Consider the following 144,179-nt stretch of genomic DNA (forward strand, 5'->3'; position numbering starts at 1 on the left):
TTTTCGAGTGAGCGTTCTGTAGCGCACTGCAAATACACGTGTCAGACAACTCTGTTTGATGGCATAGCTTCACAAGTTCTGCTCTAGAAAAGAAAAAAACCTCCTTCGACAGGTATCACATCACCACCACTTTGACACACTGTGGGAGGAGAAATAAAAATGAGTAAATAAGTGAAGCGCACAGAAAGATTTACGAGACCTTGTCTTTTGAGAAGAACTGTGCCAGTGGAAACAGAGCCCACAACTCTAGCAGCCTCTGTGCAGATAACTAGCACTGGACTGGGAGCCCAAATTGAAGAAGAAATCTGCACGAGTTGGCAACAAGTGCCACAATCAACCCGGAGAACCTCAAAGTTTCAAGAAAAAGGTGGTCAGGAGTGCAGAACCAATCTAGCAAAGTGAGTTTATTCCGAGACTTCAATTTGCACACACGCACATTCCCGAGTTGGCATCACCTGACAGCATTTTATAACATTCTGCCAAGTTTATCTAAGGCCACTCCTAAAGTGGCGTCGAGCATCTCTTGCAGCCCCTCCTCTGCCTTTTCTGCCACTAACAAAGTGATATGGGATTAGGGCAAAATGGAAGTGGAAAGGCAAGTAAATGGAAACTGTGAGACAGAAAAATTTGTGATGAGAGGAAGCACAGAGAAGAACAAAGCAGAACTGATGGCAAGGGGAAGTATAAAAAAGAAGGATAAGATTTAATGGAAAAAATTTGGAATCTGTCAGCAGTTTCAAGTACTTCGGAAGTGTGATCACATGTGACTGCAAATTATGAAGAAGATACAGTAAGCAAACAGTACCTACCAGAGTACAAGAGGTATTCTGTGGAACATAAGATGTCCCAAAGAAATGTAAAAGAAGTTCTATATGCTTGTTATGAACGCTTACTAATTTGTCCAGCTGGGACACGAACTAAAACAAAAAGAGAAGTGAGCAGAATGCAGGCAGCAGAGATGAAGTTTTTAAGAGGTACTGAAAGTAAGACGAGAAGGGATGGAATCTGGAATGAGGATATCATAAAAAGGATGGTTGCCTCTCAATTTTGGGACAAGGCAGAAACAACACAACTGAAGTGGTGTGGATACACGACGAGTGTGGGACGAACGAGACTGCCAAAAAGAAAAAATCTTCTGAAAGAGACCATCTGCAAGATCTGGAAAGAGATAGGCAAGGAGTCCCCAGGACAGAGGGGAGGAAATGCTTAAAGGGGGAGAGCAGTTGTGGAGAGACACGGAGCGACGGGGATTCGCAATTCGGAACCTGACCTGGCAAGCTGGAAACTGGTAACAGACCAGAAAAAGGAAGTTTATTCTGAGGAAAATAAATGTGAAAGCAAAGAAATTTAGGTGCAACATTATTTGCTAACTTGTTGCAAACACCTGTCCTGAGGAGTACAGTGTCACTGCCAGTGAAAATTGAATGACAGCAGTGGAAATCTTCCTTATACTTTTACAAAATTAGCTGCAAATAGTTTCTTTCTTATTGTTTTTATATAGGAATGTGACAAGCTTGTTTCAGCGTTTGTGTCACTTGCAGGTGTTCCTGTTGACATTACATTTATGAAGCATTTTATTTTACGTCTAAGTAACATTACTATCGCAGAGATGCTGATTCGGAGATAGGTGTAACAAAAAGACTCCCACAATTAAAGTTTTGGCCATGGGCCTTTGTCAACAATTCTCTCTCTCTCTCTCTCTCTCTCTCTCTCTCTCACACACACACACACACACACACACACACACACACACGACTGCGGTCTCAGGCAACTGAAACCACACTGCCATTCTTACATTTTATCCTGGATTTTCCATTGTTTGATTAACAGTACTACGGGATTTTTATCTTACGTTATACTTACTTCTAGATGGAGTGACATCTGTAAAACATCTTGGAACATAATTTCTTTTATTTATTGCATTGTTAATATAGGTACATATTTACCTTGTATAGACATTTTTTTCAGTTGTCAAATGAAAGTAATTATATCTTAGGTTGTCAGAGCTATTATTTGCCAGAGATAATTTGCATTATATATATGCGAATTTTAATGTTTTGTATTGTTTTTTGTTTATCATGTTGCAGTCATCCCTTTCCTTTATCTATTATGTTAATAAAGTTTTCTAGATTATTTTTATGTTTGAGGTCCATTTGCTAATTCAGAATGTCACTTGGATATCTATTTGTGTGTATTTGAATTTCTGGCTTTTCCAAAATATTCATGGTTTAACCTTTTGGTATCCTAGGATTTGTTGTTTCCTGTTTCTATTGTAAATTTTTATTGTAAAGAGGATGCAACAAATCCATCAACTTCTTAGACCTAAAATAATAATAATAATGATAATAACCAACTCAAATGTGAAATTTACAGAAAATGTACAATTACAGACATCATCATCAATAATTCATGCCATCCCAGGTCACATAAATGTGTGTACTTTAAATTAATGATCAATAAAATCATAAATTTACGGCTGGAGGAAAAACCGATAAAAATTGAAATTGCAAACTACAATAAATAGCACAACAAAATAATTTTGACCCAGGTATAGTACTCAAAATCTACCAAGACCATACTAAACCTAAAGCAGACAACATACATAAAGACATAACACTGAAAAAAGATGATAAAACCAAAGTCAAACTGACGTCTGTACCAGCAAAATATGCAGGCAACATATCACACAAAATAAACAAATTGTTAAAGAATACAAAAATGCAACTAGCATTTCGAACTGCCAACAACTTACACACAGCTAAGATTAGGAAAAACTGACATCCCAATCTTTCCTAATCCAGGTGTATATAAAATTTCCTGTGACGACTTGGTCAAACAGGACAAAATTTCAGTATAAGATTTAAAGAACACATGACAGATTGTGAACAGAACCAATCAATTTTTCACCTACACTTAAGAAATAAAAACCATAGAGTGAACACAATGCAAAACACTTTTAAAATTCTACATAGAATACCTAAAGGTCAAACCATGAACCTTCTGAAAGAGCTAGAAGTTTGCACACATACAGATATCCAAACGACATCTTGAATGAGCAAATGGACCTCTAACATAAAAATTACCAGGAAAACTTTATTAAAAAATAGAAAAAGAAAAGGAATGAATGCAATATGATAAACAAAAAACAATAGAAAACGTTAAAATTCACACATCTACACAATGCAAATTATCTGGCAAGTAATATTTCTGATAAACCGAGATATAATTTACTGTCATTCGATAATTTAAAAGAAATTATGAAATTTCTGTACAAAGTAAACACATGACATATATTAACAATGCAAGAAATAAAAAAAAATTATGTTCCAAGATGTTTCATGGAGGTCACTCCACTAAGATGCAAGTATAACATAAGATAAAAATTTGATAATACTGCTACATAGATACAGAACAAAATTCTTTATAAATGCAGTGTCAACAGGAACACTCAAAAATGGCACAAATGCCAAATCAAACTTGTCGGGTACCTACGTAAAAACAAGACGAAAGAAACTATTAGCAGCTAATTTCGTAAAAGTGTAAAGAAGATGTCACATTGTAATCTAACGCAAGCTGTGGGTCCAGCAGAGAATGAAAGAGCAGTTGATTGCTACAAAGGTAGAATTTAATGCGTGCTCTGTGGAAATGAAAAGTATGCCAGTACCTGAATGAAACCGACTTTCTCAATGTCGGTGGTGTCAGCTTCCACCTCTCTCTTCGGCCTTTTGCGACCTGTCCCTCTGGTGCGGAGCAGTTTCTTCTCTCCAGTCGTCTCCAGGAAGTCCACCGGCACGGGAGGTCGCAGCACCACGTGCCGCTCGCGCGGAGCGGGAAGGCAGTGGCGGGGCACCCGCGGCGGGTCCGGGAGGGCTCCCGGTGGAGGCGTCACGTTGCGACGGAATACGGGTAACGAGGAGCACGCGGCCGGGTCCGGCGGGACGCGGACCCGCCTCTTGCGCAAAGGCCTGCTGGAGTTGGCATCCGAGGGGCTACCGCACGCAGTGGACGTGTCGGGCGGCTGTTTGGTTTCATCTGTGATAAGAAAAAAAAAAAACATATAATTGGACTTCTGCTATCAGGAAAGGAAAGTAATACACTGAGATGACAAAGTCGTGGGGTAGCAATATGCACATATATACGAGGCATGATTGGAAAGATTTAAGAATGGGCTTGTAATTGTGCAATGGTGGTACTTAAATTCTACTGTGGTGCATCTTCTTCAAAATAGTCCCCTTCTGACTGAATGCACTGACTCCAATGGTGTTTCCACTTTTGGAAACATTCCTGGAAATCTTTTTCCTGGAGTGTCTCAAGGACGTCCTCCATATTTGCCTGGATGTCTTCAATTGAGTTAAATCGCTTCCCTCTCAGTGAAAATTTCAGTTTAAGAAACATGTAGAAGTCCACAGGGGCCAAATCAGGGGAATATGGTGGTTGTGGAAGCACAGAAATTTTGAATTTGGTCAAAAATTCAATGATGTAGAAGACACGTGGGCCAGAGCATTGTCATAGTGTAGCACCCAACTCCTGTCTTCCACAATGCAGGCCTTTTCTTCTGCACCTTTTTGTACAAATGCTGAAGGATACATTTGTAGTATTTCTCATTAATTGTCTGTCCTCCAGGGGTAAATTCATGATGCACAATACCAGTAGAATTTAAAAAAAAAATCACCGACATTGTCTTCTCCTTCGACCGACTTTCCCTGCTTTTTTTCGGTCGTAGTGAGCCTGGAGTCTTCCACTGATAAGACTGAACTTTCATTTCCGGATCATATCCATATACCCCCAATTTGTCACCTGTAATTACCCTATTTAACAAATCTGGGTCATTTTTAGTCAGATTGATCCGTTCTTGGCACACTGCAAGTCAGTACTGTCTCTGGTCACTTGACAACAGTTTCGGAATGAATTTTGCGGACACTCGATATGTGTTCAGATCTTCAGTTAAAATTGACTGAACTACTTAGAAACTTAAATTAAATTCATCAGCAATCTCCCTAATTGTAAGTCTACAATCAGAGCTCACTAAGTTGTGAACTTTCACAACACTTTCACTCATTTTTGATGTGGAAGGACAGCCGGACCATGGTTCATCTTCAAATGATTCGCAGCCATTTTTAAATCTATTGAACCAGACAAAAATATTTGACTGGCTCACACAATTATCTACAAAAGCTGTTTTTTAATAGTGTGTAAGGCTCAGATGCTGATTTCCCAGTTTTAAAAGAAAATTTCACACAAACTCATTGCTCCGTTTTTACATCCATTTTCACACAGACAGAATCCAGCAACAAGCCCTAACAGACCTGCACTCAACCAGCTGCCACAACGAACTCATCATCATCATCATCATCATCATCATTTAAGACTGATTATGCCTTTCAGCGTTCAGTCTGGAGCATAGCCCCCCTTATACAGTTCCTCCATGATCCCCTATTCAGTGCTAACATTGGTGCCTCTTCTGATGTTAAACCTATTACTTCAAAATCATTCTTATCCAAATCCACGTACCTTCTCCTCGGTCTGCCCCGACTCCTCCTACCCTCTACTGCTGAATCCATGAGTCTCTTGGGTAACCTTGCTTCTCCCATGCGTGTAACATGACCCCACCATCTAAGCCTGTTTGCCCTGACTGCTACATCTATAGAGTTCATTCCCAGTTTTTCTTTGATTTCCTCATTGTGGACACCCTCCTGCCATTGTTCCCATCTACTAGTACCTGCAATAATCCTAGCTACTTTCATATCCGTAACCTCAACCTTGTTGATAAGGTAACCTGAATCCACCCAGTTTTCGCTCCCATACAACAAAGTTGGTCGAAAGATTGAACGGTGCACAGATAACTTAGTCTTGGTACTGACTTCCTTCTTGCAGAAGAGAGTAGATCGTAGCTGAGCGCTCACTGCATTAGCTTTGCTACACCTCGCTTCCAGTTCTTTCACTATGTTACCATCCTGTGAGAATATGCATCCTAAGTACTTGAAACCGTCCACCTGTTCTAACTGAATATAGGAAATGCAGTTTCCTGCCAGAGGGCATTCAGGGACAAGGCAATGACTCTCTCCCCACCCTCTGTGTACCTGCCCACCAAACCAGTAAGCAGTAGCAGATCCATTCTTAAAACTTTCCAATAGCACCTTGTAGATGGTAGTCGTCTCATGTACACGAAGCGTAAAAGGGCAGTGCATTGGGGGAGCTGTCACTTGTAATCAGGTGATTCACACGAAAAGGTATCCGATACGGTTACAGCTGCATGGTGGGAATTAACAGACTTTGAACATGAACTTGTGGTTGGTGATAGATGCACGAGATATTCCATTTCAGGTAACATTAAGGAATTCAATATTATGAAATCAACAGTGTGAAGAGCGTGGTGCAAATACCAAATTTCAGGCATTACCTCTCAACATGGACAACACTGTAGTCAACGCCTTCACTTAGCGACCGAGAGGAGCAGCATTTGCGTAGAGTTGTCAGTGCTAATAGACAAGCAACACTGCATGAAATAACTGCATAAATAAAAGAGGGATATATGACAAATGACTGCAGCTTGTGATTTTACGGTAGCATTGTCACTTCCTGCGCATGGGGTCCCAGGCTCGATTCCCGGCGGGGTCAGGGATCTTCCCTGCCTCGAGATGACTGGGTGTTGTTGTGTCGTCTTCATCATCCATCATTCATCATTCATTCCCATTATGGTCGGAGGAAGGCAATGGTGAACCAGAATGAGATTTTCACTCTGCAGCAGAGTGTGCGCTGATATGAAACTTCCTGGCAGATTAAAACTGTGTGCCCGACCGAGACTCGAACTCGGGACCTTTGCCTTTCGCGGGCAAGTGCTCTACCATCTGAGCTACCGAAGCACGACTCACGCCCGGTCTCACAGCTTTACTTCTGCCAGTATCTCGTCTCCTTCCTTCCAAACTTTACAGAAGTTCTCCTGCGAACCTTGCAGAACTAGCACTCCTGAAAGAAAGGATATTGCGGAGACATGGCTTAGCCACAGCCTGGGGGATGTTTCCAGAATGCGATTTTCACTCTGCAGCGGAGTGTGCGCTGATATGAAACTTCCTGGCAGATTAAAACTGTGTGCCCGACCAAGACTCGAACTCGGGACCTTTGCCTTTCGCGGGCAAGTGCTCTACCATCTGAGCTACCGAAGCACGACTCACGCCCGGTCTCACAGCTTTACTTCTGCCAGTATCTCGTCTCCTACCTTCCAAACTTTACAGAAGTTCTCCTGCGAACCTTGCAGAACTAGCACTCCTGAAAGAAAGGATATTGCGGAGACATGGCTTAGCCACAGCCTGGGGGATGTTTCCAGAATGAGATTTTCACTCTGCAGCGGAGTGTGCGCTGATATGAAACTTCCTGGCAGATTAAAACTGTGTGCCCGACTGAGACTCGAACTCGAAGGTAGGAGACAAGATACTGGCAGAAGTAAAGCTGTGAGACCGGGCGTGAGTTGTGCTTCGGTAGCTCAGATGGTAGAGCACTTGCCCGCGAAAGGCAAAGGTCCCGAGTTCGAGTCTCGGTCGGGCACACAGTTTTAATCTGCCAGGAAGCTTCAATGGTGAACCACCTCTGCTAGGACCTTGCCTAGTCGGCAATGCGGGTCCTCTGCATCGTCCCCTACACTCCTCAGAGTACGGGACCTCATCACCATCATATGACAAAAGTATCCCTCAGGATAGTGCAGCGAAATTTGGCGTTAAAGGGCTACAGCAGCAGACAAGTAATGCGAGTGCCTTTGCCAACAGCACGACATTGCCTGCAGTGTCTCTCCTGGGTTTGTGACCATGTCAGTTGAACCCTAAAACAATTGGAAAACCATGGCCTTGTCAGACAGGATCCAATTTCGGCCTGTAACAGTTGATGGTAGGGTTTGAGTGTGGCACAGATCCCATGAAGCCGTGGACCCATTTTGTCAAAAAAGAACTGTGCAAGCCGGTGATGGCTCCATAACAGTGTGGGCTGTGTTTACGTGGAATGGAGTGGTTCCTCTGGCCCAACTGAACCAATCGCTGACTGGAAATGATTATTTTTGGCTGCTTGAAGACCATTTGTAACCATTGTGGGCTTCATGTTCCCAAACAACGATGCATTTTTATGAATGACAATGCACCACGTCACCGAGCCACAATTGTGTGTGTTTGGTTTGAAGAAAATTCTGGACAATGATTTGGCCACCAAAATCGCACAACATGATTCCAATCGAACATTTACGGGACATAATTGAGAGGTCAGTTTGTGCACAAAATCTTTTACTGGCAACACCTTTGCAATCTGGACGGCTGTAGAGGCAACATAGGTAAACACATCTGCAGGAAATTTCCTATGACTTACTGAGCCCGTGCCACATCGAGTTGCTACACTATGCCGTGCAAAAGTAAGTCTGACATGATATTAGGAGGTATCCCATTACTTTTCTCACCTCAACGTATACATTTCTTTCTTGAATATCTTCAAATGTTCTAAAATATTCTTGAATGTTCTAGGACACAGTTTGTAAATGGCACATATCACACTGATCTGCATTCTGGCAAAATTGTCTTAAATGAAGAATTGTGCAAAGCAGTAAAATAGAGGGAAAATTATGTTCTCTTGTAGAGAGAAAATATGTAAACAAAGAACAGTTGTAACAATGAACAACTTTAGCAACAAAAAATGATGTACACCTTCAAGCAAATCAGCGGATACAGACTAAAATACTATGGGAAGAAAAGACATTTAAATCCACTGATATAATGATGAACAAAGATACAAGCCTAAGCTCCCAAAAATGATTCATAAATTTTCTCAATGTTCCTGGTACACCCTTGGAGAAATGCTGCTAAACATTGTATAAGCAGAAATATTAACCAGAAATTAAAAATGTCAGTATGATATGACAAATTCCACTCATTTCAACTAACTTATTATTCAGCTTTAAGAGGCTCTAGTTTCCAGTAACACCAGGTGGTTATTATAAACTGACGGTGTTTTGAGCTCTGCAGTGGGGGCTGTACACATTACACGATGCTGAAACATTACAGGTATCTTCATCAATTGGTGCACTCACGGAGTATGCTGAAGGAAAAATAGAGAGGTGGAAAAATAGAGAGGTGAAAATATAGTGCTGTAAGCAGTCGGAATGTGAAATGTTCCCCGTTTCGACATCAGTATGCTGTTTGTCACTTGGCAACACGTGTATATTTCTTTTGTGAAATGACTGTTGTGCAAAGGATTTAGAAGGTTGAAGTTTTCCATACAAAATGCAATGGCTATTGTTTGTTTGTTTTGTTTTGTTTTGCTTTATGGCACAAAAAACAACTGAGGGTCATACACACTCAAGTCGAAACTATTGAACATCAAAATCAACACAGAGAGAAGTTAAACGACTATACGTCAGTCCCAAACAACAGAATGAGAGACAGCTAAAAACAGGCACATGGAAGAAGGACTAAAAAAACACCATACAGAAATAGAGGTCCAAAACTAAAAATTATATGGCCTTCGCTGTACTGCTTCGGCTGATAAAAAGTAAAGTTCAGTTGACAGCCCATGCATCATTCGCTAAAACGGCTGATGAATCAGAAGGCAAATCCAAGCTGGAATGTAAACTGTATAAAAAAATGGCACAGCAGGAAGTGGCAGACAGTGAAAATTTGGGTATTATGTAGGGTAGCACCACTTAGCAAATGACGATGGCTAAAAAGGCAGTGCACAATATACAGCCAAGTTAAAATAATCTTTTCCCGGCGGGAGGGCTGAGAAGAGGTCATTCACAGTGCTGGGAGAGGCTTAATAAGCCAAAGCTTATTCTCATGAAGGGAGGACCATTGATGATGCCAAAGGGACACCACCTCCTGACAGACGGCAACACAGAGATCGTCGGAGGGAATATAGGGACTAGCGGGCTGAGGTACGAGGACTGCAGCCTTCACAGCAGCCTCATTTCCTGGCAGATCGACATGACCAGGAACCCACATAAACATTGCAGTGACTCCACAAGAGTGAGCAAGTGACAGTTTTCCTGGACCTGTTGCACTAAGAGACGAGCAGTGTACAGCGCACATAGACTTTGGAGGGCACTGAGTGAGTATGAACAGAGGTCACTATTAGAAAAGCTGTGTCACCGGATGTACTCCGTAGCCTGATACAAGGCGAAGATCTCAGCTGTAAATACTGAGGAGTGTGCCAGAAGCTGGTATCAAAAGACAGGGGTGCCCATGACGAAGGCAACACCTGACCCCACGGTCAGTCTGAGAGCCATCAGTGTAGACAAGGGTACTATCGCGAAGTTCCATTCGAAGGTCGTGAAACTGGAGGTGATATACCGAGCGTGGCAATGGCTATTGAGAAGAAAGACTGAGCACTGCTGGAAAGTTGTTTGTCAGAACGGCAGTAATAGCAGCACTGCTCTGTGGGAATATTGCTGACAGAAACAGCTGTGAAGAGGCCTCATGTCAAAAAATGGGCTAAAGAATATGATCAAGAAATATGAAGAACAGGTGGTGCAGCACAGAGAGGGAGGCGGCCCATTCCAAAGCAAGTTGTTAATGAAGTTGCAGTAGTTACAGCAAATTGTGCAGCATGTGACTCAAATTCTGCAGCCAGTACTCAAGCTGTGTCATGATCAACAGTTCAAAAGATTTTGCAGCCCATTTTACACTGGTATCCCTACAATTTCCAGAATGTGTGCCAAATGAATCCCCAAGACCAGTTACAATGCCATGGAATGAGTTGGTTGACATCATAAGCAGCTTGGCATCACCCTGACTACTGTCAAACAATTGGCAGCTGCTGCGAATCGGTGTGTCGGAAGAGCTACCGAGAGTCATATACTTGTAGTACCGATACCAAATGTATCTCAAGTTCTATCTGCTCCTGTGGATCATGTCCCCCCCTGCAAAAAGTACAGTATCTGTCATTACTCATCCACTTGACTGCGACTGGCATTTTGACGATAGAGCGAGGCGTCCTGTACGAGGGGAACGGATACCAGGGAGGACTCAGGATGTTGCACCGATCGCCCTAACCGAATATTTTGAGGTGCTATTTGTCACTGAAAGTGAAACTGAGCCAGTAGGACTCACTTCACCTACTTTTGGGGAAACCTATTTGTCTGGTGTCACGAGAAGGCTAACACAAAAGAGCGGTGGTCTATTAATAGTCGGCAGCTGCTACCAGCAGGGTCACGCATGCCAGACAGGCCGAAGGGGAGGAGCCAGACCAAGTGTGTCGCTCGACGACCTATCAAAACCCTGTCTCCTATCCTTTTCCCATCCCTAGCCCATCCTTTATCTTTTCCTTCCCATTTCCCCCAAATAACCGATACTGTCAGTTAAACCACGTATAGGGGTGCAGAGGAAATGCTAAGCCCATATGCCGAACCTCTGGCAAATCGTCAGTGCCTCGACGATAAGGTGGCACCCCACCAAGGCAATCGGAAGCGGTGGGCCAATCACCTGCCCTTCTTAAATAACTCGATTACTGAAACCAAGACGAGAATAAAAAACTGGATGGATAAACTGGTAATGACCTTTGGCATGAAAAGGAAAACGAAAATTGGCTTTTGGAATATACGAACCTTGAGGGAAGGTAGCAAGCTGAAACAAGTGACAAGGGAGATGAATAACTATTTATCTCGATATACTGGGACTGAGTGAAGTGAGGTGGCCAGAGTTTGGTGAAATGCAGACATAAGATGGAATTAAATTTTTTATATTCAGGATGTGAAGAGGAAGAGGAACACTGGGATGGAGTTGGGCTATTGTTGTCAAATGATACTACCCCATAGGGAAATGGCAGTGAGAGACAGGAAAAGACACCAGGTGCACTCAGTGTGTATGCCTGGGGGTCTAATTCGGCATGTTGAAGAAGCTATTCAGCACCCATTGAGGGAACAGGATGCAAGCAACTGCAGATTGTGGCACACGTTGGGACAAATGATGCCTATTGTCTGGGGGCCGAGGTCATTCTCGGGTCATTCCAGCGACTGGTAGAAAAGAGGCTGCTACCCACATGTGGTTTTTTTTTTTAGATTAGGTGACTCTCCATCCAATCCAGATAATGATAGCTGTACAAAAGCCAGAAGTATCAGTGTAAGATCGAAAGAAATGCCTCCCACAGGTGAGAGTAAAATCCTAATTGTAAACTGCCGAAACATTCGCAACAAAGTGCTAGAGTTTGAAGCGCTCGTAGAAAGCAGTGAAGCTCACATAATACTAGATACAGAAAGCAGGTTGAAACCTGAAATTGATATCAGTGAGATTTTTGCAGAAAATTAAAGTCTATATTGAAATGAAAGGCAAATGGGAAATGTAGGTGGTGTATTTGTCACAGTAGACAGGAGAATCAGATCCACAGAGACAGAAACTGTAGCCACATCTGAGATTGTTTACACAAAACACTGTATCGGGGGTGGGCATAATGATAATTTAAAATTTAAATGGCATTTCAAGTTCTTCTTGTCATCTATTTTTTTGTGGATACCCATTCCTCTACATTTCCTTTCCCAGGCTTTTAGTGCCTCCTCTAGGTACTTAAAGAGTGCAGGGGTGAGTATGCATCCCTGGTGTAGTCCTTTTGTCACTTCAAACTCTTGCTCCACAAATTAAAAGAAGAATATGAAAAATGGAGTCTTGTCATAAACGTATCTAAAACAGAATATCTGTAAGTGGGAGAAAACTCAGTGCTGATACTGTTAAAGGGTGTCATAATTTTAAGTACCTGGGAGTGACACTGTCGTACAATGGTAGAATTATGGCTGATACAAACAATAAAATTGGTCCGGGGCAAGCGAGCCATAAAACAACTAAATGATATTCTCTGGAACAAAAGCATAAAGCGCAGAACAAAACATACCATCTACCACACAATTATTGAAAGTATCACAATATATGGTGTAGACTTGTGGGAACTAACTCAGAGGCAGAGAGATCGCCTGCTGGCTGTCGAGATGGATTTCTGTAGATGGAGTTGTGGATATTCCAGGCTTGATCATATTAGAAATGATAGGATCAGAGAGGTTATGAATGTTGAAAGCACAATTCTAGACTACACAGAAAGGAAGTACCTACTCTGGTATCGTCACTTACAGCATATGCCAGACACAAGATGACCAAAATGTGTATGGCTATGAACTTCACATCAAAGAAGAAAGTGCGGTAGACCTGTGAGATGCTGGAAAAACGATGTCAACAAAGCAATGGCGGTGAGGGGTCTTAATGAAGGAGACTGGAATGACCGTGAATGATGGAGATTGGGATGGAAACATTCCACGTGGGTATCTAAAGCAAAGATGATATACTTACCAAATGAAAGCTTTGGTTGTTTGGAGGAAGAGGGGGGGGGGGGGGAGACCAAACTACGAGGTCATCGGTCTCATCAGTTTAGGGAAGGACGGAGCAGGAAGTCAGCCGTGCCCTTTCAAACGAACCATCCCGGCATTTGCCTGGAGCGATTTAGGGAAATCACGGAAAACCTAAATCAGGATGGCCGGACGCGGGATTGAACTGTCATCCTCCCGAATGCGAGTCCAGTGTCTAACCACTGCGCCACCTCGCTCGGTCAAATGAAAACATTGGTACGTCGATAGACACACAAACAAATACAAACATACACACAAAATTCAAGCTTTCTCAACCAATGGTTGCTTCATCAGGAAAGAGGGAAGGAGAGGGAAAGATGAAAGGATGTGGGTTTTACGGGAGAGGATAAGGAGTCATTCCAATCCCAGGAGCGGAGAGACTTACCTTAGGGGGAAAAAAGGACAGGTATACACTCACTCACACACACACACGTATCCATCCGCACATATACAGACACAAGCAGACATATGTAAAGGCAAAGAGTTTGTGCAGAGATGTCAGTTGAGGCAGAAGTACAGAGGCAAAGATGTTGTTGAATGACAGGTGAGGTGTGAGCGGTGGCAACTTGAAATTATTGGAGGTTGAGGCCTGGTGGATAATGGGAGGAGAGGATATATTGAAGGGCAAGTTCCCATCTCCGGAGTTCTGATAGGTTGGTGTTAGTGGGAAGCATCCAGATAACCCGGACGGGTACCAAGGGTACCAGGATGGCCCCCTCGTACGCCAACCTATTCATGGGTCGCTTAGAGGAAGCGTTCTTGGTTACCCAGGCCTGCGAACCCAAAGTTTGGTACAGATTTATTGATGACATCTTCATGATCTGGACTCAGAGTGAAGAAGAACTCCAGAATTTCCTCTCCAACCTCAACTCCTTTGGTTCCATCAGATTCACCTGCTCCTACTCCAAATCCCACGCCACTTTCCTTGACGTTGACCTCCATCTGTCCAATGGCCAGCTTCACACGTCTGTCCACATCAAACCCACCAACAAGCAACAGTGCCTCCATTATGACAGCTGCCACCCATTCCACATCAAACAGTCCCTTCCCTACAGCCTTGGTCTTCGTGGCAAACTAATCTGCTCCAGTCCTGAATCCCTGAACCGTTACACCAACAATCTGAAAACAGCTTTCACATCCCGCAACTACCCTCCCGACCTGGTACAGAAGCAAATAACCAGAGCCACTTCCTCACCCCCTCAAACCCAGAACCTCCCACAGAAGAACCACAAAAGTGCCCCACTTGTGACCGGATACTTTCTGGGACTGGATCAGACTCTGAATGTGGCTCTCCAGCAGGGATACGACTTCCTCAAATCCTGCCCTGAAATGAGATCCATCCTTCATGAAATCCTCCCCACTCCACCAAGAGTGTCTTTCTGCTGTCCACCAAGGAACCTCTTGGTTCATCCCTATGAAATCCCCAAACCACCTTCCCTAACCTCTGGCTCCTACCCTTGTAACCGCCCCCGGTGTAAAACCTGTCCCATGCACCCTCCCACCACCACCTACTCCAGTCCTGTAACCCGGAAGGTGTACACGATCAAAGGCAGAGCCACGTGTGAAAGCACCCACATGATTTACCAACTGACTGCCTACACTGTGAAGCTTTCTATGTGGGAATGACCAGCAACAAACTGTCCATTCGCATGAACAGACAGAGGCAGACAGTGTTTGTCGCTAATGAGGATCACCTATGGTTAACCATGCCTCGGTGCACCGCCAGCACATCTTGGCACAGTGTTACACCATCCGGGTTATCTGGATACTTCCCACTGACACCAACCTATCAGAACTCCGGAGATGGGAACTTGCCCTTCAATATATCCTCTCCTCCCGTTACCCACCAGGCCTCAACCTCCGCTAATTTCAAGTTGCCGCCGCTCATACCTCACCTGTCATTCAACAACATCTTTGCCTCTGTACTTCCGCCTCGACTGACATCTCTGCCCAAACTCTTTGCCTTTACATATGTCTGCTTGTGTCTGTATATGTGCGGATGGATATGTGTGTGTGTGTGTGTGTGTGAGAGAGAGTTTATACCTGTCCCTTTTTCCCCCCTAAGGTAAGTCTTTCCGCTCCCGGGATTGGAATAACTCCTTACCCTCTCCCTTAAAACCCACATCCTTTCATCTTTCCCTCTCCTTCCCTCTTTCCTGATGAAGCAACTGTGGGTTGCGAAAACTTGAATTTTGTGTGTGTGTTTGTGTTTGTTAGTGTCTCTATCAACATACCAACGCTTTCGTTTGGTAACCCTTAGCAACACCTGGGGTATATAAAATTCTGTGCAGTTGCAGACAAGTGTATATTGGAACTACAAAAAGAAGTGCCAACACCTAAAGAGCCGAACACAAAAAAAACTGTCATCTGGGACATACTGAAAAATCGACCGTAGCAGAAAATGTTTTCCAAGATGGGAACAATGAAATAAAATTCAGCAAAATGAGTATTTTAGCAAGGACATTGCATTATCGTGCACACATGTAGAGAGACGTAATATAGATTCATGAACACCATAATAATTTTAACAGAAAAGACTAAAGTTTGAAGTTAGTTAAAATATGGATGTCAACTTTGTGCCTACGGAAAAACAATTTATCAAGAATGATGAAGCCATCGAGAGATAGTCACACTGTTGGAGGAATCACATATGTATGGTGGTGCCCTCTAGATGCTCTATAAATGTGAGAGCTCCTCACGCCTTAGTGGCAGTAGCCATTTTACCTCAGAAGATGTCTACTGCAGTTGGAGATGGAACATTAGGAAGTTGTTTTATAAATCAACCATTGCCTCTCAGCCTGGAAATTTCAATTAAAGAAGACACCAGCCGTGAAAGCCCATGTTGTATAATTAAATCTTAATTTTTTTCCCTTTTTCTTTCTTTTTTTCTTAATTTTTGGTGAAATGGGCAGCAAGTACCAAGAGATGTATATATCAGGCATCATATGCTTTTACAGTTTCACAAGGGTAATAATGCAACAGTTGCCACCAAACAATTATACTGTTTACCTAAGTGCATTAGATGTTCGTAAATATCAAAGGTGGTTTTCTAAGTTCAAATCCAGTAATTTTGATCTTTCCGAACTGTATATATTGAGGAGACCAACAACTTTAGACACCATGACATGTTAAGGGTGGAAGTGGAAGAAAATCTGTGTCAGACAATCAAGGAACTATCAGACTCTCTTAACCGACCTCGGTCGAACATGAGAGAACGTCAGCAGCAGACTGGTGAAGACAAACAAAGCTAATGGATCCACCACACACAACTTATTGATTCAGTGGCATAATACAAAAACATTTTTCAGTTGCTTGATCACTGGAGATGAAAAACGGGTACTCTATGAGAATGCAAAACACAAGAGAAAAGACGTTATTCTGCAACACGATACTGCGAGGCTGCACTGCGCAAAATAAACCCTGGAAAAAGTTAATGAATTGGGGTGTGAGGTATTGCCTCACCCACAATACTTGCCAAATATTCTGCCATCGGATTTCCACTAATTACGATCACTGTGATGTTTTCTATGTGGCAAAAAAATTTGAAAATGTGGATAATGTCGCAAATGCCATCTTGAGATATTTTGCTCAAACACCAGTCAATTTTTATTGAACTGGCATAGAAAATTTCCATGCTAAATGCAAAAAGGTTGACAGTAACTAGCGTGATTACATCACTGATTAAAAATAAAAACTTATTAACAATTAACCTTTTTGAATTTAATGTAAAAAATGACATTACTTCCCTGTCTGCCTAATACACTAGCAGAAAAAAAAATCTGCAGCATCAAAAAATTATTAATGTAGAGTAGTGAAATTTTGTGAATAAGTTTGTCTAGATAACATATTTAAACGATTAACACTGAACAATTAGAGATTAATGCAAGTGCGAGATAAGACGTAAGTTACTGCAAACATGAAATGCTGGTTCATTAACAACCAGTGTAACTGCCAGACTGTTGAATGCGAACATGCATGTGATGCACTGTACAGGTCCCACCCAGATGACAGTCAGCGTGATGGAGTTCCGTGCCTGTTGCACTTTGTCGGGCAACACAGGGACGGTTACTGTCGCTTGCGGATGACGGTGGAGTTGTCGCCCAATGGTGTCCCATATGTGCTCGATAGCCAACAGATTTGGCAATCACACAGGCTATGGCAACCTGTCGACACCCTGTAGAGCGTGTCGGTTTACAACAGCAGTGTGAGAGTGAGTGTTATCCTGTTGGAAAACACCCCCTGGAATACTGTTTATTAATGTCAGCACAACAGGTCAAATCACCAGACTGACATACAGATTTGCTGTCAGGGTGTGTGGGATAATAATGAGAGTGCACCTGCTGTTGCATGAAATTGCAGTCCAGGTGCACTCCTGGTATAGGTCCAGTGTGCCTAGAACACAGACAGTTTGGTTGCAGTCCCTCAACTGGACTCCTAACAAACACACAGCCATCATTGGCACCGAGACAGAACCAACTTTCATCAGAAAACACAAGACACCTCCTCTCTACCCTCCAATGAGCTCTTGCTTGATACCACTAACATCACAAACAGCAGTGGTTTTGGGTCAGTGGAATGTACGCTACAGGGTGTCTGCCTCGGAACTGTCATTCAAGTAACTGATTTGTAAGAGTTTGTTGTGTCGGTGGGGTATAAACTGCTGATCAGATTGTTGCTGCAGATGCAATGCGGTGTGTACAGAGCCATACGCAAAACACCACGGTCTTCCCTTTCGGTAGTGCAACGTGACCATCGGGAGTCCGGCCTTTTTGTAACTTTTTAACTGTACATTCTAGTGACTAATGCTGCCAGCATTCATGTACAGTGGCTACATTCCTGCCAAGTCTTTCAGCAATACAGAAGAAACACTGAGCTCCTTGCAACCCTATTACACAACTTTGTGCAACCTCAGAGAGGTGTCGATAATGGCATCTTCGGCACTTTAAAGGCATTCTCGACTGATATCAACTCACCACATCCTATCTCAAAATAATTAATGCACATGATTATTACAGCATGTATTTAAAGGAAACGTGGTTTGCATCCTCAAAGTGGCACTACTAGGGCCATTCTTATATGTTGTTGTTGTTGTTGTGGTCTTCAGTCCTGAGACTGGTTTGATGCAGCTCTCCATGCTACTCTATCCTGTGCAAGCTTCTTCATTTCCCAGTACCTACTGCAACCTACATCCTTCTGAATCTGCTTAGTGTATTCATCTCTTGGTCTCCCTCTACGATTTTTACCCTCCACGCTGCCCTCCAATACTAAACTGGTGATCCCTTAATGCCTCAGAACATGTCCTACCAACCGATCCCTTCTTCTGGTCAAGTTGTGCCACAAACTTCTCTTCTCCCCAATCCTATTCAATACTTCCTCATTAGTTATGTGGTCTACCCATCTAATCTTCAGCATTCTTCTGTAGCACCACATTTCGAAAGCTTCTATTCTCTTCTTGTCCAAACTATTTATCGTCCATGTTTCACTTCCATACATGGCTACACTCCATACAAATACTTTCAGAAATGACTTCCTGACACTTAAATCTATACTCGATGTTAACAAATTTCTCTTCTTCAGAAACGCTTTCCTTGCCATTGCCAGTCTACATTTTATATCCTCTCTACTTCGACCATCATCAGTTATTTTGCTCCACAAATAGCAAAACTCCTTTACTACTTTAAGTGTCTCATTTCCTAATCTAATTCCCTCAGCATCACCCAACTTAATTCAACTACATTCCATTATCCTTGCTTTGCTTTTGTTGATGTACACCTTATATCCTCCTTTCAAGACACTGTCCATTCCATTCAACTGCTCTTCCAAGTCCTTTGCTCAGTATGAAATTTGAACAGGTATCATTTTTCAGATGTAGAAACGTGCTTACCAACTTTTGTTTATGTTACACAATTCCTTAATAATTGGCAACCAATGCTGTACAATTGCAATAAAATCATGAGATGTTCAATTGACTCTTTTATTAGAGTCATAATTACACCCTGTTAGATGTTACATGCTGAGTATATTATTATTAAATTACATGTGAATGCATGGAGCACATGACTATGCAGCGCCTCCTACCGAGGGTTCTTCGCTGCTAGTTGACTTGTTTAGCGTCAGCATACACTTTGCTTCAAGACTGCTTGTGTCACAATTATAGTCATATGTTATTGGACACTTTCTTTGAGTTGTCAAGGCTGGACGCCTGGTCGGTTAGGAAGGAATTGAAGTTTGTGGTATGTAGCTCATATGACCCGGTCTCATTTTGTATAACATTGAGATGTGTCGAGTGTGCTGTTCGCTTATGTTTCATACTTTTTTGTAACAGATGTCTGAAGATGGGTGTAATCCTGAAACACGTAACATGTTCTAATAAAAGAGTCAATTGAACATGTCGTGACTTTATCGCGATTGTACAGCATTGGTTGCCAATTATTAACATAAAAATGATCGCAGGCTGCAGACGGGACTTTATGTCCTGTATATCGCACAATTCCTTATTGGTGTAGGAATTTTTTTCCTGTCTGTGTATTATCTTTGGCTGTGGACTCAATTCCAGTCTGCCATCAGCAATGGAGCATAAATCTCTGACAATGCCAGCCACTCATGCTGTTGAAATGTCAGAAAAATTCCTAAACAAACATCGGCCAAAGAGCTTGAGTCGAAAGTCAACGTGCAATATCTCAACAAACGGATATGGAAGCCTCGACAGTTTTGCAGACTGTTATGACTTCTGCCAAGAAATGTGCAAATCTACAAAACATGTTTGATGAACAACTATCTCATAAATGGAAATGTATTGCAGCATGTGGCCCCGTTTATACATTCCTCCCCCCCTCTGCCACCCTAAAGTACTTTTGATGTTATCTGCCACTGTCAGGTGTCAAATTTCCCATACAGTGAACAGGCATTCCTCTCAGACTTAATTTCTCAACACTGTAGTAGACAAAATTACCTGAACACATGGGCGTTGACTGTGAATACTCAGTTCCCCCGTCATTTCCATGCATAGAACTGGGAACGATACTGGAATCTGTGAGAACAGTCTCAGCTGCAGTACTGCTTTGGGGTCCAGCACATATGCTAGCTTCCTCTCTTGCTTTTTCTGCAGTTTTCTCCTCTCCTGGTTCCACTGTCCTTGCTGTGGAAGAAGAAAAAAGTAATTACAAATATGGCCATCTCATTAATATTCACTTTGCATACAGTTAGCTCAATATTCGTCATATGTGGCTAACAGTCTGCAAAGATCAAACAATGGAAAATCCAGGATGGAATGTAACAATATTGTGAAAAGGAAAGTTGCTACTCTCTATATAGTGGAGATGCTGAGTCACAGATAGGCACAACGAAAAGACTGTCACAAATACAGCTTTCGATCAGTAAGGCCTTCATCAAAATTAGATGAGAAACACAAACACACATACTCACGTAAACACAACTCACACACACAACTGCAGTCTCAGGCCTGAAACTCAGCATCTCCGCTATATGGTGAGTAGCAACTTTCCTTTTCACAATATTGTAACAGTCTGCAAAGGGTTTATAGATGAGAAAAATTTATGAAGAAAGCAATTTATTAGAAGCACTTACCAATAATGTTCTAAAAATGTCAGTAAAATTTCTGAATTAGTTTCTACAAAAGATATACAGTGTTTTTTAACTAAAGAATAAAATCACAGTATATAAATAAAGGAAAAGGGAAGGAGAGGGAAAGACGACAGGATGTGGGTTTTAAGGGAGAGAGTAAGAAGTCATTCCAATCCCGGGAGCGGAAAGACTTACCTTAGGGGGAAAAAAAGGACAGGTATACACTCGCGCGCGCACACACATATCCATCCGCACATATACAGACAGGCAGACATACGTCCGGGATTGGAATGACTCCTTACCCTCTCCCTTAAAATCCACATCCTTTCGTCTTTCCCTCTCCTTCCCTTTTTCCTGATGAAGCAACCTTGGGTTGCCAAAGCTTGAATATTTGTGTGTGTGTTTGTGTGTTTTTTATTGTGTCTATCAACATACCAGCGCTTTCTCGTTTGGTAAGTTACAGCATCTTTGTTTTTTATATATATTTTTCCCACATGGAATGTTTACCTCTTTTATATTCATATCAATAAAGGAAAAGATATTACGTGGCTATATTGGATGGGAATCACACGAAACCAAGTTTATGGAACTTCTTTTTAGCAAGTTAGAATAGGAAATAATAAATTTACCAATTTAGTTTCCCCGATTGTATACTGAGGTGAAAAAAGCACAGGATAGCAGTATGCACATATACAGATGGCGGTAGTATCACATGCACAAGGGATAAAAGGGCAGTTCAATGGTGGAGCTTTCATTTGTAGTCAGGCGATTCATGTGAAAAGGCTTTCAATGTGATTATGGCTGCTTGACAGTGATTAACAGACTCTGAACACGGAATGGTAACTGGAGCGAGATGCACGAGACATTTCCTTTTGAAAATTAATTACTTTGGGATTCACAGCATCCAGAATGTGCCGAGAACACCAAATTTCAGGCGTTACCCCTAACCACGGATAACACAGTGGTCGATGGCCTACACTTAATGATCAATGAGCGCAGCGGCATTTCCATAGAGTTGTTGATGCTAAGAGACAATTAACACTGCATGACATAACAACAGAAATCAATGTGGGACATACAACAAACATATCCATTAGGAAAGTGTAGTGAAATTTGGCATTAACGGGCTATTGCAGCAGACAACCAACACGAGCACCTTTGCTAGCAACACGACATTGTCTGCAGCACCTCTCTGGGCTCGTAACCAAATTGATTGGATCCTAGATGACCGGAAAACTGTGGTCTGGTCACATGAGTCCTGATTTCAGCTGATGGTAAGGTCTGAGTACAATGCAGACCCCACAAAGCCATGGACACAAATTGTCAACAAGGCACGTGGACGCTGATTACGGTTCCGTAATGGTGTGCGGTGTGTTTACATGGAATGTACTGGGTTCTGCTTATGTTCAGTTACTTGGTGACCATCTGGAGCCATTCGTGCACTTCATGTTCCCAAATGTTCCCAAACAGCAATGGATTTTTTAGAAATGACAACCCGCTGTCACTAGACCACAATTGTTCACAATTGGTTTGAAAGACATTCTGGACAGTTAGAGCAAATGATTTGGCCACCAAGATTGCCCAACGTGAATTCCATCTAACATTTATGGAATATAATCGAGAGGTCAGTTCGTGCACAAAATCCTGAACTGGCAATACCTTCGCAATTATGGAGAGCTATGGAGTCAGCATGGCTCAGTATTTCTGCAGGAGCTTCCAAGGACTTGTTGAGCATATGCCATGTCAAGTTGCTGCACTATTTGAGGCAGGAGGTGGCCCGACATAGTATTACGAGATGTCCAACAATTTTTGTCACTTCACTGTGATTGTCCGCTAGGCTTCACAGGAACAACCTTCGATCTGAAATCTAAAGATCTGAACTTTCCATATTTGTGCTCTCTCCCTTCTTGCAAAACACAATACACTTCTTAAAGACTGTTTTTTTTCTTTCTCTTCAATCAATTATTTCCTATATCTGGTAAGTGTGATAGCATTTCTGGGTAATGTTTGTCTTCTAACTTCATTTCCAATCTCTAACCTGTGAGTGCTTTCTTACATAAGCCCGTAAAGGTAATAGAAGCACAATAACACTTTTTCCCTAAGTATGCAATAGTCATCTTGTGATAAGTACACAATTGCTATCGTGTGGATTAAAAAATTTTAGGTTGTAAAACTACTGAAAGTTGCAGGTAAATTTGAGTAAGAGCATCAGTGATTTCTGTTTTATGTTGGATATTGAGGTGTTTTAAGTGAAGCTCCTGCAGGTGACTCCTCTGTCAAGGAATTCACAATTTATGATTGCTACACACAACACTCTTATGGGATTTGGGGTTAATAATTGTGATTCAGAACGAACTACAGTTTTAATTATACTGGAACATATTTTGCATTTGTACTGTCCAAAGCAGACAGAATTTGCCTACACCAGTACTGGAAACTGCCTAAAAACTGCACCCAGGATGGTCACTGTATTGGCCTTCAGTCATGAACCCTACGTTACTTGTGCGAAAATTCATGACATGGTCACTCGGGCAGATGACAGGTGTCATCCACAAAGCAAGCGATCTATTTGTATACTTTGAACAGTCTTTATGACTGATTTTATGATTTTTTATTAAATCTAAATATAATACATTTAGTATTCATGCACAGTATAATATATTCTAACATCTGAAACAGTTCGACCATTCGAAGAACAATATCTTCAGCTGAATTACTGGCATTACATGGTCCCTCTGGTTGCTTACCGACGTACTGTTCTAAATTCAAAGTGTAAGCTGTTTTTACATCAACCAAAGCAAACACTTTTAACCCACACTTTGCTGGTTTGCTAGGGATATACTGCCTGAATGGAATGGGCAGTTTCCTCTAAATGCCAAAAGCTGTTCGTCAGCAGTAAGATATTCACTAGGTGAAAAATATTTTTGGCAACTGTTCATGAATAGTTCAAGTACCTCTCTGATAGGAGCGAACATCTCTATCATGGATATTATCAAACCTAAGGGATCTCAACAAAAACATGAATCAGTTTTCACTTATGCATAAATAACATGATTCAAGTCCATTTCCCTTTGAGTTATCCCACAATTTCGATATACTCTTCCTAGAACATTTCAAAAATCCACACAGATATAACAAACTAATGAAAGCTCTGATATCTATTGTATCTGTTTCTTTAGCATCCCTTTCCCTAGAGAAGTTACCATGAACTTTACTGATGGATATATTAGTGCATGCTGCGATAATGCTTATTATGTTTTCATCTAAGAACAAATTCACAATTTCTATTTCTGTCTTTTTTATACGAGCTTGATTTTTTGGTTCAGGCAAATGCGTAATAATATTACAAGATCTGCTTCTAACAATGGTAGGATATTTATTTTTCTTCCCTTTAGTTATTCCATCTTTCCCTAAAATTCTTTTTCTCTTCCTGAATCATGACTGCTTTCATGAACACAGTCCTCAGTCTCTGAGTCAGCACTATCAGTTTGAGCATTTTCATCACTCAGCTCATTGAACCATTCCAACAATAAATTGGGATCTCTACTAAATTCTGTCCGAGGTTTTTTTGCTTTTGACATTTCTTCCACAATCTAAAAATGAAGAGACTACTAGGTAACACGTAAGGTAACTGCAGTCAGCTTCAATAAGTCCAAATTTACGCACATGAAACATCAATTGAATCTAGGAAAGCAATAAAGTAATACAGGCTTACTTTGTTTCAGATTGTGGCAGCAGAGCTCACGTGGATGACTTGTGTCCTCCAGACTATAGTAATGTTTCATAAACAATGTATCTTTTGTAACTGAAAGCCAACAATGATTGGAGCTAACTGCTGGAGAGTTAACAGAAAAGTACTGAAAATGGTGCGGTCTCAAATCCTGCCCTGTCAGACAAAATTGAGTGGGAAAGTCATGTAGATGACAAATGTCATTTGCGCGAGCGACGGAGGGTTAATTCGGCACATATGCCGGCCAGCCGACCTCCCTGTCTCGCAGACTAGTATGCTGCACATTACTTTATATAAGCAGGTCAGATGCTGGAGAGTTCCATTCGTGCAGAGAAACTGCGTCAGGAGGTAACTGAGAGAAAGGAAGTTACTTAAGAAGGAGGCACTGAGAGTGGATGTCTCCAATATTGTAATGGTAAATGCTGCAGACCACAAACATTTTAGTAATGCCTGATATTATCAGGAATGGAGAAAACAATCTCTACATAATTTTTTAAAACACAAAAGAATTTTTTTACAAAAATTTTTTAATGCCTAGTTTGTATTTACGTAAGTCAATTAAAGTATGATGACTAACTGGTTTGGATTGTAAGTAACAACCGTCTTCAGCTCCATAAACAAACAAAATACAGGAAATTACCTTCAAAAAACCTCTTTACAACATAATATTTGATGTAAAATTGTTTGAAGAAAGCACAAAATACACAGGTGGAATCACTTGCTTTAGCATAAATCGGTTTCGCATTAATATGAGGGTAATTCCAAACGTAAGATCTCCTATTTTTTTATAAGTACAATGGTTTACATCAGTTTACAGCTTGAACATTTAGCTGTTTTTCGAAATAACCACTATTTCTGTCGATGCATTTTTTTTAGACAATGTGGCACTTTTTGTATGCCCATGTCATACCAGCTCGCCACCACGCTGTTCAGAAAGTTATGAACCTCCATTAAAATTCTGTGAGCGGTGCTTCGGGAAACCTCAGCAACCAACGTGCAGAGATCGTCCAGGGTGATCTGCCAATCTTCACACATGCTTTGCTCAACCTTCAACACTGTCTCCTCAGAAACTGGTGGTCTACTGCTCCTTTGTTCATCGTGAATTTCGGTCTGACCAGCTGCAAACTCTCTACACCACTTACGAACATTTTTGACATCCATGCACTACTCACCATACACTTCCTTTAATTGGCGATGGATTCCAATGGGCGCAGTGCCCTTTGCATTCAAAAACCAAATAACTGCACGCAATTCGCACTTGGCGTTAACATCCAATGGGAGCTCCATTCTTAATGGCTGCCAAGCCAGGACTGAGCGCCTCAGCGTGGCGCACACATGTTTACACACAGCACATGAAGCACTCTTCATAACAGTGTGACCAACTGCCACACAAACAGAGTTCTGTACTTATAAAAAATAGGAGACCTTACTTTTGGGATTACCCTCGTACATTTCTGTAACTACCAAGTTTCGTAGCCATACAGTAATTACAGTTCACACTAGACATCCATGAGTAGCTGGACTTTAATTATAGCCACCCAGTATGTTTTTACATCTTTCATGCAACACTGGAGTCTTGTATGTTCAATTTCAAATTACAGTTATATAGGATATTTCTACTGCATGTGTTGACATTTTTAGTAAGAATGATAGAGCTTTTAGTCTGGTAATGAATCCTCCTTCAATCACTAAAAAATTATTAAGATGCATCTATTTGTTCATTTTTGCATATTCCTACAGGTGTACAGCCCTCGCTCAATTCTGTTGTTGCTGTCAGCACCAAATTTCTTATTCGTATCGCTTTCTACGCAGATGCACGTAACTGGTGATGATTATTACTGCTACAGCCAGTTCATGTTTAACCTGCATTTAATACGTGCATGGTAGCTTATATTAAAAGCATTAAAAATTTTTTTGTTGGCGTAACACTGTAAGGTCAACAGTTATGCACATTCACTTTCTATATATAATGTTTTCTTTTACATATGATGTTATATACTGCCATTTTGTAGCAAAGTTGTTAGTTCCATCTGTACTTTGTGTTTCTTCAAATGATTTTACCTTTCTTATTAGGTTGTAAAAGGGTTTTTCTATGGTAATTTTCTGTATATTGCTTGTCTAGAGATCTGACAACAGTTGTTACTTACAACTGAAACTAGTTAATCATATTTCAATTGGCTTAAATAAATGCAATCTAGGCATTAAAAATTATTGTAAAAAAAAGAAAGAAAATTAAATTTTAACAAAGTTTTAACGCACGACCTTTCTGACTGTCATGTTCCAGATTCTACATCTATCTACATCGACGCCATACTCTGCAAGCCACCTAATGGTGTGTGGTGGAGGGTACTTTTGGTACCACTAACTGATCCACCCTTCCCTGCTCCACTCACAAATGGCGCGTAGGAAGAACAATTGTTGGTAACCCTTTGTATTAGCTCCAATTTCTCAAATTTTCTTGTCATGATCATTACGTGAGACTTATGTGGGAGGGAGCAATATGTTTTCTTACTTTTCCTGGAAAGTGCTCTCTCCAAATTTCAGTAGTAATCTGTTCCTTGATGCCCAACGCCTTTCTTATGATGTCTGCCGCTGGAGTTGCTTTCATCAAATGATTTTACCTTCCTTATTAGATTGTAAAGGCATTTTTCTAAGGTTATTTTTCTGTATGTTGCTTTTTTACAGATCTGATGACAGTTATAACTTACAACTGAAACTAGTTAGTCATCATATTTTATTTAATTGTCTTATATAAGTGCAATCTAGGCATTAAAAAATTATTGTAAAAAAAAGACAATTAAATTTTAACAAAATTTTTAACACGTGACCTTTCTGACTCATCCCGTGATGAAATGTCTCTCTCTTCAGTGAATCTTCTCTGTCTCTTCTATCGGTCCTACCTGGTAAGGATCCTTTGTTGATGCACAATACTCTAGAATCAGTTGAACAAATGCCTTATATGCTACTTCCTTAATGGATGAGTTACATTTTCCTAAAATTCTTCCTACAAATCACAGTCTAGCATCTGCTTTTCCTACTATTTGTTTTATGCAGTCACTCCACTTAAAGTTACTCTGGATAGTTACACCTAGATAATTTACAGTAGCTACTACTTCTGGCAGTTTCTCATCAATACCGTAGTTTTACTATAGTGGCTTTCTTAATCAATCCTCTGCAGGTCATTCTGCAAATTGGCATCTGTCTTCTGGCGTAGCTACATTCATACAGACAAACTCATCATCTGCAAACAGCCTAAAAAAGCACCCAACACTTTCTACTAAATCATTTATATACATTGTACACAATAATGGTCCTATCACAATTCCTTGGAGTACTCTGGAAATTACCTTTACACCTGTCGATTTTGTTCCATTAAGAGTGACATGTTGAGTTCTATCTGCAAGAGAGTCTTCAGCCCAGTCACAAATCTGGTCGAATATTTGATAAGCTCATATTTTTTTCACTAAACAGCATTGTGGGACAGTGTCAAATGCCTTCCCAAAGTCAAGGAACATGGCATTCACCTGAGCACTGCTATCCACAGTGCTTTGGATCTCATGGAGGAACAGAACAAGTTGAGTTTCACAAGACCTCTCTTTGCAGAATCCATGTTGATCTTTAAAAAGGAGATTTTTGTTCTCCAAAAAATGACATAATTCTCGAGCGGGAAACATGTCCCATAATTCTACCACAGGTTGATATCAACCATATAGGTCCACAATTGTGTGTATTTGTCCTACAGACTTTCTTGTAAACTGGAATGACCTGCTCTTTTTCCAGTCACTAGGTACCCTTTGTTGCTACAGCAATCTACGATAAACTGCTGCTAGAAGGGAAGCAAGTTCTTTCGCATAATCTTAGTAGAATCTTGTGGGTGTGTCATCTGGTCATAATGCCTTTTGACTACTAAGCAACTGTAGTTTCTTCTCTGTTCTACAATCAGTTATCTCAATGTCTGCCATTTTGACATTTGTATGATGATTGAAACGCTTACTGATTTTACCAGAATGAGATTTTCACTCTGCAGCGGAGTGTGTGCTGATATGAAACTTCCTGGCAGATTAAAACTGTGTGCCCAACCGAGACTCGAACTCAGGACCTTTGCCTTTCGCGGGCAAGGAGACGAGATACTGGCAGAAGTAAAGCTGTGAGTACCGGGTGTGAGTCGTGCTTCGGTAGCTCAGTTGGTAGAGCACTTGCCCGCGAAAGGCAAAGGTCACGTGTTCAAGTCTCGGTCGGGCACACAGTTTTAATCTGCTTACTGATTTTACTTGGGACCAAAACGTCTTAGCATTTTTACTCAGATTGGTTGACAAAATTTTTACTTTCAAAGTCAATGAACGCTTCTCTCATTGCTCTCCTTATGCTCATTTTTGTTTCATTCAGATTATCTTTGCCATTATGTTTCGACTCCTCTTGAATCTGAAATGAAGTTTTCTTTGTTTACGGAATAGTGTTGGAACACGGGTATTAAAACAATGGTGTGTGTTTCCCATCCCTTGAGACCTTGCTCAGAACATACTTGTGTAAGGCATATTCAATGATGGTTTTGTATTTTTTTTTCCATTTGTGCTCTACATCTTTGTTCTCATCATTGAATATTTGACATTGTTTTTGCCATCTATACAAATGCTTAAGTACATGGGGCTCTCCTGTGTAGAACAGTTCCAATCCAAATTAGAAAGAGATCTGCTTCTTTTTTTTCCCGAAAACCATCCTCCCCAGGTATTTCAGAAATTCCTCAGCTCCAGCATCATCTCTGAATTCTATCTGAAAAGTATCACTGAAACTCCAAACCTTACTCAAGTTGAGTCCTGAACTATTCGTGACCTGGAGGCAGACCACTACATTATCATCCACAGTGCTGACAAAGACTTCACTACCGTGATCTTAAGGAAAATGTGGCAAAGCAGCTGTGTCCATCTTGACACACAAAACTATTTCTTTTGACCCATTCCATCCACCCATTGTGAGCCACATAAAATCCTAATATTTCTGTGCCTCCCACATTGACTCACAGCACCTTCATAGAACTTCATACCCTTTCTAACTGACACATCCCTGCTTTTTACATTCTTCCTAAAATATACTAAAACAATCACCCCAACTGTCCCAACAGGCTTCACAGCCCTTACCAAATAAATCTCAGGTTTGGTACACAAGCACCACTATCCTACAGTGCAGAACCTCCAGTCCTCCACAAAATGTACCATCCACTACCAAGAACATCTTTAATCCATCCCTGACTCTTTCCCACATGGAACCTTCTTCGTCACTACTGACACGACCTCACTCTAAAAGGCTAGACCACACACACACACACACACACACACACACACACACACACACACACACACACACGATCTCCCAGCAATAGAATCCTTCCAATACTTAACTGAAATCTCTGTAAAACCTGATTTATTCTCAACCTAGCCAACTTCATCCTCGCTCATGACTACTTCTCTTTTGAGAGCCAAACCTGCAGGCAAACTGGGGCCTGTTACGGGAACCCCGATGGCCTCATCCGGTAATTTCCCTGCCTGTCAAAAGCACGGGCCCCTAACTATATATATATATCAAACATGCGACTCGATGTCAACCAGGTGACTAGTGGCATGAATTACAGTAAATGTTTAGCGTGTTGCCAGCGAAACACAGTTTATGATTTTCAGTTGTGAATTGCCATGTGTGAAAGCATTGCAGTTTCGAGTGTACAATAGTCTCACACGGTGAAATATTATTCCTCAGTTACTTAGTGTGGAAAGTTGTGTGAAATTTTGTTCGGACTTTGGATTGCTCCCAAATGATGATAGCAAAAATTGTGTATAATGTCACGGTCTCAACTCCACGAAACTTTGCAAGAAAGGTGTGCATGCTGATTTTCCTTTGCAATTGTATTGCACTGAGTGTCACACGACATCCTCTGTAAGAAGGAACATGTGGTTTGACAGTTCCACGTTATCTATTGAAAATAGCATCATTTTAGTATCTTGTCAAATAAGAGAGTATATCTAACAATCGACAGCTTCTGAAAAACAATTGTTCAAGAACTGCATGTGCAACTACTGCAGTTTCTGGTGGTGAGATGTTTGTTACGTCACAGTCATGAATGACATTGTCCCAATCAGTTGAAAAAACAAGGTTGTCGAAATAGACAAATCTTATATAGCTATAAGGAAATACCAGAGAGAATGACTGTCAAAAAATGTAGTTGAAAATATTTGGGTATTTGGGGTCAATGAAGGAGAAACCCACAAGTACTTTATTGTTCACATTTATTCGAGGTGAAAGAAAACGATATCTCACTGGTAAAGTTCTTTCTATAGCCAGGCACAAAAGTGATAACAGACAGCTTTAAGTCATACAAGATCTTAAAGAAATAAGGATTTCAACACAAATTTGTGAATCATTCTGTCGAATTTGTATCATCGGATGATCCACCTGTCCACACACAGAAGATTGAACAGTTATGGAAATCTGTGAAATCGCTGATAAAAAGAGAGGAATGTATAAGAATTAAGAATGAGCTTACCGCTTTTACTAGCTATATTTCCCGAACTTTAGGTTGCATGGAAAAACTGTCCCTCCTGGTGCTCTTCTGATATTTACACCTGACATAACAAGAGAGTATCTTGGTTATGGACTGCATTGGAGTTACGTTTTTATTGTACTACTTCTGAGTCTCGTGTGAGAAGGGCACGTGGCAACATCTAGGTGGACTGTAATGCACACGTAGTGATTGCACATTATAGGAAATATATTGAGTTGAACTACTCTGAGTGTGTCATACCACTGGAGGAAGAAAAGTCTCTTTCAGCATCTTTGACGCAGCAGATCGAAGTCCACAGGGAAGGAGCTATGTCACAGTTTGAGGGTACCAAATAACAAGAGAGTATCTGGGTTATGGGTAAGAAGGATTGCTATTGGGGGCTTATACAATGCCAGGAATAGTGCATGAAGAAGACATGGCTGATGAGTACAGTAACTACTTTTATTTGTAATTAATTGTGACTTAATAAACTTTCTGTCTTTTGTCATTGGTCTAGTGAATGCTGTAAACAGTAGCTGTAACATGCGTCACCGGAGTCATTTGATTGACACAGTCACACATTCAGCATCAGTTGTTAGGTAACCACACATTCGACAGACAACCGTTCCTTTTCACGGGTCACACGGAACGAGCATTTCTCGTCATCGAGAATCCAGGTTCCTAGGCTTCATATAGATTTATCAGTGACATCTTTGAGAGCTGGCATCATGATCAGGAAGAACTGCTCTCCATATCCTGGCAACAGCTTAAATATTTCTCCCAACTATAGTTTCCCCAGTTCTCTGCCAAACCCAAAGCTACCTTACTTGACCCTGATCTCCATCTCGTTAAGACTCACATCTAAATCTCAGTTCATATAAAAATCAACCAATAAGCAACAATACCTCCACAGAGCTACGTAATATTTCCCGGCATATTAACTGACTATATCCTTGTCAGGTCTGCAACTCGATTGTTCAGGTATCTCGATAGGATATGTCAATTGTCCATCTGGATCCCATTTTCTAGTCCAAATGCCATTTGCTAAATCTCACCAGAACCAGTTCCTACCACGAACAGTGACCTCTTATACAAAATGGAGAGAAATAATCACTGCTGCCTAATAATGTGAAGTGAAAGCTGCCAGAAATGGTGTATGTGCCTGGGCCAGCCAAGTCAATGAACTCTTTTGTTGTTTTTAATATCAGATAAAAAACGATTCCACATTTTACTTAAAGGCTAGCCCTTGTCTCTAGTTCCCTGGGTATGGATTTATTCCAATCTTTTATTAGTTAATCTGCTCCTTTCCCCTCTCTCTGACCATCTGATCCTTCACCCTATCTCTGTCCATCTCCTCCTCTAGCATCTGTCTGTCCATTTCCCCCTTGCATCTCTCTGCCCATTTTCTATTCCCCCCATCTGTGCCTGCATCTCCTCCTTATCCCATGTTGTCTAATTTCCTCCTCCTCCTACTCCTCCTCCACCCTTCCCCCCTCCTCTTTCCCCACATATTCATGCTCACGTCATTGGAATGCTGGTGGGTTTAACCTCACAGTATTTCTTTCCAGATCATAACTAATATGTGCACTAAATTTGCTATTTGCTTGAAATCAGCACAGGGGTTTAGTACGAGGTTTTTACCCATTACTTTGTCTGCGTGTGCACGTGTCAAATATATTTCAAACATATTTAGCACATACTGAGACAAAAAAGCCATAGGACATCGCCTAATATTGTGTCGGACAATCTTTTGCGCGGTATAGTGCTGCAACTCAATGTGCCGTGGACTCGACAATTCATTGGAAGACCCTTGTAGAAATATTAGGCTGTACTGCCTCTATAGCTGACCGTAATTGTGAAAGGGTTGCTGGTGCACCATTTTGTGCACGAACTGACCTCTCAATTACGTCCCATAAATGTTTGAAGGCAATATTAACGTCAGGCAATCTGAGTGGCCAAATCATTTGCTCGAGTTTTCCAGAATGTTCTTCAAAGCAATCCTGAACAGTTGTTATCCAGTGATGTGGCACACTGTCATCCTTAAAAATTCCATTGTTGTTTCGGCACATAAAGTCCATGAATAGCTGCAAATGGTCTCCAAGTAGCTGAAAATTACTATTTCCAGTCAATGATCAGTTCACTAGGATGAGTCCATTTCATGCAATCACTGCCCACACCACTATGGAGCCACCACCAGCTTGCACAGTGCCTTGCTGACAATCTGGGTCCATGGCTTTGCGGGGTCTGCACCACACACAAACCTTACTACCAGTTCTTACCAACTAAAATAGGGACTCGTGATCAGATCACAGTTTTCCAGCCGACTAGGGTCAGTCGATATAGTCTTGAGACCAGCAGAGGCACTGCAGGAAATGTCGTGCTGTTAGCAAACGCACTCGCACCAGTTGTCTGCTGCCATAGTTCATTAACAGCACATTTCACTGCGCTGTCCTAATGCATACATTTGTCATACTTCCCACGTTGATTTCCGACATTATTTCACAGACTTGTGCTTGTATGTTAGCACTGACAACTCTATGCAAATGCTGCTGCTTTTGTTCGTTAACTGAAGGCTGTCGGGCACTGCGTTATCTATGATAGAGGAATGCCTGAAATCTGGTATTCTTAGCACATCCTTGTCACTATAGATCTTGGAATATTGAATTCCATAACAATTTTGGAAATGGGATGTCCCGTGTATCTAGCTTCAACTACCATCCCACGTTCAAAGTCTGTTAATTCCCACTGTGTGGCCATAAAACACGTCAGAAACCTTTTCACATGAATCATGTGAGTGCAAATAACAGTTCTGCCAATGCACTGCCCTTTTACACCTTGTGTACATGATAACTACCATCTGTGTATGTGCGTATTACTATCCCATGAGGGAAAAATATATCTAAAAACAAAGATGATGTGACTTACCAAACGAAAGCGCTGGCACGTCGATAGACACACAAACAAACACAAACATACACACAAAATTCTACCTTTCGCAACCAAAGGTTGCTTCGTCAGGAAAGAGGGAAGGAGAGGGAAAGACGAAAGGATGTGGGTTTTAAGGGAGAGGATAAGGAGTCATTCCAATCCTGGGAGCGTAAAGACTTACCTTAGGGGGGAAAAAAGAATGGGTATACACTCGCACACACACACATATCCATCCGCACATACACAGACACAAGCAGACATATTCAGAGGCAAAGAGTTTGGGGATTTGTAACCTCAGTGTATTTCATACGTATTTGTATTATGTAAGGAAGAAAAAAATATATAAAACCACTGACACAATGAAGAACGGAGATGAAAGTGTAAACTTTCCAACAAAGTTTTTAAACTTTTCAATGTCCCCAGTATGCCCTCAGAAAAAAGCCTATTAACATCGTTAATTTAGAAATATTAACCAGAAAAGGAAAAGCCAAGTCAGTATTCATTCCACGAATACTGCTCACTTCAGCTAACTTACCACTGAGCTTTAAAACAATCCCATTTCTGGTACGATTAGCACACTGTAAGAATACTAATACTATTGTGGAGTGAATCTAAAAGAACTGTTTCTCTCACACAAACAACCAACTATATGTAGCAGGTTGGACAACTACTCTTTGTACCCAAATGCAAAACACCAAATACAGTTTGTAAGAGTATACTTTGAGTAGGTTAGATGCCACACAATTGAGATGTTTTATAACACATTTTCTTCATATTCACAAGAAGGAAAAAATGAGATAAAATAAATTGTGGAGTGGTTCTTCCTCAACTAGTTAATATGTACTCATAATGTTTCCTTATTTAAACTACTGGCAAGTAAAATATGACAATCTCCCAGGAAGCAACTGAGGTAACATTCACTAGTGAACTTATAATGGAATAACAAGTTTAGCTGCACACCTCAGGATTGGTTGTAGGCTTTAAATACTCACAATCATGTACTGGCATATGCTTTGTCATGTCCTCCTTGTGCGAAAAAGTCAAACTGCAGACTGGGCATTCATAGGGGTGGCTTCCCTTGTGTAGCTGCAGGTGGACTTTCAGGTTTTCTGAGCTGTCGAAGCACTTGCTGCACATTTTGCATGCATATGGATGCTCATCTGTGTAAAAAGAGAATATACCAGGAGCCTTTATACTAGCGATATTTTTAAAATTAGATTCTGTTAACAATCAACAACAAATTCCAAACCGCATATTTGAAGTAAAGAAGAAAAATAGAGAAGAAATGTAAGGACATTTCTTTAACAGCAATGAAGGAGTGAAAGTTTGAATAGGCCGTTACAGTAAATAATAGATAAGCAAGCAGGGTATAAAACTTTATATAATGGTTGAGAACTACCCATATACACTAATATTCGTGAAACATCCACAGGAATACATATACAGGGCTATTACAAATGATTGAAGCGATTTCATAAATTCACTGTAGCTCCATTCATTGACATATGGTCACGACACACTACAGATACGTAGAAAAACTCATAAAGTTTTGTTCGGCTGAAGCCGCACTTCAGGTTTCTGCCGCCAGAGCGCTCGAGAGTGCAGTGAGACAAAATGGCGACAGGAGCCGAGAAAGCGTATGTCGTGCTTGAAATGCACTCACATCAATCAGTCATAACAGTGTAACGACACTTCAGGACGAAGTTCAACAAATATCCACCAACTGCTAACTCCATTCGGCGATGGTATGTGCAGTTTAAAGCTTCTGGATGCCTCTGTAAGGGGAAATCAATGGGTCGGCCTGCAGTGAGCAAAGAAACGGTTGAACGCGTGCGGGCAAGTTTCACGCGTAGCCCGCGGAAGTCGATGAATAAAGCAAGCAGGGAGCTAAACGTACCACAGCCGACGGTTTGGAAAATCTTACGGAAAAGGCTAAAGCAGAAGCCTTACTGTTTACAATTGCTACAAGCCCTGACACCCGATGACAAAGTGAAACGCTTTGAATTTTCGGCGCGGTTGCAACAGCTCATGGAAGAGGATGCGTTCAGTGCGAAACTTGTTTTCAGTGATGAAGCAACATTTTTTCTTAATGGTGAAGTGAACAGACACAATGTGCGAATCTGGGCGGTAGAGAATCCTCACGCATTCGTGCAGGAAATTCGCAATTCACCAAAAGTTAACGTGTTTTGTGCAATCTCACGGTTTACAGTTCACGGCCCCTTTTTCTTCTGCGAAAAAAATGTTACAGGACACGTGTATCTGGACATGCTGGAAAATTGGCTCATGCCACAACTGGAGACCGACAGCGCCGACTTCATCTTTCAACAGGATGGTGCTCCACCGCACTTCCATCAAGATGTTCGGCATTTCTTAAACAGGAGATTGGAAAACTGATGGATCGGTCATGGTGGAGATCATGATCAGCAATTCACGTCATGGCCTCCACGCTCTCCCGACTTAACCCCATGCGATTTCTTTCTGTGGGGTTGTGTGAAAGATTCAGTGTTTAAACCTCCTCTACCAAGAAACGTGCCAGAACTGCGAGCTCGCATCAACGATGCTTTCGAACTCATGGATGGGCACATGCTGCGCCGAGTGTGAGCGGAACTGGATTATCGGCTTCATGCCTCCCAAATCACTAAAGGGGCACATATCGAACATTTGTGAATGCCTAAAAAAACTTTTTGAGTTTTTGTATGTGTGTACAAAGCATTGTGAAAATATCTCAAATAATAAAGTTATTGTAGAGCTGTGAAATCGCTTCAATCATTTGTAATAACCCTGTAACATTCTATTCAGATAGTGTCATATTAAACAAAATAAACAAAAAAAAGTGGAAAATTAATGTTAAAGTTCAGTTAGTGATAGTGAGGTGTAACATCATTGATTGAATGAGATGTTCCATCTCCTCAATATCTGTCAGCCGATGAAAGATGTCCGTGGGTTAAGGAAGTTTGTACCCCACTTTCACGAGGTTTCTTGATAGTTTGTGCAGATCATAATTGTAGCGATCCTGTGTTATTGGCGATGCGGGCCACGGACTGGCTCTTCTATCTGTCGGGTGGAGTCATTGGACCTGTGGAGCTGTGAAGGAAGCAGCACACGTGATCTCCTTTGCGCCAAAGAAATCGCCACTCCACTGTGTTTTGTTTTTATTGTACTACTGTTCTGAGTCTCTTGTGAAATGGACACATGGCAACATCTAGGTGGACTCTAATGCACATGTAGTTGATTCATTAACAGCAGTCAGAGTTGTACATTATAGGAAATACATTGACTTGAACTTCTCTGAGTGTGTCATACCACTGGAGCAAGAAAAGTCTCTTTCAGCATCTTCAACACAGCATATCGATGTCCACAGGGAAGGAGCTATGTGTCAGTTTGAGGGTACTGAACAACTGGATCCTCGCAGCTTCGGTGCTGTACAGCCAAATGGTTCAAATGGCTCTCAGCACGATGGGACTTAACATCTGAGGTCATCAGTCCCCTAGAACTTAGAACTACTTAAACCTAACTAACGTAAGGACATCACACACATCCACGCCCGAGGCAGGATTCGAACCTGCGACCGTAGCGGTCACGCGGTTCCAGACTGAAGCGCCTAGAACCGCTCGGCCACCACGGCTGGCGCTGTACAGTCACCACAAGAAAGAAGTAAGAAAAAGATGAAACCTAGATATGTAAATTACGGATTGACTACTGGACTATTTTGGCAGCCTGTTCCCGACACCCCGAATAGGCAAATAAAGACTGAGGAAACGTTCAAATAGAGTGCTGTAAATATTCTCAATCATTAACGAATTTAGTCAGTCTTTCCGAGATGTACAGAGAATGATTGTACTTCAATTAATTTCAGAACTTGTGAGGGTACACGTGCTCTGATTAAAATAACTTTGCGATTGAAGTTGCGAGTCAAGTGGAAGGGGCAGCCACTGCCAACTTGTAGGTACACACACAGCCTTGTCTAGTGTGGCTGCTCACAGCAGTTTGTCAGCCACAAAGTTTTTTTATCCGAGCTATAACTGACATTATGCTCCAGATTACCTTCATCATGAGTGGCAGCAGGGTTTTCTGGAGGTGGGACTTTCTCTGTCTCCGCACTTCTCTCCCCTGCCACAGTCTGCGACCCGTCATCCTTCTCGGTCTCACTGTGGGACAATTTGATGTGCCGCAGCAAGTTGTCCTTCCGCTTGAATGTCTGGGAGCACTTGTCACACTCGAATGGACGCACTGAAGCTGCAAAGATTTTAGTCACATTTCAACATTTTTGGCCACACTAACAATAAATTTATTCAGTTTGGACATAGTTCTTAACCGTAATTCATTGCAATATCTGTAACCTCGATGCACAGATTAATAAACCTAACATATTATATGGAACTGACAGTAAGAACACTAACGTAGGTATCCAGTAACAGTACCCACTCGATTGATCTTAAGAGAAAGGAAAGAGTATCAGGGTTTAGTGTCTCAACAAAGAGTGAGATTGTTAGAAGCTGAGGAATGGAAGTAAGGTTGGATTTTAATGCCACATCAATATAAAGCCATCAATTGTGGAGCATGAGCTTATCCATGAAGCCTTTAAGAAAAGAAACAAGATGATAATTACAAAAAGAATGAAGCAGCCATGTGTGAAAATCAAAGGACTTTGAGCATTTATCTCAATCTTCAGAAATATTATTGAGAGTAATACACAGACACCCTAAGAACAAAACAGAACCCAATTTAGCTGAATACCAAATTGGCTTCTGGAAGGCAGCCGCAAAAGAGAAGCTATTCTATACTTTTGCAATATAAATTCAGAGACGCTTTGGGTCGAAAGAAAAATTTACATAGTTTTCATATGATCAGAAAAGTATTTGACATTTCCAATTGTAACAAGCTTATAGATCCTCTAAAACTGGTGAAATCTGACTATAGAGAAAGGAGAGTAATTAAAGAAATATACAAAGGACAAACACCACCAGTAAAGATAAGAAACATGTAAAAAGGTGCTAGAAATCTTTTACAGTGTTAGAGAAGGATGCAATCTGTCTCCATCCCTATTCGACAACTACATCCCACATACAATAAATGAGTGCAAAGAGTATCGTATAATTAGCAGAATAAATGGAGAAAGAATGCAGATAATTAGGTTTGCAGATGACATAGCTGTGATAGCTCAAAAGAATCTGTTATGGGTATAGTACTACAAGATAGCACAAAATGAAAGAAAAACAGAGAAAATATTCGTGTGCTCTGAGGAAGCAGAAGAACTAACATTAGAAGAAAGTAAATAAATTAGATGATGCACAAATTTAGGAAGTAAGATAGCTAAAGACAAATAAGCATAGAAGACATAAAACAAAGCGTAGAGAATCAAAAGTTACATTAATGAGTAAAATAAATACTCTCGTTCAAGCAACATATATACAGAAGTGAGGAGAAAGATGGTTATGAGCTGCATTTGGAGCATAGCACTTTATGGCTGGGAAATATGGATAATGAGCAAAAATGAAATGACATCTACTGAAGGGCTCGAGGTATGATGCTGGAGAACAATCCACATATGAAAGTTAAGGAAATGTGGAAGACTTTGGAGCCAGTGGCTCCTTCTTGTGGCAAAAAGGCTGAAGGGGAAGGAAAAGGGACGAAGGAAAAGAACTAACAAGGTTTAGGAAATGGGGAGATGTGCCAAAAAGTCTCCCTGAAGCCGGAGTCAGGGAAGACTTAACCATATGGGATGAGAAGAAAGGACTGATTGTTGGAGACTGTCTTTTCTTCTCAACCCATTTGGTAAGATTCTCCTGCCCCGGGGTTCTGCATGAATTTTCTGAACTCTTCCCATTTCCACCTAAACCTCACCAGTCACTTTCCTTCATCACAGACATATTCGCTTGTGTCTGTATATGTGTGGATGGATATGTGTGAGTGTGCGAGTGTATACCCGTCCTTTTTTCCCCCTAAAGTAAGTCTTTCCGCTCCCGGGATTGGAATGACTCCTTACCCTCTCCCTTAAAACCCACATCCTTTCGTCTTTCCCTCTCCTTCCCTCTTTCCTGACGAAGCAACCGTTTGTTGCGAAAGCTTGAATTTTGTGTGTATGTTTGTGTTTGTTTGTGTGTGTATCGACCTGCCAGCGCTTTTGTTTGGTAAATCTCATCATCTTTCTTTTTAGATATATTTTTTCCACGTGGAATGTTTCCCTCTATTATATTCCTATAATATCCCTTGTTACATATTAATACTGTCTGGAATTTATCACATTATTTCCACAGCATATTAATCATGAATGCCTGATTTACAGTTATGTAACAATGTTAGGAATGCATTTGATTTTGCTACAAAGAAAATTCAGTCCACCAGCTTCTAGGTGTTCTAACAATGCTAACACCAGTACTGCAACCCCACTAAGGAATGGAAACATCGTAGTCAGGCATTTGATTTTCAGCAATGGTCTACAACTTCTTTCCTTGTAGCAGATACAGTAAGTTTTCAGTTGTGTATCAGAATTGTTTCCATTCACATTAAAATGGATAACTGGTTAAAAAGTGCAAGTCTGGAAGGGAAACAGGGTGTAACAAAACTGCAAGTTAGTATTGCGTCAGAAGGTCATTCTGCTTCTAGTGATGTGTGTCAATCTGATGAAAGTGAACCATGTGTAAAGAAAAGAAAATACAGTGATAATTACATTAGGTTTGGAGTTTCATGTACAGATGACAAGACCATAGTGCGTTGTTTGTGGTGACATTCTTGCTAGCAGTAGTCTGAAACCTTCTCTACTTAAACATCATTGAGAAACTAAACACCCCAACCGCATAAACAAATCTGTTGATTTTTTTTTAATGATTAAACCTAACAAGTGGACAAATTAAGTAACTGCTTTTGAACCCACTGCAAACAGTGACAACAAAAATGCTTTTGAAACTCCTTCTTGTGTTAGCTACAGAATTGCTAAAACTGCACCTCATTCAACAGCTGAAGATTTAATACATCATGTATAAATGATGTAGTACACTGCATGTGTGGAGAATCTTTCACAAAAGAGTCAGTGTGGTACCACTGTCTGACAATATGATCAACTGCTGGTGTAAATTATGTCGAAAATGAAATTTTGGAATGAGTTCATGCCAGTCCTCCTTTTGCAACTCAACTCCTGAATCAACTGATGTAGCCAATTTAGCCATTTTGTTACTTTTTGTATATTACATTAACGGGGAGTCTGCAGAAGAGAAGCTACTATTCTGCACACCATTAAAATAGAGAGCTACAGAAGACGGTACATTTAATTTAAGCGATGGATACTTCCACAAAAATTCAAGAGACTGGGTTTGCTGTGTAGGCATTTGTTCAGATGGTGCAAGGGTGTTACACTGGGCTCATTGTCAAAATTTAACCTGTAGCGCCCAATGCTTCTTGGACACATTGTTTCATTCACAGACTGACTCTGTGTCTAAATGTATGGGTGATGGTTTGATATCTGTGCTGCATGATGCAGTGAAAATTATTAATTTTAATAAACTTCACTCTACTAATACCTGCATCTTTGCAGTGCTTTATGAGGAAATGGAAAGCATTTCTAAATGTTTATTGTCTGTCTCACACTCAATTTAGGTGGCTTTCTTGAGGTAGACCTGTTTCCAGACTGCATGAGCTTAAGGATAAAGTTTACATTTATCTCACCAGCCATCCCTTTCGCAAAGCTAAGTTCACACAAGATTATATCTGGCTTCAGACTTTAGCTTATTTAGCAGACATTTTCTCAAAAATTAACAGTTTAAACTTATCTCTCCAGGGCTCAAATATAAATGTTTATATTGGGCAAAACTGTATCGAATAATTCATTTAAAAACTTAATTTTTGAGACACACATTTCAATAGGAATCAAACTGAGTGCTTTGATACCCTTCAAGACTTCCTGGTGGAAAATCATTTTTCTTTGGACAAAAATGTCGATAACATGGTTAAGAACATTTGAGCAGACTTTTAAAAATCTGTTACGTCCAATAATAAAAATTGGATGCGAAATACCTTCAAAGAGTCAACAATTTTAGCATCCACATTAAGTATGAATGAAAAAAAAGCAGCTTCTTGAAGTTTCCGCTGATTTTCAGGTACTGAAAAGTTATAAATATTTGTCATTAATTGGCTTTTGGGTAAATTTAAAGGAGTTCCCAGTGTCCATAATGCCTTTTTGCCCCGTTTACCCACATATTGGTGTGAGAAGTAATTTTCTTCATATGTCTACTTAAAAAGTAAATACAGAAACAGGCTTTATGCTGAAAGTGATTTGAGACTTTATTTAACTTCTGCAGTTTTGGACTTCAAGGCTCTGTTCCATGGAAAGTAAGTGTAACCTTCTCACAGAGTTCCAAGGAAGAGGTGAGTAATTACAATGAAAACTTGTACTTATTTTTGCAACTATGCCTACACGTCTAACTTTTAAGCCATAACGAGAATAACTGTAAGTTTTAACTGTTAAGCATTAATTTAAGGTTATCAGACCTTTCGCTTTGAACTGAATTTTATGCATGTATTCTGTACGTATATTTAAAAGTGAGGGGTTCACCCAACTGAGATCATTGTAGAAGGGGTTTGCGAATCGAAGAAGTTTGGGAACTGCTGACCTAATATTACGAACCTGAAATACTTAAGAAGCAAGATATTTCCTTCCATTTTTCATGAAGACATAACTCATCTAGAGAATAATATGGATTTTCTGCCTAAATTGTTTTATTTGGTCTTTTAATTTGGTAGTAGGAAAGGCTGTCAGATTTTAGGAAAGACATTGGCTAGTTTCAGCCTCACATGAAGTACATTTTTTTCATATAATGCTATTCTCTTACTATTGACTTGATATTTTGATTTTTGTCTAGTACTACACTGGTGCAGGCCACAGTTCAATTTTGGATTCATTGCCTTTGTAGGTAATATAGATACTTGTATAGTAAGCACATCTAATTTTGGAAACACGTTATGACATGATTGTTTGGGTTTGCCATCACAAATAATACTGATAAACTTTTTTTCTGTAATGTTAACAGTGTGCTTAGCCTGGTTTGTGTCATTGCACATCATCCTTCTACCACATCATTTGTACTTCTTGAGAAAAATGAATGACATGCAATTTTTAGCATCTACATATCTTAACAATATGTGCAGATCACATTTTTAGCAAATATATATTTTTAGATAACAGACAGGCTATCCATGTGCAAGTTCCACTTAAGCCTGTCCAGGATTGTGATTCCCATGAATTATGCCCAGTTCCCCTTTTTTACAATGTCATTTCCTATGGGTAATTTTGTACCAAACTCTGTTTGTCATTGGTAAATTCCATTACTGCATTCTTAGTGGCCCTTACATTTGAACCACTCTGTTGAAATACTGCTCTATCTTGTTGCTAACACAGCTGCACAGTACCTGTGAAATGATACAGGCTTTATATCTGCGTATAACTGATGTATCATCTGCATACAATATTTCTTTATAGGTAGGAGAACAGTACTTTATATCACTAACATACATCAAGAAGAGAAAAGATCCCAGTGTGCAACCATGAGGCACTCCATATTTAATATCAGTAATTTTGGATCTGAATGACCCACTATTTGTTTCAAGCAACCCAAATTGTTTTCTGTGGCTTACATAAAATAATATCAACTCAAAGTCAGATCATTTCGTACTCAGTTTCCACAGCTTGTCAAGTAACATGGGGATGCTTTTTCAAGAATGACAAACAATTCACTAATGTACTCCTTGCTCTCAATGGCAGTTTTTATTTCACCTTTAACTGTGCTGGGGCTACTGAAGTTGACTTGTTTTCATACAGCCCCTCTGAGTCTCAAGTGTCGATTCAGGAATGCCATTAGTCTAGTTTTAATAACTTTCTCAAGTATCTTCGAAAATGCACATAGGATTGAGATGGATCAATAGCTTTCAGTTTTAAATTAATCATGTTTCTTATAATTTGTAGTTACTTGTGTTGTCTGGGAAACTACCACACACAAATAGATCATTTACTATTATGGGCGCAGCATCAGACACGTTTCTATATGCTTTCTTTGGTGTATCCTTAGACAAAAACTCAGAAAGTTTTTAATGGTTGCAACCATTTAAAGCGAATTATGAAGTTCTCTGTGTTTGTTGTCTGTTTACAGGAAAATAAATGTACAATCCACGTCCACATGCAAGATAAGAGTGTCATGCCAGTGACCAAAGTAAGGCACAGACAAAGCCTCCAAATTGTGCAAGTCCTTCCAGAGCACGCTAGCCTTCACAATAAAGTGTGGAAGTTCATATAGTGACATCAAATAATTGCACCCCTTCATACATCTACATAAATATTGAGGACTGTTCCATAACGCAAATACAGAGGAATGAAAAGAGGATTGTAGCATGTGCTCATTCTAAAAAACTACAGCTGTTTTTAGTTTGCAATTTGCAGATCACAAATCTACTTTGGTTTAGTGTGTTTTACAGATGTGGTCTCTCTCTCTCCCCATCTCCCTCCGTGTCCACAGAGACACTGTCATTTTAATACTGGTCTGTTGGTAGAGCCTTCTTAGATGCATTTGGTAACTGTGTTCAGCTAAATCATTCCACAGCTAGAATACAACTTATGCTGTCCTCAACAAGAAGATAAGTTTATAATACCACTGTGCTCTGCTAGGCATGGTTGAGCTCCCACAGATACAGGAAAGAACTGGGTTTTTCAGCTTCTGACGTGTAGATTGCCCTGCACGGCATGCATGTTATGGGAGCAGCAGCGGCCTGCATTACTGACCTGAATTGCGAGGGCTACATATGCTGATTGATATGGCTGTAGAAAGCTGAGATTGATAGAGAGAGAGAGAGAGAGAGAGAGAGAGAGAGAGAGAGAGAGGATGGGATGGATAGAGAGGGGGGAGGGGGAGGAGGAAATGAAGGGAGAGGGGGAGACAGAGGATGATATAGGTGGCAGGACAAAATTGTCTTAACTGAAGAATTGTGCAATGTTCTAAAGAGACAGTAACAACTCATCAAAAATGTGTCTCCACTTATAGAGCAAAACTACGTAAACTGAGAACAGTTTTGTAATAAGTTTAGCAACAAAAATGATGTTGATCAATAAATAAATCAGCAAATATATAATATGGCACTAAAGAAAGAAAAATGTATACAAAACAACTGACAAGATGAGGAACCAAGATAAATGCGTAAACTTCGCAACAGAATTCCTAACTTCAGTCAATGTTCCCAGTACGCCCCTGCAAAGAGATTATTAACATCATAAAATTGGCAGTATTAATCGAGAAAGGAAAAGGCAATCCAGTATTACCACTCATTTCAACTAACTTACCATTCAGCTTTAAAAGGCTCCAATCTCCAGTAAGATTAGCATATTGTACGACTATCAATAATACACAAGCCAGTAGTGTGGAATGACTCTAAAAGATTTGTTTTTCTCAAGCAGACAAATATCTGTAGCATGCTGGACAACAACCAAAGATTTCTCTTATTAACCAAATGCAAAACACCAAATGCAGTATATAAAAACACGCTTTAAATAAGTTACACACTGCACAACTGAGATGTTTTGGAGCACAATTTTTTCATATTCAGAAAATAAATCAAGTAAAATAAACTTACCTAGTTAGTACATACTGATAATGTTCCTTATTTACACTAATGGCAAGTAAAATGTGACAATTTCTCAGACATCACCTGAAGCAGCATTAAACCTACAGCGGAATAACAAGTTATGCTGCACGCCTAAGTGCGGGTTGAGTGGCTTTAAATACTCACGGTCATGTATTGGCATATGCCTCGTCATGTCCTTCTTGTACGAAAAAGTCAGACTGCAGACTGGGCATTCATACGGGCGGATTCCCTTGTGTCGCCTCAGGTGGACTTTCAGGTTTTCCGACCGGGCAAAGCACTTGCCGCAAATTTCACATGCATATGGACGCTCATCTGTGTGAAAAGATAGGAGGGACGAGTGATATTTTTAAAATTAGATTATGTTAACAATCAACAACAAATTCCAAGCTACACATTGAAGTACAAGAAGGAAGGCATTTAAGGACATGTCTGTAACCTCAATGAGTTATTTAAAATTATGAATGGACTGTTACAGCAAATAACAGCTAAGCAAGCTGAGTACAAAAATTACATTCTTTTTGAGAGCTATTACCGTATTTACTCGAATCTAAGCTGCACTTTTTTTCCGGTTTTTGTAATCCAAAAAATCGCCTGCGGCTTAGAATCGAGTGCAAAGCAAGCGGAAGTTATAAAAAATGCTGGTACGTGCCGCCACAACTAACTTCTGCCGTCGAATATATGTAGCACTACGCACGGATGCTCTGTAGGCACAAAGATAAATACTGACGCCAAAACCTCTGCGTCAGTAAATAAATTTAAAAAAAAAGTGGAAGACGAGTTTTTTTTCTCCGCCGCGAGTTTCGACCACTGCATTTTCATACATTATCCAACGAGGTAAATACAAATTCCATATTGTTCATCTTCGAATGTAGCACAATTTCAGTGTACTACGAAAATCTGACTGGCTATCTGTGAGAAGAGATGATTGCTAATAGGAACCTGATGAAATTTGAATCACATACAGTATTCTCTTCACCATAAGAATAATACGGATATAAACATTTTGCCATGTATTCTTTCGTGTTTGCTGCTCTCTCATTTAAATCCTGTCTGCCTAATAAACTACGAAACTAGAGTGAGACAACAGCAAATGCGGAAGAATATACGTATCGTGTCATGTTTATATTTGTATTATTCTTATGCCTAACAGCGATACAGTCAGAAACGAAGCACGACAAATGACTAGATTTTTAAATCTAAGATGACTAATTTCTGTGCAGAATTTGATGTAATAAAGAAGCGGCCGCAAAGATTTTCAAACGGAGAAATATTTTCGCCTAACTCTCGTTCAGAACATGTTCTATCATACACAGTCTATTATTTGATTCTTGTTGATCATTATCAAAGAAAGCAGCAGTGTAAGTAACAACAAATAGCAGTCTCTTGCCATTGTTTCGCTAATGAGACGATTCCTCACTTTTTTTTTTTTAATTGTACGCGGCGGTAGCGCGCACAAAAGCAAGCCATGCCGCGAGCCGCGACAGGCCGTAAACACGCACTATCAGAATGCGACAAACAATGCGTGACACAGTGCAGTAATGCATTTTCAGCTTAAGAGTGACGCAAACACCTATAACAAAGAAAACGGCACTTGTCAGCTCAAAGCAAAATAAGCAATCGATTCAAACCAGACGAAGCACGTGAAAAAGGAAGGGTACCTGTATAAATACGGACGGAGCGCCTGACACGTAGCAATGGCTACCTGGTAAAGCTTAACTGCTAAGCTTACGACTCGAACCAAACTACTGTAACTGTATCGTCATTCATTCGACCTAAATTGTGTCTCATATTACAATGGACCAACTTTGTTTCGATTTGGAGGTGCGGCCTAAAACTTTTCTCTCGCCTTGAATTTCGAGTCTCAAATTTCAGGTGCGGCTTAGATTCGGGAAATGTTTTTTCCCTTTATTTCGAGTCTCATTTTTCAGGTGCGGCTTAGATTCGAGTGCGGCTTAGATTCGAGTAAATACGGTACTGATACACTAATATTCGTGAAAACTGAGATACCCACATGAATTCATATAATGAATTCTATATCGCAAGTTATGATGATTATTGTCAAACTAAAGCCTAACATTTATTTTCACAGAAACTACAACAGATATGGAAAACACGTCATGCAGTGAAGCGTGCGTGTACTTTTACTTTCAAAAGGATGCACACGCAGCCGTGCTATGTCATCTGCAGAGGGCAGCTCAGACTGTGTGTGTGTGTGTGTGTGTGTGTGTGTGTGTGTGTGTGTGTGTGTGTGTGTGTGTGTCCACTGCCAGAGCCAGCTACGGGCTATTTAAGGTCAGCCAAGCTATGCCTGGCCTCAGTTCTTTATGTGTATTGCTACAACTCTTTGTACACGTAATTGATTCCTGCTGAATTTTACTTAAATATGTGTTCAAGTTGTTAACGCTTCTGTGGAATAAAGTTGTGTTCGACGTACTGGTTGTGTTTTAGTTATACCTAATTACAAAACATTAACACAGTTAAATGGAATAAAATTTCAGCTACACATTGCCATTTTTCTGCATATTCACATCCTTTAAGTATGCATTTTCGGCAATGAAAAACTGGAGCCTGTACTCAGCATTCAAAAAAATCTAAATCAGTTGAGACTAAGTGGTCTTACAGATTTGGCAGTGGCTTCAAATGAATGCGGAAAATGGCTCAAGGAGCTGGAAAACTGAAGGTGCAAAAGTTGATGTCATAGGTGAGGTCAGACATATTTGGCAACAAGTTGTTGAGTTACAAAAATGTTTTGGGTCCCACTGGAAGTGGAAATTTTTCTTCTACTCTGGCCAGGCTCTGGAAATGTGAACTTTCAGCCTAGTCAAGGTCATCACACAGTATTCATAATGAGCAATTTTTCGAGTCTCCAAGAGATCCTACGAAGCACACCTCAACTGTCCCACAGGACCGTACTTGTCACTTTGCTCTCTAACGAACTGCTACTCTGTGCACTGTCTAGCAGATTCTGCCTCATAGTGGTGACACCAAATCTCATTCCCAGTGATAATGGTGTACGTAAAATTGTCACCTTTGTCGTCGTATCAGTCCAGGACGTACCAACAATTTTGCATTATGGCAGGGTTTTTGTGTCGTGTAAAAACCTGCAGGACCCATCTCACACGAACTTTGTGGTAACGCTACAGCACCGCACTCAGAAACACAATCCTTCCTCGGTTGCAATGTGCCCGTTGTAGCCGACGAGTCGATCGGAGCACTGCCTGTTACGAGAGATTCCAGTGTCGAGCAGGGTACTGCTTGGTGTGCACTCTCTTTCCAGCCCTGCTGAAATGCAACTGCTCACAGCCTAACATTACTCACAACTCCTGTACCATCTCTGTACACTTTAGTGAGTGTTGACAGGTTTCAATTAGCACAATGTGTTCAGCAGTTAGGATTTCAATTACACATCTCCATTTTATGGGCTCGCAGGTGTCGGGCGCTACTGTGGAATGCTCCCCTGCTGTCGCTAACTGCTGCCGGACTACGAAACCGCCAGAACATTAGTGAGAAGATTCAAAATTAACACTAAACCCACATAATTGTGTTTTAATACTCAAAGTCACAGTCCATAGGAGATTAGGATCATGTCACTCTAATCAATTTCAGACTTTTGTAGTTCAGTACGGTGTGACGCTCTCACGTGCTGCAATCGGCAAATGATACGTCTACATCTATACTCAGCAAGCCACCTTACAGTGTGTGGCTGAGGGTACTTGCGTACCAGTGTCACTTTTCCTGTCTGACTCATTCATATCACTCATTCCTAACTGATGCATATCCCAGACTGAAAACCAATGTTTAAATATTGATCAAAAGAAAGTTTCTCAGTCCACCTCATTTGTGAGTATACTGCACTTCCTGAGAATTTCTGTAATGGATGAAGTCCAACACCTACCTTATCCGCAATTACTTTCACGTGACCGTTCCACTTTAAATTGCTCCGTATGCATACGCCCAGATTTTTGATGGATGTGGCTCCTTCCAGTGATTGTTCGGCATTCCTGTAACTGCATAGCAATTGAGCTTTCTGATAATTTATGTGCACGGTGAATCTGATCCCTCCATCCTCTCTAGTTTCCATATCTGTCCCAGCACTTCCCAACTCAAACATGTAATAGAGTCTTAAATTTCCTTTCCAAACCCAATAGCACTTTTATTTTGAAAACCCTATTTAGTTCACTGAAAAACCTCCAAGTCATTTTGACTCATATGTCTATATCTTTCCAGTCATTGTCTTTTTCAGTACGGTGGTCATACACTATTTTAGTTTTATTATAATTTATTTTCAGATCTATTTTCAAACTTGCTCTTTTAAGTTCTTCCATATGTCACTTTATCAGCACAACAGGCAGACAGTACAATGGCACACGTTGTGTCAGCTTTCAGTGTGACAATTACATTTGTGAAAGCATTGTCATCTCAAACTACTTCTCCAGATTTGTTCCAATTCCTTTAAAATCCAAAACTGCTACACCAAATTTCAACAAATAACTCACAATACTACTGTCAACTTAACAAATGGGATATTATTTTCATCGTCATATGTGTGGTTTATGTTTGTGACAACATTATACTGAATAATAGTAAATTTTCAAAGTTCATCTTCTGTATCAGACAACACATGTTCACTGTTAATATAACAGCTGTTGTGCAATATCCAGATTTCCGGGGCACTCGGGTGTGACGGTGGTCGGATACTGGCCTGCCCATAACGCGGGGGCAGGCGTACTCGTCGCCAAGGTTCCAGCGAGCCAAACGTGACCGGCACGAGGAAGGATCACTGTACCATGCACTGGTCACATCATAATCCCTCCACATCAGTACCAGCCGTCTGACGGCAAGTAATGGATATCCTGCAAGATTCTGGGCTGTCCTGCCTCAGTGATCAGGAACTAGCACCAGTCAGACGGGTAGGCCGGCGTTATCACCTCGACATTAAAATTTAATGAATTAGTAACATAGCCTTAATTTGTACCAAATGTTTGTTTCAGAGAGGAGAGTGCTGCATAATTGTCAGTTACTCTGCAGACGTTTCAGCCATAATAATACAAATGTTCAGTCTGTGTGTTTTTTGATACAGATGTGACATTCAAAATCTTATCGTTGCTGACACCTGCACTAAGCTCATAACACCAGCGAAGGTGACTGATGCACTTAATCCAGGTCTTTTTGGAGATATCAGTTGACAACAGTTGGTCGCAGTAAATGCACTCCCCGTCCTTTTCACATTCGGATTACAATTCTTTCAACACGCTTGCAACAACGCTCGAATTGAAGTCTTATTCATCATGATTCTGCTGCTTCATGACTCTGTTTCTTTCTTATGAAGAGCTTCCTTTTGATAGCCCCAGATGTTGGAGGTCTGTCAGATGCACCACGTGAAGCTCCTGGAGTAGGTTTCGTTGAAGGTAGTGTCATCCCTTTAGTCTTGGTACTTGCTTTCTCTCTCCCTTAAGCCAGGGACTCCTTTTGAAAAGGAGATAATGTCAACATTGCAGCTTTACCTGCTCTTGGTGTTGGGTTTTATGGTGAGCTGATTGCAAAAGTAGAAAATGCCATTTTTTCCATTCTAGTAACTGCAGATCGCAGTGGTCCTGTTGTCGCTTCTGAGGTCTCACCATATGCTGCAGATTGCTGAGGAGGATAATCAATAGATGAAAAAACCATGTGTCATGAGGGTAGCTTCCACATTTTTTAAAATAATTTTCAGCCACTTTTATTGTTGTGGCTCTGCAAAATGCCCAACTCATCAATGGTGCAATTTCTTTGTCTCTCAAACACTGGAAAGGTAGCATTTGGAATAAAATTCAGAATGTTTGGTTGTATAAAAGGAAACCAAATGTTGGGTACCTGAATTAGTGCATCCTATTACTACTCGCTATTAAGGACCATCCCTTACTTCTGTTTAGTCACAACCTAACTCTCAAATGGGTGGTGGATGACACTTTTATTTATTTGGTAAGAAAGAGCATCCTTCAAACTGCTGTCTCATATGAGATGCTTTGAAAGTATATCTTACCGGACTTGAGGAAGGACTTCCAACTGCGCTCTGCCGAAAACATTTTTCTTGACCAGAATGCTGAAATAACTGGTTGATGGAACATTGACAGCACCGGCACAAGCTCACAATGGTGTATCAGAATGACCCTCCCTACTTGTTAACAGAGCGAGCTGCAGAAAGATGCACCGGGCGAGGGAGATATTCAGGCACCTGAAATTAGGTAAACACCCAAAATATGGGCATCTACAGGATGACTATAACCCACAAAGAAACTAAAACAGCGGCTTCAGTAAGAAAGGACCCTGTATGAAGAAAATTGCTGGTGAAGAACACAGCAGGAGAACACATCAGCCATTTTTATTACCTGGAATGCAATATCACGTATGAATATGAGAAAGATGTAGCCAAGCAGCAAAATTTGGAAAGATGTGTGTGACAGTAAACAGGTGCTTCACAAAAGTACAATTGCCAAAAAAATGAATACACCCTTTTAGAGGTTTCCAGTTCACTCAAGATTTATTCTTGCAACGTTGGATATGGAGTACAAGAAATGACTGCATTTGCAGACCAATAGCACAACAAGTTCTGAGGTACCAGGTATCGACCCATGCTGAAACACCAATACTAGTATGTGGTGTAGACCTCACACGCGGCAATGTAGGTGATGATTCCAGCATCTAGTCGATCGTACACATGATGAATACTCTCCTGGGATATGTTATTCCACACCTGTTCTACCTGTTCATTTAGTTCTGTAAAAGTTGTCAGTGACAAGTCGCACAAGTCGCTTCTCATTCCATCGTATCCCACACTTGCTCAAATGAAGACATGTCTCGAGATTGTGCTGGCCGTGGAAGTTGCTGCACATCTTGAAGAGCACACTGGGTTTCACGGGCAGTGTGTGGACAAGCATTATCCTGTTGGAACAACACATCAGCTTCCTGTCGCACATACGGGTGACGAAAGGGTCTAACAACATTCTGCACATACTGAGCGATGGTTAGCGTCCCCTTCACAAACACCATGTGTGTACGAGACATTTAGCTACATACTTATATGGATATGGTGTCTGTTCTTTAGGACATGTCGAAAGAACAGATGCTACTGATGACCTGCAGCTGTCTAGAATGAAATTATAATTATATATTAATACCTTCAGCTGCTGGCAAGAGTTGATATATATCAATGGGGACAGGTGAAAATGTGTGCCCCGACCGGGACTCGAACCCGGGATCTCCCGCTTACGTGGCACGTGCTCTATCCATCTGAGCCACCGAGGGCACAGAGGATAGTAGGACTGCAGGGACTATCTCATGCGTGCCTCCCGCGAGACCCACATTCTCACCTTATATGTTCGCACACTACATTCGTAGTGTCTCTACCCGACACACTCATTACTCGTGGAAGACATTCTCACCAAGTCTCGTAAGAGTTCAGGTAATATGTGTGCATCCACACAGAAGAAGAAGGTCATGGCCGGTATCGCCAGAACTATATACTTATATTGATATATATACTTATATAGCTTGTCACGCCCTAGACCATAAGACCTGGGTTGGTGCCAGTGTGTCTCAGACGAATGAACTTTATGAGACAGTGCTCTGCTGGTCTACATTGTACACACAAATGACCATCACTTGCATGCAGGCCTTCTGCTTTCATCACTCAAGACCACGGTAAGCCACGCCATCTCCCAACAGATCCTCTGACGGCACCAGTCGCGTTGTGCACGTTGATGCTGTAGCGTGAGTGTAAAGCAAGCTAGAGGTGTGTGTGTCTATAGTCTCACTGCTAGTAACCAGTTCACAACAGTTCGTGCTGACACATCTGGGCCCACAAGCCCTCTTACCTCTGCTGTGGTAGCTGTACGATCTGCCACTGCTGTCCTTACAGTACGGCAGTCCTGTGCTGCGTGGAAGTACAGAACCTCGTCTACAGGTGTGAGAATATTCACGTGACCACTGCTACCAGCATTGTTGTGCAACTGACACAGGATGTCCACCTTTTGTTGCAGTGCTCTGAACGGACCATCCTGCTACTCAGAAGGCTACAATTGGACCACTTTCAAACTCTGTCAGTTGGCTATAAGAAGCACGAGTGCGTCGCCGTAGCACAGTTGGCTGCTTGCTTCACACATCTGCAGCACCACTGATCTTTCCAGTTGTGAGCTTTCCCAACTAAGGGATACACACGGATGGCACTCTGGTAGCTATGCCACTATGTTATCTGTTGGTGGATGACATTGAAGCCATTATCAGTACATCTACTGTCCCCCAGGTTGCATATGCCATCGTCAGATCAAAATCAAAGTCATTTTTCGAGATGTACCCCTTTTTTCCCCTCCGGGCAGTGTAACACAAACGAAGCTGTATAAAGTAATGGCAATCCCACACTACCATACGGAAGTGAGTCAGGGTCATTTACAAATGACAAGAAAGTAAGACCCAAGCAGCTGAAATGAGGTTTCTTTCGGCTGTGAAAGGCTGTACGAGAAGAGAAACAGTAATATCAGGATGCAATTAAACATGTTTCATGTAAGAAACAAAACTAACAAAGCAGTAGAAGAAATTGGAGTGAACATCTCGCCTCCTTGAAGAAGTCAAAAATTATAACCAGTTAGGTCAAAGAAGTCTGGGAAGAGATGGGCTTCTAACCGACAAAGGATGCATACTTAAATTGTAGAGGAAGAAAAAATCTCAAAAACTTTAAGCTCTTCTTTGCGCTGCTAATATAAGTTTTACAAGAAAACTCAATTCAGTGTCTTGAAAATGCCTGTCTGCAATGTCTGTGGAATCAAATTTGCATTCATTTATCCTGTAATAAATGTCCTTGTATGTTTATGTGCACTCCCCACCAACTACCCTCAACTAGGTCTGTGCCTGTGCCACAGTTTACTCTTCCTGAATAACAGAAAAACATTTTATCACTGCAAAGAATTATTCTTTGTCAATTTCTAGACAGCACACCAACTCTGTTCACTTAAGATAGATGCCAACAAACAGTTCTGCTTTGATTATTTGACAAAATCATTTACGAGTCACACTTACCAACAATCACGTCACAAGCTGCTAGTACTTGTATTTACCAGACTTCTCAGTCCGTCTTTATACTTCTACTTAATAAAAAATAGTTTATATTGAAGCATTGCCTTGATTAATAAAAGTTGACAGATATCACAATAACTGAGTAACTTTCATTTGGGCTCAGTCTGTACAGCAGCCAAAATTACTATAAAAAGAAGTGCATTTGTAGTATCTGACTAGAACATTTGACTGTGCTCTCTCCAGCAGGCAGTCGTTTATACATACTGGTATGAATGCTGCGGACGTGCTTGTTGTAGTTGGCCCTCTCGTTGAAGCTCCGTCCGCACTGGTCACACTTGTACGGCCTCTCACCCGTGTGCAATCTCGAATGAACCTTCAGGTTCGAAGCTTCGGCAAAATGTTTCCCGCACGTAGAGCATTTGAACTTACGATCGTCTGTCAACAGAAACAGTGCCACAGGTATTATACTCACTGGAAATGGAACATAATCTTACAGAAACAGTGTAACAGTTTGAAGTATTATCACGGGAGGAAGATCATCCCGTCGACAGCTCAGTTATTAGAGATAGATCGCGAGCTCACGTTATGAAAGGATGGGGAAGGAAATTGGCTGTGCCGTTTTCAAAAGGACACACTCAGCATTCACACTAAGCAGCTTAGGAACATTCGAGAAAACTATTCAGGATGGTGGGGCATTATTTGAACTGTTATCCTCCCGAATGTGTGTCCAGGGAGATGTGCTTACAAATCCACTGCCACAGTCAATGTATTATGCTGCGAGAAACTAAAAAAATTATTACATACATATACAATGTTTTACTTAAGTTTTTGTCAGTTTTGACTGGACTACAGAGCTTAAGATTCTGAAGTAATCAAGAATAAAAAACAACAAGTGGAAAGTTATTTAGAAATTGCACAGAAACCAGACTATAGTTTGTAATATAACAGACTGGTTTGCAACACTATTCATATAACTAGTGTAGTAATCAATGGAAAGTCACGACAATGCAAAGTCTCTTCATATTTTGTCACGCATCATTTAATGCTGTAGAAGCTTACAAATGTTTTCTAACTTAACAGTTTATTATTTCAATATGACTGTTTTATGTAGATTTCTGACGAAAAAAGTGTTAGATCAGTTTAAGAGTAAGAACAATAATGTAATTAAGAAGCTAAGTGTACTAAAATATTGAACTTCTGAAGAGCCATGTAAAAATGTTAGTAGTTAGTATCATAATGTAATTATGAAGTAATTTATACTTACCTACAGCTATAGGGTTATTTGATTAAATTGTGTAAAATTACACTCAGAAAACAAATCATTTTAAGGAAAACATTTTCCTATTTACTGTACAGTTGAAGTCTTTTTCACATGTTTCTGACCTTGTAATTTGGCACTACAAGTTTATTAAGGTACATGGTTAAATAAAGGAAGGGTAAAATTGCATTGTTACAATTTTATTTCTAGAGGAGCAGCTGCACCTGCCAAGTAGTTGTTGTTTAGTTCCAATTCTGTTGCAGAAAGTTCAATATCATATTAATACTTGTCAGTATATGGCACTTATTTGTCACTAATAAGTGTTGTCTTGGATGTGAGAGGGAAATGAAGTTCTGAGTGTAGTTGTAACGGGTACCACATGAAGCATTGAAAAGAAGATCAAAGGCAAAAAGTTGTCAGGTTATTTACATGTAAGATCCCAGGACATAACAATTATAAATCCAAAGATAAGTATGTTAAATATCAGTTATTTTCTTGGTATTATCCAATGAAGTTTTATGTCTCGGAGATATGTGCCGAGCTGCTGTTCCAATTAAATCATCTGCATATCTCAAACTTAATTTCTGATAATGTCAACTAATGATTTTTATCACATGAGACAGGCTTGTAGCCTATCCCCCACATTATTCAAAATGTAAACTGAGCAAGCAGTCCAGGAAAAAATAATTTGGAGAAGAAATGCAACTTCAGGGAGAAGAAATCAAAATGTCAAGGTTTGATGATGAGACTGTAAGACACCAACCACTTCCTGTACCATTTCTCCACCATACCCACCCCTCTACCTCTTGGATCCCTACTCCTGGATCCCACCTCCCTATACACCAACATCCCTCATCCCCTTGGCTTACCAGTATTGAACACCATCTTTCCCAACATCCTTAAGACTCCATACCCACTACCTCATTCCTCATATACCTTATTAACTTTATGCTAATCCACAACTACTTCTCATTTGAAGGGAAGTTATATAAACAAACCCGCGGCACAGCCCTGGTCACCTGCATGGCGTCTTGCTATGCCAACTTTTTATGGGCCATAGAGAGGAGACCTTCCTAGTCTCCCAAAACACCAAACCCCTAGTCTGGTTCAGGCTTAACACCTTCTCTCCCTTCCCCTTTACATTGTCTCTCTTCAATCCAGCATGCCACCTTCCTAGATGTTGACCACCTCCTCTCTGATGGCGCCATTCGCACCTCTGTCCACATTAAACTCACCAACCACCAATAGTACCTGCATTTTGACAGCTTTCATCCCTTTCGCACCAAAAAATCCCTCTCATATAGCCTGGCTACCTGGGAACGGCATACCTGCAGTGACAAAAACACTCTTGCTCAGCATGCTGAGGGTCTCACCAAGACCTTCACAGACAGGCAATATCCCCTAGATCAAGTCCGCAAACAGATCTTCCGTGCCGTTTCTGTGGTGTCACCACCAGACACCACACTTGCTAGGTGGTAGGCTTTAAATCGGCCGCGGTCCGCTAGTATACGTCGGACCCGCGTGTCGCCACTGTCGGTGATTGCAGACCGAGCGCCACCACACGGCAGGTCTAGTGAGACGTCCTAGCACTCCCCAGTTGTACAGCCGACTTCGCTAGTGATGCTACACTGACAACTACGCTCTCATTTGCCGAGACGATAGTTAGCATAGCCTTCAGCTACGTCATTTGCTACGACCTAGCAAGGCGCCATTTATCTTTTGCTGGTTATCTTATAAAGCCTGTACCGTCAGACCGATGTTCACCAATTATGGAATAAAGTTAAGTATTACATCAACTACGTACTTTATTTGCTATATTAATTACATTGTAATGTTCCAGACCTCATGCCAGCCTGCGTGAGTTAAACTCCTGCATTTCGGCCTCCTCTAGCAACACGGTGTTGGCTCTTCTGCCAACACAATAGTTTCCCCTCACAACCTCAATCCTCCCACCTCCAGCAAAAACCAGCCGCAAAGGAGTGTCCCCTTTGTCACCCAGTACTACCCCAGACTGGAACACTGAACTAAATTCTTCACCAGGGATTTGATTATCTATCATCATGCCCTGAACTGAGGGGCATCCAACCTGAGATACTTCCGACCCTTCTAAAGTGGTGTTTCATTGCCCACCCAACTGCTACAACATTCTATCTATCCCTATGCCACTCCCAATCCCAACCCCTTGCCACAAAGATCAGACCCCTGTGGAAGACCCAGGTGCAGAACCTGACCAATCCACCCAACCAAGCACTTCCTATTCCAGTCCTGTCACAGGTTTATCCAACCTCATCAGGGACGGGCCATGTGTGAAAGCAACCATGTCATTTACCAGCCCTGCTGCAATCACTGCACAGCTTTTTATATTAGTGTGACTACCAACCAGCTGTCCGCCTGGATGAATGGCCACCGGCAAACTGTGGCTGAGAGCAAGGTAGACCACCCTGTGTCACAACATGCAGCCGAACATAACACACTTGCTTCACTACCCGAGCCGTCTGGATTCTTCCCTCCACCACCAGCTTTTCTGAACTTCGCAGATGGGCGTTACCCTTACAACATGTCCTCCACTCCCATAATTATCCTGGCCTCAACCTACAATAACATACTGTCCCCACACCCTCCACCCAACAGTTTTCACCCCCAATGTCCTATCATCTCCTCCCTGTTCTCATCTCCCACCCAGTTTATTTGCTGTCCTCTGCCAAAACATCCACCCATCTTTCCGTGATCCTTTCCTTTTTTTTCTGCCACCTCCCTGTCCCATAACCTCCCGATGCTGCATCTGTTGGAGTCTAGCCACTGCACACTCCACCAGACAGCATTTGTCTCCCTCCCCACCCATACACTACTGTCCCATCCCCTTCTCCACCCCCTCGAATCACTGCTTGTGTCCCATGTGATGTTGTATCCCAGCCCGAGATGCTGGCTGGAGTTGGCGGTCGTGGGTGTGTGAGGTGTGCTTTGGAGCGTGCGCGTGTGTGTGTGTGTGTGTGTGTGTGTGTGTGTGTGTGTGTGTGTTGGTAGGTTTTTTTTTTTTTTTTTTACTGACAGAGGTTGAGGCCAAAAGCTACGTGGGAGAGTCTTTTAATCATGCCTGTCTGCAACTTTACAGTAAGTAGCAATCTATATTTTCCTACATTTTAATTCTGTCAGAGACAGCAAAGGAGTTGGAAGAGCAGTTGAATGGAAAGAACAGCATCTTCAAAGAAAGATATAAGATGAACATCAACAAAATTAAAGCAAGGGTTAAAAAAAAATAGTAGTCAAATTAAATCCAGTGATTGCTATCTAAGAAGCAACATAATTGACAATGTTCAATGTAGAGAGGATGCAAAATGCAGGAAAAAGAAGCAGGAGAGTAGAAACTGTCGAAATGCACTATGAATGCTGAAGATTAGACAGGTAGATCATATATCTAATAAGAAAGTGCTGAACTGAATTGGAGAAAAAGGAAAATTATGGTGCAACTTGGCCAAAAGACGATGGAGGGACGTTAACAGCATACTTTCATTACTACTGGCTATAAGCCTCTTCTGTTTCACACTATCTCTTCCAGTCCTGCATGTCCCACATCCACATCTAAAATAGTTAATTATAATTACTTATTATATAAAATATGAAAACTAATCTGTCTTTAATTAGGATAACTTTGTTAAAGAGTAGAGTTACCTTTTATTTTATACCACATTTTTACATAATTACGTACAAACGTAATTTCGTGCATTAATCTGTCTTATGAAGCCTACGTCCTGCAGCAGTTTGACGATAGGATACTACCTCACACTTCATTAAAATGCGAGCGTGAGTTGCACGGCGTGCAGTGTGTAGTGCCTGAGGCTTGATGAAGAGTGGAGACCCGAATGGGAGTTGCGTGAGGTCAGGCATCACTGATGGTTGTGTCTACATTGCAAATTATTCAGAGCAGGTGTGTACCTACACTGCCTAGGTAGCTTACTTTTATTTAAATTTCATACTTTTTCATTTTTACATATTTTTATTTTATTTACTTAGCAGTCGCCTGATGCGACAATGCTTGGGTCAAAATATTGCTACTTATATTAAACTTAAAGGGGCAATACATATTATTATTATTATTATTATTATTATTATTCTTTCCTGTCTCAGACGTTATGTTTGGTTACTATTATTATTATTATTATTATTCTTTCCTGTCTCAGACATTATGTTTGGTTATTACTATTATTATTATTATTATTATTATTATTATTATTATTATTCTTTCCTGTCTCAGATGTTATGTTTGGTTATTATTATTATTATTATTAGTATTATTATTATTATTGCTTTTTAGCAGTTTTTTGTATCTTTTTATTTTTAATTTACGTTTTATTTAATGCATTTTAAACTTAATATTTTACTAGTAGACATGATACAATCAACATTTATATTTTACTTTAGACACAATATGATCAATATAATACCCCCACTTTTAGATGAATACTATTAGTAATAAATTGCATTAAACACTATCAAAATGTTCAAATGTATGTGAATTCCTAAGGGACCAAACTGCTGACGTCATCGGTCGCTAGACTTACACACTTCGTAAACTAACTTATGCTAAGAACAGCACACACACCCATGACCGAGGGAGGACTTGAACCTCCAGTGGGATGGGCAGCGCAGTCTTTGACATGGCGTCTCAAACAGCACAGCCACTCCGCGCAGCATTAAACACTATCATTCTATTTTAATATTGTTTTTGTCTGTACTGTAGTACACCATCGATACCATACCATATCACAATCTATACCATACTGTATTCACTATTTAAAAATATTTTTATATTTAGAATACTTTGCACTTACCACTTGTAGCTACTACTAGTAATTAAAATGTATTAAACACTGTCCTCGTATTTTACCAGTTTTTTCATTAACACATATACTCAGTTACCAATGTGTAGTATTACTGAGCTAACTTACATAACATAAGCAATAAGCAGTGGCAATCATTCTAAGTCAAGTCTCAAAAAAGTGGGCTGCCATTGCACTCTCTTGCAATAGGCTGCCTAAGCTATTAAGGTAAAATTATTTAATTAGTGCTGAATTGTAGACTTCAAAAAGAATGACAAAAAAGTCTGCAAGAACAAACTTCTATTCAGATCTTTTTGAGTTCAACAATTTGCTGTTATGTAACTTGGTATAGCTCTTATATATTATGTAGTGTGTATGAAGAGAGCACACTTGTGGAAAACATTTCACTTTAATGGGACAAAGCTAAGAACAATCCTGATTAAACCAGCTTTCAAATAAAAAATACCATATTAAAATCAGACCTTTAATTTGGGAATAACAATGCCTCAGACAGATACAAAAGTTAAACTTATAAGCCCCGATTTTTGCATCAGGGATTAAAAAAAGAAAATTTTTGGCACAGCCTAGTTAGAAGAAAGGTCTGGTTGATAGGACACATCCTGAGGCATGAAGAAATCGTCAGTTAAGTATTGGAGAGAAATGTGAGGAGTGGAAATTGTAGAGGGAGACCAAATGAGGACATTGAAGTGGATGTAGGTTTCAGATATGAAGAACCTGGCACAGGACACAGTAGTATGAAGAGATGTGTCAAACCACAACAACAACAACAACAACAACAACAACATGCACTGTATGCAGAAGCTCAGACTCAGCAGCAGCCAGCTGTGTCAGGCAGTGTACATTACCAAACTTCCCTTACCTGTGTGGACGATGGTATGCCGTGTAAGCTTTGTCTTCTGCTTGAACCCTTTCCCGCAGACGTCACACTTGAATGGCAAGTCTCCTGCAAGAAAATGATACCGGGCTTCACTGAAGAGTGACAAAAAAACAACACGTGAAGGATAATGTAAAGAATGAAACACACTAATGATAAAACAAGAATATAAAGGGCGTACTTCACAAATGCACAACCGGCAACTTCCTTTAGCATATCATGATGGGAAGCTGATAAACAGAAGCATACGAAGAATATTTTTTCCTTTTTCTACATTCTACTTGCGAATGTGATTAAGGATTTTTATTGAACACTATCCTCTAATTTTTTGCTCATTGTTCTACCTGTCAGACTGTACTTTTATCTATATTTCCATAGATAAAAACAAGTTTTTGAGCATCACTGACCGGTATATTACCTCTTGCCACTTTCCGTAGCCCCAACTGCAAAGTTTGTTGACAGATGTTTCGACTGATAACTACTGCACATTACGTGTCGACCAACACTCACTGTGAGGTCCTTTTTGCCTTTGTTCGTCACCGTGTCGTGAGCATTCACATTTTGCAATTTGCCCGAATGATCAAAGTGTCTTTTACATTTCAGGTAGAACATTACATTTTGGTTGGAAATACAGGTTTAATTGGAATAAAGTTTGTTTCCTTCTACGGAGAGATTTCTTACACCTGTTACACACAAAGTTCTCCGAGTCCTTGCTGGAAGTTGCATCTTAAGGAAACAGCATAAACGGGAGTGGGAAATGACCAATGGAAATGCCTACATTCTGCCTCTCATTCTTATCGGCTGAAGGGCCCAAATGTTAAATAATTTTTTGGAGCAGTACAGAGCCTGTGAAATGAAGAGCCAGTTGACAGCCCTCGTAGGTAGGTGCTGTCCTGTGGGTGAAGGTGTGTTTTCTGAAATTGGAAGTTAGTGATGCAGAGAGATCAACCAAGTTTTCCTTGCATTGTGGAAAACTGAGAAAATCCAAAATGGTGTTCCTGTGCACAGGTGTTGAGCCACTCCAGTTTTATTAGGCAAGTTTTGCTGCTGAGTGAGTGTTCGGACACTTGATAGATGGTGACCTAATATTTGGCTGTGGAGCTAGTAGATAGCCAGACAATCGTGTTTTCTCCTGCACTCCTTTTAAAGGTACAGCTACCATTTTGATCCTGCAACAACTATGAATTAAGATACAAAGGAATTACTGGTATCAGCTGCCAGTGGCTCAGTGGTCAAACCATCTGCCTAGTAAGCAGATCTGGGTTCGAATAATGCTCCAGCACAAATTTTCGACTATCCCCATTGATTTAATCAATGCCCACTGGCAGCTAAATTTGTGTCTTTTCTAATTATTTACAGAAAACAGAAGGAATACCAGGTGTTTATGTCCCATCAACAGTGAGGGCATTAGAGAGAGAGCACAAGCTCAGAGAGGGAAGGTTGCTGGTCGTGCACTTTTGAGGGAACTGTCCCGACACTCGCATTATGAGACTTAGGGAAATCATGGAAAACCTAAATCTGGATGGGCAGATGGAGATTTGAAACCCCATTCTCCTGAATACATGTTCAGGATCTTACCACTGTGCCACCTCACTCAGTATATTTACTTGTATATTACTGCCATTTTTTTATTGCAAATAACATCACATGCATAATACGGCAACTGAGTTTAACATATTAGGTGTTGCAGTGCAGAAAACATGGCTGTGAAGTAGGATTCTATCTTGACTTTGTATGGGCAAACCAATAAGCCATTAATTGTGTAACAACTGTCATCTTATCCCCATATATAATTGAAGCATCTAAAACAGCATGAACTGTCACCATTAGCATCACACAGACTTACAGACATATAATTAAGCCATTTATAAAAAGTGTTCCAGCTTTCTTTGAGGAGGAAAGAGGAACAATTTGGGAAAGGTTAGACAGAAAGGACATATCACTCAGACTCCAGGATGAGGCACACTGCCTGTCATAAGGACGAGGAGACAGATGAAATGAACATCCTTAGCTGCTTACAGGCATTGACATACGTCAACGAGGACAGATGAAAATGTGTGCCCCGACTGGGACTCGAACCCGGGATCGCCGGCTTACATGGCAGACGTTCTATCCATCTGAGCCACCGAGGGCACAGAGGATAGCGCAACTGCAGGCATTTATCTCTGGCACGCCTCCCGCAAAACCCACATTCTCAACGTATTGTCCTGCACTACATTCGTAGTGCCTCCGCCCATTATACTCATTACTCGCGGCGCGTTGCCGATTCCTGTAAGAGTTCGGGCACTGTTTGTGCATTCGCACAGAAGAAGAAGATGGTCAAGTGGCCGGTGAGCCTTAACCATATATATACTAAGATGGTATCTGTTCTTTCGGACATGTCCGAAATAACAGATACCATCTTAATATATATATATATAACTAATCACTGTGCCAGCTGCAGTCTTGAATTAATTTCAACAGGCTAAGAAGTAAAGATGGGTTAAGAGAAGAGTTCAGAATATGGATTCAGAGAATAGCAGTAAACTCAAAATCAGAATTTTGAGTCACGAAGTTGGCGAAGTGAAGGAATTCTGCTACCTCAGAGGAAAAATAATGTACCATCAACAGAGTGAGGAGTGCATAAAAAGCAGACTAGCACAGCTAAAATGCTAGCACTGGCTGGTTAGACATGGTGTGGCTCTTTGCATTGATTGAAGATGACTACAGCAGAAAGAAATGCTGAACAATAGATTGTATGAGAAAAAGAGAAGGTTGTGAACAACCTGCATAAGCAGAAACATTTCAGGAAGAATAAGAGTTGTAACTAAGAGCTAGGAGAAAAAAAATGAGATAGAGAAAAAGATAAAGCAACAGGGTGATGGACAGCAGAAATTACGAAAATGAAAAAGTAAAAAGATATAATTTTTATTAGATTTTTATTTTTAAATACATTCTTGGTTGATTTTTGGTTTTTATTTGTTAACTCCCATCCCTCCCTTTTTTTATTTTTCTCCCAATTCCTTTTTCTTCTAGTTCTTGACTGCACTATTCATTTCAGTTCTCTATCTTTCAATGCGCATTTAGTTCTTGCTCAGAATAGGGCTGGCCTGTGTAGTCTCTACAACCACCTACTCCTTCTTCCTTTGGTAAGGAGTGGACTGGAGTAGGTGGTGATGGGAGGATGTATAGGGCAGATCTTGCATCTAGGTCTATTAAAGAGATATGAGCCATGAGGCAAGGGGTTGGGAGCAGGGTTGTGCAGAGATGGACGAGGATATTGTATAGGTTCGGTGGGCAGCAGAATACTCCTGTATGAGCTGTGAGGCAAGGAGCTGGGAGCAGGAGTGTGCAAGGATATTGTGTATGTGTCACGGGTGGCAGAATACCACTGTGGGAGGGGTAGGAAGGATAGTGGGTAGGACATTTCTCATTTAAAGGTGCAACGAGAGGTGGTTGGAACCATGATGGAGAATGTTATTCAGTCACTCCAATCCTGTGTGGCACTGAAAATCGAGGGGAAGACTCCAATGGGGCCAGACGGTGGTACTATGTGACGGGTAGATGACTGGAAAGATAAGGCACAGGAGATCTGTTTTTGTACAGCCTGTGAAGGTCTCAGTGAGACCCTCCGTGTCTTCTGAGAGGGACTGCTCGCACTACAGATGTGACGGCCAAGTGTGGCTAGGCTGTACGGATGGGACTTCTTGCTGTGGAATGGGGTGCAGCTGTCAAAGTGTAGGTATTGCTGGTGGTTGGTAGGTTCAATATGGACAGAGGTACTGATGTAGCTATCTTTGAGGTGGAGGACAACATTGAGGAAGGTGGGTTGTCTGGTTGAGTAGCACCAAGTGAAGAAACTGGGGAGAAGGTGTTGAGGTTCTAGAGGAATGTGGATAGGGTCTCCTCCCCTCGATTTCATCAATGAATCTGAACCACGTGAGAGATATGAAATTCTGGGAGTTTAGGTAGAATTCATCTAGATGGTGCACAAATAGGTTAGCGTAGGATGGTGCCACACTGTACCACAGATTTCTTTGTATGTAATGCTTTCAAAGGAGAAATAATATGGGTGATGATATAGTTGGTCATGGTGATTAGGAAGGAGGTGGTAGGGAAAGGTAGTGTTCAGATTCGTGATCTGGATTGAGGATGAGGACACCCTATCCACATTCCTCCCGAAACACCTTCTCCCCCATTTGTTTCACCTGGTCCTACTCAACCTTACAAGCTACCTTCCTTGATGTTGACCTCCACCTCACAGGTACTTCATTCCATATCAAACCTACCAACCACCAGCAATACCTACACTTCGACAGCTGCTATCGATTCCATACAAAGAAGTCCCTTCCGTACAGCCCAGGTACCTGTGGCCGTCACATCTGTAGTGGCAAGCAGCCCCTCTCCTAATATACTGAGGGTCTCACTGAGGCCTTCACAGACCGCTATTACCCTTCTAACCTTGTACAGAAACAGGTCTCCCATGCCTTATCTTTCCAGTCACCCAACATCTCCCAAAGTCCCACTGTCTGGCCACAGAGAAGCATTCCCCTCATGACTCACAAGGGAACCTCCCCATCGCACCACCCTCAGATTTAGTTATAAGTTGGCACAGTGGATAGGCCTTGAAAAACTGAACACAGATCAATCGAAAAAACAGGAAGAAATTGTGTGGAACTACGAAAAAAATTAGTAAAATATACAAACTGAGTAGTCCATGCACAAGATAAGCAACATCAAGCAATATGTGAGTTCAGGAGCGCAGTGGTCCCGTGGTTAGCGTGAGTAGCTGTGGAACGAGAGGTCCTTGGTTCAAGTTTTTCCTCGTCTGAAAATTTCACTTTCTTTATTTTCGCAAAGTTATGATCTGTCCGTTCATTCATTCACGTCTCTGTTCACTGCAATAAGTTTAGTGTCTGTGTTTTGCGACCGCACCGCAAAACCGTGCGATTAGTGGACGAAAGGACGTGCCTCTCCAATGGGAACTGAAAACATTTGATCGCAAGGTCATAGGTCAACCTCCACAGGAAAACACGTCTGATATATTCTATACGACACTGGTGACAGCATGTGCGTCACATGACAGGAATATGTTGTCGACCCACCTAACTTGTACATGGGTAACAAGATTCTTCTACCTTGCCCCATTTAGGTTTTCTTGTGGATGTGATAATCACTCGCAAAAAAGTGATGAAAACATAAGAGTTTACCACATAAACTGAAAATAAAAAATTAAACTTTTCACTCGAGGGAAAACTTGAACCTAGGACCTCTCGTTCCGTAGCTGCTCTCGCTAACCACAGGACCACGGCGCTCCTAGACTCCCATTCTCCTTGATGTTGCCTATCTTCGCATGGACTACTCAGTTTGTATATTTTACTAATTTTTTTCATAGTTCCACACAACTTCTTCCTGTTTTCTTGATTGATCTGTGTTCAGTTTTTCAAGGCCTATCCACTGTGCCAACTTATAACTAAATCTGAGGGGGGTGCGATGGGGAGGTTCCCTTGTCAGTACCATCCAGGATTGTAGCAACTGAATAACATTCTCCATCAGAGTTCTCCATTAGAGTTTTGACTACCTTTCGTTGTGCCCTGAAATGAGAATTGTCCAATCCACTATCCTTTCCACCCCTTCCACAGTGGTATTCCACCGCCCACCAAACCTGCACAATATCCTCATTCATTCCTACAAATCCTCTGTTCTCAACCCCTTGCCTCATGGCTCATACCCCATTAATAAACCTAGTTGCAAGATCTGTCCCGTACATCCTCCCATCACCACCTACTCCAGTCCAGTACAAATATCACCCACCCCATCAAAGGCAGAGCAACCCGTGAAATCAATTATGTCATCTACAATCTCAGCTGCAACCACTGTGCTGCATCCTATGTAGGCATGACAACCAACAAGCTGCTTCACAGCTTGTGCCATATGGATCCATCCCACCAACACCAGCTTTTCTGAATTGCAGAGATGGGAACTTTTCCTACAATATATCCTATGTTCCCGTAACCCTCCTGGCCTCAACCTTCGTTTGTCCTCTCCCATCCAGCCCCTTCTCTGTTCCCATTCCAGCATTACACAGCCCTCATTACACCATCACACCCACTCTTTTTACTTCTCTCCTTTCCAGCCACCCCACCTATCCCCTGCCCACCATCTAATCCCCCGACTGCACCTAGCTGTCCTACCCTCTCTCCACCTTGTCCCTGCATGCCCCCCCCCCCCCCCCCCGCACCCCCCCCAGCAGGACTTCAATGTATGCCACCCCAAATCTACTATCCCTGCCCGTCTCCACTCTGTCCTCCTCCTTACCCCCACCAGCTGGTTTCCTCTCCCATCATGCACTGCTCTGTACAGCCTCTCTTCAGCTGCCAGAGACTGTGGTTATGTGTATCTCAGTGGCATTTGCATATATGTGTGTGTGTGTGTGTGTGTGTGTGTGTGTGTGTGTGTGTGTGTTTGTTGACCAAAAGCTTATTTTCCGACAGTCTTTTTGTTGTGCCTATCTGCAACTCATCATCTCCAGCATATGGTGAGTAGCAAAAAAAATGATAATATTATTATATTTTACAAAAATATATAGCCTACATTTGTCTTAACATTTGTTAGAGTGTCATATACAAATTAGTAATAAATCAGCAAAAAACATTTCAAGATTTCGAATAACAATGTTTCCCTTTATATATTACTTATGTATTGATCTATGGTACGTATACAACTGTCAGACTAAATTTTTGTTATGAGAACACGTAACAGCAGAACTGTCAAACTGAACATTTTTTTTTTTTTCTTTTTCATCACAAAAATGCCACTACCATCCACCATTACCAACATAACACAAAAAAATCAACCAAATCTGTCAAGCCATTCTCAAGTGATAATCTACCAGAACTGATTTTAGTTTTTGACTTCTCCGGTGGATTTTCCAAAACTTTTTATTCAGACAAACCTTGTCCTGACAATTACTAACACAAAAAAGAGAAAAATCAACCAGATCTGTCAAAGCATTCTTAACTGATGATATTTCATACATGTGGCAATTTCAACCTTTTGGTTGGATTTTCCAAAAATTTCCTTTCACACAAAACTTGTCGTTACAACAACTAAAACACACACACACACACACACACACACACACACACACGAAAGGTTAGGCCCCACACACACACACACACACACACACACACACACACACACACACACACACACACACACGAAAGGTTAGGCCCCACACACACACACACACACACACACACACACACACACACACACACACACACACAAAAGAAAAAGAAAAAAAGGTTAGGCCGTTCTCAGGTGATGATCTATCATACATGCAGGAACTGATTTTTATTTGTATAGATAAGACAAACAGTTCACAGGATACATGATGTCATAGATATATTGATACGTGAGAGCCTTGGATCTGGTTAAAATGTTGTACAGTAAAACTTCAACATCAAGCTTTACGTTGTAATTTATGACTTCTTTACAGCTAACTCTATTCGCAACACACTTTGCAGACAGTGTCTGCAGATACTGCTGAATGTACCTGTACAATTATATCACTGTACAACACACAGTTCAGGACATAAACATTCAGGTGCATGAAAAACTTGCTTTTGTTTAAAATGTAGAACAAATTACCCACACTATATTCATCCAGTGGTTGATAATGAGAGCACTTAGTGACTCCCAACAAACTTCAACCCCTCCTCACGGAGGATTTTTAAGGCCATGTATATACTTTTGTTTCAGTATTGAGAAGAATGAAGCACTGCAAAAATTTTAACAGTCTGCTATGACCCATACGGCAACAGCAGACAAAAAAAAATTCCGTTAATGGCATCTGTCACAAAAAACAACTAAAATCTAGCCGAGGCCATCCAGCAGTAAATGCGGTTAAGGTGTCAGTTCCCGTTACCGTCGCAGTCGCAGTCGCACGCTCCCGCCTCACCTGTGTGGTCCCTCATGTGGTACTCGTAGTGGGACTTGCTGACGAAGCCCTTCTTGCACAGCTCGCAGGTCAGCGGCTTGTTCTCGACCCCACAGTAGTAGTGGTACCTGACGGTGGACCGCGATTTGAATTTGTGGCCGCAGATCGTGCAGTAGTACATCACCGACGACCCTTGGAGAAATGAGAAAAACAGGAGACGTGAGCGGACAGTACAGCCCAGCACCGACACCAGTGCATATTCTACAGTTAAAAATGCACCACCAAATAGTCAGGCACCTAAACTAACTCCTTCCCTTTAAACAACAAATTACTTGTGCCTTCCACAGTTGCAAACTTGTTCATATACATTTACTTATTTACACTTTCTTTGCACGGAGCCATCAAAATGATGGCTTTTGGAAGTTCTAGAATTAACAGTATGACAATAAATTAGTCTTACAAAACACATAATATACTACAATTTTTGCACCTTATATCTATTTTGCACACTTATTACTTTACAGCTAATACGCTGCTTGTTTACAACACAAGTGTTGCCTCATTATTCATTTAATGGATATAAACATTTTTGTATTAGCAAAGATTTTACTTTTGTGTTAAAATCATTCTCATTACACGCTATTACAGAGTTTGGTAGTTTGTTAAACCAAATCAAACCATCACTGTATTGACTTTGATCAATAATTTTTTTTTTTTTGATCCTGCATGAGGTGCTACACTAAATCCAAGAATTTCCTGGTACCAATCAAACCAGTAGCAGTACGACATTCTGCCGCTACATCTACATCTACATCTACATGGATACTCTGCAAATCACATTTAAGTGCCTGGCAGAGGGTTCATCGAACCACCTTCACAATTCTCTATTATTCCAATCTCGTATAGCGTGCAGAAAGAACGAACACCTATATCTTTCCGTACAAGCTCTGATTTCCCTTATTTTTTCATGGTGATCATTTCTCCCTATGTAGGTTGGTGTCAACAGAATATTTTTGCATTCTGATTAGAAAGTTGCTGATTGGAATTTCATAAGAAGTTTCCATCACAATGAAAAACACCTTTCTTTTAATGATGTCCAGCCCAAATCCTGTATCATTCCTGTGACACTCTCTCACATATTTCGCGATAATACAAAATGTGCTGCTCTTCTTTGAACTTTTTCGATGTACTCCATCAGTCCTACCTGGTAAGGTTCCCAGATTGCGCAGCAGTATTCTAAAAGAGGACGGACAAGCGTAGTGTAGGCGGTCTCCTTAGTAGGTCTGTTACATCTTCTAAGTGTCCTGCCAATAAAACACAGTCTTTGGTTAGCCTTCCCCACAACACTTTCTATGTGTTTCTCCCAATTTAAGCTGTTCATAATTGTAATACCTAGGTATTTAGTTGAATTTATGGCTTTTAGATTAGACTGATTTATCGTGTAACCAAAGTTTAACGAATTCCTTGTAGTACTCATGTGGATGACCTCACACTTTTCATTATTTAGGGTCAACTGGCAATTTTCACACCATTCAGATATCTTTTCTAAATTGTTTTGCAATTTCGTTTTGATCTTCTGATGACTTTATTAGTCAATAAACGACAGTGTCATCTGCAAACAACCTAAGTCGGCTGCTCAGATTGTCTCCCAAATCGTTTATATAGATAAGGAACAGCAAAGGGCCTATAACACTACTTTGGGGAACGCCAGAAATCACTCCTGTTTTACTTGATGACTTTCCGTCAATTACTACGAACTGTGACCTCTCTGACAGGAAATCACAAATCCAGTCACATTACTAAGACGATATTCCATAAGCACGCAATTTCACTACAAGCCATTTGTGTAGTACAGTGTCAAGAGCCTAATGGAAATCCAGAAATATGGAATCGATCTGAAATACCTTGTCAACAGCACTCAACACTTCATGTGAGTAAAGAGCTAGTTGTGTTTCACAGGAATGATGTTTTCTAAACCCATGTTGACTGTGTGTCAAGAGACCATTTTCTTCAAGGTAATTCATAATGTTCGAACACAATATATGTTCCAAAATCCTGCTGCATATAGACGTTGATGATATGGGCGTGTAATTTAGTGGATTACTCCTACTACCTTTCTTGAATATTGGTGTGACCTGTGCAACTTTCCAGTCTTTGGGTATGGATCTTACATTGAGTGAACAGTTGTATATGATTGTTAAGTATGGAGCTAATGCATCAGCATACTCCAAAAGGAACCTAACTGGTATACTGTCTGGGCCAGAAAACTTACTTTTATTAAGTGATTTAAGTTTCTTCACTACTCTGAGGATATTTACTTCTACATTACTCGTGTTGGCAGCTGTTCTTGATTCAAATTCTGGAAAATTTACTTCATCTTCTTTTGTCTCGAGGTACACGTTTCAGCTACTGCGGCAGAAAGTTTCGTCATCTTTGGCACACGCAGGTGTGAGCTGTAGTGGTGCATGTCAGGATGTGTTTTAGTGCTTCTGCAAATTGTAAAATGGATATCATGAAGGAGCAATGGATTTGCATCAACTTCTGTTTCAAGTTGAATAAAACTGCAGCTAAAACACACATCGTGCTGACAGACGCATTTGGTGACAGTGAACTGAGCAAGCAAGAACATTTGAGTGGCTCAAGCACTTCAAGGAAGGACTAAATCTGTGGAAGACGACAAACAGTCTGGTTGACTGTCAACATGCACAACACCAGAAATGATTGTGAAAGTGCATGATATGATTGACAAAGACCAAAGGTGGACAGTTCACAACAGACTTGGGCTGTCGTACGGTACATATCGACGAATTCCAGCTGACAAACTGAACACGAGACAAATTACAGGTGACAAATCTTGGGTCTACACTTATTACCCTGAAATGAAGCAGGCATCATCACAGGGAAAAACACCATCTTCTCAGAGGCCGAAAAAAGCTCGACAAGTTGACAGCGAAGTGAAGTCGATGTCAATCTTTTTTTCGATATTTGAGGAATAGCGCACAAGGAGTTTGTTCCACCTAGTCGGACCATCAGTGGGCAGTTTTACTATGAGGCTTCAATGCGACTGACAGGAAAACCTTTGGTGCAAACGGTCAGAGGTGTGGAAAAAGAAAGACTGGTCGGTCCACCACGACAATGCACCTGTGCACACCTATCATTGTGAAGGAATTCCTGGCCAAAAACAACACGGCTTTGGTCTCCCACTCTCCCTACTCACCCATGCAACTTCTGGCTGTACCCGAAGATGAAAATAGTGTTGAAAGGGTGACATTTCGACTCAACTGAAGACATCAAATCAGAATTGCAACAGATCCTTAACACTCTTCACCCTGCGGACTTCCTAGACTGCTCCCACAAATGAGAAAAATGATGGAATTTTGCATACATCTCCAAGGTGACTACTTTGAATGTCACAGAGGATCTTAAAATGTAGCTATAGTTCTCTAATTTTTACACTGAAATTCTTGGATATATTGCCGTTGATAACTTAAGTTGGCTGACCCTTAAAAAAGTAATTTCCGCATGTATAAATATACAGTGTTAAGTAATTGCACTGCATAAACACTTAACAATATGCTTGTCTATAGCATATCCCATGTATTAGTCTTGTTATTTCCTGTAACAGCTAAATTCTTTTCAAATATCAGGAAAATTCTGGCAGAATGTTAGATCAGTCACTGAAAAGCAGAAGCATTGAGTCGTCGATTGAAAGACACAAAGAAAGATGATGTGCTAGCGCTCGAAGTAACCCCTTTCGAGCTAGAGTCTTGAGTAAAACACCCACAGACATACACATTTACACCAGCACATAGTGCAGCTGGACGAACAGTGCCTGCGGTGCATTTCAGCACGTGGACTTGATTGAGTTAGGGGTCGCATCTGGTGGGGTGGGTAAAGAGAGGGAGAGGTTGGAGGCAGGAAGAGGGATTGGGTGTGGATGGCTGATGGCTTAGAGGAAGGCAGCCATTTTACCAGCCAGGAATGCAGGAGGGAGGTGCAGCAGGTACATGGGCTAGGCACGTGACACACGGTTGTCAGAGCTGGTGAGGAGTGAAGGTAATGGACATCAGGAGGGGTTGACAGGACAGAGGAAATGGAAACTGTCGGGTCGACATGCAGGAACAGTGGGTAGCTGTGTACCCGCCACCCCTCCCTCCATTCCTAGCTGGGAAACCAGCTGCTGCTACCCATCCACCCTTAAATCCCTCTCCTCCTCTCTACCCACCCCAGCTGACACAACCCCCACCACAACCCAGACCATATGCTGAAATACACTGGCAGAGTTCGTCCATCTGCCCCATGTACAGGGTATAGGTGTGTGTGTGTGTGTGTGTGTGTGTGTGTGTGTGTGTGTGTGTGTGTGTGTGTTTTACTCAAGACTCTAGCTAAAAAAAGGGGTTACTTCAAGAGCTAGCACATCATTTTTCTATATGTGTGCCTATCAACAACTTCTGCTACTCAGTCAGAGGTCTCCTTCAGTCCAGAAGTTCACTGATAGAAAAGAAACTGCAATACTGAGAAGAGTTTTACGGCATAACTGAAAGTTGGTAGGCAAGTTTCTACAATTGAAAGATGATGCCTATTCAAATTTCACACCAGTTGCATAAGAACGGTGCTAGTAGCACAAATATGAGGATGCAAATCAGGTTTGCTTTAAATACATGCTGTAACAGTCATGAGTACTAGTTACCTCTGCAATTGCATGTTGTGAGTTGATGTTAGTCGAGAATGCCTGCAAGACGACAGATGCCATTACTAACACTTCACCGAGTTTGAATGATGTCATGTACGGAGAGAGCTAAGAGAAGCTGGATGTCCCTTCTGTGATACTGCAGAGAGGCTTGGCTGGAATGCAGCCAATGTACACGATTGCTAGCAGCTGTGGTCACGGGAATGTACTGTCGCAAGAAGACCGGGCTCCGGACAGCCACGTGGCACTATCGAGAGGGAGGACGGTCGTGTTCGCCGTACGGCTCTGGCGCATTATACGGCATCTCCAGCGGCAATCTGAGCCGCAGTTGGCACCACTGTGACACAACCAACTGTTACAAATCGGTTACTCCACGGACAGCTCTGAGCCAGATGTCCTGTAGCATGAATTTCACTACAGCCAAACCACCGCCATTTTCGACTTTGGTGGTGCCAAGCGAGAGCCCATTGGGCGGCAGGGTGGAGGTCTGTTGTCTTTTCTGATGAAAGCTGGTTCTGTCACAGTACCAGTGATGGGCGTGCTAGACACACTGGACCTCCGCCTGTTTGAATACATGTTTCACTGAATTATATTAAATTTCAGCCTCCAGTTGCATAAGCGAAGAAACTTTACCTAGGTTTTGACTATAATAATGCAGCCTTCTTCAGAAATGTCACAACATAAAATTAAAATTAAAACATGTCAGATATTTGCCTTGCCTCGCATGTTTTAATTTTATGTTGTGACATTTCTGAAGAAGGCTACATTATTATAGTCAAAACCTAGGTAAAGTTTCTTTGCTTAAGCAACTAGAGGCTGAAATTAATTTAATATAATTATATTTTACAGTTGCAGACTCTGCTGCACCATGCTAAAAATATTCACAAAGGTTTCACTGAGGAACTTTCCTGGCAGATTAAAACTGTGTGCCGGCCCGAGACTCGAACTTGGGACCTTTGCCTTCAGCAGGCAAGTGCTCTACCAACTGAGTTACCCAAGCACGACTCACGCCCCATCCTCACAGCTTTACTTCTGCCAGTATCTCGTATCCTACCTTCCAACGGGGCGCGAGACGTGCTTGGGTAGCTCAGCTGGTAGAGCACTTGCCCACAGTAGGCCAAGGTCCCGAGTTCAAGTCTTAGCACGGCACACAGTTTTAATCTGCCAGGATAGTTTCATATCAGCATACACTCCGGTGCAGAGTGAAAATCTCATTCAGGTTTCACTCCATTGAAACATGTCTCCAAGACAGCAACATAATAGGATGCAGTATTCAGGAATGAACAGGAGAAAACATGAGTAAAGACTGTCAAAATACAAAACACAGTCCACAAATATACAAATCGTGCGTAATAGTTTGTCACACCTAAGCTTCACAAAACTTTCATCGATGTCCAAAGGCCCGGCTCAACTAGACAAATACTCAGTTGATACATAACATGAACAACTTGTCACAGTTAACGACTAGGAAAATACTGCAGTGGTAAGGACGAAAACAAGCATATGACATGAATTTTACCAGAATATACATTACGAGGATTGGATAATAAACAAAAAGAAATTTATTGTAAACAATATTCTAACATTCTTCATGTTTGCAGATGCATGGGTCATAATTTAGACCTGTGGCCAAATTTTGATTGGCAGTCATAGGACATATACAATGTAAAATAAAAGGTAAAAGTGCACATACAATTTGAAGGAAAACAAAATCTGATGTATCATATTCATTCACCTAAAAATAACCCTGTATGTATGTAATTCCAGAAAATGATAAAGAGGGCAAGAACTACAGAGGGTGCCACAACTGTGGCGAGACATGTTTGGGTGGTAAGACAAAACGGTAATTTGCACACCTGCATTATCATTTTTCTGCAACCATGGGAACTCAGCTCAAAATTCCAACTCCTACAGGAAAGTACTGCCAGCCTTTTGTGCCCTTGCAATTTCAAAGTTTTAATGAATTTTCTTTTGGATTAAAAATAAATAAATAAATAAAAATTGTAGTGGTTCAATCTCGGTAAGCCACAAGGAGTCAGTTCCGCAGTATGCACAACACGGTGCCATACCTTAATTTTTGTAATTAAAAATTTTTTGCCCAACTCACTATCTCATTTTGAGTCCTGTTACTGTATCCTGTTGGTATACTAGACTTATCTGGAGGCGATGTGAGCATCACAGAGCAACCCAATAGCAGTCTTCAGCCTCACTCACACAAGAAAGTCCCTCCCTCTCACACACACACCTACATGGCCTCGAAACAAGCCACGTGTTCAGCAGTGATGTCTCTCAGAGCAACTGACCGGGCAACTTAATAACGCCGTGTGTCGGCGGTGGCGGCCTCTTCGCCGCCGGTCTGTCACCCTCCGGCAGCGGATCGGGGTCGTCTACGGCCTCGGCGTCGGCACCGTCTTCCCACGCGAGTTCCGGCACATTGTTGGCATTTGTTACGTTCAGTTCGTCCAGTACCTTCTTCCCTGAGTTTTGCTGAGGCAAGTCTTTCTTTTTATTGTTGCTAGCAGCCACACTGCTAGGTGAGGTTTTCACTGTGCTGTCCCCTGGCTGTGAAAATACAGAAAAAGTACCTAAAATTATTATTCTTTATTAGTTTCCTCATTTCCACATTGTTAGGAACACAACAATGCTATTTTTGGAGGACAAAATTGTTTCTTAACTGGCCAAAAATGTAATGTCTCTTTCTTACTCATTAGTTTACTATTTTAGCGTAGACCGTAGATAGATACAGGCCACACACACCCCTGTCTCTGCCATGTTAAAGTTTAAAGCCAACAACATCCAAGTCATATATATGATAAGTATTGCAATGCCTCTGTTATTCTGATTACAATGCATGCTTGTCCAAAGGAAAAACCACTGCAGGGACTACAGCTGCTGTGAAATGCATTATATGAATTCGCAGTTGTGAATAAGAAAACTATGAGCTGTAGAATGGAATGATCATAATGAAAATTTGTGCTGGACCAGGACTCTAACCCGGATTTCCAGTTCTGGTTTGTTATAAGACAGATGGAACTGAGAAGAAAAAATTGCTCATGTTAGTTAAATCAAAAAATGCTAGGTGTTTTAAGCATTTAAAAAATCTGTCAGTGCACTACAATGCTAATAAAAGGTCCTGGATGGCCTCGAAACTCTTCAGTGCTGAAATAAGGTGTTGGGATCAGGAGCTTAGAAGTCAGAAAAGGGAGATACTGGTTCTTGTTGACTACTTTCCGGATCGTGGAGAACGTTAAGATTATTTTCCTTCCAGCAAATACAACAAGCTTATTGCAGCCCATGGACCAAGGAGTAATTAGGTGTCTGAAATGCCACTACTGTAAGCTCATATGACTGAAAATGGTACAGTGCATTGAGAAAAAGCAGGACTATTCTATTACACTGATGGACACAATCAGATGCATTACCAAAGCTTGGAGCTGGGTCACAGCCCAAAACATCAAGAACTATTTCTGCCATGTGGGAATCAAAAAAGTTCAAATGTGTGTGAATTCCTAAGGGACCAAACTGCTGAGGTCATTGGTCCTTAGACATACACACTACTTTGCCCGAGGGAGGATTCAAAACTCCAGCAGGAGGGACCGTGCAATCTGACCACTCCGCACAGCGAGAATCACAACTGAACGAATAAATGCCACCGAAACTGAACTGTTCTATTCTCGATCAATGCGACCCTGAAATGTATGCAACAATAGATGATGACCTTGTTACAACCAAAGGGTACACTGAAGACAAAATTGTAAATGAAGTGAAGACTCAAGGCCACAGTGACCATGATGTGAGCAAGGGAGAAGAGGAAGAAGAAAGAAAAAATGCCTATTCCTACTGTGAGTGACTCTTTAGACGCCATCATAATTGTGAACATGTTCTATGAAGCTAGGGGAGGCAGCAGTGAAACTGCAAATGAAATGCTGAAAATAGAATGTAATTTAGAAAATGTGTACTGGGCATATAGACAGCAGAGTAAAATGACTGACTACTTCACTCCTAAGTAAAAAAGTTTTGGGAGTACTTAGCATATTAATGTAAGTTTAAGAGTGAATACTGTATGTGAAATAAAGTAATTGCCAACACAACAGACTGAAAATACAAATCTCGGTTACAACGGCAATCATTTACAAAATAATTTTCAAGGTCCTTTGAATGTTTTTATAGCCAGGTTTCACAGTCACAGTATTACTTCTTTTCAGATATTATTCCGTGCAACCTAACAATACACAAGATTCTATCACTGTAATAAGAACCTTTTCTGAAAATGTTACAAGATGAACTCAACAGCAATCCACAAGTCATCTGCAAATGGACACTACCACGCTGACAGAGACGTCGGTTTCAATATAATGACATCACACGCAGTCTACAGGACTTATGGTTTAATTCTTTTACCTGTGAGCTGCAGATCAGAAAGTAGCTGTAACAGCTCCAGTGAAAACTCTCCTCCACAATGCAGCACACTGCTAGTTCTATGGAATTTTTATTTACTCAGTTTTGTGTATTTGATAAGTCAATGTCGTACCTTTGTTTTACAAGTAGAAAGTGCTCCTGTTATGTTTCACGCATAGTAATATTATTTGCAGAAGATTGGAAGACAGCAACTAGACTCTGTCGAAACAAGTCACTGGGGAAATAAAATAAAAATATTACAAGACATGATCTTGGCTGACAAATTATCTTATTTACCAAGTTCACTCTCAGCAAAATGTGTGGCTTATATACAACTGAGGACTTGTGACATTGCCACTATATGCACAACTGTTGGGCATGATGATTATTACTTACCAATACACTGGCCAGTCACTTAGCAGAGAATATTGATCTGTGTGTGTGTGTGTGTGTGTGTGTGTGTGTGTGTGTGTGTGTGTGTGTGTACACACATATATATTTATTTAAAAAGAAAGATGATGAGACTTACCCAACAAAAGCGCTGGCAGGTCGATAGACACACAAATAAACACAAACATACACACAAAACTCTAGCTTTCGCAACCAACGGTTGCCTCGTCAGGAAAGAGGGAAGGAGAAGGAAAGACAAAAGGATTGGGTTTTAAGGGAGAGGGTAAGGAGTCATTCCAATCCCGGGAGCGGAAAGACTTACCTTAGGGGGAAATTCGCACACACACACATATCCATCCACACATACACAGACATTTGTAAAGGCAAAGAGTTTGGGCAGAGATGTCAGTCGGGACGGAAATACAGAGGCAAAGATGATGTTGAAAGACAGGTGAGGTATGAGCGGCGGCAGATTGAAATTAGCGGAGATTGAAGCCTGGCGGATAGCGAGAAGAGAGGATATGCTGAAGGGCGGCAGAGTAAGTCTTTCCGCTCCCGGGATTGGAATGACTCCTTACCCTCTCCCTTAAAACCCAATCCTTTTGTCTTTCCTTCTCCTTCCCTCTTTCCTGACGAGGCAACCGTTGGTTGCGAAAGCTAGAGTTTTGTGTGTATGTTTGTGTTTATTTGTGTGTCTATCGACCTGCCAGCGCTTTTGTTGGGTAAGTCTCATCATCTTTCTTTTTAAATATATTTTTCCCACGTGGAATGTTTCCCTCTATTATATTCACATATATATTTATGTATATTTATATACCTAAAAACAAAGATGATGTGACTTACCAAATGAAAGTGCTGGCAGGTCGACAGACACACAAACGAACACAAACATACACACAAAATTAAAGCTTTCGCAACAAACTGTTGCCTCATCAGGAAAGAGGGAAGGAGAGGGAAAGACGAAAGGATGTGGGTTTTAAGGGAGAGGGTAAGGAGTCATTCCAGTCCCGGGAGCGGAAAGACTTACCTTAGGGGGAAAAAAGGACGGGTATACACTCGCACACACACACATATCCCGATTTTATAGCAGCGGTAGTGTTGAAGGCGGAAAATAAAATTATTTGGTTATGGTTGGGAAGTGGGTTACGTATTGTTGAGCATATATAGGCGGGATAAAATTGTATAGTAGATTACGGTAAAAGGGGAAGGTGAATACAAAGTGAAACTACTGGAATGACTCCTTACCCTCTCCCTTAAAACCCACATCCTTTCGTCTTTCCCTCTCCTTCCCTCTTTCCTGATGAGGCAACAGTTTGTTGCGAAAGCTTTAATTTTGTGTGTATGTTTGTGTTCGTTTGTGTGTCTGTCGACCTGCCAGCACTTTCATTTGGTAAGTCACATCATCTTTGTTTTTAGGTATATTTTTCCTTCGTGGAATGTTTCCTTCTATTATAACCATATCATTAATTTGAACCCAACAATTACGTTTGTTATTGTCGCCTTTGCTTTTCGAAATCTTTCCTGTCGTCTTATTTCTCTTTTTTCTCTTTATTTTCTCTTTCTGTTTTTCCAGTAGTTTCACTTTGTATTCACCTTCCCCTTTTACCGTAATCTACTATACAATTTTATCCCGCCTATATATGCTCAACAATACGTAACCCACTTCCCAACCATAACCAAATAATTTTATTTTCTGCCTTCAACACTACCGCTGCTATAAAATCGGGATATGTGTGTGTGTGTGCGAGTGTATACCCGTCCTTTTTTCCCCCTAAGGTAAGTCTTTCCGCTCCCGGGACTGGAATGACTCCTTACCCTCTCCCTTAAAACCCACATCCTTTCGTCTTTCCCTCTCCTTCCCTCTTTCCTGATGAGGCAACAGTTTGTTGCGAAAGCTTTAACTTTGTGTGTATGTTTGTGTTCGTTTGTGTGTCTGTCGACCTGCCAGCACTTTCATTTGGTAAGTCACATCATCTTTGTTTTTAGGTATATTTTTCCTTCGTGGAATGTTTCCTTCTATTATAACCATATGTATATTTATATTTACATAAGTATACACATAAGTACGTATATGTATGCACATACGTATGAATATGTAAGAGGGATGTCCCGAAAGTAAATTTTGCCATTGTTTTCCATATGGAAACTTCATTGCCAAAACCAAATATGCCATGGCACCATGAACTACATACTTTCACTATTTTTTGAAACATTCGCCACTGACATTTGGCATAGCGTGCAATCACTTTGTATAAACCACTCTGGTAAAACTCGGTGCCCAGCAATGCAAGGAACTGTTGCACAGCCTGCTCCGCCTCAACATTAGTTTGGAAGTGATGTACCAAGTGTGCCCAGGTGGAAGCCCAATGGGGCAAGATAAGGTCCGTGTGACAGGTGATCCAATTTCTCCCATTTGAAGCAAGGTATCAAGTTACCATTCTTGCTCTCTTGTGATCTGCAGTCAGGTTTCTCGGTATCCACCTTGCACACACTGTTTGGTAATTCAACACATCATGGGCCTGAGCAAGATACGCAGTATGAATGCCATGTCTGACATTGTCAAGCGTGTATCCACTAATACTATGTCCTACACTCTACCAGTGTATTTTTCATTTGTGGACGTGTAGGAACATCCACTTCCATCTCTACCTTCCAACCTACACCTTCCTTCACTGAACATGCAACACTAGTGACTAACCATCTGACGAGACACGATCTCTTTAGCATACACAGTCAGCAGACATTCATGGATGATAGACACACTAGTGCCACGTGCCCATTCTAACAGGATAACAGCACACACTACTTCTGGTGACCACGTTTTCAGTACACATCTGTCTGCCACGATGATGTGTACTTGAGTAACCTTGGGCATCCCCATATGCCCAAATCTCTCCTCTTCAGTGCTCTGCACAGGCATCATTCCTCCTTCGCTGATGCCCCTTCCATTGCTGAACCAGCAAAGGGAGCGGATTCATATCACATTTGTTTGTTTCACATTGTGTACCAATTTATCTTTCAAAAACAATGACATAACTCACTTTCAGAACATCCCTCGTGTACATGTACGCGTGTGTGTGTGTGTGTGTGTGTGTGTGTGTGTGTGTGTGTGTGTGTGATTCAGGAGGAATGTCACAATTTGTGAGGTGATTCTTCATTTGAAAATAAACTCAAAAAATCGTTGTACATATGTCCAGTTTTTAATCATTATGGAACTGGAGTGGGTTGAAGACTAGGATGGGATAATGGTGGGACAAATGACTGATCCACCATATAAGAGATGTTCAAAAAGTCCCCCGCCCATCTTAGAGCACTTATCAAAGCATTGGAGGGTGTGTTGAGCTGCACATTGATCATCATATTGGTGGGCTTTAACGCAGGCAGCAGCAATAGTGATACGAGTGACAACTTCTTCATGTGTATCCACCTTCATAGTGTACACATCTCCCTTTAACCAGTCCCATAACCCTTTCAGACCCCCACCCAAACTTGAAATGAAAATTTTGAAATAAATGCATTTTTGTAACTACAAAAATATAGAATCGTGGACCAATTGCATAGAAAATTTTATTTTTTAATTTTGATACAAATTTTGAACCCACACGATTGTGTGGGTCGGGATTATCTTACATATTTATGTCATTTCTTGCAGTGATATTCACGAAAGCAATTACTGTCTTTTGACAAACACAAATAAATATTACACTTCAACACTGCAGACATCTGGTTCTCGTCCTCTTCTTGCAATTTTTTTGCCTGCAGCAACGAGCTGAATGCAAATCATCAACAGCTGGCCAATGATGATATCCGTCTAGCCGCTACTCATCACATGGTGTGTTTGCTGGTTTGTACATTTTATTTGGTAGCTCTTCATTGGATTCACTTTCATGTTTCTGTCCTGAAGAAGAAGAAATTAGCACTTCCCCAATCACTTGTCGGAATCCAAGAAGATCTAAAGTGTTTTTCTTTTGTACTTTATTGGCTTCGCATTCAACTTTACATTGTAACCAGGAATTGACACAAGCGAAATCAAGTAAATGAATCAAAACTTTTATAGTTCACTTTCCACAATCTATTAGTTTCTGATTCACGTGGAATGTTGTTAGTGTCCACAACATGCAATGCTGTTCTGAGAGTGAAGAACCTGTCTCTAGGCATACAATCTGCAATAGTTGGCATACGCAATGACTTCTGCCAGTACATACGTGTACGAGGATATCTAATGCATCCCATAAGTACATGCATGTCATACAGCTTTTTTATCTCTTGAGGATTTGTATGAAGCAACTTCCCTTTCTTCAAAAAGTAGTAACTGTTAGAGCAGTCAGATGCTAACTGAAAAAAATCTCCTGGGTAGTACTCGCTGAAATATCTCATTGGAGTTTTGATTTCCTGTCCTACCTCACTCTCAGAGTGCGCAAAAATTTTGGAGGTGAATGGTCTATTTCTCCGAGTGGACAAACAACGATGTGTTCCCACTGTTTTTTTAGAATTCTTTCTATTGTGTTGACTGAGAAAATTGACCTGAACTTCTGGAGCAACAGGTAGTATTGTTGCAGAAGCATTGTTACAATTTTCCTCCTCGTCAGAAGATTCAGAGCTTTCTCCAAGTCTATGTTTGATTGTTGGAAGAGTCAAAGTTGTATCTAACAATTCGTCATCACTACTGAAGACTTCCACTTCAGAGTCATCTAATATGGCTAGAATTTCCTTGTCAGTAAGCCCTAAAACGAAACAAACAGTGAAAATAATGCGTAAATACAATAGTAAAATGACTTATCTATTCCGTAATCTGTTCCGAATCGTAACCACAAACATCGACTGAAAACGACCATATGCCAGTAAAATAGTCCCAACACGCACAATTGTGCGTGTGGATGTTACAGTCATTGTAGCTATGAAAGTATTCAAATAATTGTGGTGGACATATTTTTATTTACTTCTGTACACCTTTCGGAATCTCAAACACACTTTTCCAAATGTCAAAACGCAATAAATAAAGCACAATAAACATTTACCTCGACAGACATGCTTCCGACCCGCCATCTAGAAAATTACCAAAGATTAAGACACAATATCTCGCGTCTGTAACGAGATATCAATATAAATCGAGTTGTATATGAAACAGCGATTCCTGCACACTCGTGTGACTTGGGGCTCAACTGCATAGCAGAATAATATGATGCTGCAACGCAAATAAACCGCACCCACACAATTGTGTGTATCGTGTCTGAAAGGGATAAACAAAAGTCCAATGGGGTTAGGTCGGGTCATCTGGCAGGTCAGTTAATAGGTCCACCATGGCCAACCCACTGTTGAGGAATTGCATTATCCAGATACTGGGATCCTTGCTGGTACAGTGAATAGGTGATCCATTATGTTGCAAATACATTTTCCACTGTTGCTCTACTATTATGTCTTCCAAAAGTTCAGGTAGGTCATCAATAAGGAAATGTGGATTGCTGCACCTGTCACACGATCTGGCAGGAACACAGTCCCTACCACCAGGTCATCGACCATACCACAGAATCAAACTTTGATTCTTGTTTTCCTAGCTTCTCCATCGCCCATGTATGAGAACTGTGGTTTTCATGATACCACTGCATATAAATGAAGCCTCGTCTGTAAATAAAGTTTATTACAAGACGTCTCTGTGTACAGCGAACCAATCAAAATTTTTGTTTGCTTACTGAGTGACCTGGATAAAGATGCCACATGGGCTGCACACTGCTCTGGTAGAAACCCTCAGAATGTAATATGCACTACACTTGCATTTGTGGGCTATCGAACTGATGACTAATGTGTCGTGTACTGCTGGTGGGACTCTGTTGTGCCATTTCAGTAATGTCTCCCCTTTCCTCAAATGACTGGACAGCCTCTCGTTCTGATGTTACTTGCACACTGGCTAGTGTTCCAGATTTATGCAACATTTGAAATACCCTGGCACAGGTGGTTTGTCAATCAGAGAAATGTCTCCAGTATTCTGTCCCAGCCAAATAGGCACGGCCATTACAGTACCCAAATACAGACAACATGTGTGCGTATTCAGCACAGGTGAACATATGCAGCATGTTGGTATTCGTGGGCACAATGAACTTGCCCAATCAAACAAGATTCAAGCATGATAGGCACACTGACTCATGACTGCTCACTGATCCGAGCCACGACTGCACACTGCGTATTCTTGGCAGGGGTTCCCTTGGTTTGACATCACAGAGCTGCCATCTGTCGGAGAACCACCACAACATCCTGTACGATGAATCAGTCATCTGTATCACCATTATTCTGTCCACCACAGCACCTACGTGGCATTTCAGTTAGTAATATTAACATCTGTCTTCATAAATCATTTATGGATGTGTGTACTCTTCAACCCACTACAGCTCCATAATGATTGAAAATCAGAGACACCTTCATAGGGCTTCTTTGGTTTTTCTTTTTTACATGTAGAATCACCTCACACCTGTGTGTGTGTGTGTGTGTGTGTGTGTGTGTGTGTGTGTGTGTGAAGGAAGGGGCCCATTACAGTACCGATGTAGCAGTGGCATCTTGATTTCTAATGTATGAAACCCTCAATGTTGGACTCATACTCACTCCATCTGCGACCTCTATGAGACACCTCGCCCGTGTCCAACAGTGGAGTTCTTGCTGTCACTTCACTACAGTATTGTAGGATCTCAAAGTATGGTGAGCAGAGACAGAAGCAAATGTTCCATTCGACCAACAGTTTTGGATTTCGGCTGACTTCTGCTGACTAAAGAACGGAATGAGGCTCTTCCGAGTTTACCTTCATACAACGCGCTGTGTAAATAAAAAGTATTCAAGAATAAGCCTTCTGTGACATTGTCAGTTGCTCTGCCTACAGACACATAATCTCGGTTTATCTAAGTCGAAAGAAGTGAAACCAGGCTGCGAAATTTATCTATCCTGGCGACAAAATACAAGACAGAAACTAAACTAGATTTGAATGACGCAATCAGCACTATGCTTCACACAGTGCAATAAAAATTATAATAAAAGCACAATTCCCACAAGTGGATATTTTCTTAACTCTTAATTGTGACTCAGTTTCTCTTATTTCTAATTAATAATTTCTGTACTATTAATATGTTATAAGGAGTGAATAAGATTTGTTCTTCATTGCACACCACACTAAAACCAATGTACCACAGATGTCATCAACAATATTACATAGATTTTATTTTATTTTGAATTTTTTTAGAAAAGTTTATATAATTTGTAATTTATTATCACAATAATACACTTAACTTGTTGTAGTGTGGTATTTTTCCATCATTAGAGTTCATTTAAGTAATATTTTACAGGAATGCTTCATTTATAGAATTTGCTACATCTATGAAGAAAAAATTGCAGAAACGAAGTTTTACATTAAGGAGGGTGGGAGGGGGCAGGTTTGGCAAAACTGCCAGTGACGCAGGATCACCTCGATATGGCTCTAGTGACTGCAAGCGAGAAACAGTAGACTGAATGTTAGCAATGTTAGACCTAGGTATACAATATTGTCAGCTTTAAGAACTACAAACTGTTACCTATTAGTTAACAAGAACTGATTAATTCTTAGGCAATATCACTAATAACAAAACTCCATAACTTAGTTAACAATCTAGAATTTTCAGTGAGCCTTCAGTTGCAAGATAGTTAATAGGGCTTTATTGTTAGTATTATGACGAAGTACTAAATCTAATGTCAGTGGAGCACGGGTTGGAGATGATGAATCTCTCGTGTTTCACTACAGCAGCAGATTAAATTGGAAGTAATTACACGTGTTCCAACCACTCTTTGCAACATTTCAAGTCCACTGCCTGCACAGTCACAAATAAAAAGCAGCAGCACTTGACAAGCCTTTACCTGTGTGCTGCTAGCCGGTGTCTCTGGCACAGGGGACAGCCCAGTGGCTGCTCCAGCAGTACTCGCCTCACTGTTGCACGCCGCTAAAGCTGCAGGCCCACCTGTACGGAAAAACTTGCTTTAGTATAATCTTCACTACGGTGAAACAGGACCAGCACACATAACAACCACAAATCAAACTGTGCATTAGAAAACTGGCAAAACAAACTGTATACAGAGCAGTAGTATAAAGCGAATAATGTAAACTGAGAGCCAATATCATTTCTACATCTACACTCCTGGAAATTGAAATAAGAACACCGTGAATTCATTGTCCCAGGAAGGGGAAACTTTATTGACACATTCCTGGGGTCAGATACATCACATGATCACACTGACAGAACCACAGGCACATAGCCACAGGCAACAGAGCATGCACAATGTCGGCACTAGTACAGTGTATGTCCACCTTTCGCAGCAATGCAGGCTGCTATTCTCCCATGGAGACGATCGTAGAGATGCTGGATGTAGTCCTGTGGAACGGCTTGCCATGCCATTTCCACCTGGCGCCTCAGTTGGACCAGTGTTCGTGCTGGACGTGCAGACCGCGTGAGACGACGCTTCATCCAGTCCCAAACATGCTCAATGGGGGACAGATCCGGAGATCTTGCTGGCCAGGGTAGTTGACTTACACCTTCTAGAGCACGTTGGGTGGCACGGGATACATGCGGACGTGCATTGTCCTGTTGGAACAGCAAGTTCCCTTGCCGGTCTAGGAATGGTAGAACGATGGGTTCGATGACGGTTTGGATGTACCGTGCACTATTCAGTGTCCCCTCGACGATCACCAGTGGTGTACGGCCAGTGTAGGAGATCGCTCCCCACACCATGATGCCGGGTGTTGGCCCTGTGTGCCTCGGTCGTATGCAGTCCTGATTGTGGCGCTCACCTGCACGGCGCCAAACACGCATACGACCATCATTGGCACCAAGGCAGAAGCGACTCTCATCGCTGAAGACGACACATCTCCATTCGTCCCTCCATTCACGCCTGTCGCGACACCACTGGAGGCGGGCTCCACGATGTTGGGGCGTGAACGGAAGACGGCCTAACGGTGTGTGGGACCGTAGCCCAGCTTCATGGAGACGGTTGCGAATGGTCCTCGCCGATACCCCAGGAGCAACAGTGTCCCTAATTTGCTGGGAAGTGGCGGTGCGGTCCCCTACGGCACTGCGTGGGATCCTACGGTCTTGGCGTGCATCCGTGCGTCGCTGCGGTCCGGTCCCAGGTCGACGGGCACGTGCACCTTCCGCCGACCACTGGCGACAACATCGATGTACTGCGGAGACCTCACGCCCCACGTGTTGAGCAATTCGGCGGTACGTCAACCCGGCCTCCCGCATGCCCACTATACGCCCTCGCTCAAAGTCCGTCAACTGCACATACGGTTCACGTCCACGCTGTCGCGGCATGCTACCAGTGTTAAAGACTGCGATGGAGCTCCGTATGCCACGGCAAACTGGCTGACACTGACGGCGGCGGTGCACAAATGCTGCGCAGCTAGCGCCATTCGACGGCCAACACCGCGGTTCCTGGTGTGTCCGCTGTGCCGTGCGTGTGATCATTGCTTGTACAGCCCTCTCGCAGTGTCCGGAGCAAGTATGGTGGGTCTGACACACCGGTGTCAATGTGTTCTTTTTTCCATTTCCAGGAGTGTACATCTGTACTCTGCAAACCACCGTGAAGTGCTTCACAGAGGTGACGTCCTATTGTACCAGTTATGGGGTTTCTTACTGTTCCATTCACATACAGAATACGGGAAGAATGATTGTCTGGCAGTCAGTCTACCAATTCCCGTAAGAGTTCGGGCAATCTGAGCGCATCCACACTGAAGAAGATCGTTGGCCAGTAAGGCTTACCTGTACAGATACCATTTGTGACCTTGAAGCTCTCAAAGAATGAAATTACAATGAATTCATACAGATAAGGCTTACCAGCCAATGATCTTCTTCAGTGCAGATGCACTCACATTGCTCAAACTCTTATGGGAATAGGTAGATTGACTGCTGCGAGTAATGAGTATAGTGAGCAAGGGCATTACAAATGTAGTGTGTGGACAGAAAGTTGGAAAGAGTGGGTCTCGTGGGGAGTATGCCAGAGATAAGTCCCTGCAGTCGCACTATCCTCTGTGTCCTCGGTGGCTCAGTCGGATAAAGCATCTCCCGTGCAAGCAGGAGGTCCCGGGTTCGAGTCCTGGTCGGGGCACACATTTTTCAACTGTCCCCCTCGATATTTATCAATGCCCGCAAGCAGCTAAAGATCTGATTTCATTGTAATTTCATTCTTTGAGAGCTGAAAGATCACCAATGGTATCTGTACAGATACCACCTTCATATCAATGTTATCAGGTGGTGTGGTCGTCTTTCCCCTGCCTCCTGGCTTCTTGTTCAATGGAGAACCTGTCTCACGAAAGTTCTTAACCTGTAGCAAAATGGTATCGTGGATCAGAATTGCACCATTATGTGGAACATCGAATTGGAGGCAGAAATTCCTGAGTGGTGGTCACAGATTTTGCATTTCTAAAGAATGTCTCTACGAGAAATATATGATGTTGTACAATCCATCTCTCTGTTTTAACTCAACTGCTGCTGTAAGGAAAACAATGAGCCCAATCATGCCCTGCCACTTTGCTGATTCACTCACAACTACTCAAGTCAAAAATGTCAGTTAAGTCTGACTCACGCTGTGCTATGGCACCTTCCGTGATATGACTGCAAAAGTATTTCAAAAGGTCTATTTGAAAGTATGTTTTTGCACAGAGGAAACATTGGTTTCATATCTCCATAAAAGTCTGACAAGAAAGACTTCCTTAGAAACTGTTTACACGTTCATATATTTCATTTTGTGCTTGGCATAGAGAGTTGAAATGGGGTCTTCCCAAGACTATTATATTGGGCAGATAGGGCACAATTTCTGTGTGTGTTCTGTGTGTGTTACATTACTATTTTGAATGTTTCAGGATGTCATCTTACAGGCAATAACAACGTATTAATCTATTGACGAAAGAATGAAATATTACATTCATCACCGAAGGGCATCACAAAATGCCCTAGAAAAAATTGAATGTTTTTTTCACCACAAAACAGACAAAACTCTGGTTAGACAAGAGAAAAAGTGGCTTCAGTAGAAATTTTTTCTTTCCCCATTTGATGTTCATTTGCTCTTTCTCTGGTCCTTTGCATGTTAATTAAATAGCACCTTAACATATTATTCTTTTTTGTAAAAAACTTATCAATGGCACATTTTACTTATCCTTTCCAAGTTACAAGCAATACTTGTATTTGAAACATTCTATTTCAGTCTACAGATTCAGATTTTGATTCCTTGTCTGTCTCATTTCAAATATTTGTTATTTCCTTAGAAACTGTTTACACGTTCATATATTTCATGGCATAGTGATCTGCAACTGTGATGTCATAAGTGTGGCTCCAGGTTTTGTTTTGTTTGGGGTGAGGTGCAGCATTTCTTTGGTGTCATTAACAAAACTGCAATAGCTGAATGATGTTTTTTAGTGCAGTGAAATGCAAGCACAGCTTGTGCGAGGGTCATTCAATAAGTAATGACCTACATTTGTTTTCCTCAGCACATATTTATTGTTAAGAGTCAGAATTTGATGACAACATACATCAACATGTGTTGTCCATGTCCTATTTTTCTACGTAATCTCCATCACATTCTATGGCTGTACGTCAATGTTATGGAAGACCATGTATTCCCTGTTGGTAAAAGCTCTTGTCCTGTAGACGTAGCCATGTTTTCACTGCACGACCGACACTCTCGTCATCTTCAAAGTGTGTTCCCCATAGAGAATCTATATGTTCCAACCATTCAGATGAAATGGCTTTTCTCTGAATCTTTTGATCCGCTGTGAGAATTTGTGGAACCCTTCGTGAGCACCTCTTTGAATATCCGGGAGTCTCGGTCACTGAGGACACACTTCCAATGCTGACAGACAACCGTAGAGCCAATTGTCAAGCTGTGATGCACCATTCGGCACGAATAGTGGCATCCGCACGATTCAGCATGTCTTGAGCAGTGGCTTTGACAGGACGTCCCGAGTGTGGCTGATCGTGGACCTCTGTTTCTGCATTTCCTGAGGCTGTAACTTTCTTTACCCATCACCCAACTGTACTCCTATCAACTGCAGCATCGTCGTACACTGCACACAAATGTTTATGATTGTTCACTACGGTTTCTTTTTCTGCACACAAGCATTCGATAAAAGCACACTGTTTGATGTAGATGCCATTTTGACACTGTACTACGGCTCTGTCACCTGCCAGAACGGTTCGAAACATCATCAGCGCACAGAACAAAATTCAAATGTGAAGCAACAACAAGGGCATTTGTCTACGTATATTAATGGCTTAAAAAAAAAAAAAAAAAAAAAAAAAAAAAAGTTGGGCATTACTTATTGAATGACCCTCATAATTGCAGGCCTTGAGGCACAGCAGCCCCTAATTATATATTACAATAAATTTATCAATACTTGATTTCAGAATTTAAATTATCAGGATGCAATTCGAGTAATTATCACATGAATTTACATATTGAGAGTTAATTTTTTTGGGACTGCTTATACTGACTGATGCTTTTCCAACAGGTAGTAGTTAAGGCTCTGCCTTGAAATTCCGGTTAAGCTCTACATGCCAGAGGTCTGGGGGTGTGACTGCTGCAAAATACAGACATTATGGGCCTCCCAAAGGTTCAGCCATTTCGGCCTATCTGTCCTATGTCACATCTACATGACATATACACCATGAGCAGAACTTGGAAGTTGCCATATTACATTTTATTTAAGCCTTTATTTGGTGGGTTTTGTAAATGGTTATGTACTATAACTTACATCCTATGAATAAATGCCATTTCAAAGCACAAGCTCATTGAGGATCTCTTGGAAACACATTGTTTTTTGTACAATTTGTTGTAAAAAACTGACAAAAAATGTCGTATTGGTGTTTAAAGGATTTTCGTTGTTTTGACATTGTAACTTGCATGTCATCATTCCATTCTATAGCTGATGGTTGTCATCATGCGCAATTGCGAATACATTTAATGTGTTTCATAATGGCAATAGTCACCGCAGTGTTTGTTCCTTTGGATACACATGCACGTCCAAAGGAACTTTGCATCGTAATCAGAATAACACAGGCACTGCAAACTGTATATATTCACTATGTTTACAGTTCTTAACTTTACAACAGCTCTCAGTGCCAGAGCATACAGGGTGTATATGCCCCAGGATATCCAGGAAAAAACCCCAATATTTTTTCATCCAAGGAAAACATGGGAATTTTTTAGAATTCGGTAGATTTTTCATTGTTTGAGTTTCCGTTAAATTTTTGTAATTTTGACTGGTAAGAACTGATTCTTTAACAAAGAATTTTACTTTAGCCCACTACTGCAGAATAATACTGCAGCAATAAAACAAAAACAAGATAATAACACTAAAATGGAACTTTAGTTTCAGAGAAAATGTGCCATCTGCAACATCAAAAACAGTGCATACACAAGCATCTACCAACAGCAAAATCTTTCAAAGGCTTTAGGTTGAAGACTATGGAATACTCTGAAATAACAAATTGCTTTTCGCAAGCATTATGTCACAACTGTTTACATATCTAAAAGGTTGAATGAAAATATTGTGAATGATGGTTTAAGAAGTATTGCTTTCTAAGCAAATTCTCTTTTACACAAGATGAATCATTCACATGTGAGAATGTGCAATGAATTTCTTACATCCGGAGCATTTGACTGACATAACTTAACGCTCAGGACTTGCCACTTAGAAAAATATTTTTCCATTATTTAAAATTTTACTGGTACATTTGTGTTTTATATACCCCACAGAGTACCACATGTTAAAAAAGAGCTAGCTTCGAGGTTAATTCTTCATATTTATTTTAGTTCTTTTATAGATTACAAATTATGCAATAACAATGGCAAAAAGTATAATTAAGCTTCAAAAAAAAGTGTGAAATGAGTGCTAGAGCAATTTCACACATAACTGGCTTTTCTATGGAAAAGTCGAAGTGCTCAACAGAACACGAATTCAGTGAGGTAACAAACAAAATGTTCAGTGGTGCAGCAGTGAAATCTATAATTGTGCCTGTCATAAATATTCAGCTGTTACAGTATAAGATTTGTTCTTAGGATCTTCCCTCACCACACACTTAGAGAAAAGCAGCAAAAAAAGTTTGATGACCAATATTATATGTGAAAGCTTAGCTTTTTTTTTGTAGCTATACTGAATGTATATTAATTTAAACCATTAACTATCCCGATTTCTGTTCACACTACTTAACAGTGATACTGCTATCGGCTGGCAAGATCATATGACATGAGCTACAATTGGTTGACAAAAGCGCATTGCAATCTCGATTTCAGTACTTTAGAAGCTGCCGTGTTGTACTTGGTGGAATTCTCACTTATACTTTTGTAATACAAAAATATGCAGCGTACATGTTGACACACATCAATGATCTTTCCAAAATAAGCTGTTTTTTTGCTGGGTTTTGTTTCTTTAAGTGCTGGGAAGTTCTACACTGGTGTATAAAACCCATACCATTGAAAGGACTGATAAGTTTTACAGCTGTTTTGGAAAGTCTCTTGTTGTTGCGGCACTTAAATGTATACCTGATGTTAACAAATTTCTCTTCTTTAGATATGGTTTCCTTGCGATAGCCAGCCTACATTTTATATCCTCTCTACTACGACCATCATCAGTTATTTTGCTCCCCAAATAGCAAAACTCATCTACTATTTTAAGTGTCTAATTTCCTAATCAAATTCCATCAGCACACCTGATTTGATTTGACTACATTCCATTATCCTCGTTTTGCTTTTGTTGACGTTCATCTTATATCCTCTTTTCAACACACTGTCCATTCTGTTCGACTGCTTTTCGAGGTGGTTTTCTGTCTCTTGACAGAATTGCAATGTCATTGGCAAAACCAAGGTTTTTATTTCTTCTCCCTAAACTTTAATTCCTACTCCAAATTTTTCTTTTGTTTCCTTTACTGCTTGCTCAATATACACAGTGAACAACATCTGGAATAGGCTACGATCCTGTCTCACTCCCTTCTCAACCACTGCTTCTGTTTTGTGCCCCTCCACTCTTCTTACTGCCATCTGGTTTCTGTACAAATTTTAAATAACCTTTCGCTCCATGTATTTGACTTCTGCCATCTTCAGGATTTGAAAGAGAGTATTCCAGTCAACAATATCAAAATCTGTCTCTAACTCTACAAATGCTAGAAATGTAGGTTTGCCTTTCCTTAATCTATCTTCTGAGATAAGTCATAGGGTCAATATTGCCTCACGTGTTCCAACATTTCTACGGAATCCAAACTGATCTTCCCAGAATCATACAATGTAGGCTTTCACGGCCGGTGTTGTCTTCAGTTGAAACTTCCGGGCCGAGAGGCCGTGGTCGATATGTAGAATTTCCACCTAACGTTTCGTCTCCATCTGCGGGAGACATCTTCTGAGGTCGTCTGGCTACTGCAACTGAGTCTAATGGGATGTTCGTGCTAGAACGCTTGTCAAGCTCGAACTTGCTTGTTCTAGCACGAACATCCCATTATCATATGCACATGTAAGGAGAAGCAATAGAGATTCACAAACACCATAACAATTTTAATAGAAAAGAGGAAATTTTAAAGTTAGACAAAATACGGATGTCGACGTTGCACCAGCAGAATGACAATCGATTACTCTTAATTGAGAATGATGACGCCATCCAAAAATAGACATACCGTCGGCATCACGTGACGAATGGTGGTGCACTCTATAAATGTGAGAGTACCTGGAGCCTCAGTGGCAGTAGCCGGACAATCTCAGAAGATGTCTCCCGCAGATGGAGACATAACGTTAGGTGGAAATTTTATATATCGACCACGGCCTCTCAGCCCGGAAGTTTCAACTAGTCTTCCCAGAGATTGGGTTCTACCAGTTTTTCCATTCGTCTGTAAACACGAAAAATTTTTAATTCTTCACCTCGAGTATAGGGTATTTTCACCCTGGAAAAACTGTATTTTTAAGTGGGTAAAAACAGGGAATTTTTTTTCTGGCCCTCGTACACACCCTGGTGTAGGTGATTAGCTTCTATAACTTTACACAATGTGATATCTTGCCGCTACATGCTAGTGGAAAGAGAGAGAGAGACCAAAGAGTACCCTCACCTGCTGTTTCCTTTGCAGATGCTGCCGGGCTCGGCTCGGCTGCGGGCGAGCCGCCCGCACCGCCGCCAGCTTTGGCCCGCAGGTTGCAGGTGCCGCACTCGTTGCCCTCAACGATGACGCAACAGCGGCACTTGCGGTGGCCGCAGGAGTCGCGGACGAACAGGGAGCCCACCCTCCAGAAGTCGCCGCACTGCGGGCACGCCACGGGCGGCACCCGTCCTGTCGGGGGTGCCGACGGGCCCGGCGCAGCCACCGCCGCTGCCGCCATCTGCGGAGGAGACTGACCGTTATCGGCTTACTCGGCAATTGGGAATCGTATATGGGTGATCGCTCTCGGTACGACAACCAAGTTAGAAAACTGCTGCGGAAGCAAGGGGAACTTCACAGCAAACATAAACATAGCCAACGCACTGCAAACAAACAAAAACTACGCGAAGCGAAATGTAATGTGAGGAGGGCCATGCGAGAGACGTTCAATGAATTCGAAAGTAAAGTTCTATGTACTGACTTGGCAGAAAATCCTAAGAAATTTTGGTCTTATGTCAAAGCGGTAGGTGGATCAAAACAAAATGTCCAGACACTCTGTGACCAAAATGGTACTGAAACAGAGGATGACAGACTAAAGGCCGAAATACTAAATGTCTTTTTCCAAAGCTGTTTCACAGGGGAAGACTGCACTGTAGTTCCTTCTCTAGATTGTCGCACAGATGACAAAATGGTAGATATCGAAATAGATGACAGAGGGATAGAGAAAGAATTAAAATTGGTCAAAAGAGGAAAGGCCGCTGGACCTGATAGGATACCAGTTCGATTTTACACAGAGTATGCGAAGGAACTTGCCCCCCTTCTTGCAGTGGTGTACCGTATGTCTCTAGAAGAGCGTAGCATTCCATAGCGTTGGAAAAGGGCACAGGTTATCCCCGTTTTCAAGAAGGGACGTCGAACAGATGTGCAGAACTACAGACCTATATCTCTAACGTCGATCAGTTGTAGAATTTTGGAACACGTATTATGTTCGAGTATAATGACTTTTCCGGAAACTAGAAATCTACTCTGTAGTAATCGGCATGGGTTTCGAAAAAGACGATCGTGTGAATCCCAGCTCGCACTATTCGTCCACGAGACTCAGAGGGCCATAGACACGGGTTCCCAGGTAGATGCAGTGTTTCTTGACTTCCGCAAGGCGTTCGATACAGTTCCCCACAGTCGTTTAATGAACAAAGTACGAGCATATGGACAATCAGACCAACTGTGTGATTGGATTGAAGAGTTCCTAGATAACAGAACGCAGCATGTCATTCTCAATGGAGAGAAGTCTTCCGAAGTAAGAGTGATTTCAGGTGTGCCACAGGGGAGTGTCGTAGGACCGTTGCTATTCACAATATACATAAATGACCTTGTGGATGGCATCGGAAGTTCACTGAGGCTTTTTGTGGATGATGCTGTGGTATATCAAGAGGTTGTAACAATGGAAAATTGTACTGAAATGCAGGAGGATCTGCAGCGAATTGATGCATGGTGCAGGGAATGGCAATTGAATCTCAATGTAGACAAGTGTAATGTGCTGCGAATACATAGAAAGAGAGATCCTTTATCATTTAGCTGCAATATACCAGGTCAGCAACTGGAAGCGGTTAATTACATAAGTTATCTGGGAGTATGCATTAGGAGTGATTTAAAATGGAATGATCATATAATGTTGATCGTCGGTAAAGCAGATGCCAGACTGAGATTCATTGGAAGAATCCTAAGGAAGTGCAGTCCAAAAACAAAGGAAGTAGGCTACAGTACACTTGTTCACCAACTGCTTGAATACTGCTCAGCAGTGTGGGATCCGTACCAGATAGGGTTGATAGAACAGATAGAGAAGATCCAACGGAGAACAGCACGCTTCATTACAGGATCATTTAGTAATCGCGAAAGCGTTATGGAGATGATAGATAAACTCCAGTGGAAGACTATGCAGGAGAGACACTCAGTAGCTCAGTACGGGCTTTTGTTGAAGTTTCAAGAACATACCTTCACCGAGGAGTCAAGCAGTATATTGCTCCCTCCTATGTATATCTCGCGAAAAGACCATGAGGATAAAATCAGAGTGATTAGAACCCACACAGAGGCATACCATCAATCCTTCTTTCCACAAACAATACGAGACTGGAATAGAAGGGAGAACCGATAGAGATACTCAAGGTACCCTCTGCCACAAACCGTCAGGTGGCTTGCGGAGTATGGATGTAGATGTAGATAAATCTGTACCTGAAGGCTGGAAAGTTGCACAAATCACACCGATATGTGAGAAAGGAAATAGGAGTAATCCACTGACCTACAGACTCGTATCGCTAATGTCGATTTGCAGTAGGATTTTGGAATGTATACCATTTTCGAACATTACCAGCTATCTAAAACAAATCAATTTATTGACAAAAAGCCGACATGCAACTAGCTCTTTATTCGCACTAAGTAATGAGTACTGCCAGTAGCAATCTCAAACTGATTCCATATTTCTATATTTCCAGAAGGTTGTCACACTGTTCCTCTTGAGAAACTTCTAATCAGATTGTGTGCCTACAGAATATTGCCTTACTTGTGGCTCCGGATTAATGATTTCCTGTTATAAAGGTTACAGTAGGTAGTAATCGATAGAAAGTCATCGAGTAAAACAGAAGTGACATCTGGAGTTTCAAAAGGAAGTGTTATAGACCCTCTGTGGTTCCTCATCCACGAGGGTGGTTTGAAAACTTCTCGGAATGGAATAGAAAGAAAGTACCTACATCACTGAAACTTTTTTTTATTTTTCAATGTAGTCTCCTTGTAGGTTAATGCACTTGGTCCAACGATGTTGCGGTGCCTTCATCCCATCTTGAAAATGAGTTTCCTCCAGGCCTGCAAAAGAGTTGTCAACTCTGGCTATCAGTTCTTCATTTGAAGTGAATCTTCAACCATCAAGAAAAATTTTCAGATGGAAGTCTGACAGAGCCATATCAGGTGAATAAGGCAGGTGTGGCAACAATTCATGCCTTAGTTTGTGTAATTTTTCCATGGCAATGGCACATGTGTGCGGGCACGCATTGTCTTGTCGTAGATCCCATCTTGCAGATAATTTTTTCATTTCTAATTCTTCAAGTGATTACTCTAGGAATATACTACAACCTCCTACGTATCGCTCACATAGGGATTGTGAGGATAAGATTAGATTAATTACAGCATGCACAGAAACACTTAAACAATGATCCTTTCTGATTTCGATATGTAAATGGAATGGGGAAAAAATGGTAATAGCTGATACGGTGGGACATACCCTCTTCCATGCACTTAAGAATGGTTCGCAGAGTATAGATACAGATGTCAATAATTCACAATTGACACACAAATTAGTTGTTTGTTGTACCAATATGATCACTGAAGTAATAATATCGTATTTAACTCATTAGCAAGTTAAATGGCAGTGTGATCAATGAAAATATATTGTAATAGGGTAGATAAAAAAATCTTCTCATCAAGTGGCAGCAGGAGAAAAAAATATAAAGGTTAAGGAAATGTGCAAGCTTTTGAAGCCAGTGGCTGCTACTTCTAGCAAAGGGGGAAGGGGAAGGAAGAGGGGTGAAGGGAAAGGACTGGCAAGATTTAGGAAATGAGGAAAGTTCAGAAAAGTCGTCCAGAACATTGGGTCACGGGAGACTTACTGGATGGGATGAGAAAGAAAGATTGTTGGAGACTGCACCAGACAAGATTTCAAAACCTGAGAGCTTAAAGGTGGAAGGTAGGTAATAAGCAAAACAAGAGATTACTGACAAATATCATACAGGCCTTAACAAGAGCAAAGTGCGTTGTATGTGGCGGTGGTGGTAGTGGTAGTGGAGGGGAGAGGGGAATGGAGGAGGAAGGAATAGACAAGTCAGAAAACAGAATACATACAGTACTAAATGGGAGTGTGGAAGTGAAAAAATGGAACAGCTGCTGAGAAGAAATGCTGAGACAGAATAAATTAAAAAACATTAATTAATTAAAAAACAAATCTCCCGTTCCTTAACTCTCCAGTCTCCGCCACCTCACAAAGTCCCACCGTCCAGCCACAGAGGAGCATTCCCCTCGTATCTCAGTACCGTCAAGTACTGGAGCAACTGAATTACATTCTCCACCAGGGTTTCGACTACTTCTTGTCGTTCCTCAAGTGAGAAATGTCCTGTCCACTATCCTTCCCACCCCTCCGACAGTAGTATTCTGCCGTCCATCGAAGCTACACAATATACTCGTCCATCCCCACACAACCCCTGCTCCCAACCCCTTACCTCACGGCTCACACTCCTGCAATAGACCTAGATGCAAGACTTGTCCCATACATCCTCCCACAATCACCTACTCCAGTTCGGCCACAAACACACCTGTCCCATCAAAGGCAGGGCTACATCTACATCTACATCTACATCTATACTCCGCGAGCCACCTTACGGTGTGTGGCGGAGGGTACTTATTGTACCACTATCTGATCCCCCCTTCCCTGTTCCATTCACGAATTGTGCGTGGGAAGAACGACTGCTTGTAAGTCTCCGTATTTGCTCTAATTTCTCGGATCTTTTCGTTGTGATCATTACGCGAGATATATGTGGGCGGCAGTAATATGTTGCCCATCTCTTCCCGGAATGTGCTCTCTCGTAATTTCGATAATAAACCTCTCCGTATTGCGTAACGCCTTTCTTGAAGTGTCCGCCACTGGAGCTTGTTCAGCATCTCCGTAATGCTCTCGCGCTGACTAAATGTCCCCATGACGAATCGCGCTGCTTTTCGCTGGATCATGTCTATCTCTTCTATTAATCCAACCTGGTAAGGGTCCCATACTGATGAGCAATACTCAAGAATCGGACGAACAAGCGTTTTGTAAGCTACTTCTTTCGTCGATGAGTCACATTTTCTTAGAATTCTTCCTATGAATCTCAACCTGGCGCCTGCTTTTCCCACTATTTGTTTTATGTGATCATTCCACTTCAGATCGCTCCGGATAGTAACTCCTAAGTATTTTACGGTCGTTACCGCTTCCAATGATTTACCACCTATGGCATAATCGTACTGGAATGGATTTCTGCCCCTATGTATGCGCATTATATTACATTTATCTACGTTTAGGGAAAGCTGCCAGCTGTCGCACCATGCATTAATCCTCTGCAGGTCTTCCTGGAGTACGTACGAGTCTTCTGATGTTGCTACTTTCTTGTAGACAACCGTGTCATCTGCAAATAGCCTCACGGAGCTACCGATGTTGTCAACTAAGTCATTTATGTATATTGTAAACAATAAAGGTCCTATCACGCTTCCTTGCGGTACTCCCGAAATTACCTCTACATCTGCAGATTTTGAACCGTTAAGAATGACATGTTGTGTTCTTTCTTCTAGGAAATCCTGAATCCAATCACAAACCTGGTCCGATATTCCGTAAGCTCGTATTTTTTTCATTAAACGTAAGTGCGGAACCGTATCAAATGCCTTCCTGAAGTCCAGGAATACGGCATCAATCTGCTCGCCAGTGTCTACGGCACTGTGAATTTCTTGGGCAAATAGGGCGAGCTGAGTTTCACGTGATCTCTGTTTGCGGAATCCATGTTGGTTATGATGAAGAAGATTTGTATTATCTAAGAACGTCATAATACGAGAACACAAAACATGTTCCATTATTCTACAACAGATTGACGTAAGCGAAATAGGCCTATAATTATTCGCATCTGATTTATGACCCTTCTTGAAAATGGGAACGACCTGCGCTTTCTTCCAGTCGCTAGGTACTTTACGTTCTTCCAGCGATCTACGATAAATTGCTGATAGAAAGGGGGCAAGTTCTTTAGCATAATCACTGTAGAATCTTAAGGGTATCTCGTCTGGTCCGGATGCTTTTCCGCTACTAAGTGATAGCAGTTGTTTTTCAATTCCGATATCGTTTATTTCAATATTTTCCATTTTGGCGTCTGTGCGATGGCTGAAGTCAGGGACCGTGTTACGATTTTCCGCAGTGAAACAGTTTCGGAACACTGAATTCAGTATTTCTGCCTTTCTTCGGTCGTCCTCTGTTTCGGTGCCATCGTGGTCAACGAGTGACTGAATAGGGGATTTAGATCCGCTTACCGATTTTACATATGACCAAAACTTTTTAGGGTTCTTGTTTAGATTGTTTGCCAATGTTTTATGTTCGAATTCGTTGAATGCTTCTCTCATTGCTCTCTTTACGCTCTTTTTCGCTTCGTTCAGCTTTTCCTTATCAGCTATGATTCGACTACTCTTAAACCTATGATGAAGCTTTCTTTGTTTCCGTAGTACCTTTCGTACATGATTGTTATACCACGGTGGATCTTTCCCCTCGCTTTGGACCTTAGTCGGTACGAACTTATCTAAGGCGTACTGGACCTGTGAAACCTGTGGTCTACAAGCTAAGCTGCAACCACTGTGCTGCATTCTATGTGGGCATGACAATCGACAAGCAGTCTGTCCACATTAACGGCCACCTACAAACTGTGGCCAAGAAACAAGTGGACAACCTCGTTGCTGAGCACGCTGCCAAACATGATTTCCTTCATTTCAATGACTGCTTCACAACCTGTGCCATATGGATCCTTCCCGCCAACACCAACTTTTCTGAAATGCTCAGGTGGGAACTTTCCCAACAATATATCCTACGTTCCCGTGACCACCCTGGCCTCGACCTTTGTTAGTCACTGCCCTCTCCCATCCAGCCCCTTCTCTGTTCCCATTCCAGCACTACACAGCCCTAATTCCTCCATCGCACTCAGTCTTTTTACTTCTCTCCTTTTCTGTTTCCCTCCATCTCTCCACTGCCCTCCGTCTAACATCACGATTGCACGTAGCTGCCCTACTCTCTTTCCACCTCATCCCTGTGTGCTCCCCAACAGCACGTCACTGTCCGCCACCCCCACCCTACTATCCCTCCCCCTCCTCACCACAGCCTCCTCCTTACCCCCACCAAGTCACCCCTCCCATCGTGCACTGGCGGTGCTGCTTGCAGTGTGGCCTCAGCTGCCCGAGACTGCAGTCACGTGTGTGTGAGTCGAGTTTGCGTGAGTGGGTACGTGTGTGTTTGTCATCTAATTTTGACGAAGGCCTTAGTGGCCAAAAGCTTTATTTGTGACAGTCTTTTTGTTGTGCCTGTCTGTGGCTCACCATCTCCGCTATATGGTGACTGGCAACTTTGCTTTCCACAAAATTATTAATTAACATAAATTAGGGCCAGGTGGGTGGTGAGAACTAAGGACATGTGATGCCAGTTCCCACCAGTTGAGATTTGAGAAACTGCTGTCTCGGGGAAGAATCCAAATGGTACAGATGGTTGAACATGCACCAAGGTCACAACAGTCATGTATTAGAGCATGCTGTGCAACAGGATATTTTGTGTTACCGGCATACACCCACTGTCTATGCCCACTCATCCTAACTGATATCTTGGTGGTAGCCACACCAGTGTAAAAGATCAAACAGTGTTTACATAACAGGCAGTACATGATGTGTAATTTCACAGGTGACCCTCCCTTTGATAGTGTATGTTTTGACAGCTACAAGGCTGGTATGGGTGGTGGTAGGAGCATGCATAGGGCAAGTCTTGCAGTGGGGACAGTCACAGGGGTAGGAGCCATAGGATAGGGAGATGGGTGCAGAATGAGCATAGGGTCTGACAAGTACATTGCAGAAACTGAGAGGGCAACAAACAGCTGTTCTAGGTGTGGTGGGCAAAATCTCAGACAGAATGGCTCTCATTTCACAGCACGGTTTTAAGAAGACACGTCTTTGTTGAAGTAGCTGGTTAATATTTTCCGAGACCACGATAAAGCTGAGTGAGGATAGGTGTGCACCTATGTTGTCTTTTGGAGGGGTCAGCAGTATCAGGATTGGATGTGATGGTCTGGGAATTCTGCTTTTGAATTAGGCTGGTGGTGTAATTACATCCAGTGAAGGCGGCATGAGAATGTTTGTGAGCTTCTGTATCTTTTATTTTCTGACCTGTCTATCCACCCCACCCCCACCACCACCTCTACCACACACAACACACTTAGCTCTCTGCTGTTATTAACTCCTGCATGATGTCAGTAACTGCTTGTCCTGTTTATTACCCTATCTTCCACCTTTAAACTATCAGGTTTTCAATTCTTGTCTGGTGCTGCCCCATCATTCTTCCCTTCTCATCCTATCAAGTTAGTCTCCCCTGACCCAGGTTCAGGGCGACTTTTCCAACCCCCCCCCCCCCCTCTTCCCACTTCCTAAATCTCGCCAGTCCTTTCCCTTTACCCCTCTTACTTCCCCTTCAACCCATCTGCCGGAAGAAGTAATCACTGGCTCTGAAAGCTTGCACATTTCCTTTACCTTCATATACGAGGTGCATTCAAGTTCTAAGGCCTCCGATTTTTTTTCTCCGGACTGGAAAGAGATAGAAACATGTGCATTGTTTTAAAATGAGGCCGCGTTCATTGTCAATACATCCCAGAGATGGCAGCACCATATGGCAGATAGAATTTTACCGCCAGCGGCGAGAATGAGAACTGTTTTAAATACTTAAAATGGCGACGTTTTCCTTACTTGAATTTGTTTCCTTTCTGAATTTGTGTAGTGTGAAACCAATTGAAATTCATCGACAGTTGAAGGAGGCATGTGGTGATGGAGTTATGGACGTGTCGAAAGTGCGTTCATGGGTGCGACAGTTTAATGCAGGCAGAACATCGCGTGACAACAAACCGAAACAACCTCGGGCTCGCACAAGCCGGTCTGACGACACGATCGAGAAAGTGGAGAGAATTGTTTTGGGGGATTGCCGAATGACTGTTGAACAGATCGCCTCCAGAATTGGCATTTCTGTGCACACAATCCTGCATGACGACCTGAAAATGCGAAAAGTGTCATCCAGGTGGGTGCCACAAATGCTGGCGGACGACCACACGGCTGCCCGTGTGGCATGTTGCCAAGCAATGTTGACGTGCAACGACAGCATGAATGGGACTTTCTTTTTGTCGGTTGTGACAATGGATGAGATGTGGAAACCATTTTTCAATCCAGAAACAAAGCGCCAGTCAGCTCAATGGAAGCACACAGATTCACCGCCACCAAAAAAATTTCGGGTAACCGCCAGCGCTGAAAAAATGATGGTGTCCATGTTCTGGGACAGCGAGGGCGTAATCCTTACCCATTGCATTCCAAACGGCACTACGGTAACAGGTGCATCCTACGAAAATGTTTTGAAGAACAAATTCCTTCCTGCACTGCAACAAAAACGTCCGGGAAGGGCTGTGCGTGTGCTGTTTCACCAAGACAACGCACCCGCGCATCGAGCTAACGTTATGCAACAGTTTCTTCATGATAACAACTTTGAAGTGATTCCTCATGCTCCCTACTCACCTGACCTGGCTCCTAGTGACTTTCGGCTTTTTCCAACAATGAAAGACTCTCTCCATGGCCGCACATTCACCAGCCGTGCTGCTATTGCCTCAGCGATTTTCCAGTGGTCAAAACAGACTCCTAAAGAAGCTTTCGCCACTGCCATGGAATCATGGCATCAGCATTGTGAAAAATGTGTACGTCTGCAGGGCGATTACGTCGAGAAATAAAGCCAGTTTCATCGATTTTGGGTGAGTAGTTAATTAGAAAAAAAATCGGAGGCCTTAGAACTTGAATGCACCTCGTACGATTTCTCCTGCCGCCACTTGGTGAGTAGACTCTTTTTATCTATCCTATCACATTATGAGATCAATCAGAAATATTGTGTAAAAGTACCCATAGCTAGCACATATCAATAACAATTAGTTCAAGGTGAAATAGTTAAGTTGTTACTTACAATTACATTTGTCATGAATTTTGTTCTTTTGAAAATGTTAAGAATGACAAAAAAAAGTTGACTAAAACAAAAGAACAGTTAAATATAATTCTGTCAGAGATTAGCCTCATGATGGAATGATACATGTTAATCTTCAATGTTTAACAATCTGAATGTTCTGCAAGCATTTGAAGTAGCTCTGTTGTATTTGCATTCAAAGTTATTAATACAGCATTTTACACGGAACTGATTGACATTCATTTTATACATTGTGCATGGGCTTCCCTTAGCAAAATAACAGCTAATTGGTGAGAAAATTTGGAGTTACCATTGGTGTCCCTGATTAGAGTGGTGTTGAAGCTTGGACCTCTCTCTGTAAGCTCACTAATATACAGCATGAACAGTAAGGGCCCTAACAGATTTAATTACAATATAATACAACAAAATAATGGATCAACAGCCCACACACCAGACTTGTGATCGTGCAGTTCAGCCATACTGTGTGCAACATTCCAGTTTTGTGATTGCCTATTCTTAGTCACATAACTACATAGCTACCCCATTTTTGCAGCAAGAAACTGCTCTCAAGCAAGAGTTTATGAAAATAGCAGTTAATCCCTATCTCCCTGTACATGAGGACATTCCTGCATTCAATGAAAGCAGATTTCACTCCTGTCATCCACTTCTACAAGACACAACATTTTTGATGGACGAAAGGGGTAACCATAACAGACTTACGGGCTGAAATATGGAAGAACATCACTATCCTAGAACAACTCAAGATGCACTGCATCTCATCCTGGCCATCATGTTTTGTAGAGCACTGCAAGACCTGGTCTGTGCAAAACAGAATTAGCACAAACAGTGGAAGATGTACTGACAAAATGTAAAAATAGGAATCACCCAGCTACGATTGTGGTGCAGAATGACAAACTCTTCAGCATATCAATATGTATACCCAAAATGATCACACCCTGGCAAACCAGATGAGTTCCTGATGACACCAAAGACATAAATTATATACATTCAACAATTGGAGATATGTCTGTGGTCTTCTTCACTTCGTAAATACTGTAGATTTAATTAATTTGTAATTATGACGTTTTCTGTGTAGTAAATGTGTGTATACATGATATCCCAGGAGGAATGATGGGCTCTAAAATGCACACCTTTAGAGCTATGAGCACTACTACATTCTCATTACCAAAGTCACTGAAAATGATGTTGCAAAAGCCCTCAGAGAGTTAAAAAATTCATATTCAGCTGGAATTGATGGTATCCCAGCAGCTGTAATCAAAAATTGTGAACACACAATTGCTGAACCATTAACTCACCTCTGTGACTGTTATTTCCAGGCAGGTATCTTCCCTGAAGCTCTGAAACTTTCTAAAGTAATTCCTGTCTTCAAAAAAGGTGATAAAGATATGAATAACTACAGGCCTATCTCAATCTCATCCTGTTTTTCTAAAGTTTTTGAAAAAATAATGTCCAAAAAAATGATGGACTTCATTGAAAAAACAGATTTACTAAGTTTAGCTCAACATGGGTTCAGAAGCAACAAATCTACAGAAACTGCAGTATACAATTGCATAAATACGCTTTTAGAACTGTTAGATAGAAAACAACCCATAACAGGCATATTTCTGGATCTGTCAAAGGCTTTTGACACTGTTGACCACAAAATATTACTGGAAAAATTAGAACACTACGGTATCAGAGGAATTGCAAACAACTGGATTGCTACATTCCTAACCAATCGGACGCAGAGAGTCAGCATGAAATATACTAATAGACAAAGCAACTCAATAACCGAAATACTATCAAGTAATAAAACTGTAAAGCAAGGTGTTCCACAAGGCTCAGTATTGGGACCCCTACTTTTCCTCCTGTATATTAATGACGAGCCTGTATGTTGATGCACACAAAACAATAATATTTGCTGATGACACAACTGTACTCCTCAAAGGGGAGAATACAGAGGCGGTGCAAAAGCTGTGAACGTGGCTACTGATCAACTCAGCAACTGGGCAAAAATCAACAGATTAACTATCAACACCAAAAAGACAGCTTCCATGAACTTCCACACAACACAAAATGCAAATTCCTCTCAGCCATCTGTCACTATAAATAACCAGTCAATAGATACCGACACTGTTTTCAAATTCCTAGGTCTGTGGGTTCAAGATAACCTGAAATGGAATACACATACAGGAAGGGTAAATGCCAGGATTTGTACTGGCTGTTATGCATTGAGTGTACTGAAAACATGTGCTAGCCTGAAAACACTAACCAGTGCATACTACGCTTATATACAAGCCCACCTAAAATATGGTGTAGTATTCTGGGGAAATGCTCCAACTGCTCTGAGCACATTCAGAATCCAGAAGAGAGCATTGAGGATTGTTAATGGGAGCAAACCCAGAGACTCCTGCAAACCCATCTTCAGAAAGTTAGAAATCCTTACACTGCCTTGCCTCTACATTCTTGAGACTCTAAAATTCTTCAGAAAACATATAGTGCCAACTGACCCCAGAGTCGTAAAAAATAATGAAATACATGAACACAACACCAGGAAAAACGCAAACCTGCATGTTATACGTACAAACACTCAACTGTGTTAAAAGGGAGTTTTTCACATGGGCCTCCAACTGTTCAACAATCTTCCCACTGGTATTAAGTCCATCGGAGACAACATAAAATTTAGCAAAGCCATGAAGTCATATTTGTTGTGTCACTGTTTTTACTCTGTAAATGAATACTTAGAACAGTAATCTTGCTGTTTGTGCTAAATTGAAAACATTGAGCAATATAATACATTAGAATACTATAGGCTTACATTAATACATGTAAACAATGTTAAATGACATTTTCCGACATCTGCAACACACTGTGTACCATCAGATCACATGGAATAAATAAATAAATAAATATTCGATATGGTAAAACAAATCTCTTCTACTGCCAGCTCTCTGCTTTCCATATTTTGGGAGAAGGTAGTGTGGACCAAAACAAGAAAAGATTGTCTATAAACATGAGGTCTAAAATGCATAACTTACGAGCTTGGAGCACTCCTTTAATAGAAAAGAGATTCATGGAGGTATGTTCCCTCTTTGCAACTAACTGAAAGGCAATATGTGATCTGAGGCTTTCCCGGCGAATGTGCTGTATCCAAGTTTCTCGGGTGTCCAGCCAGATCCGAACATCGAAGTTCCACAATATTTCGGCGAATAACCATTCCCCCATCATCAGGTGGCGCTGATGGAATGATCTGTCTGCACTGCGTCCGTGGTATTTATGTGCGCAGGGTCCCGAGTCGTACCCCGCCGCAGACAGACAGCTGGCGGAGTGTCGCGTGGTGGGAGGGGGGTAACTGCAGCCATGCCCGGTGGTAGATGTAGTTCATCTCAGTCCGCCGTGACAGAAGGATCTCGCGTCCGCTCGTGCTGTTGCTCTTTGATGGTGTTAAATAATGGTTTCCAGGCCTTGCTAAGTTGAAATCCGGTGTCCTTGTTGATGAGGTTATCTGTTACGTGAATTTCAATGGCCTCCTTGTAGATACTGTCCCAGTAGGCACTTGTGGCCGTCAGGATCTTTGTCTCTTCAAATTTCATTGATCGGCCAAACAGATCGCACGGTCGAGGACTGATGCAAGGAACACGAACGTCACACCTGCTTAAGCCAACCCAGCCATTCAGCCCTAGCAGAACACTGCATTGAAACTGGACACGCAGCGAAATTCGAAGAGACAAAGATCCTGACAGCCACAAGTGCCTACTGGGACAGTATCTACAAGGAGGCCATAGAAATTCATCAACAGGGACTCCTGGTTTCAACTTAGCAAGGCCTGGAAACCATTATTAAACACCATCAAACAGCAACGGCACGAGCGGACACGAGATCCTTCTGTCACGGCGGATGGAGATGAACTACGCCTACCACCAGGTGTGGCTGCAGCTACCCCCCCCCCCCCCCTCCCCAACCACCACGCGGCGTTCCACAGGCCGTCCGCGCCAGTGTACAACTCGGGACCCCGCGGACATAAATACCACGGACACAGTGCAGACAGATCATTCCAACAGCACCACCTCATGATGGCGCAATGGTTATTCGCCGAAATATCGTGGAACTTCAATGATCGGATCCGACTGGACACCCGAGAACCTTGGATAGAAATGAACAGAAGTTTCTTTTATGCCAAATGCATTTTGCTTCTTTTATTTATGAAGCATCTTCTGTGGCCTGTTATATAAAAATGCATTATGTAATAGTTGCAAGTATGTTACTATGTTACTTTTTCTAATGTTATTATCCTCTTTTTCAGGTTAGGAATACAAGAGAACAACATGAGAAAACGTAACATAGTAACATACGTGAAACTACTACTACTACTACCACTCCTCATCATCATCATCATCATGAACACTTTCCAGCCCCAGGCTAGACCTGCCTGGAACATAAGCCACACCATTTAGTCCTCTTTTTCCACCATTTTTCTGTGTTCACTCTATCCAATCATTGCTTCATTTTTCAACACACTACTTCATACTTTTCAGCCATCAATCCCTCAGTGTTTCTCTTGGTCACTTCCTTTGTATCTCCATTTCTTGTATCTTCCAGGGAATCCTCTTGTTTTCCATTCTCTTCAAATGCTCATAGCATCTTAAGCTTGATGTTTCCATCCTGCTCTACAACAGTTTCTCTTTCACTACTTCCCGCATCCTTTCGTTCCTCATCCTCTCTCTCCTTGTTATCCCTGCCCTACTTCTGAGAAATTTCATTTCACATGCCTAAAACCTGCTTAAGTTAGAAAATTTAAAAAGGGAATTGGATAGGTTAAAGTTGGATATAGTGGGAATTAGTGAAGTTCGGTGGCAGGAGGAACAAGACTTTTGGTCAGGTGAATACAGGGTTATAAATACAAAATCAAATAGGGGTAATGCAGGAGTAGGTTTAATAATGAATAAAACAATAGGAATGCGGGTAAGCTACTACAAACAGCACAGCGGACGCATTGTTTGGCCAAGATAGTAGAGATGGGCAAAACTGTTCTTTTCAGAGATTGGATCAGAACTGTTCACTCCCTGAAATGAATTAGCTCTTTTCCATGACTCACCACTCATTTACAATAGAAAATAAATGGAAGGCACATTGCCCTTTAAACTTGGTTTATTCCAGTAGTATACCGGTATTTTGATCTTATTTGATCCTATTTTGAAGTAACACAGATAATGAGTAAGAATTTTGTATTGTTTATTGAAATTTCCATGATATGACAAAGTTTTGGATTATTGATTTATTTTGCACTATCGTGGTTTTTTGGGTGATCGGAAAATGTTGTAACTTGAGATTTACATTAACAATATATTTGGCTATAATGTATTAAAATTTCATTAACCTCATACAAATACATCGCAAGCCATATATTTTTAAAGTGAACGTTTCCTTCCGAAGACGCCTAAAATCGCAAAATCCGTACCAGAATAAGAAAAAAAATATAAATTTGGCTGTAAAACGAAAGTGCTGCATATAGCCTTACGCAGAATAAAACAAGGAAAATATTGGTTATCACATTTTGTGATACGTTTATCGGTTCGCTCGTAATTAAAGCGTAAATTCGAGTGTCCATAATAAAAATCCTATAGTAAGAGGAGTCGTCAGGAACCTAATCTAATCAGTTTAAACAAAGAAAAATAAAATAAAAACAATTGATGTATACATAACATAATAATGTAATATACATAGCGGTATTACTACGAAGAACAATATCCAATAGTGACGAACTCCGATGCAGAGGCGCTGAGTCGAGCAGGTCGAGCCGCGAGCTGTATTACTGCGTGAGCTGAGACCACAGAGACCAGAGTGACACCTGAGTCGCTTTTCTCAACGCTCTGGCTAGAGTCGAGACGGTGGGGCGAGCGTTGAACGGGCGAGTTCCGAGGGTGGGGGGGAGCGGTGAACTCACCCGCTCCGAGACAAATCGTCCGTTCCCTTGCGAGCAGGTTGTTGCAAATAGTTCCTATGTTATCCGCTAGGTGGCTCTCTGTCCTGTTGCTCGCATCAACTGCCCAGAGGGCAGGACGTGCGACTGAAACGATCGCCGACAGAGTGCGATGCGAAGTTACGCTGCGCCAGACACTGCAGGCAGCAGACGACGCACAGAGACGGCACGGCATATGTGAAACACAAAATCCAATGGGGCACTGCACAATGCAGGCAGCCAAGGTAGAAGCAGGGCAGAGGCCGGCGCTGGCTGTGTTGTGTGGCGTGCACTGTGCTCTGACCAGCAGAGGCGCTGCTGATATGCTCCGTCTCTCTCTCTCTCTCTCTCTCTCTCTCTCTCTCTCTCTCTCTCTGCCATGGGAAACGTTTGAAGCTACCGTTCTTTTTTTCTGAATCACTGATTGTTCACTCCTTTGAAAGATGCAACTCTATGCATTAGTTCAAGAGCGGGTCCCCCATCTCTACAAGATAGACACGAAGCCCACGCCTACGACAGTAGTACAAGTCTATATGCCAACTAGCTCTGCAAATGACGAAGAAATTGAAGAAATGTATGATGAAATAAAAGAAATTATTCAGATGGTGAAGGGAGACGAAAATTTAATAGTCATGGGTGACTGGAATTCGTCAGTAGGAAAAGGGAGAGAAGGAACCATAGTAGGTGAATATGGATTGGGGGTAAGAAATGAAAGAGGAAGCCACCTGGTGGAATTTTGCACAGAGCACAACTTAATCATAGCTAACACTTGGTTCAAGAATCATAAAAGAAGGTTGTATACATGGAAGAAGCCTGGAGATACTGACAGGTTTCAGATAGATTATATAATGATAAGACAGAGATTTAGGAACCAGGTTTTAAATTGTAAGACATTCCAGGGACAGATGTGGACTCTGACCACAATCTGTTGGTAATGAACTGTAGATTAAAACTGAAGAAACTGCAAAAATGTGGGAATTTAAGGAGATGGGACCTGGATAAACTGACTAACCCAGAGGTTGTACAGAGTTTCAGGGAGAGCATAAGGGAACAATTGACAAGAATGGGGGAAAGAAATACAGTAGAGGAAGAATGGGTAGTTTTGAGGGATGAAGTAGTGAAGGCAACAGAGAATCAAGTAGGTAAAAAGACGAGAGCTAGTAGAAATCCTTGGGTGATAGAAGAAATATTGAATTTAATTGATGAAAGGAGAAAATATAAAAATGCAGTAAATGAAGCAGGCAAAAAGGAATACAAACGACTCAAAAATGAGATCGACAGGAAGTGCAAAATGGCTAGAGGACAAATGTAAGGATGTAGAGGCTTATCTCACTAGAGGTAAGATAGATATTGCCTACAGGAAAATTAAAGAGACCTTTGGAGAAAAGAGAACGACTTGTATGAATATCAAGAGCTCAGATGGAAACCCAGTTCTAAGCAAACAAGGGAAAGCAGAAAGGTGGAAGGAGTATATAGAGGGTCTATACAAGGGCGATGTACTTGAGGACAATATTATAGAACTGGAAGAGGATGTAGATGAAGATGAAATGGGAGATATGATACTGCGTGAAGAGTTTGACAGAGCACTGACAGACCTGAGTCGAAACAAGGCCCCAGGAGTAGACAACATTCCATTAGAACTACTGACAGCCTTGGGAGAGCCAGTACTGACAAAACTCTACCATCTGGTGAGCAAAAGTATGAGACAGGCGAAATACCCTCAGACTTCAAGAAGAATATAATAATTCCAATTCCAAACAAAGCAGGCGTTGACAGATGTGAAAATTACCGAACTGTCAGTTTAATAAGTCACGGCTGCAAAATACTAATGCGAATTCTTTACAGATGAATGGAAAAACTGGTAGAAGCTGACCTTGGGGAAGATCAGTTTGGATTCCGTAGAAATATGGGAACACGTGAGGCAATACTGACCCTACGACTTATTTTAGAAGCTAGATTAAGAAAAAGCAAACCTACGTTTCTAGCATTTGTAGACTTAGAGAAAGCTTTTGACAATGGTGACTGGAATACTCTCTTTCAAATTCTGAATGTGGCAGGGGTAAAATACAGGGAGCAAAAGGCTATTTACAATTTGTACAGAAACCAGATAGCAGTTATAAAAGTCGATGGGCATGTAAGGGAGGCAGTGGTTGGGAAGGGAGTGAGACAGGGTTGTAGCCTCTCCCCAATGTTGTTCAATCTGTATATTGAGCAAGCAGTAAAGGAAACAAAAGAAAAATTCGGAGTAGATATTAAAATCCATGGAGAAGAAATAAAAACTATGAGGTTAGCCGATGACATTGTAATTCTGTCAGAGACAGCAAAGGACCTGGAAGAGCAGTTGAACGGAATGGACAGTGTCTTGAAAGGAGGATATAAGATGAACATCAACAAAAGCAAAACAAGGATAATGAAATGTAGTCGAATTAAGTCGGGTGATGCTGCGGGAATTAGATTAGGAAATGAGACACTTAAAGTAGTAAAGGAGTTTTGCTATTTGGGGAGCAAAATAACTGATGATGGTCTAAGTAGAGAGGATATAAAATGTAGACTGACAGTGGCAAGGAAAGCGTTTCTGCAGAAGAGAAATTTGTTAACATTGAGTATAGATTTAAGTGTCAGGAAGTCATTTCTCAAAGTATTTGTATTGAGTGTAGCCATGTATGGAAGTGAAACATGGACAATAAATAGTTTGGACAAGAAGAGAATAGAAGCTTTCGAAATGTGGTGCTACATAAGAATGCTGAAGATTAGATGGGTAGATCACATAACTAATGAGGAGGTACTGAATAGGATTGGGGAGAAGAGGAGTTTGTGGCACAACTTGACTAGAAGAAGGGATCGGTTCGTAGGAAATGTTCTGAGGCATCAAGGGATCACCAATTTAGTATTGGAGGGCAGCGTGGAGGGTAAAAATCATAGAGGGAGACCAAGAGATGAATACACAAAGCAGATTCAGAAGGATGTAGGCTGCAGTTGGTACTGGGAGATAAAGAAGCTTGCACAGGATAGAGTAGCATAGAGAGTTGCATCAAACCAGTCTCAGGACTGAAGACAACAACGACAACAACAACATAACCTGCTTACATTTATTTTCTTAATTACCCATGTCTCAGATGCTTAAGTCAGTATTTTTGTGGAATGTCTTTGTTCCAAGCCAGGCTCATAACACTTCTCATTTCTTTCACTTTCCTCTAATACACTTCCCAAGTTCTTGACACTTTATACCTTCTTTAATTGTTCACCTCCATTCAGCAACCACCAGTTCTTGAATCTGTGAGCCATATGCTACAGAAACAAATAACTAATGTATTAACAGCAAATTGAATAGAAATTGGTACAAATTAATCATGCACACACAGAGCCAATTGACAAGTTTTTGTGTTTAGACTAGAGATGATAAGTTTACAATCGGTGTGTATTAGCAGGTTTGTTAAATGCAAATGATAAATGGAATTTTAATTCAAATACTGGCAGTTGCTCAGTGAACAATGGAGATGAACATTCCCAGTGCCAGAGAACAGATTGGAATGGAAGATATAATTATGACTGCAATGAAAATGAAATGGAGGGAGGAGGAACATGCCATGTGGAAGGCTGCTAGGTGATGGACCATGGCCCTCCTTGGTTGGATACCAAGAGATGCGGAAACACTACAATGACAGCCTAATTGAAGGTGAGATTAAAAGACATGTAGGAGCAATATAAAGATGGAGACTCTGGTGTGTGTGTGTGTGTGTGTGTGTGTGTGTGTGTGTGTGTGTGTGTGTGTGTGTGTGTGTGTGTGTGTGACAGAGGGAGGGGGAGAGAGAAATCTGCGTGTTTGTGTATTTTCACTGCTTTTTTTTTAGCTTCCAATGTAACTGGTTTTTAATCTGCATCTGAAAATACTACTACTACCCTTCAGACGTTTTAATCTCAAGGATAAACTAAATATTTTGGAAGCTGTCTCGGTTATTGCTATTTGTCTACCGTTGCATCATCTAGAAAGGTTTACAAATTACTGTGATGTTGTTGTTTATATTCCCAACCATTTCAATGTATGACAAGACGGAAGGCGTGGCTGAACCCTATAATGATAAATCGCATTCAGGCTGTTTATACATCGACACCACTGCAGGCCTGCACTCCTCCATAATTCGCAGATTTTAGATGTCGTAGCTTGGTTCTATATTGAAAGACTTTCCGTCATAACAGTGTGACAGGCAGACGCAACTTTAAGCAGTGAATCATCATGAGACATTCGTGTGTTTTGAGGAAATGAAGCAGTATGCACCACCGTATCTTCCAGTAAGTGTTAAGGAGGTTTCTGCGGAAAACGTTGTAGTTCAAGATTTAAGTTATTTGTATCTTTGAGGGCCACGAATCAGAAAGAACACGTGAAACAGATTTCTGATTCTGCGCTACGTTCGTAGCGTAGTTATCTGGTAGTATCAATAACTACTCCGCAAAGGAAATGACGTATGCGGGGCGGACTGCTTCAAAGCACGAAGAAAAACTTCAAGATAAACTTTCACCTGCCCAAACCCAAAACCATCACAACCATACGGTACAAAATCGTGTAAGTAAAAAGTTTCCTGTGACAAGATATAAATGAGCTCAGGTTTACCTCGTAAAATGTTATGACAAGACTGTCACCTGCGTACTACGTAAATATCTACATTTTAACTTCTAGGACAGCGTCACTCGGGACAATAACAAACGAACTTGTAGAGCACTATCGATACAAAACGAGAAAAATCGATTATTGCCGTTCACAAAAATTCTTCGATGGGTAAGAGTCGATTGTTGCACTAATTGCCAAATGCAGCGCGCAGGCTTCGATGAATCAAGACATTGTAAGGGAGACAAATTGCTCTACTCTGCGTCTCTGCAGTTCGCGGTAGTCCGCTTGTCGATGTGTGGCGCGCTTTTTGTTCTGTAACATTTGTGTATGGAGCTACGGAAAAATAACTGTCTATATGCCCTCGTGCACGGATTAACTTCTTTATAAATTCCCGAACATCTGGTTCAAATGGCTCTGAGCACTATGGGACTTAACATCTGAGGTCATCAGTCCCGTGGAACGTAGAACTACTTAAACCTAAATAACCTAAGGACATCACACACATCCATGCCCGAGGCAGGATTCGAACCTGCGACCTTAGCGGTCGCGTGATTCAAGACTGAAGCGCCTAGAACCGCTCGGCGACAGCGGTCGGCCCCGAACAACTCTTTCACGCTTTCGCAAATAAAATAAAACATTAGTAAGGTGAAACGGAATACTAACAAATGTGTTAAAAGTAATCTCCAAAATAACTGCGCAGTCACCATACACAATAGTCACTTATTTGAGGAAGGTATTATGTCCAGATATTCTGGAGTACACAGTAGTTAAACCACCATTCAAAAAAGAGACAAAATAACATGGAAAACTATGGCTACGCTCCGTTCGTCCAGCACTCTCAAAAGTATTTGAAAAGGTTGTCACGACACAATCCAAATTTCCGCACAAGAATTAAATGCAATTTAACAAACACAGTTACACTTTCCAAAGGCAAAAACACGGCATTTGCTATCAACAAATTTGTGGACAAAATTAGCTCTCCACTATAAACAACTACTGCGAGCTCAGGAATTTTTTGTGACCTTTCAAGGATCTTTGATAGTGTGACCCACTTATTGTTAGTCTCTAAACTGCAAAAATATGGACTACGAGCATTTTCTTATGATAGCTTTGGTCGTACCTAACCACTTGAAGACTAAGAGTGGTTGTAACACCAGAGAAAGTGTCACTTTTTATTTCTGGATCTATGATTCAATAATACAATTTCCACAAATGTGCAGCCCCAACGCCGCATATGGCTGGTTTGGTTTGGAGCAGAGTGGACAGTCTAAACCAGAGGCTCAGAAGATTCCGCAACAACACTGGATGCAAATTTCCTGACTCCTGACCTCAACTATAGTATAGGGAGTTGTCGGACCCCCCTCCCCTCCCCATCTTAAAAGTTCAGGCATGATTCTCAGGAACTGGCTGCTAGGGTAGCGCAGTATGTGTGGCATGCACATGAGGCTTTTTTAGATTTGAGGAATGCCCCCTTGGAAACAGTGATGAATTTCCTGCTCAAATCATAGACGGGATAGCCATTTTACTCTCAGAAAATGTCTGTCCTCACAGATCAGAACTAGGAAAGGTTAATATGATATTAATAAACTGCAGAAACGCCTCTGATGAGAACCCAGAATTAGTGTTGCTTATTAAAGGTAATGATACACAAAGAGTATTACAAACAGAAAGTTGGTTGAAACTGGAAGTGAACAATGATCAAATCCTAAATTCAGATTGGACCATTTATCACAATCATAGGTCAGATGTCAATGGTAGTGGTATGTTCTTTGTGGTAATGAATTTGATTATATCTAGAGAGGATCCACAGACTCTGAATGTGAAATAATCTGGGTGGATCCATCATGCTAATTGGATGCTTTTATAGATTGTCTGCATCAGTAGCTGTAGTGGCAAATTGCTTCAGAGAGAACTTGTAGTATTTCAGGAGTAAGTCTCATCACACTGTTGTAATAAAGGGAGGCTTCAATTTGCCAGCTATAGAATGGGTAGTCACCCAATCAAAACTAGTACCAGAGAGAAGGATACATCTGACTTCATTCTGAATATCTTGTCTGAAATACATTGAGCAGATTGTTACAAAACTGACTAGTGAGTGTAAGATCTTAGACATCTCAACAATAAAAAGAACTGAACTTCTGAAATGAGTTAATCAAGAGGAGGGTACCAGCGTTCATAAGGAATGTTAAGAAAGGTAGGAAAATATTTTGCTTCGCAAGAGTGACAGGATACAAACTGCAGAAAATCTGAGTAGTTAGCATCAAATATTCAGTGCTGAGGACAAAGATGTGTAGCACAAATGGAAACAAAAATTCGAAAGCATCATTCAATATGCCTTAGACAAGTATGTTGCAAGCAAGATCTTAAGATATCGGAAAGACCCACAGTGTTTTAATAGCCATGTTAGAAAACCGTTCTTTAGACAAAGAGAGCTTCATCTCAGATTCAAGAGAAGGCAAACCCTAGCTGACAAACAAAAGCTGAATTAAATGGAAATGAACAAAAGAAGAGCAATGAGAGCAGCATTAGATGACTTTGAAAGAAAAATTTTGTGAACTTATCTGAGTAGAAGTCCTAGAAAGTGTTGGTCTTATGTAAAATCAGTAAATGGATCAAAATCATCTCCTCAGTCACTCAATGACCGCACTGGCACAGAAATGGAAGATGAAAAAATGAAGGATGAAATACTGAACTGGGTCTCCAAGAACTGTTTCACAGTGGAAGATCATAACACAGTCCCTCCTTTCAATAATTATATGAACACCAAAATGCCAGAAATTAAGATAAGTGATCATGCAACGGAAAAGCAACTACAATTGCATAGTTGTGGAAAGGCATGATGACCAAATGAGATAACTGTAAGATTCTATAAAGAATTATGTGTGAGATTTTGTTCCTCTTCTAACACTGGATCAGTGAAGGATACCTAGTGACTGAAAAAAGTGCAGGTCACTCCAGTTTTTGAGAATGGTTGCAGGGAAGATGTACATAATTACAGGACTGTATAGCTGATGTCAATCTGTTGTAAAACTGTGGAACAAGTTTTATGATAACATATTATGAGACATTTAGAGAATGATAATGTCCTCTAAAAAATCAACACAAATTCCACAAAACAGAGCTCTTGAGAAACTCAGCTTGCTCTGTTCCTCCATGATCCCCAAGGCACTTTAGACATGGGTCTCAGACTGGTGCCATGTTTCTTGATCAGCTTTTGTAGAACCAATGGGAATGGAGGCTCTTGAATACTAGTTCATTCCTCGGTAGACTACGATATCAGACTTCTAGCCATCTAAATGAAGAAGGTACATTTGAAAGTTGTTGTATAGAACTTAAAGAGTATAACATATTAATTAATTATATGAATATAATAGAGGGAAAAATTCCACGTAGGAAAAATATATCTAAAAACAAAGATGATGAGACTTACCAAACAAAAGCGCTGGCAGGTCAATAGACACACAAACAAACACAAACATACACACAAAATTCTAGCTTTCGCAACCAACGGCTGCTTCGTCAGGAAAGAGGGAAGGGCGAAGGCATGTTTGTGGAGGGAATGTAAATAAAACTTAATGGGGCTGTTGTGGAGGTGTTGTGAGGGTGACATGGTATTAGAAGGTGGAAAGTGTAACATAAGGCTGAAATGAAAATGAAAATAAAAATATATGGGGAGAGATAAAGGTGAACTAGAAAGCAACTGGAGATCTGGTGTGAAAAAAGGCGAAAAAGTGTTGGTTAGAGCTGGGCTATGTTGATCCTGTGGTGAACTTGTGTAGGTAGACAACGATGTGCAAGTTCACCACAGTACTAATTAACATCAATGGCAAGGAATTTCTCTTTGGCTGGAAACACTCTCTATTAGGTGTTCCACAAAGTTCAATATTAGGCCACTACTTTTTCTGTATTATATTAAAGATATGCCATGCCAGGTCCAGTCTGATACTATCCTCTATGCAGATGAAACAGCTGTAGTCTGTTGTAAAAATGAGGTAGATCTAATTGGTCTTATTTAACAAACACTTGGGGAAGTGCAGGCGTGGGTCATAAACAATAACTTGACATTACATTTTACAAAACCAGAAATTGTTGATTTCACCACAAAACAATCTGTACAGTCTATAAGTGAAATAAGGTATATGGACAAAAAATTAGAGACTGCAGACTGTGTCAAATTCCTTGGCATATTAGTCAACAAAAACCTGTTATGCAGTCACCATGTGGACAACACACCGGGTCAACTGCATAGCCTTGTATATATTATGAATATCTTGTATAGTATTACTGATTTATCTGTAAGAAAAACTGTATATAATGCATATTTTGTTTCAGTCATTAGGTATAGTACAATTTTCTGGGGGTCTGAAAAAACAAATTTACTTACAGCTTTTAGACTATAAAAAAGAATCATCCGAGCAATGGTGGAAGCAAAACCAAAGCAACATTGTAAACCTTTATTTGTAAAACTAGATCTAATGAGCATTCCAAGCATATACATCTATGAAACTCTCACTTTCAGGAAAAGAAACCCACAACTTTTTGAGGGCAACTGCTTCTTGCATCAATATGACACTAGATATAGAACAAGCTACATGTTACCTACCCACTGATTAAAATCATATAAAAAACACATACTATATGGGCATGAAATTTGTAAATAAAATATGGAAAGGTATGGATGACCCAAATGTAAAAGGTACCAAAAGAGACCTGGAAAAATATCTGAAAGATAAATGTTACTATAGTGTAGAAGATTTCTTGAATGGCAACAATGCATTATAATTGTATTTAAAATACCACTTTGAAGATGTTACACCATATGTACACTACTGGCCATTAAAATTGCTACACCACAAAGATGACATGCTACAGACGATAAATTTAACTGACAGGAAGAAGATGATGTGATACGCAAATGATTAGCTTTTCAGAGCATTCACACAAAATTGGCACCGGTGGTGACACCTACAATGTGCTGACATGAGGAAAGTTTCCAAACAATTTCTCATACACAAACAGCAGTTGACCGGTGTTGCCTGGTGAAACATTGTTGTGATGCCTCGTGTAAGGAGGAGAAATGCGAACCATCATGTTTTCGACTTTGATAAAGTTGGGATTGTAGCCCATCGTGATTGCGGTTTTATCGCGACATTGCTGCTCGCGTTGGTCGAGATCCAGTGACTATTAGCAGAATATGGAATCGGTGGGTTCAGGAACGTAATACGGAACGCCGTGCTGGATCCCAACGGCCTCGTATCACTAGCAGTTGAGATGACAGGCATTTTATCTGCATAGCTGTAATGGATAGTGCAGCCACACCTCGATCCCTGAGTCAACAGTTGGGGACATTTGCAAGACAACAACCATCTGCACGAACAGTTCGACGACATTTGCAGCAGCATGGACTATCAGCTCGGAGACCATGGCTGCGATTACCCTTGATGCTGCAACACAGACAGGAGTGCCTGTGATGGTGTACTCAACGACGAACCTGGGTGCATGAATGGCGAAACGTCATTTTTTCGGATGAATCCAGGTTCTGTTTACAGCATCATGATGGTCGAATCCATGTTTGGCGACATCGCGGTGAACACACATTGGAAGTGTGTATTCGTCATCGCTATACCGGCATATCACCCGGAGTGATGGAATGGGGTGCCATTGGTTACACGTCTCAGTCACCTCTTGTTCGCATTGACGGCACTTTGAACAGTGGACGTTACATTTCAGATATGTTACGAGCCATGGCTCTACCCTTCATTTGATCCCTGCGAAACCCTACATTTCAACAGGATCATGCACGACTGCATGTTGCAGATCCTGTACGGGCCTTTCTGGATACAGAAAATGTTCGACTGCTGCCCTGGCCAGCACATTCTCCAGATCTCTCACCAATTTAAAACGTCTGGTCAATGGTGGCCAAGCAACTGGCTCGTCACAGTACGCCAGTCACTACTCTTGATGAACTGTGGTGTCGTGTTGAAGCTGCATGGGCAGCTGTACGTGTACAAGCCATCCAAGCTCTGTTTGACTCAATGCCCAGACGTATCAAGGCTGTTATTATGGCCAGAGGTGGTTGTTCTGAGTACTGATTTCTCAGTGTAGCAATTTTAATGGCCAGTAGTGTATTATTAGTTTATTGTCTATTTTTAGTATTATTATATATAGTGTAAAACTGTTAAGTCACCTATGTCACAATCTTTGAGTGTATAAGGCATGTTATGTGATAATAAAAATGGAAATGGAGGCATTTAACATAGTTAACTGCTGTTTAGCGAAAAAATATGAGCACACAGAGTATTGGACCAGACCTGTAACTGGACTCAAGACTTCCTTGCAGACAGAACTCAACAAGTTTCTCTTAACATAATGAAATCTACAGATGTGAAGGTAATTTCACATGTACCACTCGAAGCATGACGGGACTGTTACTATTTACAGTATATATTAATCATCTAGTACAAAAGTCAGAAGCTCCGTATGGCTAAAAACTTCTCTCCATAAGGCTGTTTGCAGATGATGATGTTATCTAAAGCAGTGCCAGAGGACTGTAGTAAGTTTAAAGAAGACCTGAGAGGATGAATAGTGCAGGGACTGGCTGTTAACCTTGAAGGTAAATACACTGAAGCGCTACAGAAACTAGTATAGGCATGCGTATTCAAATAAAGAGACATGTAAACAGGCAGAATATGGCAATGCAGTCGGCAATGCCTATATAAGACAACTAGTGTCTGGCATAGTTGTTAAATCAGTTACTGCTGCTACAATCACAGTTTATCAAGATCTAAGTGAGTTAGAATGTGGTCTTATAGCCGGAACACAAGTGATGGGACACAATGTCTCCAAGGTAGCGATGAAGTGGGGATTTTTCCATACAACCATTTCACAAGTGTGCTGTGGATATCAGGAATCTGGTAAAACATCAACTCTCCAACATTGCTGCAGATGGAAAAAGATCCTGCACGAATGGGACCAGTGACGACTGAAGGGAATAGTTGAACATGACAGAAGTGCAACCCTTCTGAAAATTGCTGCAGATTTCAATGCTGGGCCATCAACAAGTGTCAGCGTGTGAACCATTCAATGAAACATCATGGGCTTTTGGAGCCAAAGGGCCACTCATTTACCATTGTTGACTGCACAACACAAAGCTTTATGCCTTGCCTGGGCCCATCAACACCGGCATTGGACTGTTGATGACTGGAAACTTGTTGCCTAGTCAGATGAGTCTCGTTTCAAATTTTATGTAGCGGGTGGACATATATGGGTATGGAGACAACCTCATGAATCCACAGACCCTGCATGTCAGCAGGGGACTGTTCAAGCTGGTGGAGATTCTCTAACGGTGTGAGGTATGTGCAGTTGGTGTGATATGGGACCCCTGATACATCTAAATATGACTCTGACAAGTGACACATATGTAAGCATTATGTATGATCACCTGCATCCATTGATGTCCATTGTGCATTCCAACGGACTTGGGCAATTGCAAGAGGACAACACAACACACCACATGTACAGAATTGCTACAGACTGGCTCCAGTAACACTCTTCTGAGTTTAAACACTTCTGCTGGCCACCAAACTGCCCAGACTTGAACATTATTGAGCATATCTGGGATGCCTTGCAACATGCTATTCAGAAGAGATCTCCACCTCCTTGTACTCTTATGGATTTATGGACAGTCCTGCAGGATTCGTGGTGTCAATTCCCTCCAGCACTACTTCAGACTTCAGTCTAGTCCACACGACGTCATGTTGTGGCACTTCTGCATGCTCACAGGTGCCCTTCACAATATTAGGCCGGCGTACCAGTTTCTTTGGCCCTTCAGTGTAAATATAAGGTATTACACATAAAAAGATAAAGAAATCCACTATTTTACAATTACATTACTTGTGCAAATTTCTGTAAAGTGTATGTACTGTAAAATAGCTACTAGGAATAAGCATCCAGATTGACATTAATGGGAATGACCACATAAAACAAACTGTAGCAAAACTAGATGTGAGGCTGAGCTTCATTAGGAGAATCTTAATGAAATGTAATTCACCTGTGAAAGAAGTGACTTCAGATCACTTGTTCAACCGATTCCTGAGTATTGCTCACCAGTCTGTGACACTTACTGTATTGGATTAATGGAATGGACAGAGAAGTTTAATGAAAAGCAGTGCAGTTTGTCATGTAATCATTTAGTCAGTACAAGAGTGTTACAGAGATGCTCAACAAATGCATGTTCAGACACTATAAGAGAGGCATTATGCTTCGTGGAGAGAGATTTTGTTCAGGGGAAGAGGTTCAAATGGCTCTGAGCATGATGGGACTTAACTTCTGAGGTCATCAGTCCTCTAGAACGACTTAAACCTAACTAACCTAAGGACATCACACACATCGATGCCTGAGGCAGGATTCGAACCTGCAACTGTAGCGGTTGCGCGGTTCCAGACTGTAGTGCCTAGAACTGCTCGGCCACTCCGGCCGGCAGGGGGAGAGGCAGACAACATATTACGTCCTCCCACATATGTATTGTGAAATGACCATAATGAGAAAATTTGATAAATTAGAGCTAATGTGGTGGTTTATCGACAACTAGTTTTCCCACATGTCATTCATGAATGAAAGAGGGCATGGAGATCAGGTAGTGGTGCCTGTATTACCCTCCGACACACACTGTCAGGTAGCTTGTGCAATATGGGTGTAGATACAGCCTTATAATATAGCACAGAGACTTCCAGAATAAATCTTCTATTCCACAATGGGAAGTATGTTGTTTTGAACCTTCCTGGTAGATTAAAATTAGGAGAGATGCTGGCAGAATGGAAGCTGTGATAACAGGACGTGCCCGGGAAGCTCTGTCACATTGCTCTGGAAGGAGAACTTCTGGGTTTATGTCTCTGTGTGGCACATACTGTTACTCTGCTACTGCATTTTGAGGAATGCATTGACTGTCACCTCTAGAAATGTACACCCTCAAAATTTCAGTAGTAAATCACACTGTGAAGCAGAATCGTAAGTGAGGAGAGAGGTATGGGTGGGAAAATTTAATGCTGTGCTTCTTTCTGATGCTTTCACTGGATGATGATGATGATGATGATTGGTTTGTGGGGCACTCAACTGTGCGGTTATGAGTACCCGTAAAAATTCTGAACCTTTGCTCAGCCCAATCTCACCACTTTCATGATGATGAAGAAATGGGGAGGACAACACAAACACCCAATCATCTCGAGGCAGGTGAAAAATCCCTGACCCTGCCAGGAATCAAACCCGGGACCCCGTGCTCGGGAAGCAAAAACGCGACCGCAAGACCACGAGCTGCGAACACTTTCTCTGGATTACACTGTCCGACAAAGAAATGAAGCAACCAGGAGGGAGGAGGAAACAAAATGAAACTTCATGGTTCAACAGGGTATGTCGTGTTGTTTCAGTGATTACAATTTTGAGTCAAATCTATAAAGGACTTGGCAGTGTAAACAGACTTATCAGTATGACGTCGCAGCCCCCCCTGCCCAGGATGTACTCACTGATTCGTTTGGGAAGGGTGTTGTGTAGCTGTCATATTCTCTCCTCAAGCAAGTTGGCCCACAACTGTCATAACTGGAACTCGATATCAGATGTACGTCCATCGGCACATAATTGACGTCCAAGCCGGTTGCATACGTATGCTACCGGGAACAGGTCTGGGATCTCCTCGGCCACAGAAGTATCTCAACATCACACAGACAGTTCCTAGAGACACATGCTGCCTGTAGACAAGCATTGTCCTGTTAAAAATGGCACCACAGTGATGGTCATCTGAGTAGTACAGAGTACAAGCGTATACGATTCACCAGCGGTCCACGTTTCTTGGTTGTGACACCGGCAGTTTGTGTTACTCTGGTAATGGCAGCTATAAGTAATAATATCACTTTTGTGTGCGAGGATGAGAATACAGATCAGATAATTAATGATATTTCAAAGTATTAAGTTTAAACAATATTATTTTCTCACACACTGTCTGGCATGTGAAAAATGGCATTGGTGGCTGAGGTCATGCATTTGCTAAGTATATTTGCATTACCGTGCACCTTGCCAGTTCCCAAAACAAAATATTGGTTTCTTGCAGTAAAACAGCCGAAAAGATTGACTTATGGTTCTTTTATGCTAGGACTTTATAATTTTCCATCAGACTGCACACATTCCTCTGCCTTGTTGCAGTTGATTACATCCTTGTTAAAACTACTAAAATGAAAAAAAAGACCTAGAGATTAATGAAATATATATTCAAGAATCCACATATGCACGTAAATTATGAATATACATTATGTATAAATAATAATTGTTGCTTGGCAGTATGTTAATATAAATGAGTACATCAATGTGCCTCTTTAAATCTGCCTAAGTTCAGTATGTAACAAAAAGTCTGGTGTTATGGAGCAATCACAAAATGCCCCTGTACAGAAACAGATTATCTCACCACTCTGAGTCGCCCGAAAGGAGTCAGAGCTGAAGTAAAATATTAAAACATTTGTTGTTTTCCCACCACAACTACATATTGTTTATTAATAGCACTTCATATCATGCCTGTGACAGTGCGAAAAAAATTATAGTATCACTTTCATGTGCAGATGAGCCCTTAAGCAGCCCACATGTGTGACAGTAAATTCTCAGTCCGGTCTCAACTATCCACGAGCTTCTGTCTGCCTATGGCTGTGCCACCTGCTCGATTGTCTTTCTCTGGGTCCCAAGTCATGTGGCCATCGAGGGAATGCACTGGCTACTGGCTGACAGTTTGGCTAGAGATACTTACCTGCCCCCCCCCCCCCCCCCCCCCCCCCCCCCCCCCCCCCCCGTCCAATTCCCTTTAATGATTCCAGCTGTGGATATGTGGGTCTACATTAAATCTCCCTTTGCCCAAAAGTGGAATGACATTTGGTGTACTACTGCTTGCAGTAAGGAAAAAAAGAAAAAAAATGAAATGATTGGATGGCATTGTTGGCTGGGAGGCCCCTTTCAGGGGAGTTGGCCACCGTATTGCAAGTCCTTTTTAGTTGATGCCACTTTGGCGACTTGTGAGTTGATGATGAAAAAGATGATGAAGGACACACAACACCCAGTCCCCTGCCGGGAATCGAACCCGGGCCCCCAGTGTGGTAGGCGGTAACGCTACCGCTATGCTACGGAGGCAGACTGCAGCAATAAATTCCACACAATCAAGGAGTCTACTGCAGTCTGATGCTCTTCCTTCCACTCCTCTTGGGAGAAGTCCACTGTTTTATGCCAACTACGCATTGGTCATACTAGGCTCTCCCATTGTTTTCTCCTGTGAAATGAACCACACCACCACAATGTGGTCGCAAATCCAGACTGACAGTCTCCCGCATATTGGTGGAACGTCCTCTTCTTTCAGCCTTCGTGCTAAGTACAGTCTTCCAGATTCCTTAATTTTAATAGTAGCAGATGATTCATGGCTGGTTGAATTGGTCCTCAGTTTCCTCCACCAAAGCGGTTTTTATTTCCAGATATAAGGTTTTACTTCCCTCCTGGAGCAAGGGAAGGTTGGTTGTGGTTGGGACCTCTCTTCATGTCTTCTTGATCTGGGACCCCATAACCACTCCCCCAAGGAAAGACCACTCTTTTTTTTCAGTTTTTAGATTTGGTCTCACCTTTTAAGCCTTTTACTGTGTATGTTTTAACTTCATCATCATCATCATCATCATCAGCCAATTCAATCATTAGATGATGTGGCCTCTCCGAGTCGTGGATTCAGGTAGGCTTTCAGAAGTCTTCTCCAAGTGGGACGGTCTTGGGCAGTTCTCTGCCAGGTGTTACCAGCGATCTTCTTGATGTCTTTGTCCCATCTGTCTGGTGGTCTTCCTCTAGGCCTCCGGTGCTCTCTCGGACTCCACTCCAGTACTAGCTTCGTCCATCTGTTGTCTTTTCTTCTTGCAACGTGGCCAGCCCACTGCCATTTCAAGGAACCTACACTCTCTAAGATGTAATTAACCTTCGTCACAGACCGGATGTCATCTGCCCTTTTCCTGTCCTTTCTTGTATAGCCCAGCATTGATCTCTCCACGGCTTTCTGTGCTGTCCTAAGTTTCCCTTTTGTGAATGAGTTCAGTGTCCATGTCTCGCAGCCATACGTCATCACAGGTAGAATGCATTGATGAAATACTGCTTTCTTCAGATTTACTGACATTTTTGATCTGAATACTTTTGAATTCTTCCCAAATGCTTGCCAACCAAGCTTGATGCATTGATAGATTTCTGGTCTTATGTCTCCCTTCATATTTATAATCTGGCCAAGGTAGATATATTCACTGACCTCTTCTAGTAGTAACTTCATTATTTTACAATTTGACTCCCCTGGCTCTCTCCATCCACTTATAGCAGATCCTCTTTCTTCTGTGAGTAACTTCGGAATTGCGGGACTGATGTCCTGGCTGTTTGGTCCCACAACCCCTCTGATGTTATCAGTCGATCAATTCCTAGTCTGGTTTCTGCAAGTCTCCAACCGATACTGCAGGGTGATGCAGTATGTTGCACACAGTCCCTTACCTGTTCCTGGAAGCCAGGCGCAGATATACAGGCGCGATATGCTCAGTGGTGGTCAGACATGGTCAAACAGAAACTTGACAACACATTTGCCTGCCTTCAAATTCCCCTGCAGTCCAACATTTGGTTGCCCAACAAATCTGGACATTCCACAATTCAACCACCTGGCCAAATGGAAAATTACAGTGAAGCTCCTATCAAACTCTGCCAAGTGCTCATAGCACCATGTCACACCAGTTTGCAGTATGCCTGTACCCTCCAAAGTTGTTATTTGATGTGTCACACTGTTTGTACCCTTTTATATACCCTACTGGCCCTGGTAACAACTCTAAATGCAAACAACTCAACTGCGCTCTGGAGGCCATTATACCTGTCACGGAGCATTGCAACTCAGAATCGGTAAACACTTTGTAGGAATACGAAATGGAATGATCACACAGGTTCAGTCATAGGTGGTAGACTTCGATTTATTGGTAGCATATTGGGGAAGTGCAATCACTCTACAAAGGAGATTGCTTAAAAATCACTTGTGCAACTTGTTCTGGAATATTGCTAAAGTGTATGGGACTTGTACTAAATAGGACTAACAGGGAATATTGAACATATACAGAGAAGGGCAGCACAAATGTTCACAGGTTTGTTTTGTCCATGGGAGAGTGTCACAGAGATACCGAAGGAACTGAACTGGAAGACTCTTGAAGACAGATGTAAACTATTCTCAGAACGACTATTAACAAAGTTTTGGGAACCATCTTTAAATGATGTACCCTCTATGTACCGCACACATAGGGAATGTGAGAATAAGATTAGAATAATTACTACATGCACAGAGGCATTCAAACATTCATTTTTCCCGCACGCCATACATGAATGGAATGGGAAGAAACCTTAATAGCTGATACAATGGGACATACCCTCTGCCATCCACCTCACATTGGTTTGCAGAGTATAGATGTAAATGTAGATGTAGATGGTGAGTATGTGAACAAAGTAATGTCCTGATTGACCAGGTCAAGTCATTTAAATATCTGGGCATAATGTTGCGAAGCAATATGAAGTGGAACGAACATGTGAGAACTTTGGTTTATTGGGAGAAATTCAGGAAAGTGTGGTTTGCATGTAAAGGAGAGAACAACACATAAATGCTACAGAGATGGTTTACAAATTGGAATCCCTGGCAGGAAAGCAATGTTCTCTTTGAGGAATACCATTGACAAAATTTTGAGAACCGGTGTCTGAACCTGACTGCCAAACAATTTTACTGCTGCCGACATACATCGCGTGTAAGGGCCGACACGACAAAATAGAAAAAATTAGGGCTCATACAGAGGCATATAGAGAGTCATTTTTCAGTCACTCTATTTGTGCATGGAACAGGGAAGGGAATGACTAGTAATGGTATGGTACCCTGCACCGTATGGTCGTTTGCGGAGTATGTATGTAGATTCAAGGTTCAATTTTTGGTCCCTTTCTGTTCACTCAATATTGACAGCCACCCAGTTTTATCTGTAGGTGGCACATCTGTAATAATTGTAACTAACAGTACTGACAATATTTCTCATTGATACCAAGGAAAATTGGATTAATCCATATAGATAAAAATTAAACACAAAAAGACTTTGTTAGTGCAATTTAAAACAAAAGAAAGCAAAGTTTGGCAATATTCAAATCCATCACAAAGGCCAAGATTTGTAGGAGTGTAACTGTGTGAAACTCCCAAAAATTCAATTCGGCAAAAAGTTATCATAACTGTTGCACACACAGTACTTGGCACATAAATTAAATAATCTGACTTTTGAAATGGTGATTCTATACAATGTAACCAGCTTGAATGTCAGGAAAGCAGACTATATTGAATCAGTAATAAGATATGAAATTATATTTTGGGAGAGCTTGAACAATATGTCTCAAATATTATAACTCCAAAAAACTATCATTAGAAAAATACACAGTGCAAAGTGAAGACAATCATGTCACCCACTTCTAAGAAATCAAATATGTGCTAAGTGTTCCTTCATTTTATATCTACAAACAGATTATCTTTTTCCACAGCAACCATGATTTTTTATTTACTTCTTTAATTTTATTTCATTCATCATCCAAAAGGTCACATGTGATATAGGATTTGTCATTAGAGCGGTTACGTGTAACACATGATAAAAATTCAAGCAAAGCTAATTATACACCCATACGACATAAATACAGAACAAACACCTAGCACACAAAAAAAAACACATACTCACAACAGACATACATAGGGCATTAAACTGTGCCTTATGCACAAAATGTATTGGGGGATTTAACAGAATTTTGATAAGTGTTTCATAATTTTAAAATAAATTTAAATTTGTTTCAATTACTGAAAACAAGTAAAGGTTTCAATTTATTGTCTGAGACAGATATTCATTGATACTACTGAAGCATTTATCCATCAAGTATTTTTTTTACTTCATGCTTGAATTTATTTTTATCTCCAACTCTTTAATTTGGGATGGAAGTACGTTTAAAAGCTTTATTCCCAAGTGGCTCCTATGATTCTGACTTCTGGTTTTTGCTATGTGGGAAAGGTAGAAGTCTTTACAATGCCTTGTATTGTGATTATGGTAGATGGAGTTGATTTGAAGATTACAGTGATTTTTACCAATCATTTCCAGGTACTTTAAAATATATATAGATGGTATTGTTAGTATCTTTATCCATTTAAATAAGAGTCTACAGTGTGTTTGTGGTGCACTGTGAGTCATGATATGAATTAGCTCTTTTTTGTATAATAAAAGTTTCTGTTAATCTTTACTTGGTTTTGCTCCAAAACCTTGCAACTGACTGGAAATAACCAAAGTACACAACTCTAGTACATTCTGGGCAACACAGCTTTGATATTATTCTTAAGGCAAAACACGCTGAACTCTGTTTCTGGGTAAGATACACAACATGTTGGTTCCAGTTTAAAAGTTGATCAGTCCACATTCTCAGAAACTTTGTAGTGGACACCTCTTCTATTTGTTTGTTTTCCAGTATCATGCACATATTTTCCTCTTGACACTTACTTCCATGCTGCATAAAGTTAGTTTTTTTTTTTTTTTAATTTAAAGTCAATTTACGTGAATAAAACCATTTATATATAACTTATTATGACACTTGAGTCATCTGCAAAGAGAAGAGTTTTGGCTGAGTTGTCAATATAAATTAGAACCAACAATGGACCCAGGAGGCTGCCCTGTTGCTTCTGATAGGAGTTTAAAATTGTGAGATGACATCAGTTCAACAATGTGTGACCTGTTTTGTAGGTACTTACAAGTACCCCCAATACCTACTACTTCAAGCATCCCTGCTAGTATTTCATGCTTTACAGTATCAAAAGCTTTTAACAAATCTAAATTAATCCCAACAATGTGTTCATTTAACTTCAAATTTCTTACTATTTCTGTTGTGTAATCCAAAATGGCTGTTTCTGTTCTGTACCCTGCTTGAAAACCATGCTGACAATTATTGATTACTTTATGTTTCTGTAGATATTTGTGGCCCTGATTGTCATAACGTCAAGTTGAACACATATATTTCAAAAACGACACAACACATGTAAGTCACAGAGCAAGTTGACAAAGCAAGACATTTGAACACGGGGTAACATTCAAATCTGCAATGAGTCCAAGTCTAGCGGCCACTGGCTGGCTGGCTGCTTAGGTAGCGTGGCTGCTGCATGGCTGGCAGACAGCACCGCATGTAGAGGATGCGCATAATTGCGCGGCGGCACTTTGAAAGATCGGCGAGTCACAACACTATTCCCCCCTTTGAAATTTTTGCACTGGTCTTGATGGAGGTGGCCTGTGGATTGCTAACGTCCACAGGCGTTGTTTGACTGGCTGTAAAGTCTCAAGGAGGAGGCTTCCCGTATGGACAGAAGTGTCCCTGATGATAACGGGCCGAGATGACAGGAGACGTAGGGGTCGAATCTGCCCGGTGCACCAATCTGCTCATTGCGGCAAGTCTGGTTGTTATAACAGGAGACATGGGCGATGTGTCAGCATCTGTAGGAGAAGGAGGAGAGTAGTGTAGCTCCGACAATTGATGGTCATCTGGTTCATGCATGGGCACGTCTCCTGGTGGCGTCCGTTCTTGTGCTGGCACCGAGATGAGGGCTGCGTTGTGAGTAATGAGAGATTGCAGTATCCCGAGCGTCAGGTAGAGCCGAAGGTGGTGTAGCGGCATTCGGAACAGGTGTTGCTGGCACACGAGGCAGAAGCTGGTGCGAATGACGCACTGCAACACCCGTGTCCATCTGGATTTCAAACAGGCGTTGGCCACGGTATCGTAAGATGTGGCCAGGTCTCCATTTTGGTCGCCTGCCATATCCCCGTACCCATACAAGTTTGCCGGTGGTGAACCGGCCGAGCAAAGGAACCCGCAGATGTGAGGTGGAAGGCCACAGAAAATGAAGCAGCGTGTGGGGCTGTCGGCCATGTAAGAGCTCAGCCGGGCTGTGGTCGCCCGTGGGGGCGAAACGGTAAGAAGCCAGAAATTGGAGAAGCGCATGATCAGCAGCAGAAGAAGTCAGGAGTTTCCTCATCTGAGCCTTAAATGTGCGGACCAGTCGTTCAGCCTCACCATTTGACTGTGGATGGAGTGGAGGGGCCGTCACATGCATGACGCCGTGACGGGCACAAAAATCCGCAAATTCGGAAGAGGTAAATTGCGGACCATTATCAGTGACAAGAGTAGAGGGAAGGCCTTCCAAAGAGAAAATGCGAGCTAGAGCATTTATGGTTGCCGCAGTGGTAGGCGGCATGCAACAGACAATGAAAGGAAAGTTAGAGCAGGCGTCAATTACGAGTAGCCAATAAGTACCCAAAAAAGGTCCCGCGAAGTCAGCATGAATATGCTCCCAGGGCTTCTCAGGCGAAGGCCACGGTGACAAATATGACTTCGGGGTGGCAGCCTGTGATGCACAAGGGCCGTAGGCAGTGACCATGTGTGCGATTTCTGAGTCGTTGCTGGGCCAGTACACATGATGGCGTACCAGAGATTTTGTGCAAGGGACACCCCAGTGCCCTTGGTGAAGGAGGCGCAAGACCGACGCACACAAAGATGCAGGTACCACAACACGCGGCGAAGCATTGTCGGTGGAAAGGAGGATAACACCATCCCTAGCCATGAGGCGGTAGCGCAAAGCGTAGTAGTTCTGCAACGGATCAGAAGTCTTAGCATACGGACGATCTGGCTAACCCTTCTGAATACAGCTTAAAATTCGGGAGAGGGTAGGATCAGAACCCATAGCAGCTGACAGCCGGTCGCATATTGAGCCGTCGGCCGGAAATGAATCTCATAATTGAAACGGGACAAGTAAAGAACTCAACGCTGGAGGCAGTGTGCAGCCTTGTCAGGAAGTGACATTGATGGATCAAACAAGGAAACAAGTGGTTTGTGATCCATAACAAGATGAAATTTGGATCCACAGAGAAAAACACCAAACTTACGAAGAGCATAAATAATGGCCAAAGCTTCTATTTCAATTTGAGAGCGTTTTGGAGGCATAAGCAATGGGTTGTTCAGAACCGTCAGTAAAACGGTACGCAAGGACTGCACTGACCCCGTATTGAGAGGCATCCGTGGCAAGAACAAGATGTTGGTCAGGTCGATAAGTAGCCAGGCACGGGGCCTGTTTCAGCATAGTCTTCAATTTCTGGAAAGCCGCATCGCATGACATGGACCAGTGAAAGGGCACGTTTTTATGCAACAGGTGATGCAACGGCTGAGCCACCAAAGCCGCAGATGGTAAAAACCTGTGATAGTATGCTATTTTCCCCAGGAAGCCCTGCAGTTCCTTAACAGATGTAGGGCGAGGAAGGGCATCGATCGCAGTGACAGTTTGCTGAAGCGGACGAATACCATTCTGAGAGAGTTGGAACCCCAAGTACGTGACAGATCCCTGAAAAAATTGTGATTTCTGAAGATTACACTTAAGACCGGCAGTCTGTAGGACATGAAAGAGTGTGCGGAGATTCTGGAGCTGTTCTTCAGTGGTGGAGCCAGTGACAACAATGTCGTTCATGTAATTGATACACCCAGGGACAGTGAGCAATAATTGTTCCAAGAATCGCTGAAAGAGAGCAGGGGCGCTGACAACCCTGAATGGCAATCATTGGGATTGATAGCGGCCGAAAGACGTGTTAAGGACCAGAAACTTCCGGGAAGCAGCATCGAGAGGAAGTTGATGATAAGCTTCTGACAGGTCAATTTTAGAAAAATACTGGCCTCCAGCAAGTTTAGTGAACAATTCTTCAGGTCGGGGCATAGGGTAAGTGTCGATGAGGCATTGAGCATTTACAGTGGCTTTGAAATCACCACAGAGACGAATATCACCATTTGGCTTAGCAACTACAATGACAGGAGAGGACCACTCACTGGAAGTGACAGGAAGCAAGACCCCTGAAGCAGTGAGTCGATCCAGCTCCCGTTTTACCTGATCACGAAGGGCCACAGGAATGGGCCGAGCCCGGAAAAACTTGGGCCAAGCAGTGGGTTTGAGCGTGATATGTGCTTCAAAATCATTTGCATGGCCTAACCCAGGAGAAAAAAGCGACAAAAATGTTGTCGACAAGGAATCCAATTGAGCATAAGGTATGGCATCAGAGATGATATTGACAGAGTCATCTATGGAGAACCCAAAAACGCGAAAGGCATCGAAACCAAAAATATTTTCTGCATTCCTATGGTTGACCACAAATATGGTAACAGTGTGAATGGCAGATTTGTAAGATACCTCAGCAGTAAATTGTCCCAAGAGAGAAATCTTCTGTTTATTGTACTTCCATAATTGCCGAGTGACAGGTGATAGGATTGGGGAACCCAACTGAAGATACGTCTGAGAATTGATGATAGTGGCAGCAGAACCAGTATCCACCTGCATGCGAACATCTCGACCAAGTATTTGGACAGTGAGGAATAACTTCCCTGAAAGGGAAGAAGGACAACTGACAGACAACACAGAATCAGAATCAGCGTCATGTTCATGAACAGCATGTATGCGGTCGGATTTACAAATGGATGACACATGACCCTTTTTTATGCATTTGTGACACACGGCCCAACGTTATGGACAATCTTCTCGTGAATGTTTCGTAAAACACTGCGGAAATGAAGGAAGTTGCCGTGGGTTTTGCTGCAGTTTCATAGAGGTTTGTTTATGGTTATGCTGAGGCTGCGCTTGGGAGTGTACTACGGCCACGTTGGCTGTTGGGGACGCGCCACACGCTTCGTCAACATTGCACAGAGGTTGTATTTCCCCGACGTCACCCCAAGCCTCTATTTGCGAGAAATTTCAAACGACTGCGTGATGGATAGGACTCCATCTAGAGTCGGATTTGCCAACTGAAGGGCACGTTGCCTAACTTCTATGTCGGGCGCCGACCGGATAATAGCATTCCATACCATGGAATCGGCGTAGGATTCTTTGTGAACGTCAGTAACAAATTGACACTTTCTACTGAGGCTGTAAAGTTCAGCAGCCCAAGAGCGATAAGATTCATTTGGTTGTTTTTGACAGCGATAAAAGGCAATACGTGAGGCTATCACATGGGTATGCTTTTGAAAATATATGGACAGCAGTGAGCACATTTCAGCAAAGGACAAAGATGCAGGATCTTCCAAAGGAGCCAATTGTGACAACAACCGATACAGTTGAGGTGAAATCCAAGAAAGGAACAGAGACTTACATGTTTGTTTGTCCATGACATGAAATGCCAAGAAGTGCTGTCGAAGACGTTTTTCGTAATCAGACCAGTCTTCCGCCGTCTTGTCGTAAGGAGGTATAGACAATGACGAGAAACAGCCTGTATTGGATGCCGCGCCGAAATCGTGAATCGCCGATGTGAGAAGCGTTTGCTGTTCAATGAGACCTTACAATAGTTGCTCTAAAGTAGCCATGGAAATCTGTGGGTCAACGATGAAAAGGAAAAATCCCATCCTCGTCGCCAATTGTTATAACGTCAAGTTGAAGACATATATTTCAAAAACGACACAACTCATGTAAGTCACAGAGCAAGTTGACAAAGCAAGACATGTGAAAACGGTAACATTCAAATCTGCACTGAGTGCAAGTCTAGCGGGCACTGGCTGGCTGGCCGCTTAGGTGGCGCGGCTGCTGCGTGGCTGGCAGACAGCGCCGCATGTAGGGGACGCGCGTAATTGTGCGGTGGCACTTTGAATGATCGGCAAGTCGAAACACTGATTTTCATTAATCCCTGAAGTACTCTAGAAGAAAAAAAAACAGGAGGAGTGATATAGGTTGGTAATTTTCTATTTTGTGTCTGTCACCATTTTTATATAGTGGAATAACTTAAGAAATTTTAAGCTAATCAGGAATATCCCTTCACTAAAAGACAAGTTTGCTATGTGCACTATAGGTTTAACAATACATGATACAGTTTCCTTCATTATTGATAGAAATACTTCATTTTGGATTTCAAGCTTTTAATAACTTTTAGTGCTTCATTTTCATTTGTTGGGATTGCCTTCATCCTAATATTTACCATTGGTGCCATCACTGTTGGTTATTATTTAAAGCTACTGCTTAAAATAATTCAAATAATAATTGTTTACATGGTCTCCCATGACTTCTTTTTTCTAAATTTTCATATATATATATATATATATATATATATAAAGAAAGATGATGAGACTTACCAAACAAAAGCGCTGGCAGGTCGATAGACACACAGACAAACACAAACATACACACAAAATCTGCTTTCGCAACCAATGGTTGCCTCGTCAGGAAAGAGGGAAGGAGAGGGAAAGACAAAAGGATTTGGGTTTTAAGGGAGAGGGTAAGGAGTCATTCCAATCCCGGGAGCGGAAAGACTTACCTTAGGGGGAAAAAAGGAGGGAAAAAAGGACAGGTATACACTCGCACACACACACATATCCATCCTCATATACACAGACACAAGCAGACATTTGTAAAGGCAAAGAGTTTGGGCAGAGATGTCAGTCGGGGCGGATGTACAAAGGCAAAGATGATGTTGAAAGACAGGTGAGGTACGAGCGGCGGCAAATTGAAATTAGAAATTAGCGGAGATTGAGGCCTGGCGGATAGCGAGAAGAGGATATGCTGAAGGGCAAGTTCCCATCTCCGGAGTTCTGACAGGTTGGTGTTAGTGGGAAGTATCCAGATAACCCGGACGGTGTAACACTGTGCCAAGATGTGCTGGCCGTGCACCAAGGCATGTTTAGCCACAGGGTGATCCTCATTACCAACAAACACTGTCTGCCTGTGTCCATTCATGCGAATGGACAGTTTGTTGCTGGTCATTCCCACATAGAACGCTTCACAGTGTAGGCAGGTCAGTTGGTAAATCACGTGGGTGCTTTCACACGTGGCTCTGCCTTTGATCGTGTACACCTTCCGGGTTACAGGACTGGAGTAGGTGGTGGTGGGAGGGTGCATGGGACAGGTTTTACACCGGGGGCGGTTACAGGGGTAGGAGCCAGAGGGTAGGGAAGGTGGTCTGGGGATTTCATAGGGATGAACTAAAAGGTTGCGAAGGTTAGGTGGACGGCGGAAAGACACTCTTGGTGGAGTGGGGAGGATTTCATGAAGGATGGATCTCATTTCAGGGCAGGATTTGAGGAAGTCGTATCCCTGCTGGAGAGCCACATTCAGAATCTGATCCAGTCCCGGAAAGTATCCTGTCACAAGTGGGGCACTTTTGGGGTTCTTCTGTGGAAGGTTCCGGGTTTGAGGAGATGAGGAAGTGGCTCTGGTTATTTGCTTGTGTACCAGGTCGGGAGGGTAGTTACGGGATGCAAAAGCTGTTTTCAGGTTGTTGGTGTAGTGGTTCAAGGATTCCGGACTGGAGCAGATTCGTTTGCCACGAAGACCTAGGCTGTAGGGAAGGGACCGTTTGATGTGGAACGGGTGGCAGCTGTCATAATGGAGGTACTGTTGCTTGTTGGTGGGTTTGATGTGGACGGACGTGTGAAGCTGGCCATTGGACAGGTGGAGGTCAACGTCAAGGAAAGTGGCATGGGATTTGGAGTGGGACCAGGTGAATCTGATGGAACCAAAGGAGTTGAGGTTGGCCAGGCCAGGCCTCAATCTCCGCTAATTTCTAATTTCAATTTGCCGCCGCTCGTACCTCACCTGTCTTTCAACATCATCTTTGCCTTTGTACATCCGCCCCGACTGACATCTCTGCCCAAACTCTTTGCCTTTACAAATGTCTGCTTGTGTCTGTGTATATGAGGATGGATATGTGTGTGTGTGCGAGTGTATACCTGTCCTTTTTTCCCTCCTTTTTTCCCCCTAAGGTAAGTCTTTCCGCTCCCGGGATTGGAATGACTCCTTACCCTCTCCCTTAAAACCCAAATCCTTTTGTCTTTCCCTCTCCTTCCCTCTTTCCTGACGAGGCAACCATTGGTTGCGAAAGCTAGATTTTGTGTGTATGTTTGTGTTTGTCTGTGTGTCTATCGACCTGCCAGCGCTTTTGTTTGGTAAGTCTCATCATCTTTCTTTTTAAATATATTTTTCCCACGTGGAACGTTTCCCTCTATTATATATATATATATATATATATATATATATATATATATATATAGTTATAATAGAAGGAAACATTCCACGTAGGAAAAATATACCTAAAAACAAAGATGATGTGACTTACCAAATGAAAGTGCTGGCAGGTCGACAGACACACAAACGAACACAAACATACACACAAAATTCAAGCTTTCGCAACAAACTGTTGCCTCATCAGGAAAGAGGGAAGGAGAGGGAAAGACGAAAGGATGTGGGTTTTAAGGGAGAGGGTAAGGAGTCATTCCAGTCCCGGGAGCGGAAAGACTTACCTTAGGGGGAAAAAAGGACGGGTATACACTCGCACACACACACATATCCATCCACATATACACAGACACAAGCAGACATGTCTGCTTGTGTCCCACGTGGAATGTTTCCCTCTATTATATATATATATATGTGTGTGTGTGTGTGTGTGTGTGTGTGTGTGTGTGTGTGTGTGTGTGTGTGAGCGAGTATGTACCTGTCTTTTTTTGCCCCCTAAGGTAAATCTTTCTGCTCCTGGGATTGGAATGATTCCTTACCCTCTCCCTTAAAACCCACATCCTTTTGTCTTTCCCTCTCCTTCCCTCTTTCCTGAAGAAGCAACCGTTGGTTGCAAAAGCTTGAATTTTGTGTGTTTGTTTGTGTGCCTATCGACCTGGCAGCGCTATATATATATATGTGTGGATGGATATGTGTGTGTGTGTGCGAGTGTATACCCGTCCTTTTTTCCCCCTAAGGTAAGTCTTTCCACTCCCGGGACTGGAATGACTCCTTACCCTCTCCCTTAAAACCCACATCCTTTTGTCTTTCCCTCTCCCTCCCTCTTTCCTGATGAGGCAACAGTTTGTTGCGAAAGCTTGAATTTTGTGTGTATGTTTGTGTTCGTTTGTGTGTCTGTCGACCTGCCAGCACTTTCATTTGGTAAGTCACATCATCTTTGTTTTTAGGTATATTTTTCCTTCGTGGAATGTTTCCTTCTATTATAACTATATATATATATATATATATATTTCCCACATCATTTTGGACTTGTTGCTAGCAAGCCTTATTAATCTATCATTGAATAATAATTTTGCTTTTGCTACAACTTTGTGGTAAGTCTTTTTGTAGGTGCTCACATACTCAAAAAAAAAAACAGCAGATAGTGATATGTTTTTGGCTATAAACTTAGTATTTTCATGGTTTCATTTGACTTTTTGATTTCTGGTGCAATCCAGGAATTTGACATTTTGGATCCAGATGATCTGTAACTCAGAAGTTTTTTTGGGTATCGCATTTCAAAATTTGTCATAAATCTGGAAGCAAATGTATTGTAAGCATCATTTGTGTTTGTTTGTGCCAAGATTTCTGAACACACCTCATTTTTTTCAGATACGTTTAAACTGGTTACAGTTTTCAGTAGAGAAAAATTGTTTGTACTCATTTTGTGCTACATTTATGTTCTTAGGCACTGTAGTGGAATTAAGGGTTAGTGAATTATGATCTGATAATCCTATATTTGCATTTGTTACCGTCACTTCATCTTTGGCCACATTGGAAAAGATGTTGTCTATTAAACTTTCATTGGAGTGTGTTTCTCTAGTGGGATCTGATACATAGGGAAACATGTTGTAGCTTTTTAGTATCTCCAGAAACTTGTTTCTTACTGAACTTTGAGCCAAGAGATTAATACTAAAGTCACCACAAAAAATTGGGGCAGAATTATCATTAGAGAAATGTTGCGCAATACTTACAATTTCTTAAGAAAGACCTCAGTTTCCCCACAGGTTGACCTGTAAACTGCTGCAACAATTAGTTTTGTCTTTAAACTACACACCTGAACAGCTACTGCTTCAAAAACCTTTTCACTGCTCAATGATTTAGCCTCAGGTCTTAACTTGAATTTTCAGCAAATCAATTTCTACATGATTAGAACATTAGGAATCAAAATAATTTTATGCTGTATATCCATAATTTCAAACTTTATGCTCAAACTCTGCAGTATACGTGTATGAAAATTTACAGGACATGGAAGAGCAAATTGCTTATTTGAATTAGAGCCCTAAAGAGATGGTTGCTCTGAGGATGGTGGGGATAAGAACATTAGAGTGGGTGGGGTGTAAAGATGTAGCTCCACTTGGTTTAGTTAGCATCACAGATTGGATGAAGGTGGAGCACACATTTGTTATCGAGGCATACTTTTCTAACAGTAGCTTAATCACTGCCATGCAAGTTCATTCTGTGCCCATTTTAATGTTGCACCCCTAGGTTGTGTTCCTGGCCTGCAGTCAATTGTTTCATGGGTAAATAACTTCATGGAAACAGGTGATATGAAGAAAAGAAAAAAAAAAAAAAACTAGATTCCACAAAGAGTGAGGTCTCCCGAAAAAATCGACATGGTAAGGTTTTCTGTGTTGCGGTCCCCTCAGTGCTGTGCCTGCAAATGTGTAGCTGCTGAGGCAAATCCTTCATGAAGACTCGAAAATTTCACCCCTACAAATTGGCTGTGGTGCAGAAACTTAACCCAGGCGATCTTGTCGCTCGAGAAAATGCCCAGACGCACTTCTCGGCACACCTCACGACACACTTGTTTTCCTCAGTGTTGTGGCTCACTTCTATTTTTCAGGATCTGTAAATAGTTAGAATATGCACTATTGGAGTCCTGATACTCCCAGACAGTGTCATCAGCATTCCTTATATTCACAACATGTAACTGTTTGGTGTGCACTATCGTTAATTGGAATAACTGATCCATGGTTTTTTGAAGGACATAAATGGGCAGTTCAGTGACAAGAACATTGTTTGCCAACAGTTAGATGACTGAAGGAGATGTACTTGTATGGTTCCAGGAGGATGGTACCATGTTACACACAAGCACATGTGTCAACAACTGTTTTATGACAATACTTTCCAGGATGCCTCATCTCCTTCAGGTGCGATCTACACTGCCAGCATGTCAGCTTGATTTAGCCCCCTGTGACTATTTTTTATGGGGCTACCTAAGTCACTGGTTTGCAGCAATCATTCTAGTACCCTGAAGAACAACTTTCATGAAGCCGACATACCCGTCTTTATGCGGGAAAGTATTCAGCGAAACTTCTATGTTTGATTAACATAGTGTATTAAGAATAATGGACACCATTTACCTGATACATCTTTAAAACTGTGTAAACATAAAACTTTAATGCTGTACTTGATGCTGTTTAAAGAATTAAATATACGAGTGGCATTCACTATATAATGCAACACTTTTTTTTCTTGGCCAGTTTCACCCCCCCCCCCCCTCCCCGCCACCACCACCACCATCCTAGATCAAATAAATCAAAATTAGAAAAACCTCATGCACTGAGGGGCTTCACACATGAAGGTTACGAGGTAAGTTGTCTTTCATGGTCGTGCCTGTGTGTTCGGGCCGTGGCTATCGTGTACGCCAGGGCATGTTTTTGCTGTATCCTGGGGAAAGGAGGCTTTCTTAATTCTAAGAAAAGTGGTGTGGTCTTCCTCAGGTACTCCTAAATGGACTGTGGTGGAGGGAAAATTGTGAGTGTTAACTGTGGGCAATGCACATCTGGAGTCACATTTGGAGAAAACAGATACATGTAAGAGGTGACGGATTTCGGTAACATTGTGCTTTGAAAATGGCGGGGTGTACTCCCGCCGCAATATCAGCGATCACTATGAACATTACCTGGCTGAATTCCCAGAAGCTGTTTGAAAATTGTACGAGGTGCATTCAAGTTCTAAGGCCTCTGATTTTTTTTCTTCAGACTGAAAAGAGATAGAAACATGCGAATTGTTTTAAAATGAGGCCGCGTTCATTGTCAATACATACCAGAGATGGCAGCACCGTACGGCAGATGGAATTTTACCGCCAGCGGCAAGAATGAGAACTGTTTCAAATACTTAAAATGGCGACGTTTTCCTTACTTGAACAGCGTGCAATCATTCGTTTTCTTAATTTGCGTGGTGTGAAACCAATTGAAATTCATCGACAGTTGAAGGAGTTATGGATGTGTCAAAAGTGCGTTCATGGGTGCGACAGTTTAATGAAGGCAGAACATCGTGTGACAACAAACCGAAACAACCTAGGGCTCGCACAAGCTGGTCTGACGAGACGATCGAGAAAGTGGAGAGAATTGTTTTGGGGGATTGCTGAATGACTGTTGAACAGATTGCCTCCAGAGTTGGCATTTCTGTGGGTTCTGTGCACACAATACTGCATGACGACCTGAAAATGCGAAAAGTGTCATCCATGTGGGTGCCACGAATGCTGACGGACGACCACACGGCTGCCCGTGTGGCATGTTGCCGAGCAATGTTGACGTGCAATGAAAGCAGGAATGGGACTTTCTTTTCGTCGGTTGTGACAATGGATGAGACGTGGATGCCATTTTTCAATCCAGAAACAAAGCGCCAGTCAGCTCAATGGAAGCACACAGATTCACCGCCACCAAAAAAATTTCGGGTAACCGCCAGTGCTGAAAAAATGATGGTGTCCATGTTCTGGAACAGCGAGGGCATAATCCTTACCCATTGCGTTCTAAAGGGCACTGCGGTAACAGGTGCATCCTACGAAAATGTTTTGAAGAACAAATTCCTTCCTGCACTGCAACAAAAACTTTCGGGAAGGGCTGTGCGTGTGCTGTTTCACCAAGACAATGCACCCGCACATCAAGCTAACGTTACACAACAGTTTCTTCGTGATAACAACTTTGAAGTGATTCCTCATGCTCCCTACTCACCTGACCTGGCTCCTAGTGACTTTTGGCTTTTTGCAACAATGAAAGACACTCTCCGTGGCCGCACATTCACCAGCCATGCTGCTATTGCCTCAGCGATTTTCCAGTGGTCAAAACAGACTCCTAAAGAAGCCTTCGCCACTGCCATGGAATCATGGCATCAGCGTTGTCAGAAATGTGTATGTCTGCAGGGTGATTACGTCGAGAAGTAGCACCAGTTTCATCGATTTCGGGTGAGTAGTTAATTAGAAAAAAAATCGGAGGCCTTAGAACTTGAATGCACCTCGTATTACTAGGTGTGATGCAGATAGAATACAGTGATGCAGCAGAATGTCGAGGCACGACAATGCACATACCATCCCCGAAGAAATGTGGCTGATGACACACCTGACCTGTTAACCACTGTGTGTTACGTCAGCATGCAACGAGGCTCCTGTAATTAGGCACCTATGCAGCAGCAGCTGTGTATGCCATGACCACCAGACGCCAAACAACTCAGCTGGAGGAGGCTATAAATAGACAGGCTCGATGAACCTGGTGACGGAGTTCAGGTGACCTCACACCTACTGGCCAAATCCCTCGGTGTCCTAAGTCTGAGGATGCCAAATTGTCAAAGAATCCTGCAAATGCAGAGGGCTCTTACCAAATCACCGCTCCAGCTGCACAAAATCTGCACCGGGATCAGCCAGCCCATTGCAACATCTCATCAGCACCTCACCTTATCAGCACACGAGGCAT

At 41.6% G+C, this 144,179-nt stretch overlaps 1 protein-coding gene across 1 annotated transcript; it reads right to left on the reverse strand.

The window, feature by feature from the left end:
* Positions 1-35,225: 35,225 nt before the first annotated feature.
* LOC126109452 (gastrula zinc finger protein XlCGF26.1-like) lies at positions 35,226-95,520 on the reverse strand. Its single transcript, XM_049914481.1, has 9 exons — positions 95,253-95,520; positions 87,031-87,131; positions 76,677-76,935; positions 69,705-69,944; positions 61,748-61,831; positions 55,057-55,227; positions 45,892-46,059; positions 38,153-38,361; positions 35,226-35,285 (listed from the first exon to the last, which is right to left on the reverse strand). Exons 1-9 carry the CDS (start codon positions 95,518-95,520, stop codon positions 35,226-35,228), a joined length of 1,560 nt encoding a protein of 519 aa, XP_049770438.1.
* Between the last annotated feature and the right edge of the window lie 48,659 nt (positions 95,521-144,179).

This window comes from Schistocerca cancellata, chromosome 12, assembly GCF_023864275.1.
Source record: "Schistocerca cancellata isolate TAMUIC-IGC-003103 chromosome 12, iqSchCanc2.1, whole genome shotgun sequence".
Taxonomy (NCBI): Eukaryota; Metazoa; Arthropoda; class Insecta; order Orthoptera; family Acrididae; genus Schistocerca; species Schistocerca cancellata.

Coding starts and splice junctions, on each gene's coding strand:
- LOC126109452 (XM_049914481.1), bottom strand. CDS start 95,520: ATGGCGGCAGCGGCGGTGGCTGCGCCGGGCCCGTCGGCACCCCCGACA. Junction 76,936..87,030: donor CACCGGCTAGCAGCACACAG/GTAAAGGCTTGT, acceptor GTATTTTCACAG/CCAGGGGACAGCACAGTGAA. Junction 35,286..38,152: donor AAGGTAATCTGGAGCATAAT/GTCAGTTATAGC, acceptor CTTTTTACACAG/ATGAGCATCCATATGCATGC.